Below are 144,179 nucleotides of genomic sequence, written 5' to 3' on the forward strand. Positions count from 1 at the left end.
TTTTAGGGTTTTAGTGGGCTGGGTTATTAGGTGGAGTTGGGGGTGGGGTGGTTAAGAGTCTTGTTTGAGATATGTTGATTAGTGGTGTCATCTTGTCATCTAGTTTAGTTGTCTTGAAGTGACTAGTGGAGATTTGTTTTTAGAGTGTGTTTAAGCTTTAAAGGACAAGGTCAAGGTCAGGTGGGGGATATGTTGATGTTGATGAGGGTGTTGTGTTTGTTTTTCTTTTGGGTATTTTGGTGTTGTAACGTTGGTTTCAAAGATTGTAAATCTTCAATTGCGTTGAAATGGCACAAGCCTTTTTTTGCATCATCATTTTGGTCAATCACTATGTGAAAGTTTAAACTTTAAACTAAGGTTTAGTTTTTATTTTTTATTTTCATGGTTGTTTGGTTGATTTTTGCTTTGTGGAATTGTCAAGACAAACATGTTGGTTCAACCAAACATTTTTACTATTCAAATTGGTCAAATCATATACCTAAATAAAGATAAATTAGCAATATGACGTTGATAAGTTAGGTTTTGGTTCAATCTATCTTTTTTGTCAATTTGTATGCAATGTGATTATGTCGAGATACTCTTTGCCCACAAACAAAAAGTTCACACTCGCTACAATAACCCAACTTTTCTTATCAAAAGTCGCATCTATTTAAGGTGTAGTTCTAACACACAGGAGGACATACATAAGTTAAATCGTTATAGACCAAAATTTTATAAATACATCAAATAAATATGACATGAGTGGGGTGCTACACTACTTATCAATACAATGATCTTCATATGTCATCTGGTCTTGATGTGAACAACTCAACAATCTTCCCTATAAATTTTAATAGGTAACATTTATTGCTTCCCCACATTCCACCACAATATATTTACATACATCTTAATGTAAACAACTCAACAATGTTAATCTTACATTCCAACAACATTATTATGTTATACAAACCTAATAAAGCAACGTATATGAGTGTATCACTACACAATCACAAACCTTCATCAACTACCAAGGATACACCTATTTTATATATACAAACATAATTACTCATTCACATATCCTATATAATTATCTCAAGGACATCCCAATGATAAGCTTAACTACTCATACATATCCTATTTACTATCAAGTGAAGTATCATCGTCGCTAGATAGTCACTTGCCATATCTTTCTCAAATCACCCCATGATCCATCGTTTGATAGTCACTTCCAATATCTTCCTAAGTGAACCATCCCAATTACTAAATTATCGCTTCCAAAATATTTCCCAAAACTTCCCAAGTAAACTATCCACATCACTAGATAGCTAACACAAATATCCACATGAGTAGCGCCCCTATCTCTAGGTAGTCTCGTTTAGACATTCCATGAGTGTTACCTTTAATCCTTTGGTAAACACTTTTGACACTCCCTTACATATAACTATCAATCCTTTCCTTACTATAAATCAATACATGTGGACAACTATGCATGCACATACCCCTATGATTTGAGCCTAGTAAATGAGGTGTATCATTCTACATAGGAGGTAAAGGGTTCAAACCTTAGCACACCCAAAATATTACTAGTGCTCCACGATTAACCTCCCATATGACATGCCATTGAGTAGGTTCCTGTAACATCTAGATTCTTGGAGATTTTAGTTTTAATGTATTTTGAATTTTGGGAGTGACCATGTCGTGGTGAAGGCATCCCACGACGTGACGATGCTGGAAGTTTCACAGATCAATTAATGACCCCCACGACATGACATTTATTAGCAACAACGTATCGACCCTTTGTTGTGAAAACCCTAATTTTTTTGGGTATTTAAAGGAAAGTGGGGAGGCTAGGGTTGCCTATCTTCAACCTCCATCACCTCAAGCCCCAGAAACCCTAACCCTAGCCTCCATTGCAATTGTGAACTCGTTCTTGGTTCTTTTTGGTGATCTTTGAAGAAAAAGGAAGCCCTTGGTGTGATAGTTTACTTGGCAAGCATTGTTTACTTCAGTTGGCACATGTCCTGGACCTTGGTGAGTGTCCAAGATCCAACCTTTTCTTTGCTAAGTTGTTAGATCTCTTGATTTTGTCCCTTTTCTTCCTGTCTTGATGGATTTGAGTGGTGAGATCTCATAAAGTTTGCAACTTTATGATTCTCCAAGTCACTTAGAGTATTTGGTGTCTTGGATCTGAGTTATAAGTGAACTTTGATGTCATGCATGGAATCTTGGTCACAAACCCTTAGTTTTGACCTAATAAGAGTTCAAGACATGCATGTCTGAAAAGCATGGATTTTTATGATAGTTTTGGTACTAGAAACCCTTATGGAATCATGGGTCATGAGATCTTCAAGATTAAGTGCTTAATGATTAAGCCATGATGTATTTTCACCCCCCACCCCTTTTTTTTTCCTTGTTGAAATCTTTTGATTATATGTTGCTGAAATTTTGCTAAATTCTTGTTTTATTTATTTATTTTTGTTTATTCTTGCTAAATTATTTTTTCGTTTTTTTATATTGAATAATGATATTTTCTTGCTGAAATATCATTATTTTTACTGAAATACTATAAAATCTTATTGAAATGTCATACATTCTTAAATTTTCGGTATATAAAATCCGTTTATTTTAATTTTTTAATATCTGCAGCAGCATGCAGATGCTAAAAAACAAACACGCTTTTTATTACAGTCTACAGCTGCTTGGTCTACCTCTTCTGCTTCAGAAGGTTGCAGAGGTCAGATGGTTTACAGAGTTGATAAATTTTTGTTTAAAAAAACGAACACCTTATTAACACATCTTTTCCCATGCATAATGCATTCACTTATATTCGTACCAATATATAACCTTCATCATAACTTATACTTCAATAACAAATCTTATCAAATCCACGTGTTAAGATCGACAAGACAACCTTGATTTATTTCATATAAAAGTTAAAATACCTTAATTCATATTTCTAAAGTTGGAATTTTGTTACCAAACCGAATGATTTGGTTAGTAAAACGTAAGATCTCAACTAATGGTCCTACGTATTTTTTCCAGATAATATTGACGGTTAGTATTGTCTGGTTTGGGACCCACAAAGAACAAACGGTAAGATGCAAGAAAGCATAGACACGTGGTTCGGTAGAATCTGGCACCAAAACCCACATTCATCGGAATCAATTGAACTCAGCTCATTTGCAGGTCCTTCTTTCGTTCCATTCTACGTAATCCCCCCTTTTTCTCTCTTTTTCCCCCTCAATCTTAGGGTTTGCCTCTCATATGCATCAATCACCTCATTATCATTTGCTAATTCCCATTTCTCAGCTTCTGATCATCCCATCCAATTCATCATACCATTCTTCATTTTTGTTATCTGGGTCGGTTTGAGTCCTAGATCCTTAATCGTTTGCGATGGGGAAGGTGACTATGGGTGTCGCGGTGGTAGGCTCGGCTGCAGTTTGTGCTGCCGCGGCTTTAATTATGCGCCACCGTATGCGTATTTCGAATCGCTGTGTAACAGCCGCTGATATCCTCAAAGAATTGGAAGAGAAATGCGCTACCCCTGCTTCCAAGTTGAAGCAGATATCTGATGCCATGACTGTTGAGATGCATGCCGGACTCGCCTCTGAAGGTGGCAGCAAACTTAAGATGCTCATCAGCTACGTAGACAATCTCCCCACTGGGTAATTTTCATATATCTACACATATTCACGTCGATCGATTGTTTTTACTTGGATTATTTCACAATTAGGCAACTTTATGTCGATTCAAATGCTACAGCGTCATGAATTACGCTTCAATTTCTAACAGCGGAAACCAATAAGTTGTGTTTACTATGGAAATCCCATCAACAGGGCTAAGTTAGGTGCACCATGATTCTTTCTTTTGCTGGATCTGAGATCTATCGTTTTGATCTGGTTGAGCAGCCTTTCCTCTATCCTTTCCATTCCTTTCCGTTACAGGAATTTGTTTGATCATAAATGAAAAGAATGCCTAAAATTCAATCCAAGATGGTACTAGCTACAGTGAATTGTACTATAGTCATCAAAACTTTTAGTATGATATTATAAATCAAACAGTTTTCATATTCAAAAAGAAAGGAGTAATAATCAATTCGCTCATCCTTTGTAAAAATAATGACTTGTATCTCTGTTAAGTTTTATTAGATCATTTTTTTTTTACTTCAGTGAAGAGCAAGGAGTGTTTTATGCATTAGATCTTGGGGGGACAAATTTCCGTGTTTTGCGAGTGCAGTTGACCGGAAAGTCTTCTATTGAATGTCAAGAGTTTGCTGAGGTGTCAATTCCTCCTCAATTGATGGTTGGAGATGCAGAAGTAAGCTGCTCTTTCTCTCAAGAACTTAAGCTTTTAGATGGGTGTTGTTATGTGGTCTCTAAGATCTGAAAATTTAGTTTTGTTTCAGACACTTTTTGACTACATTGCAGCAGAACTTGCTAAATTTGTTGCTGATGAAAGCGAGAAGTTTCAGCTTCTTGCGGGGAGGCAGAGGGAATTAGGGTTCACTTTCTCTTTCCCTGTCATGCAATTATCTATTGATTCAGGGACACTTATTCGGTGGACAAAAGGCTTCTCCATTGAGAAAATGGTTACTTTTCTATCGATTCAGTAGAAATTACAATCCTGATGTTTAAAAAAAATATCTTTCAATTGACATATTTTTTAAATACTAGATCGGTCAAGATGTTGTTGCACATTTGGCAGAAGCCATGAAAAGACAAGGTGTCAATATGCGTGTTTCTGCACTGGTAAGATCAAGAATTACCCAAATATCAATAATTTTACAATAAAAAAAAAGTGTATTGATTTTTTATTAACTGTGAAATTTCTCTAGGTAAATGATACAGTTGGAACTTTGGCTGGGGGTAGATATGGAAACAAAGATGTTGTTGCTGCAGTGATCTTGGGTACCGGAAGTAATGCTGCCTATGTGGAACGAGCTCAGGCTATACCAAAATGGCATGGCCCACCTCCCAAAACGGGAGAAATGGTGAGCAATGATTTTGTTGTCAACTACTTACATTTTGTTACACATAATAACAACGTGCTTACAATTTCTTACTAATAATAGCAACATGCTTATATTTCTTTATGTATACCAAGAATATGTAACAGATATAGTACAATGTCCAAAAATGCAAGTATGTTGTTATTATGCGTAAAAAAAATCAAAAAATGTTGTTCCTAGGTAAAAAGAAAGTACATTGTCCATACTGATAGCAAAATATAAATACGTGATAGAAAAATACAAGCATGTTGATGTTATGGGTAAAAAACTAAAAATACTACATTGCTATTATTAATGAAATGTAAGTTTGCAAAAATAATGAGACATGATTTTTGTTGTATAGGTGATCAACATGGAGTGGGGTAACTTTAGGTCATCGCATCTTCCCTTAACTGAGTATGATAACAAGCTCGATTCAGAGAGTTTGAACCCCGGGGAACAGGTGATGATTTTTCTTTTTTAATATTTATATGCATATGAATATGATATTTGGATTATTATTTAATAAATTCTTGTGGGATTATAATATGATTTAATTTAATGCACATTTGGCAGATATTTGAAAAAATGATTTCGGGCATGTATCTTGGAGAAATTCTTCGTAGAGTTTTATTAAGGATGGCTGAAGACGCTGCCCTTTTCGGTGACACTGTTCCCCCAAAGCTAAAAACTCAATTTATATTGAGGTATTCTGTATTTTGTAAACCCTAGCCTTTAGTTTTTAATATTAGAGCTTAAGTTTATGATAAGTAAATATGATTTTTTATGATCTTCTGAAACTTACTTTCTTTGTTGTGTAATTATTGACAGGACACCTGAAATGTCCGCAATGCATCATGACACATCCCCCGATCTCAATGTGGTCGGCAGCAAATTGAAAGACGTATTCGACGTACGTTTTCTGTACACTTGTTTTAGCTTCTCATATTTGTTGTTAAAGCTTAAACGGGATATTTTTAACCATTTGCGTAAAAATAACTCAACTTTTAGCTTATATTTTACCTTTAATGACTAAAAAGGTAATTTTAAATATTTTCTTACTAAAATGTTTTAGTCAAAACTACTTATCTTTTTTCCAATCACATAGCACAACTATTAAAAACTTTACATCCCGGTGAAAGGCAAGTAATAGCAACATACTTTTTTTGTTCATTTGAAAATTTACTTAGGTAGTGTTTTGGCGCGCATAAATTAGCTTATGTTGAGCTTATTGCAGTGTAATGTTTGGTGAGAGTGAGACCAATAAAATTGCAGCTAGTTTTTTTAAAATGGTATTTGAGATTATTTATTGATAAACTCTTTTTTTTTTTTTTTTTTTTTTTTTTTTTTTTTTTTTTTAATTTCTTAAGTTTTTCAAATACACCCTTAACATTAGTTTTTAATTATATATCGAAATATCTTTTTATATCATTTTACATTTGTCTACTAGCTTATTAAATAATTTTTAGCAAATGATGATACTTTATCTAGTAGTTTATTAGTTTTTCGACTAGTCTTTAAAACACAACCTTAATCCTTTCAAAAAAAAATTATTATTAAAATATTATGCAATGAAAAATGTAAGCATCTAAAATCGGTTTTCTATTTGGATAAACAAATCAATAAAGAAAAGAAGAAAAAGATGATGGGCAAACCCGACCCGATTCTCAACCGAACTGGACTTTGCTGATTTATTCTCTGTTTCTATTAACATGATGAATTATTGAATTATCGGTTAAATTGCAGATATCCGATACACCCCTCCCGACACGAAAGATCGTGGTGGAGATATGCAACATCATGGCCACACGAGGTGCCCGGCTCGCGGCTGCCGGAATTTTGGGGATTCTGAAGAAAACCGGAAGAGACACCGTTAGAGACGGTGATATCCCGGACACGGTCGTAGCAATGGACGGAGGGTTGTATGAGCACTACACCGAATACAGACACTGTCTCGAGAACACTTTGCATGAATTACTCGGAGACGAAGTCGGAAAACACGTTAAGCTTGTACTCTCCACCGATGGATCAGGAATCGGTGCTGCTCTTCTCGCCGCCTCTCACTCCCAGTACGTCTAGGTAATTGGATCTCCAAGAAGAAGAAGAAGAAGGTAACGGAATTCAGTAGGGTTCGTTGTTTGATTACTTATTATAGTTGTGGCTCCGATCCCGAAAACGTAGTGATTGGAAATTGTTGTTGAAATTTCCCTCATTTTATTTAGAGATAGAGAGAGCGAGAGAGATTCGTATTGGAACTACTTTAATTTTATGGTGAAAGTGTATGAACTCTACTGAGACCCGGATGTGGCATTGCTTAATGCTTATGCTACACCCAAACCCTTTTTGGACTTAGTTTTGTGATTCTTGTGTTTTGGAGCTCGTTAATGGTTAATAAAAATTGGGAAATTTGAAATAGATTTTTTTCTTCATGCCATGCGATTCATCTTGAGTTATATATCGCCGTGAATGGGTTCAGTCAAATACTATTGAACCGATATAGCATCAAAGGGCTTGTAGCCCAACATCAAAGGTAGTATTATTTATTGACGGTGAGGTTCGGTTTCAGTTGTAAATATATATTGATTTAAAGTGTAGTTTATGAATAATTTAATTTTGTTGTTCCAAAAAGAATGATATAAAATCAACCTAATAAAAATAGGGTTATTCTAAAAAAAACGTTTGGGATTTTTTATATTTATTTTCCAAATTTCTAAATTTGATAGATCTTATTAAAATGTTAAATAATCACCAATTGTATCGTATCCCATATGCTTCGGATATAGGATCGATTACATAAGTTATAATATTAATTTGTTCTAATTTTCCAAATTGCTAGGGCATTAAGAGGGAAAAGGGACTAGAACGAGATATTACTAAAATGATTAAGCAGTTGTCGAGGACAATCTGAGGTTTACCAAAGATTGGTTGCTTATGGACAGTTGGAAGTATATTCTGAATTTTGGAAGGACCATATTGACATATTCTGAAAAGAAGCAACTCTTGTTCAGAGGTGATAATCAAAATGGTAATATGGAAATATTACCATAAGTGGAAGTTATTCTTTAAATCTGTGTAAGATTAGGAAACTTAATGCAAGAAGGATATTCAAAGGAATGTACTTTGAATGTGAGACTTTGCTTCCATGGAATTGCTTTCCATTGGAATACTTTGTAATGTCTGTTGCCAAGTCTCTATGACTTTTGTGCATAGTCATTACAAGAGGATCATTGTATATAAGTTTAAAATCTAACAAATTATAGCGAATGGCAAAAATTTGGTATTATTACATTTACGATAAGGATTTGGAATTGTGAAATGAGTGTCATTGAAATGTTTTCAATTGATTTATTTTGCAAACAAAAGAACCATAGGCAAACATAGTGTGTATGCTTGGAGCATGACATAATTGTTGTTTTAATTCAAGTATTAAGTTGATTAATCAAAACATTATACAATGAATAATGTATAATCAATATGGTGATTAAATAAAATGTGTTTTTTTTATATTCATAAGTTCTGAGACTATACTGGATTCGATTATTCTTGTGTTTCACTTTGCATGTTTTGACTTCCCGAATAACTAGGTTTTTCAAACTATCCGCAGTCGATCATACTTTGGAAGTAGGTATTGAGGCAAGACTGTCATGAATCTGACTGTAGATTGTCTAGGTGTTTTAAACATAGCACAAGTTTGCTGCAGTGTTCATGATTACTCTTGGAATAAGATTCGAGTATTGGATTAAACCCATGCTCATCTGAATCACTTCATGGGTTTTATCACGAGTGATTGTGAGACGATAATATCTTATATTCTTGAAACCAAGACATGTGAGTTGTAATTTACAAGTCGGTTGCACATTGACATATGTAAACGCACTATTAACTTGGTGTTATAAAACATATTGTTGTGTGTGATTTTATGATTAAATACAAACAAGCATCTGAGTCGAAGTTTATCCATTCCTTTTTCCATTAGAGGGATAAAAACGATATATGTGGGCCCCTCGATGATTTAGTGATGACAACCCTAAGCGCTTGGCCAAGCCTGGACTGATTTGATTTGTTCAATTAGTCAGTCGTCATAAATCGGAAATCGGAAAACAACAGATGGACAAAGAGAATGATTATAATTCATATCTCAGTCCATATGATATCTTGTAGAATGGAGGAATATATGATCTCTTATCTAATGGGCGCGTCATTGACTAGGTCAGAGTTCGACAACGACTTTTAAGAGCTACGATTGTTAGTCGGTGTCTAAGTCGTACTTGCAATAATAGTTATTAGACTTATCCAAGTGGGAGACTGTTGGATTAGGTGTCTAAGCCCATAACTATAATTGGTATGTACTTGACCCGAGAGTATCATGATCCATTTAGGTTGCCTTCACCAGAGCAATTTGATAGTATGGACTTTTGAGAAGAGGTTATTTATGATTTATTAATATATTATAAGTTCTAATATATTAATATGAAATCATATTATTTAATTAGTATTGATCACGAATTAATTTGGAATTAATTTAGTGATCAAAAGATACTAATTAAATTTACGGGGACTGATTATGTAAATCAGTGATATATATATATCACTGATTTACATAATCAGTCCCCGTAAGGTTTGGGCTATTGTTCCATGATGGGTTAAGTTTGTGTAAGTATCCATGAAGAGTTAGCCCACATGAAATATGAATTATAACCCAAGTGTATGGATTATGGTTTACCCATGACCCTTGGATTCCTACACTATATATATATATATATATATATATATATATATATATATATATATATATATATATATGAGACACCCTATAGCCTAAAATCGGTTGCCCTAGTGTTCTTAGAGATCATAGAACCGATTTTGAGTGCTAGCATACTCTCTCTCAAAAGACATCCTTTTGTTCATGGTATTTGTAAACCATTTGAGGCATCACATTTGAGGTGCTAAGTTTTTAAAGGCCAAAACTACAAGCTACAACAAAGAGGTAATTCTATAACTCACTTTTATGTTGTTTATGTCAATTGTATGCTAGTTGTAGGCTTTATGCTTTGGAAACAATATTTCATGTACAATTAGAGAAAACATATGTACAAAGCATTTAGGGTTGTATGTGCACCATAGGATGTTGTAGTTTACAAAACCCAACAAATACAACTCACAAGGTCGGGAAATTGGTACTACACAACACCTAATGAATCATAGAAGGCTAAGCCTTAGTCTACTATCTAAAACTAACAAATTGCCCAAAAGTCAACCTGGTCAAAAAGTCACGGTAAACGGTCAACCACCACATTGTGGCCAACCATTGACCGCGTCGTGGCGGCTACATGACAAAACAGACGCAGATGAAACCCGCCACCACATCGTGGCAAAATAGTCCCTACGCCGTGGGATCCAACCAAAACAACGTAATGGATTAAGGTCCTAATCCATCAAGCTCAACACTCATACTTTCCAGAAAGCTTTCTAGTACCCAAAAGCTTCATAAATATCCTTGCTTTAAATATATGCATGTCCAATTCACGTCTTATCCCAAATTAGGTCACAAAGGTAAGAAATAAGGTCAAAACCCCTTGCATGGCATCAATATAACTTAGAAGATCACATCTGAGATATATATAAAGCATTTAGGAACTCAAATATCCATAAAGTTGCAAACTTTAATGGAACCAACCATTTAAACTCCACTAAATGGGCCAAATAACCTTATATCCTAATTTCTACAAGAAACCAACCAACAAGATTTGGATATGAAGTCTTACAATGGTCCAAAAGCTCCTTAAATGACGCCCTTGAACTTTCCAAAAGGTTTCCTTGCACCAAAATGATCCCCTTCTTCATACAAATATCACCAAAATGAGCTCAAGAATAGAGACAATGGATTAGGGTTTGCTCTCTTGACTTGGGTGGGTGATGGAGGTTGAACCCTAACCATCACATCCTTTAAATAGACCTAATGTACGCGATCTAAGGTTTTGAACGCAGTCGTCACCACATCGTGGTGAGGGGAAAATCCGAAAACCACAATATTGCAAAACACATAACTTATACCTGAAAAAATCAACTTATAACTGAGAAAACTAATTGGTGTTACACCTTATTGCAATGCAAATCTCATTATGGGAAAATACGACTTAACAAAAGGCTTTAATTATTGTTTCTTCTTTTAAGTTTTCTTCATTTATTGTTCCATTTCATCTATCTGGTAGCTTCATTTATATGCTTATATATTTTTTTCTTCCTTCTAGTTAGTCTTTTGGTCCCCTCATTTTTCTGAATCAAGAGACCGAGTCGTTCCAACGAGAGAGAGAGAGAGAGAGAGAGAGAGGAGAGAGAGAGAAGAGAGAGAGAGAGAGAGAGAGGAGAGAGAGAGAGAGAGAGAGAGAGAGAGAGAGAGAGAGAGAGGAGAGAGAGGAGAGAGAGAGAGAGAGAGAGAGAGAGAGAGAGAGAGAGAGAGAGAGAGAGAGAGAGAGAGAGAGAGAGAGAGAGAGAGAGAGAGAGATTTTACACTTGTTCCCTGTTGCACATGCCTCGTTTCATTGTAATTAGTTGCGTGTGAGAGGAGAGGGAACAAACACTAAAGTGGCTTTAATGATACTTCTTAACATTGTACGGATATTTGAAATTTCGTCGGTCCAATAGTTGGTTATTGTATTTAATATTGGGTTGCTTATAATTATTTGTTTTTGGTTGCTTTTCGAAGTTGATTAAAAATAGAGGAAAACTTAGATGTTTCAAACATCTAGGATCTAAATGCAAAGCACATATTCAGTTATTAATTTGAATAACCAACTTATTAACCACGAAAAAGTTTCATTAATTTGGATCTGGTGATAGCATATTCGATATACATCTTTGTACGTCTATGTAAATTTGAAATACTATCTCATTTGTTGTTTCCAAAAAAAATATAGATTTGAAATACATGTAAACATATTTTGACTTATTTACGATTTGTTCAATGATTTTCTTTAAAACATTATTAAAATTATTGTAGTTTCTAATTTTGATAATTTTGGATATCTTACAAAGACATGTATTTTCCGCAATGTTTTAAAAATCGGTTTTTTAGTTGAATCAGTGAGTGACCGGTTCCCGAGAACCGGTTCGACCGGCGGGTCAACCGGTTTCAATAATTTTCATATTTTTTCCTACTTTCCTATACATAAGTATATAAATCATGAATATGACTTTTACAAGTTTAAACATTAAAAGTATACATACAAATAAGTTGTAGATCACTCCAAATACATTAAAAACTTTATAACATTTATCATATCTTTTATTTAAAGATAACTATATAGATTTGAAAAAATTTACCAAAATTTATTATGAAAATGGTTCTTTTCCATGTGTTTTTATTTGGTTTAACCGGTACAACAGGTATATTTTGACCGGTTCAACCGGGTTTTTTTAAAAACCGGCCGGTTCAGAAATCGACATAAAACCGATGATAGTTGAACCGTTTCCTTCCCTGGTTTCCGGTCCTACCGGCCGGTTCAAACCGGTTTTTAAAACATTGATTTTCCGTAATGATGTTGAAAAGGGAACGGTTTTGATAAACATTGATACAATTATAATGACTTTTGAAAATTAAACCACAATTAAAATGAAAATATATTATTATCTATATTAAAATTACAATCAATCTCAACATGGTTTGTTTTATTAGAGTGAGAGTACTCTTAAATCAAAGTTTATATATTTCTGCAAATTGTATTAACACATTTTCGATTTGGTTAATGAATTAAGAAACATATTGTCACGGATCTTATGCATTTCAACATGTATTTTTATATGCAACTTTAATAAAAAAAAATGAATGGTTATTAAATCAGTTTTCAAAAATAGATTATTTTTATAGTGATTTTGAAAAAGTTAGATGATGTAAAATACCCCATACAACCATATACCAATCATCCAGAACCAAACAAATGCCAATATTACATCAAAATTTATATTAATCATCAAATCATATATAATTAACAACTCAAATACATTTAAAATGAATAAATTATCTGATTTTTCTGGGTTTTTATGTTTAAAAAAATATTAGTATTCCGCTTAATTTAACCATTCTTCCTAAGTAATGATGTTCTGACGTTGTAATACATTTTGGCCATTTTTTATACAGCTGATTTAGGTCTTTATGATATTTAAACATATTTTGGGCAATTTTCATCCAATTTAGAATATTTAATTCTCTTTAATTTTAGTTTTGCGACATGATAATTTATATATAAAATATAACTAAAATTAACCGACTTTTCAAGGGTCATTGTCGGTGACCTAGGGTTTGACATATTTAGTCAACGTCCACTGCATGGAGTGAATTAAACGAAAGACGCCCAATGACCAAAATTGCCGCCAAAACCCCGATCGATGGGTCCCTCTTACAACTGTCACCCATCCCCATGCTTTTCTGCTTGTAGTATGTTTTTTGGATTGTTTTTCAATTTAAAGAAACAAATTATACTTATTCATTAAAACGGTGTATATACATCAATTTCTAGAAAACTTCTAGCATCTTGATTTTAAGGATTGTATTTTCATTAAATTTTGACAAAATATGGTATTATGTATATAAAAATGAATAAAAATAGAAAAAATATATATAATTATTAATTACATATAAAATTGTCGCCTTAAGTCACGTTTTACAAACGGCGTGACTCGTTGCGGCTCAAAAAAAATTATGGTTTGATATTGTAGTCAAGTCACGTCTTACGTTATCTAAAACCATTATATACATTGAGATATTTATGGCCATATCTTTCGTTACAAAATGATCATTTAAAATGTGAAAATTCGTCCCTAAGAATATTTTAGGTAATGATCTTTCATGACAAAAAACTCTACAAATTTTAACTACCACTTTACAAAAACTATACATTTTGACAAAGTTAAAAATTATAAAATTGCCTAATGTTCTATAGAGGTGAGCAAAATCGAACCCGGAAACCGAAAAACCGATAAAAACCAACAAAATCGAAACTAAAAAACCGAAACAGAAGCATAAGCCGATGGTTTGAGTTTAGATTTTTCAAAATCCGAAAATTTCGGTTTGGGTTCGATTTTTGGGTTTAGTAAAACTGAAAGAATCTGAACCGAACCGAACCGAATTATTTGAAATATGTTTATTCTATGGATTATATGCATATTTATTTATGTTTTCCGTGAGATATAACAAACTAGAGGAGTGGCTAAGTTGTTGGACAATGAAGCGGGAGGTCATGTGTTTGATCTTACTCCATTGCGCGCGTAAGTTTTTATTTTCCAATCAAAATCCAACCATCCCACATCACTAAATTTATCAAACAGGTGCTATACTTGTCTCCTATATAAACATGTTTGCTTTAAGCTGTGTTAGGAGTCTCGTCCCGTATCGCTTCAAATTATATAAATGATTTCATCCAAGCTTAGAACTTGGTTGAGTTGAAGTTTATTTGGGTTTAAAACCGATAAAACCCAAAACTGACTCAAATAAAAACTGAAAATCAAAAAACCAAATCTATCGGTTTGCGTTAGGGTTCAGTTTAATTATTTTAAAACCAAAATATTTCGGGTTGGGTTCGGTTTATGGTTAAAACTAATTCAAATCGACCCATGTTCAACCATAATGTTTTAGGTTCAAAACCTATAAAGATAATGGTTTTTTATTTTTATTTTAAAGGGGTTGGCTAAATGGACCTAATTTTACCATGTAGACATCCTATTTAATTATTCAAATATTTTTATTGGTTAAAGTTACATTGTTTCTAAAAAAACTAGTTATAAATAACTAATTATAAGTTGACTTTTGATAAAAATGTTCACAGGATGTCAATTTAACAACACTCAGTTTTCATTCAAAAAAAAAATCAGATTTGAAAGTATATCTTTTAATTTAGAAATCATATTGCTTAACTATATCAATTAAGAGTCTCATCCATATTATTCAGATCTATTTTATTTAACCACCTAGTTGTAAGACTCGTGTACTACACAAGTTTATTAAAATAATATTTGATATATTAATTGGATGCCTATACATGATATCAGTTGGATGCCTAAATGATTTAATTATATGAGATTTGAAACAGGAAGTAAAGAAACGGTTGTAGAACATTTATTTTGAAATTTAATAGAATGATCTAACTTACATATATAAAACCTTAGTAAAATGTTGATTTTAAATTTAAGAAAATAAAAAACACAAGAAATGACAAGTGGAAAAAAATAAATCAAAAATCCTAAAAAATGATATGTGTCAAATTTAATGAAACCATGATATTTTGGCAAAAATAATTTTTCATTTATTAGGTTACTAGGTGTAAGACTCGTATACTATACGGATTGATTAAAAAAATAAAATTTGGAAAAAAAATATATTTATTGCAATTTATTATAATATTCATTACAATTAATACATTACATATATAGATAGAAGAATTATGTGACCTTTTAATTTTAAAAAATTGAAAAAAAAAAAAAACAAAATTTTGACATGTGGATATTATTTATTTCAAAAATACCACAAAATGACAAGTATCAAAACTCATGATAGATTGACATGTGTCAGAATTTTTTTTGATTTATTAGAGGAGAGATGGTGTAAAATTTTCATTTCGTGTAAAAGGTATGTGAAAATGTCACTATAGCACATGAAAGTTATGACATTTGTCCAATTTGGTCCTTAAAGTTTTTCTTGCACATTAAGCCATTAAATTCATGTTTTACCTGTCAGTTCAGTCATTTTCCTCGATTTTAAACGGTTTCCCGGTTGCAATGTCTATCCCGATGGTCGATTGCGTGTAAGACATATATAGGTAAGTGATGTGGCAAAGTGGGTGAATTGATCCGACAACCCTATTAATTTAAACCCTTAATCAGACCATTATTCACATGTTTCTTACACTTTCGTATGAAGTCACTATTATCTACCTCCGACTTTTTCCCTCCTCAAGAACAATGCCTTCCAACTCATCGACTACAAGGAATCGACTCCAAGCAACTTGTATCCAAGTGTGAGACAGTGTGAAGGAATGCGATTACAAAGTTCCAGGTATGGAACGGACCTGTTGGAAGATAACCAATCTTGGGAGGCGTTTTTGGAATTGTCGAAACAGTTTGGTAAGTCTCGATCATCCCGACAACGCAACATTTGTTAAAGCAAGAATTTTTTACGGTTTGAATGTCATATTTCATTGTGAAAACCCATGTATCTCGAAAAAAACCCTAACTTTAGGGTTTCAATGTCGTATTTCACTGTTGATGATTGAAATCCACTTGTTAAAGCAAGAAAATGTTGATGCTTTCGTTAATCCATTTAAACGGTCATGATTTCATTAATCCGTTTAAATGTTCATGATGACTACATTTGATGATTATTATATTAGCATTTGTTTGTATTTGTTGAAGTTGTGTTGATTTGGATTGGTTATTTACAAACTAGGTTGAAGAAATGTAACTACTTGTAACATCTGTTCTTTGAGGTTGTGTTGATATGGATTGGTTATTTACAAACTAGGTTGAAGAAATGTAACTACTTGTAACATCTGTTCTTTGAGGTATGGGCTTAATCTATGTATTGGGTTTGGACTTGATTGGGTGGGCTTATATTTGGGTCTGGTTGTGGCTTGGGGCGGAGGGACTATTGACTTACGTGGGGCGTACGAGCTATGTACGTCGGGCGTAAGTCAGCGGAAGAGTTAACACAGAGACGGCGCTACACCAAGCATAACAAGGGGTTACGCCCAACCTAGCCACGATAGAACCAAACCCTATTTTTTAGGATTGCACCCCTATTTAATCAACTTAAACCCTCTTGGTCGAACCCTAGCCAACCCCACTCCTTCTTCAACCGTAATTCGTTCCTTTAGCTTGTGTGTGTGTGTTTGTGTGTGTTTGAGGCTGATTTGTGTGTCCTTTTGAAGCTTTTGGTGGAGAAGAAGCTTTGGAGGAAGGATAGTTGGTGCTTCTAGCTCTTAGATCCGATTTCTACTTCAGTTGGTGCATCTTCCAAAGGTATCAAGTTCAAAACTTGCTCATTGGTTGTTCTAGTTCTTGTTTTGGGTCCTTTTTAGGGTTTTATGTCCCAAGAATGGAACTTTATGAGTTTGGTAAACTCCGTAGATTTTCTCCTATCCTTTTAAGTGTACTAGAGTGTATTGATCCATAAAAATGAGTGAATGGACGTTTAGATCTCTCCATGCAAGAGTTGCGTCGCCTTTTGTGTTGAGGAATATAGAGTTTTTAGGTTTGAGCCTTGTCTAGCCATGCAAAGGCTTAAAGTTAGTGACTTTATGGCTTAAGACGCTTTATTTGAGTTAGATATGTGTTTGGAACATGTGACATAAAGATTAAGATCTTGTTTAAGATATTTTGTGGTCTGGCCAATTACGCCGAGCGTAACTCCTCGTACGCCCAGCGTAGCCAAGAGAGCTCCCGATCCGCATGTGGTCTAAGGCGTACGCCCAACATACGAGGAGGAACGCCCAACGTTCGCCTGTTGGGTTGACTTCAGTTAACTTTTGGAGTTTAGGTCAAATTTGTGGACCTTTGGCCAATGAGGGGCAAAATGGTCTTTTCACCCTTGTATGTAACATCCTAAAATTTCCAATAAATTTAAACTTTTCAAAACAACCCATTTATTAACAAAATTGTTTACAAAAACATTGTCTCCAAAACATGATTTAAAGTCAGAGTCTCCCAAGATCCAATCCGTTGTAGAATCGAGGATGTGTACGGTCATGCCTTCGCCTTGCCATGAATCATCTGAAGAACCTGAAACCATAAACAAACTGTAAGCACGAAGCTTAGTGAGTCCCCCCCCCCCCCCCCAAAAAAAAAAAGACCAACGCACAAACAAATAGCACATAAATAACAACAACATGTACTAGGTCCACAGCTAAAACACTGGATTACCCCTGAGCCCACAGTATGAATTTGGCTTGCCTATCAGGCCTATAGCTCATATTTGGCTTGCTCTTGAGCTCACAACATAAGTATGGCTTGCCCTTGGGGCCCACAACTTATGTCTGGATTGCTCCCAACCCAATCTATAACATCCCAAAATTCAAGGCTGAAAATTTCATTTTTAAATAAATTGTAACATAAAACCATCGGTATAAAAACATTCATAATGATATCTCATGTCACAACCAGTGTGTCGATAATCCAAAACATGTACCCATAAAAACCATTTTGTTAACAGTAAAATAAATCAGAGTACATTCCCAGGAAGCTCCATGCGGAAAACATGTGTGTGTGTGTGATGCGCTGCTACACCGTCAGCTCCTTCCCCTTGGATGAAGAGATACCTGAAACTGTAAGCACGAAGCTTAGTAAGTTCCCCCATCATACCCATAGCACATAATCATCAGTATCTTTCAACCAGTAACCGGGAGCTACCCTCCCCTTCGGTATCTTTCAACCGGTAACCGGGAACTATCCTCCCCTTCGGTATCTTTCAACCGGTATCTGGGGACTATTTCACCCCTATCCCTATTACATATTACAGGTCATAACATATTGGTTTCATAATAACATACATAAGCATACTGAGTCACATAATGACATATCATAATCATACTACTATACATGCATCGGTTTTATCCACCCCTTCGATATCTTTCAACCGGTAGCCGGTGATCGACAGATGTCTGACTGCTGCTCCGGTGATCCTCCGGCTATAATTCCCATAAAACACTTAGTCAGACACTGATAACTGCTCTTAGGGTAAAATGACTATTTTACCCCTAGACAAGTTGATGTCAAAGTCAAAGTCAACTTCCAGTTGACCTGACTCGCTGAGTTGGGCCTCCAACTCATCGAGCCCCTATCCTTTCATCCGTCCTTCTTCACGCCTCTACTCGTCGTGTTTAGCAACGACTCGACGAGTTCTCCTTCCAAAACAACCTCGAATGAACCTTCATCCGACTCGCCGAGTTGTATGAACAACTCGTCGAGTTCATCCTCGTCCTTCAAACAAGTCTTGTCCTTGACTCTCCGAGTTGTATGAACAACTCGTCGAGTTCATCTTCAAAAGTTGGGAGATTGCCTTGGACTCGCCAAGTCTGCTCATGCACTCGTCGAGTCCTATGAACTCCAGGTCTATGGCTAAGTCCAATACGTTGGGTCACTCCCCCGGACCCTTCTAAGGCCATTCTAACACTCAATGGGTTCCCTTGAGCCCTAACAGAAAAAGGGAAGTCAAGCCTCGGACTCGCTGAGTCCCAAGAACAACTCGCCGAGTCGAGGTTGTCCAAGTCTCATTTCTCGATTTCTAATGTACAACACTTGTCCAAATGAAAGATCTAGGCTCCTAAGATCGATCTAGCACGTAAAGTTACGAACTTTACGTGCATGCATGTGATTATGAGCTAAAAAGACCCTAAAAGAAGTCTTGAGTTGCATGTGGATTTCCATGGGTGCAAAGGCAGTCGCTTTCTGCCTTCTAACCCTTTAATGAGCCTAGATCTGAAACCTTAACCCCCACCATGCTTGAAATCATGGTTGGTCACCAAGAATAGCTTATAAAAGCCCTAAATCTCCCCAAAAAGGGATCTAATACAAGAAGGAGCAAGGTGTCGACTTTATACCTTCCAAGAACTGGAGATGATGCACAAGTTTGACTCTTCTGGCCAACCTCTTGGTTCCTCAAGCTTCTCCTTCTTTCTTGCCACCAGAAACCACCAAGAATCACTAAAAAGGCCTTAAATCTTCACCAAAGACGATAAGGATTTGATGTGAGGGGGTTCTGAGAGCATAAGGGACGAGGGAGGCTGAATAAGACGTTTAAATAGGGTGCAAACCCTTGGATTAGGGTTTTGTCCTGCCAGAGTCTACTCGTCGAGTCATGCCGCCGACTCTAAGAGTCCGCCACTTTACCCCCGGATCCAAGTCGCTACTACTCGACGAGTTGTCCATCAACTCGCCGAGTCTTAGTCCAAATTGCAAAAAACACTTGAATGAAATACATACTAGGAACCGGGTGCTACACAATCAGTCATCGGACTAGAATACCAATGTTTAACCCTTGGTACGAGTCTGGCATACCAACCGGTCCACAAATCATATTTGGAATGCTACCGAGCCCTCAGTATGAGTTTGGCATGCCCTACCCGACCTTACGCTTATATCTCGATTGCTCTGATACCCTCAAGCCCTCAGTACGATTCTGGCATACCAACGAGGTCCTTAGTTTGTATCTGGAATACTACTGAGCCCTCAGTATGAGTCTGGCATGCCCTACCCGACCCTCAACTCATATCTGGAATGCTCCAGGGTTTGTTAGCTACAACACGAAGTTGTACAACCTCAACCCAACACAATATGCAAACAGATAACCAACATATACATATAATCATGCACACAAAATCATAGTTAGTTCTACAGATCTACTATCTAACATATTGGCAACTAGCATAATCATGCAGATCTATTACATACTCAGCATATCAACAATACCAGATTATCAAATCAATGGGCCGGCCTTGGTGCCTTCGACCTGAGAGTATAGTGAGGAAGACTCACTTCGTAATGTCGAACATAAAGAAGATCCTTGGCTGCTCGCTGCCAGATCCCAGAACCACCAATATCAATACAACATCTCATCATATACCGATCCCACGAATAATCTATGACTGCAGATTCGCTATGATCTACGCGCTATCAAACACCACAAAGACAACCCATCAACATCTATCCCCTGACTCACGCTATGAGTCCAAATTAGGGTAAAAGACCTTTTTACCCATCTCAAGCTTGGCCCAAAGCTAAGGCCCAAACTAGATGACCAAACGTCCAAAATCCAAAACAAACATCTAAGGCCCAAATATGGCCCAATTTCCCAAATTGGTCCCAATTCCTTTCATGAGCCTTCACCTAAGAAAGTCCAACAAAACAAAAGCCCAAACCATAAAATCCAGGTGGCCCAACATGGCCTAAGATAATATGTGCCTAAAACCAAAGCCCAAAATTGTCGTGTTCGCGGGGCGTACTCCGGAGGTACGTACGCTCAGTGTACATGAGGCTGCGCAGAATCCATCATCGGGGTGGCAGATTTGGTATGCGGGGCGTACCCTCACAAGACTCAATTTCTTTAAAAGTGCTTACTGGCTTTAGCACTTGAGCTCATACTTCAGATCCAAGGTCCAGAGGCATACTAGGGTCATAAAGTTCCCAACTTTATGACTTTCCACGTCCAAAAATGATGGGTTTTGGTCCTAAAAACATCCTATGTGCTCATACAAACTCTAATGCTTGGATCTAGGTTTATCTATTGTACATGAAAGTTATCCAAGACTATAAACCCTAATTCTAGCATACAAGTAATCATATTAATATAAGAATAGGTTTAAGATGTTACCTTGATTGTTATGTAGCAATAACAATCCCAAATCTCCTTGTATTGACTTTAGAAAGCCTAGAGTCACAAATGTCACTCCTCTAATGGTTCACAAACACCATAAGCAAGAGGATGAAGAGGAGAGAGGATGGAGGCTGCCCAAAACGTGTTCTAACCCTAGAAGAGAAGTTCCCCACGTTTTTGAGCCTTAAGGGTTCTATATATAGTGAGGCTATTAGGGTTATCAAACAAGGAAACCCTAAATTGGATGCTTAAGCCCTAAGCAACCCATGGATCCCTTTCCTTAAGGCCTTGGATGATTTCCTTATGGGCTTCCCCATAGAATTCGTCCACTCCTTAATACAAGGCAATTCATGGCCCAAATTGCAATTATCTTATAATTACAATTCCGGTCCCTTAAGTTTAATTAATCTCTTTTAGTCACAAAACTAATTACCAATTAATTATTGACTAATATTAATTAAACAATATGATTTATCCTTTAATATATTATTCCCATAATATATTAATAAATCATATTTAATCCTTTCTCTCCATAATTCATCCTATCAAGTTGCTTTGGTGAAGGCAACCCAAAAGGATCATGCACCATCGGGTCAAGTACATACCAAAATAGTTATGGACTTAGACACTAATCCAACAGTATCCCACTTGGATAAGTCTAATAACTATTATGCGTATGACTTCAGATCATGATCTGCAATCGTAGCTTTCTAAAGCCGCTGTCAACTCTGATCCTATCAGATACGCGTGTCCTTTAGATAAGGGATCATATATTCCTCCATTCTAGATATCATATGAGATATGATTTCAAATCATTCTCTTTGTACTATTTCTCGATTCCCGATTTATGACGACTGACTAATTGAACAAATCAAATTAGCCCTAGCCCGGCCGAGCATTTACGTTTGTCATCACTAAATCATCGAGGGGGCCAAAGATATCGCTTTTATCCTACCTTGGATAAAAGGAATGGATAAACTTTGATTCAATGCTCACTTTCACTCACTCACCGAATCACACACAATAATATGTTTTATAACACCAAGTTACTAGTGCGTTTACATATTATCAATGTGTAACCGATTTGCAAGATACAACTCACACATCTTGGTTTCAAGAATATAAGATGTTATCGTCTCACCAATCACTCGTGATACAACTCATGGAGTGATCCAAGTGAGCGTGGGTTTGATCCAATGCTCAAATCACATTCATAAGCACTCATAAACGTTGCAAAAAACATTTGCTTATGTCTAATACCCTTTTAGACAATCCACACACCAATTCACGACAGTATTCATTCATATCTACTTCCAACATATGAACGACTGTGGCCCGTTCGAATAATTTGACCGTTCTAAAGCAATTAAATTATTCAGGAAGTCAAAACATGCAAATTGACACACAAGAATAATACTAATCCCATATGGCCTCAAACCTTTGAGCATAAATAAAACACATTTTATTTATCACCATATCGATTACTCATTATTTGTCGTTTCGGGTAATCAACTTCTTTCTTGAATTATTACACGTTTCCCATGCTCTTAGCATGCACACAATGTTTACCTATGGTTCTTACTTTGTGAAATAGATCACATTGAACACATTTCCAATCATACTCATTTCACAACTCCAAATCCTTTTCATAAGTGTAAGAATATCAAATTCTTGCTACTTATAGAATATGCTAGATTCTAACATTTTATGCAACGATCCATTTGTAATATCACTGCACCAAAGTCACAAAGACTATTGCCAATGAAATTACAAAGTCCTCTATCGGAGATTGTTACAATACAATTCCTTAGATATGATGTCTCTCACTCAAAGAACATTCCTTTGAACATCCTTTTGCATAAAAGTTTCTAATCTAGACATAGATTTTCAATATTCAATTTCTAATATGGATACATTTCCATATTTTCCATATGACAGCTTATTCTTAATAGAATCTTATCTATTCATAATAATGTCGATATGGTCCATCCAATATGGAAACATTTCCATATTTTCCAATACTATACTTCCAACTACTCACAAGCGACCAATCCTCGACGAACTTTGGATTGTCCTTTGATAGTTGTTTAATTATATTAGTCAAAATCGATTCTTGTCCTTTTTCCCTCTAAATGCGCTAGACATTTGGAAAATTTTAGAATGGTCAAACATTAAAGCATTTGCAATCGATCCTATACCCGAAGCGTATGAGACACGATGCATAATGTTTTATTTGCTATGTTCTCAAAAATCGAATTGTAAAGAGGAATGCCGTAATCATAATCGAAATTTTAAGAACACACTATGTACCTTTGACTAAATTTATTAACATTCCACAACCTAAGCCTTTAGATTTGAAATGAAGCATAATATTCCCTCCCTTAATTATAGCAAAACAATTATTCCATCCTTACAACTTTGCAAAGGATGACTCTTGTTATCTATAATTAATATTGCCAACTTGCAATACTTTCCTTAATAATCATACAATCATAACATTTATGATCCCACTATCATGATGATTATTATAAACATAACACTTATGCTCTCACTAGCTTTGACATGTATTCAGAAACAACTTAACTTTCAGAAAAACAATGCTCATTGAATTTCTTAAGTTTATGTTTCTAATACTTAGTGCTTTGATAATCTTTTATCAAGGCTTCTCGAACTTATACACCTTTGCCTTAGATAGTTCATATGTGTGTCTAAACAATTGCCAAACCTCACAATTCAAATCATGGAAAGGGATACCGTAACCATAATCGAATTCGAGAACGCAATTTTACAATCAATATCTTCTTAAAATCTTTCTTAGTGAAAGCATTTCCTCACAATCATTTTCATGAAGGAGGAAATCTTATGACACTTAGATTTAAACGGTGTATGTGTTCCTGTCCATGTGAATTTGTTAAAACCAAAGTTTACGACAAATTCAAACTCATATGGATCGAACTTTCTTAATCTTGATTTCTTGCCTTATGGTAGCACAACTGCCCACCACGTCTTCCAAGTAGTTAAGCAGCTCACCCTTTCCTATCAATGTACCTTTCATTGATTAAGGTGCCTTGCCTTTTATGCGTTCAAAATGAGAACTCATAGAACTCACATGCATAATTAACTTAATTGGAACAGCACAGAAACAAAATAATGTCAACACGATAGGTTGTAAACCTCAACTCGTGTGCTAGTGATGATCGATAAGGTTTATTTGATTTGTTCTTGAACCCTTTCAAGACCATTAAGACTCCCACTGACTCCTTGACATATAAGATTCTCTTGTCAATAACCATTTCTTGACAAACAAATATTCAAGAGTTAGCGTAGTTTTTATCAAAACATTTCATAAATTGGTCCTAGTTGGTCTTTGTCTTATCCAAGACATCACAACTTTTCCATATTTGATGGATGCTATAAACCTTCTTAATACTTATCATTCAATGTCACAATCTTAACTTTAAGACTTGTTTTGGAACGAAGCATGATTGACTTTCTGATTTTGACCATTTCTTCAATTCTTGATTCCTCTTCTTAAACATACAATTGTACTAAGACTCACTTAGAGGATCAATTGAGATATGGTTCTTAATCATTAAGACCTATCATAAAGCATAAAAGGTACTCTCCCTTCTTCTTAGAATGGAGAAACTTTTATCTTTCTGCCTACTTGATTCTTCTTATTCATTTTGCTATTGATCTAAACCCTTTAATCAATTCAGAATTACACTAAATCTTGTAATTATAATCACATTTACTAAACCTTTAGTAAATCATGACGAATATCTTTATTATTCTTGTGGTGGACTTGATCAGCACACAAATTTGTGTACTCGATCTCCTAGTCCCTCACTCGACACTTTGTCAATGAATTAGTCTAATTTCCAAATATGAAATTTCTCATTCATCGTGCAACCAAGTTGCATGATTCCAAGTTTCTGTCCAATTGAAACTTGGGCGATGAGAAACTCTCCCTATTTGGTAAACTCTCGACTTTCCATAAATAACATAGTAAGAACCAAATCCATTATTGCTAATAATAGAAACATTCAAACATCAGTTTTTCATATACGCCATTGCAAGGATAAATAAATAATATAAAATCAAAATTTATTTTTTATTGCGGAAAAATTTTGTCCTTACAATGCAGTTCATTGAAAAACTATGCTAATACATATTTCTTAGCAATCTAATTCTAACTCTAAGTAGTAGCTCAAGAATCTAATCTTCGAGAAATGCGATCGAAATCCATTCCTTCACGGTTAGATTTTGCTCACTTCTTCCCTTAAGCTTCCTTTCTTTTCTTCGATCCTACAAAACATCAATTGTAATCTTATCACATTATGTATTAAGAATCTAGAATAGAAGCTTAAAAGAGTTAGTTAATGGATTTTACCTATATTAGAGCCATACGTTTCGACTCTCCCATCTCTTAGATCTCTTAGGTAAATGGGGCAGCTTCGTCTCCAATGCCTTTTTCTCTTGGCAATAAAAGCAAATTGACTCTTTTGGAACATGACAAGGAACTACTTCAGACATTGCCTTTCTCTTATGATCAAACTTTTCGATCATGGCATGTCTTTCATTGCCATTGTCTATATCCATAGAGGTCTTGAAGGCAGATTCACCAATTAACTTTGCTTTTCTATTGCGCCAAACCATTGCTGATTCAGCAGCAATAAGCATATAGGTGAGATCTATGAGGGTCACGTCGCGGTTCATCATATAGTACTCTCTTACGAACTCACTATATGAGTTAGGAAGTGACTAAAGAACCCAATCACTTGCCAAAAGGGCTTGAGTGATCTTGAACTTTTCAAGCCTTTGAACTTGTGGGTTAGGGAGAATAATTGGAGGAGGTGGAGGAAGTGAAGCATGATTTCTTGTTCCTCGATCGAATCATGGAATATCATCTTCATGTGGAAAGCTTGTTCCACGGGATTTGGGAAGACCATAGTTGTCGAACTTTGACATCTACAAAACGGGAGAAAACAAAATTCAAGTTAGTTGATTGATTGAGTCCTTAGTAAATCATCCAAATGAGATACTAAGGCTAGGACCCAACACAATATTCTACAACTCGGGAGAGGGATGCCGTAACCCAAATTGCAGAACATTTGAAGGTAAGTGAATGACGATTCATTAATTTCCACCATGAAAACGAAAAAGAAATTTAAGTTTTAAATCTATGAAAACTCCTAGATCCTTTGAGATTCATTGAACATTTCAATGGCATGTTTAAATCTCAATATGCCCCTCTTGTTTGTGACTGAGATGTCGAGGATCACAAAGCGGGTGTGAATAACCATGCAAACTACATGGTGCTCTCACATGTTACAGTCACCTATTCGATGTGCCAGTAAACCACATACGCTCCACTGAACTATGATAAACATTGAGTCACCCTTTGCTACCTTTGCTTAGAACCATTTAGTGTGCCGGTAAACCACACACGCTCCACTAACGTTTTCGCAAGGGCACAAAGTGTAATTTCATGGAATTGCATCAATTCACTTTTGCCTAAGTAAATAAGATTAGGAATTTGAAAAACATTTAGTTACTTTAGTAATTCATTATACTTATAATGTAAGGTTTTCGTCCTATCCTACCCGTTCGGCTAATGACCCTCCATTAGTCAAGAGTGCGGTGGGTAAGAGTGGATACCCATTCAATCACCATTTTATAGGCAATTTCCTTAAACACCCCTTATAGACCAGCTTCGTGAATGAGGCCTACTAACGGTAAGACTGACTTTTACTCATACATATATATAATGTTAGACTTTTAATGTTATATATAGTATAGGGTGTATTTTACACTTTTAAAATATTAGGTGGTCAAATTTAACAATTATACTTTTAATTCAACTAATTTGTAAACCAAAACTTTTATGGATTTATTAAACCTCTTTTAATTATACACTTTAATTAATTAATAAAACCATAAGGGTGTAATTTGAACTTTTTTCAAAACAATACTAGGATTTTAGAATTTAACATTCCTAATTAAACTTTTAATCAACTTTTAAATTCCAAAACTTGAGGGCAAGTTTTGAAACGTTTCAAAACATTAGGGTTTAGAATTTAAATATACATCAAAATTAAACAATTAATCAAAATTTAAATTCCAAAACTTGAGGGCAAGTTTTGAAACCTTTTTCAAAACATTAGGGTTTTAACTATTTAAATTTCAAAACAACAAAACTTTTGGGTTCAAATTTAAACTATAAAACCTAAAGGGGAAAATATGAAACTTTTCATAACACAAGGATCAAATAACAAATAATCTAAATTAACAAGTAATCACATAATTATCCATATTTGATTTATTTAATGATTTCTTGCAAAACAATTTATCAATTTAATCAAAATAATTAATCAATTATCACATAGGGAAACAAATATTTTATTAATTGATAAATATCTTCAATTAGATCAAGAATATAGTCAAATATATCATAAAATCGGATTTATATTGATCTAATATGATAAGACAACTATCCTTAAGCAAAAACAGCAAGAAATCCCGGTTTTCCCTCCTTCTGACGAGCCGACTCGCCGAGTCAGGCATGGACTCGTCGAGTCAGCATGGACTCGGCGAGTTCATCTATGGACTCGACGATTCCAGCCTCCAGAACCACAAAATTTGAATTTTTCAATCATACAATGCATCAATACAATAGAAACCAGTCTAGGCTCTGATACCACTGATGGGTTTTGGTCCTAAGAACATCCTATGTGCTCGTACAAACCCTAATGCTTGGATCTAGGTTTCTCTATTGTACATGCAAGTTATCCAAAACTATAAACCCTAATTCTAGCATACAAGTAATCATATTAATATAAGAATAGGTTTAAGATGTTACCTTGATTGTTATGTAGCAATAACAATCCCAAATCTCCTTGTATTGACTTTAGAAAGCCTAGAGTCACAAATGTCACTCCTCTAATGGTTCACAAACACCATAAGCAAGAGGATGAAGAGGAGAGAGGATGGAGGCTGCCCAAAACGTGTTCTAACCCTATAAGAGAAGTTCCCCACGTTTTTGAGCCTTAAGGGTTCTATATATAGTGAGGCTATTAGGGTTATCAAACAAGGAAACCCTAAATTGGATGCTTAAGCCCTAAGCAACCCATGGATCCCTTTCCTTAAGGCCTTGGACGATTTCCTTATGGGCTTCCCCATAGAATTCGTCCACTCCTTAATACAAGGCAATCCATGGCCCAAATTGCAATTATCTTATAATTACAATTCCAGTCCCTTAAGTTTAATTAATCTCTTTTAGTCACAAAACTAATTACCAATTAATTATTGACTAATATTAATTAAACAATATGATTTCTCCTTTAATATATTATTCCCATAATATATTAATAAATCATATTTAATCCTTTCTCTCCATAATTCATCCTATCAAGTTGCTTTGGTGAAGGCAACCCAAAAGGACCATGCACCATCGGGTCAAGTACATACCAAAATAGTTATGGACTTAGACACTAATCCAACAAAAAAGTCCTTAATGCAAGGTCTTAATCCATTAAGACCCTCTACAAGAAATATGGAGCCAAACTAGCTAAAAGGACCTCATTTTTATGGCCTAGAACCCCTCTTAGGGTCTTAAAGGACAACCCAAAATGACCAAAACCAAACATGCATAACAATGGGACTTTTGGGACAAAAAAACGTCATATAGCTACCAAAATGAGATCCAAGCAAACAAAGCATAAAGGTAGCAACTTTTTACCTTCTAGAGCTTCCCAAGATAATCTGTGCCCAAAACCGAAGCCCAAAATCCAAAACAAACATCTAAGGCCTAAATATGGCCCAATTTTCCAAATTCGGCCCAATTCCTTTCGTGAGCCTTCACCTAAGAAAGTCCAACAAAACAAAAGCCCAAACCATAAAATCCAGGTGGCCTAACATGGCCCAAGATAATATGTGCCCAAAACTGAAGCCCAAAACTGTCGCGTATGCGGGGCGTACTCCGGAGGTACGCTCAACGTACACGAGGCTGCGTAGAATCCATCATCGGGGTGGCAGATTTGGTACGCGGGGCGTACACCTCCCTACGTGGGGCGTACCCTCACAAGACTCAGTTTCTTTAAAAGTGCTTAATGGCTTTAGCACTTGAGCTCATACTTCATATCCAAGGTCCAAAGGCATACTTGGGTCATAAAGTTCCCAACTTTATGACTTTCCACGTCCAAAAATTCGTTAATGCAAGGTCTTAATCCATTAAGACCTTCTACAATAAGTAATGAAGGTAGCAACTTTTTACCTTCTGGAGCTTCCCAAGAAGGTGATGATCCAAGATCCATAAGCTTGCTTCAATTACTAATCTCCTTGATGCAACTCATTCTTCATTAAGCACACAAATAACACACTTTTAGCTCAAGACACTCTCTTATGGGGTTAGGGTTTGCCAAAAATGAATCAAGGGCTTGGAGGCTGAAAAGATGAGGCTAAATGATCCATAAAGGTGCTTAAATACCCCACAAAACCTAAAACTTAGGGTTTCTTTCAGACAAGAGTGTTCCCAGCGTACATATGTGTACGCCCAACGTACTAGGGCACACCCTAGTATGCTTAGCGTACCACTCCTTCTCCCAAAATTACGATTTTACCACTAGGGTTCTTGCGACCATTTCCTTCCAAAAGAAAGACCAAAATGACATACTTTAAAAACCAAGAGATGAATTTGAACATGCCTGAAAACCAGGGCGTTACAATGCAACCCACGTGTTACCCGAACAATAATCAACAAATGTGAGATGCAACCCCATAACTTTTTTGTAGTTGACGCAAATAACCCAAGGACAAAATAATAAACAACATAATTAATAAGTATTTCACCTTAAAACAATGCAAAACCAAGAATGTTAAGTTTGTAACATTTATTTTATATTTTTAACAGTTCTTCTTTGGGATTTATACAACATAGATATTGAGAAGGATGGGAATGTTTTTTAGCCAATGTTAGCCATTAACCTACAAAAAAGTCAAACTCAAATTTGGACAATGTTTGGTTCACATTCACAGATTCCATTCTTTAGAATCGAGTAAGAACTTATAAAACCACATTTAATTCCCTTATTGGGATAATAATCTCGTAATTAGCTCAAGTGTTGCTTTCACGTTATAGGTTCACCTGAATTTGATTCCCAAAAACCAATAAAATTATTGGAATTAAGATCAATACTGCCTCCATAATTGAGCAGGCCTTGGTAACATACACCCGAAGTTCAAAAACTAATGGTGTTGTAGCGACACCATTACCGTTATTGTTCTTTGGTGGAAATTGTGGATATCCTTAAGTGGCAAAATAGCATAAGATGGTGGAGTAGGATCAGATATTGTTTCTAGATGCATGTCTAGATCACAAGATTTTTTTTCGGTTAAGTTTTTTTTTTTTTTCAAAACTAACACCATCAAACCATCCTTAGTGTATCGTCTAATCCAGTCACACCATAATAATGAAAAACGATGTTTTTTGTAATGTGCATATATGTAAATTTGAATATTCACAAATATGCATATATATATATATATATATATATATATATATATATATATATATATATATATATATATATATATATATATATATACAATGCACGTTTATAGTTTTTATCTTTTTTTTTTTCATATTTTTTGACATACAAATGACCCAGACGTTGTTTGTTAAGATTTTTTTTGGACAAATCAATGTTTCTTAATACACTTGAAATGTTGATTTTTGTTATTCATATTTAACCAATAATCGAAAAAATAACCTAAAACCCAATTTACCCCAAACCTTATTTGGTTCGGTTTCGATTAATATTTTAGAAGTAAAAAACCGATTAAACTAAATTAAATAAACAAATAACCGATTAAAATGACAAATAAAACACCTACATACATTGATAATTTAGGGGTCGTTTGATAGTTGCTAACATGGTTAGAACTGACCGGGTTAGAAGCTGATTGGATTAGAACTTCTGACAGAGTTAACTTCTAACCAAAACTTGTTGTTTGATTTTGTATCTGATTGACTATACAAAATAACAATATTACGCTCAAACAACATTTTTTTTTATAATAAGTAATTGGGTCAATGGTTCAGGTAAACCACAAATGAAAAAGGCAATTCTCTAAAAAAACCCTTCCATAAATAACAAAACAAATCAACAACACATTAATTAACTTCTACAAGTTTCATATTGCAGTTGTAATTGTTTACAAAAAAAATCTATAAATTCTATAGAGTAAAAATCTGGCAACCGTTCAAACCACAACCAACTTGTTTAACACAAAATGCTTGTAGAAACAGTGGTACCAAATTTCTTCCCAAAGATCATCCATCATCTCATCATTGTTGAGATTACTCATCAGGCTCTGCAGCAACAACCATAGCAGGTTCTGGTTCCCCGGTGCATTGCACTAGGTTTCTATACTTCTTCATAGTTTAACAAAACTTTCTGGATTTCATCATTCACACTCAATTTAACAAACTTTCTGAATGCCAAAAACAACAAAACATAATAGCACTCATCATCTACTCATATAAACCATCTATAAAAAATTAACAACAAAAAAATATATAAACAAACATGAACAGAAAAAAATTAAACGCAGCAGGAAAAGGTTTTGTTGGAATGGAAACGGGAATGGAAATCTCAGTTGGAACAAATAAGAGCAACAACAAACCTGATAAAAAACGGAAAAAAAATCAATACCAATCGAAAATCTCAGTTGGAATGGAAAAAACAAGAACAAATTGGAAGAAAGACGCACCTGGTCATTGGAAATGGGTTGTCTCTGGTTGCTACATCGGAAGAAGAAGAAGACGATTGGATGTGAAAAGCGATAGCAACAGCCGATAGCAGTGAGCATCCCAACAATTTCGATTTGACTATTCTTCAGCGGAGGCATGACAAAAGAATAGGGCAATTATGGAATTGAATACTTTTGTTCCCGATCCATCAATAGAAAATGGGAGACCGGATCTGATAAAAACCTTGGACCGAGTCCTTAACATTCAAATCTTTATCAAACATGTCAATTGACATTTTTTTGGACGATCCCATTTTGGACCCAGTTATAACCTATATCAGACGACCCTTAGTCTAAAAGTAAGAAATAACCTCTTATTATAAATATACACATATGCAAATTACAAAAATAAACATCATTTTTATTATAATGCGATTGACTTAGACGAAGTAGTAGTGATGGTGTGGTGATGTTGATTTTGAAAAAAATTGATGAAAAATACTAAAGTTTTCATGTAAATATTGGTTCTCAAGAAGAATTTTTAATTTTGTTTACATTTAGTCATTGTCTTTTTTAGTACCGTTAAACTGTTATATTTTATCCTTATAACCTGTAGTTGTCAGACATAAAGATAAAATGTAAAGAATTTCAATAGATAATATATAATATATAATATATAAAAAAAACTAAATATAAATAAAATCAATAATTCATTATCCTTATTTTCCAAAAAAATAAAAATATAAAAATCCTTGCTTAGGGAGGAATGAGTCTTTTCCTCCCAACCCACCGAACCCACTGCCACATCAATTTTTGTCTATTCTTTTCTTTATCTTTCTCAACCCACAACATACGAAAATCTTATCTTTTTGAACCCACTCAATTAAAAAAAATACAAAACAACTAAGGTACAAGTTTTAAAACACATGGTACAAGAGAAACTAAGAAAGAAAAAGTAGAGAGAGATGATGAAGTGGGTTAGTGAAACCAATCAACGCATTCGTTGAAGCGAGAGTGGTACCACTGATAACTCTATTGCTAATTAAGATTTTACATTTGATTGGTTTGTATTTTTTTTTTAATTGAGTGGGTTCAAAAAGATAGGGTTTCAGTATGTTGTGGGTTCGGAAAGATGAAGAAAAATAAAAAAGAAAAAATGATGTGACAGTGGGTTCAGTGGATTGGAAGAAAATGACTCCGGTACTTATATTAAAGTATTAAAGTGTAGCAATGTTTGATGGTATATTAAACCCTTTAGTTTTTAACTTAATTTCTGAATTTCTGACACCAAAGTAATAAAAATATATTCTTATTAGGAAAAAAAGTTTCGCATTATGAAACGAAATGATGAATAAATATGAAGGCATCTCTTTTGTCACATCGCAATTTGCTCCAAAACGGTACAAAGAAAACAGTATCCGAAGCAAACAAATGACAGAAACACTTCATTTTTGCTCTCCTTCATGCGATATCAAATCCCTACAATCTTCTCAAACACTCTCCCTTTGATTTCTAGTTTTTTCCTGAAATCTTAACTCGGTGTTCGTCGTCTCAGATTGAAACAATGGATTTTCGACTTCAAAAACCATTTCATGTTCTACAATCACTAATGCTACTGGTATTTGCTTCGCAGTTGCAGAAACCATCGTATGCAAACACCGCGCCGTTAAATTGCACCGAAACATCCCGTCTGTGTACATCTTTCTTAGCATTTAGTCTATCGCCGAACCAAACCCTAGCAGTTATCATGAGCATGTTCGATGTGTTGCCGCAAGATGTTACAGTTGAAGGTAACGGCAGGGATTACATATTTGTTAGGAAGAATTGTTCGTGTTCTAACTCTCCTGTTCCGAAGTACTTGACGAATACGACATATACTGTGAGGAAAGATGGGCGATCTCTGTACAGGATGGTGGTTGATGCTTACGGCGGATTGGGCTATCTGCCGTATTTCACGAGGCCGGCGCGTGCAGGAGCAGTGGTGTCGTTGCAGTTGTTTTGTGGCTGTTCGAATGGGCTGTGGAATTATCTGATGAGTTACGTGATGAAGGAAGGGGATAGTATCGAGTTGTTGGCAAGTAGATTTGGTGTTAGTATGGATAGTATTGAAACCGTTAATGGGATCGAAAATTCAGATAACGTCACCGTCGGTGCACTTTATTACATACCTTTAAATTCAGGTAGGTCATATAATCTTAATTTAATGAGAAAGTTCCTTTTACTACTACTCTTTGCGCTCTTAATTAGTTGAAATTTTTCATCCTTAATTGTGATCCGATTAGTTCCTGTTTTGTAGCATATACGCGATGAATTTCACATCGCATTATTGTAGATCTGCTGCAACTATAATCGAGTTTTAACATGAAATTGACGAATTATTTCAGTTTGACCTAATCGGACTTCTTAACTAATTTACTGTCAAACTTATTGCAGTTCCCGGTGAGCCATACCCTATTGAAAACGACACTCCTGCTCCTGCTCCACCATCCCTGTTTGTTGCAGGTAATATAGGTTTATACTTTTTATCCAATATATTTTTTGCAGATCACACTAGAAACAGAAGAAAAATGCATTATGATGTTAATTAATCCTTGGATTAAATTGCCTTTGGCTGTCATAGAACCTGAATTAGGGCTCTTTCAGAGACGAAGAGACTAATATTTTTCTTTTATCCAGGAAATCATAAGGCTCGTGTACCATATGGATGGATAGTAGCTAGTTTGATGGTTGGTTTGGCACTGATCATAGCAGTCACAGGTTTTCTTGTCTACTCAAGATCATCAATTTGCTTTGATGATGCTCAAGGGAGTCATGGAAAGGATTCAAAAATTGAAAAGATTTCTCGTAAGTTTCGTATCTTACAGACAACAAGCTTTTGTTGTGGTTCAAGGAAGGATGATTGGAGAGAAAATGTCGGGGAATCTAGTGAACGTCATATGAACGTTCCAAAAGGTCAAAGTTTCTGGCTTCTCCAGACCATCTTTAATGTTCTTTTTCATGAAAGCCATTAAACTGATTTTTGTGTGTTTTTCTTATTCCTGCAGTTATTGGGACTGATGTGTTTGATGTAGAGAAGCCTGTTGTTTTCCTATATGAAGAAATTTTTTCGGCTACAGACGGTTTTTTGGAATCCAATCTTCTTGGTCTTGGGACATATGGTGCTGTGTACCATGGTCTGCTTCGTGACCAGGTTGGTATTTCATATTTGTCTTCTTTTGTTCACATTCTATATATATTTTTTGAGCTATGGCTAATCTACTTTGTACATTATTGTTGCATAATTGTAGGAAGTTGCTATCAAAAGAATGACCGAGACAAAAACTAAGGAGTTCATGGCAGAGATGAAAGTATTGTGCAAGGTTCATCATACAAATTTGGTAAGTATTGTGCTCAACTTCTTCGATTTATAACCATTATCTATGTTACATTTTTGGCAACTTTTGACTTGTGTCTGGTTTTGTTATTGTTAAGGTAGAACTGATCGGTTATGCAGCTAGCGATGATGAGCTCTTCCTCATTTATGAATATGCTCAGAAAGGTTCCTTGAAAAATCACTTGCATGAGCCTCAAAACAAGGGTAATACTTTACGCCCTGTACGTTCTCCAAACATGAAGTCCCTGCATTCTAAATAGGGAAAATTGCATGGGATAATACCAATTATAGCAGTGTACATATATTTCATTACCAATAATAGCAATATATATAACATGAAACTTGTTATAAATGGTTACACGTTTCATGTTACATATTGCTATTATTGGTAAAGATATGTTACTATTATGGGTGTATATAAAATACATTTTATAAGTTTTTGTTTACGTATTGCTATTATTGGTAAGAAAATAAAGTAGGTTGTTATTATGGGTAAATAAATATGCGTACATTGCTATTTCCTGTAGGTAATCCGACACTTTCTTGGATTATGAGGGTTCAAATTGCACTTGACACCGCAAGGGGGCTGGAATACATACACGAACATACTACACCTCATTATGTGCATCGTGATGTCAAAACAAGCAATATTTTACTTGATAGCGCTTTCAAAGCCAAGGTACTTTCACTAAATTGCATCTTTTTTTTTTTTTTTTTTTTTTTTGTTGTTTATACATCTTATTGATTTGGGGTTAAACAGATCTCAGACTTTGGGTTGGCAAAACTTGTTGGAAGAAGTAATGAGGATGAAGCTTCAGTGACGAGAGTGGTTGGAACTTACGGTTATTTAGCTCCTGAGTAAGTATAACTGTATACACACATTTCTTAAAAACCAAAATTCCAAATTAATAAAAAAAAATTATTATTACAGGTATCTGAGGGATGGTTTAGCGACAGTTAGGAGCGATGTATATGCATTTGGTGTTGTTCTTTTTGAGATAATATCAGGAAAGGATGCCATAATACAAACCGAAGCCGCTGTGGCAAAAAATTCAGAGAGGCGATCGTTGGCATCTGTTGTAAGTCTATTCAAAATGATGAATTCGAAATAAAAAGTACATTACTTTGACAAATGTATTAAACTTTGTGAAAAAAAAAATGCCAGATGTTGGCAGCTCTCAAGAATGCACCCGAATCTATCACTACATCGAGCTTTAAAGATCATATTGATCCCAATTTGATGGATTTATATCCCTACGACTGTGTTTTCAAGGTATCGCATAAGAGGAAATACAGAAGAAAAGAATAGTTGATTCCTATTTATTTTGTATAGTGATTAAACCATTATATATGTATAATATATTTTTTGACTGCATAAAAACATTTGTCAGATGGCTATGCTGGGAAAGCAATGCGTGGAGGATGATCCGGTCTTACGACCTGACATGAAGCAAATTGTTATTTCCCTTTCACATATTCTTTTATCATCTGTGGAATGGGAAGCTACACTTGCTGGAAATAGCCAGGTATTCAGTGGCCTTGTTCAAGGTAGATAGCCGTACAGACAGACTCTTTTTCTTTTCCTTCTTTTCTATATAAATTAATCTTACTTTCCCACATCCATACCGTATAAATGTGTGTATATAGATGTATAAATGATTTACTCTAGTGTTCTTTTTGGTATTTTTCCATTTTCATTTTGTCGGTTGTTTCATAAGACATAAGACATGATGCAAGAACATAACAAGTTGTATTGCGTTTAGAACAAAGACCGATCTCAAATGAGACAAAAATTACAATTTTTTTCCCCAACAAGGTGTGAAAAAGACGTTAATGCTCTCTCCTTGTGCTCGGGCACTAGAAAGTTTGATGAACTTATTTGAATCACAATTTATTTGTGTACAAAGTTGGTGCAAAGGCTTACATATATTATTCGTGAAATCCTTCACTTGCAAAACGAGGCAAGTATGCGACGGGGTGGAGCGAGCAATGGTCTTCGTGAATGAAGAACTGCCAAATTATCAAGTAATAGAACATCTCCCTTACACCATTGTAATGCAACACACTCTTCATCAAACATCTTTAACAAGTCATTAACCTCATCGCGAGGCAATGGTTCACCGTCGCCAAAAACAACTGCTTTTGTCGGATCATCGTTTAGCTTATCATGCAATCTGCCATACGAAATCGCAAGACTGTTGAACCAGGTCTTTTGTTGTTGGGCTTCGTTGTATCTAAAACTAGGTTTCGGACCTACTATAACTTTGACTTCATCACCCATCCATTCTAGTTTCATTCCCAACTTGGTAGCCCTGCATTTGAATCCAAAAATTAGGCCATTCAAATGTAAATGTAAATCAATTTCATTGTTTGTAAATTACTAGATGTTTCAATACACAATGTCTTAATGAGAAAGAAATATATTGAAATTTGAAAATATAATGTTGGAAAAGAAATAAATCCAAGTATAACCAGATAATGAAAGTACGTTGTTTCATGACTTTACTAATTCTTTAATATCTTATTATATCTAACGAGTCAAAGGAATAAGTCTTTTAAGAACTTTTATAAAATAAAGTCGGTTGGTTGACAATTCGTCCAAAGTGTGTTCCAAATAGATACAAGATTGCTAAAACAATTATGCTAGCCACCCAACATGTCATTTTGTATGGCTTGCTTCTCACGTTATATTCTTGGATGGGATTATATGATAATACAACACAAAATTGCATTTTTTTGTCTTGATACCTTAAAACTAAAGGTGTGTATATGGCAGTTTGGTTAGGTTCCTGGTCAAAATCGAACCGGTCATTACAATTGGTTAATGTATTTTGGTAGCCATTGAATATACGTTAGTATTAGTTTTGGTTAATGTTACTAGTCGATTAATGATTTTGACTATCAAAAGGGGGAAAAAACTTAAATTTTGTTGCTATTTAATGAATATTATAATGGTAATTTTACCTTTTTAGCATCTTGAACCAGCACCATCTAAATTATTTTTATAACATAAGAAACTATCTCAATGAGTTGAAACTTTTGAAAATTTTGATTTACTCGCCCATGGTAATCTTAATAACTTGTTACAAGGAGGATATGTGAAAATACATTCTATCGGACCTGGAATTCACCTCATGTGAAAAATTAAAGTTCGTTTATAATTGTCATCATATTAAGAGTTTAAGGTCATTAGGCTCCTCACAAACTATAAGTACATTGTTATACATTCATACATTGAAAATTTAGAGTTTAGAGAATAACAAAATGAAAGTGTATGAACATAACTTATGGGAGTTACTTGCTTGAAATTGAATGCTTGAATTTTGATGCTAATATTGTGGTTGTGCCTAAAGCCCTTAATATAGTGCCTTGAAATCTTGAATAATTGTGCGTATAAGTATATAACTATATTAATATAATAAAAGATCATATAGCCTTTGGCCTAGTGGTAAGGAGTGATTCTCTCAAATAAGAGATCATTAGTTCAAGTGTCTTAGAAGTAAGTTTAGATAGTTTTCCATTTCAAAAAAAAAAAAATCTAATTCAAAATAGTTACCGATTAAATTTTATATTCCTCACATAATTACATACAATATATTTAACATATTATATTTACATTTAAATTTTTTTAGTTCATTCGGTTAATAAAAATTAGAAACCACGTCACCTCTTAAACTGTAGGGAGTGGAAGGCGCTAAGCTCACGCCATTGGCTCTCGCCAATCAAGCCTGGCCATCTAGCCAGGGAGAAAAGAGAAGAGATAGAAAGGGAAATAGTGGGTTGTGATAGGTGCTCTTTAATTTTCTTTTTTCGTTTTTTTTACAAAATCAAATATATTTAAATGACATCACTATCATTTCTCAACTTTTACAAGGTGGACTTTTTTTTAGGCAAATGCTTAAGTGGCTTCAAACACTTTACCACTCTCTCTAGCCTTATTATAATTGTTCGGTTATATAACTTAATTCGATTTTAATTTGAACTTTTAGTTAATATAATCATCCTAGTTAAAACTTTAAATAACCAAATCTTTAAGATGAATCAAAATGGCTTAACTATGTTGATATTTCTTTTTCTAATATCATTAATAACTAATTATTAAATTTGATAAAATAAAATATTGCATAAAAAATAAAATTCTTAAATAAATAATTTAAGAAACTATAAAAACACCAAACTATAGAATAAATTACATTTTTGGTCCCTAGCTTTAAGTGATGTTTTCAATTTCGGTGTTCCAAGGAGTTGGTTTTCAATGTTGGTTATATATTTTTGATGTTTCATAGTAACTTTGGTCCTTGAATTGTTAAATTAAACTATTGAGCTTATAATTTTTTTATAAAAAATATCATGTTGCCCTTGGATCCCACATGAACCAAACCAATTTTTTTTTGGAATAAAGTTATAAAAATCATCTATATCTGGCACCAAAAATGTAATATACTCTATATAATAATCTTGAAATTTTTTGTTTAGTTTTACTTTTTATTAATAATTATCTAAGTTTGAAAAACGGAAAATATAGACGTAAATGATGGAGAAGTGTGGAAAACCTTTCCTCCGCCACGCTCTTGTCATCGGTCATGAACGTGCCCTTCCAGCCGCGTCCTACCGGCGATGAAGGGTCCAATCCTTCTCGCATAACTCTGTTGTAAATCAATCCTTTCTCTTCCAGTTGCTCCACAAATTCTGGATGCTTCCCATTCATCTTCTCGTAAATCACATGACTCAGAACTATACATGTTTCTCCTCCCCTTCCTGGTTCGATCTCACAGAAGAAAAACAATTTCGAAGGAAATTCGCTAGCCTGCAAAACACAAGATGATCGATATGAGTTTTATTCTATAGTAATTACACAGATTTATCTACAAGTTTTGATCGGAGGTAGGGAGTATATGTATATCATACATGAGATAATTCGTGATGGAAGCCGATCATCTGGTCCGGTGGTGCTTCATTCGCAGTGTACACACGATCGGTAAGCTTCGTCCTGGTTCCTGAACCACCGGCGCCGTAGGAAAAGTCTTCGTAGCCGGAGGAGTCAACGACATCGTTGAAGTCGGAGGCAGTGGAAACAGGGAAGCCTCTGAAGAGAATCGCACCAGATCTATGGAGCAGAGAATCGAGCCATGGTTTATTAGCTTTAATGGCATCTGTTAGCTGAACAGGCTTGGAAGCGTTAGGGTTGGGGAAGAGAACCGCGGGGAAGAATACTCCACTATCAGATTTCTGCTGCTGCAACCCAACCACTTCACTGAATAGGTTTACTTCTGCCATGATCAACCCAAAATTCAAACAATAAGTGGCGATTTTAAGCCAAAATCATATGGGCTTAGATCTCCAACTGCTATTCAATTTGGTGATTTGTGTTGTTTGTTTCTTTCTTATAAATTAATTGAAGAGTTGAAGATAAAGTACGAGTGTTAGAAATTAAAATACATAAAAATGTGCTATAGGTGTTGCTAGAATAATAAATATCATAACTCAAGCACCCAGTGTTAGAAATTAAAATACATAGTAAATTAAAATGTGCTATAGGTGTTGTTAGAATAATAAATATCATAACTCAAGCACGAGTCTTAGAAATTAAAATACATAAGGGCTGTTCGGCAAAACTAGTTGGTAGTTTGTAGTGTGTAGCAGGTAGCGAGTACCTTATTGCGTTTTGTTAAATGAAGTAACATTTGGATTTGGAGCGTTTTGTTTTAACTAAACGCTAGAAGTTTATAGTGCGAAACGAGACTTTCTGTTTAAAACGGAGCGTTTTGTCAAACGCTAGAAGCTAGAAGCTCACAAACGTCCCGTGCCGAACACGTCTATAATAAGTAAATGAACACGTGCTATAGGTGTTGCTAGAATAATAAATATCATAACTCAAGCACCTTATTATTAGAAATTAAAATACATAGTAAATGAACATGTGCTATATGTGTTGCTAGAATAATAAATATCATAACTCAAGCATTGAAAAATCGGTTGGTCAAACAATAAAAATGAATTGACTAATCATGGTAATCATCTTTGTCGTTTTGTTCACATTTAGGCAACTAGTTTTTTTTTACACATTTGATCATTTAACTTGTTATATTTGTTCACATATTATCATTTTCATTAGTTATAACAGATGACAATGATGAACACATTTTACAAGTTAAATGGTCAAATATGTACAAAAAAAAGTTGGCTAAATGTGAACAAAACAAAAGATTAATTACCTGATAAATTATTTTCCTCACTTTTAATAGCAAATTTATTTTTCGCATTTGTTTGTATTTTTTTTTTCAAACGTTACTTTCAAAGTATCCACAATGTCCTAAATATTTATTAAATACCGATTAATTCTAAAGCTTACTTTTTAATTAATAAATATGTTTTTTGTTTTGTGAAATATTTTATATAGCCTCTTATATTTGTTTCTTTTGTTTTTAAGCATATACAATATTTTTAAAGTAAATAGTATCTAACAATAAAACTAAATAAATTAAATATATAACAATAAGTATGGAGGGTCTTTTAAAAAAAAATATTATGTAGCAAATCAAAAACATTAAAAAAATCTATATAATGTAAATGTTTTAAAATTATTACAACTTTTTAATTAGAAGTTTATAAACTTTTAATTTTTTAATACAACGCTTTAAACACATTATAAAAGAAGGTATTAAATTGTCATACAAAATCTTTGAAACACTTTAAAAATGTTGCAAAAGAAAGTTTAGAAATAATTGTATGAAAGTTATAAAAATAATTGTATGAAAATATTAAAAACAAAAGTTAAAAACTTGTAAGAAAAATTTAAAACATTTATAAAATATTTAGTTTAAAAGCACTTGTATTAAAATTATATGAAACTATAAAAAATGTAAAAAAAAAAAAAAAAAAAAAAAAAAAAAAAAAAAAAAACTAATAAGCAAGGTTTAAAACATTGTATAAAAAAGTTAATGTAACTCCAACTAATAATACCTTTTGCGTAAGATTTGTCCACATGCATAAGGAAACAGAATCCAACTACACTTGGGCACTAAAGTGTTTAAAATCAACAATAGATAGATGCATGTTTCCACGTGTAATTGTCATAGAGACATGACTTGCATGAAAGCATATGTGACATCCCCAAAATCACGGTCAGAAAAGACCGATTTCATTTATGTTTTTTAAAATAATTTCAGAGTAAATCCTTTTGATTGAAAAGTGTTGCGGAATTTGTTCCCAAAACAAAACATGATAAAATAATATTTATCAAAGCATTTCATATAGAGATGCATTTTCATTATATAATCAAAACTCGGGATGTCATGTTCCGATACAGACCATAAAGCATAAACGATAACATTACAAGTCATTCAACAAATATATACATATACAGACTTGTAAACAAAACAACTCAATGATTCATCCATCTTACGCCCTTGCGCCACTTCCTGTAATACAAATAAAACTGAGTGGGTCAGGCTTGGGAGCCTGGTGAGCATATAGGGTTTTCAACCCATAATAAATAAATTATATTTAATTTCACCAACCAATCACTATCCCGATTACCCATTCCCGTTATCCTCACTTTACGTCCCTAAAATAACATCTATCTCAAGGGACCTAATCTAGGATTTTCATCAGGACGGACATTACTGCTAAGGGGTTTCCTCAACAATAGATATCCTAAAGGCAACCATGAGGGGGATAGAGTACACCGGTGAACATATCGTTCACAACACCTACAGGTTATGAACCTGCTAGCGTTCCACAGGACTGTCTAGAAAGAGTCTGTGGTCGTTATCCATACTCCGCTGAATAACTAGATCAACAACAACAACATCGAGGCCTCTCATCTGTTTATTACACATCAACTATCTACCCATGTTCTACCCAACATATTAGTAGATAAAAATATATATTTTTATACATAGTTTAAAACCTGTACATCATTTTCATTCAATACATATTCCACATAACAGATGACGCACACCCACATAACACGTATTTCATAGAAAATAAACCAGATCTATGAGATAGAAGAGAATGAATATACATTCACACATATAACAACAAAATTATACACATAACACGTATTTCGTATAAAATACTTCATAATTATGCGTTAGAAGAAAGTAACTACACACTCACTTGATCAGAAGATGATCGGACAGCACTACAGCTTGTAGAAGTAATATTCTTCGGTAGATCTGGAAGATCTCCACAAAAATCGAACTTCTCACGGGCAGAGCTTTGGCTCGGGAATCTTACTTCTCGGGATCTTCAGGACCTCGGGACTTGCTTCGGGGCTCGGGAATGATACCGGGGCTTCGGGGTACTTCTGGCACGCAAATCGATGCAAAACGGGAGAGAGAAGAGAGAAAAAGAACAATTGAGTCGGCTGCCCTCGCATCCTATTTATAGGAGCCGGAGCCTCGAGGGTACGCGGGGCGTACTGCCTCGATCGTCATGGCTTACGTATCCGAAGTCACTTGAGTGCGAGGCGGTGCATGCATCGGGGTACGCTGGGCGTACGCGAGTACGCGGGGCGTACCTCGGATCAGATCGGTGACTCCTCTTCGGATACTGCCGGCTTTTATAATTAAATTTAAATATTAATTATTTAATAAACTTCGGAAATTCATATCTTCTTCATACGAACTCCGTTTTCGACGTTCTTTATATCCACGCGTAGGTGAGACTAGGCTCTACAACTTTCGTTTAGACTTCGTCGGCTAATTTTGAATTTATTTTTATTATTTATTTTTAGTAGGCCCGGACAGGAAAACTTCGTTATAAATTCATAACTTCTTCGTTTGACGTCCGTTCTCGCCTAACTTTTCATTGCTTCGATACCAACAACGAGATCTTCGATTCTCGTTTAGATTGTTTCGGCTAAAAACCGCTCGATCTCAAATCGAGTATTTCAGGCTGCATACCGCTAAGTCGAAACTTCAATAAATCATAACTTCCTCATACGAAGTTAGATTTGGGCGTTCTAAATATATTCGGAAACCTCGTTTCAACTACTACAACATTATCCAAAGATATCAAAAAACTATTACATCAATGATAATGCCTAGCCTGGAAACGCGGGTGTTACAACATGCAATAATGTATTTCCAAAAAACTAAAGGGTTACTTTATAGATGGCATATCAATCTAGGAATTAAGAGAAAATATAAAACATTTTTAGTATATCGTCGTTGTTGGACCTCCTTTTATAAAGGCCGGAAAAAATTAGTTGAATCTGAAATTAAGGAAACATACAATTTCAATCTCTTACAATTCGATAAACAATCCGGTGGACTATAAAGGTATTTATTTAACATATCTTTTAGATTTGTTCGTGTGTGTGTATAATATATATATATATATATATATATATATATATATATATATATATATATATATATATATATATATATCAAAATTGATGTAAGTGTATTATGTTTCGGAAGTTATTACTTAATTGAAGAAAACATGGTTGACACAATATTAAGAAAAGTTTGTATATGTTTGGATCGACGAATTTCTCCATTTTGGGAATTACACAACCAACAGAGTGGAGAGTCAACATGCCAAGGTAAAACAGTACTTAGACTCATCACAATCAGATATGGCAACAGTATTACCAAGAATTTATGATGCTGTTCAGTTACAAGACTATGCAATCAAAGCAAGTTTAGGACGGAGCATGATTATTGCACGACATCGTTTCGTTCATCCAATTTCCAAAGATTTGGTTGGTAATGTTTCAATTCATGCATTTGAAATAATTTTCAATGAATTTGAACAAATCACTCGTTGAGTTTCACTAGATTGGATTCTACACAAAATGAATATTGGTTTATTATGCAGGATTGGATTCCTCATTGTTAATAAGTATAGTGTAAGCGTCTATTTTTTAGACAAACAATGTTTGTCGACCTGTTTTTCCACTTTGGCATGGTCTGCAAGACATCCTACATTATAGATCTATTGTCATCACATTCGTTCATAATGACTATTACGTAAAAGTTGATTTATAAGAATCACATTTAATGTCTACAATCTTGCCACTTTGACATCGCAACAAATTTGAACGTTCTGCACGTTCTATTGGATGAGAAACATTGTATAATGTTCGACTTAATACATATATTCCACTGAATGCACCGTGTAATAATTGTAATATTCATGTAGTCGGTGTCCCTGATAATTAAAATATGATAGTGTTTGACAAAACGGTGGTAAATGAAAATTATAATTTTATTTATTATAATTGTGAAAAAATATCATATTATGTTTTTTATTGTTCATGATCGTTATTTATCGATTAAGGTTAAATGAACAAATATGAACAAATCTATATTCATGTTCGTTAAGTTCGTCTTATAGCCCGATTGATATCGTTAATATTAAAACTTAAAGAAAAATTTAAAATTGAAATATTATATGAAAATTCCTATAATAAAATTGAGCTATTATACAAAATAAAATTGATTATGTAATTATACAGAAATAAATTCTATAGGTATATAAAATTAAATTTATAAAATTAAATTGTGATATTATATGTTAATTCCTACTATAAAAAATTTAATAGTTGAAGGTATAAATTATAAATTTAGTATATTTTAGAGGGCTATAAATGAAGGTTTTAGTAAATTGGTATAACAACACCACTAATTTAGTTAGACATTACTTTATTGTCAAATATAATATGTAAACTGAATAAGTAATCAATTATCTAAAATCCCATCAAATTGGGTTTTACTTAAAGTCAAAGGGTTTTTGACCTTTAAAATGGTTTTTGATTTTTAAATTTGGTGTATTTAAAATGCCCATCCGATTGCCACTAACAATCCTAGGTGACAAAAAAATAAATAAGTTATATATATTTGAGCATTAACTGGCAACCAAATATAATTATATTAAAATTCGTGGCTTTTAACTCTCTATTTAAATAAAATATTATATTGATATGTTTTCTTTATATCATAAAATCTTATATAAATTGTATTGTTGGCTGTATTATGTATTAGGTCGTTGATAAGTGGTAAAAATACGAAGTTGGTTGAGATTGTGTATGACTGTATATGGATGTTTCGGAAAATGGTTTTTTTAAACATAGTCTTCGAGCATTAGGTATGAACAATTAATTATAACATCATTTTGGTGACATCTTATATGTCACATCACCAATGGTGTTTGGGGAAATAGTTATCATATTAACAGCATGTTATAACACTAACTTTTTTCCGTTTTATAATTTCTTTTTTATTTTTTTCCGAATTCCTTTTTTTATTAAAACAAATATATTTTAAATAAAACATAATATCTAAATAAAATATAATGTTTAAAAAATAAAAATAACATAGCCTTTAAATTACACATAACATCCAAAATAATAAAAATAAACATTACAATAAAAAAAACATATTTGATTTTTCCTAAACAAATCTATTCGTTATCGTTATCGTTGAAGATATAATGCGCCAAGTCCTCTCGAAGTTGTTTGTGTTTATTTGCATCCTAAATGATAGTTACTCTATGCAAATATTGTTTTAAATTGAACTTGTCTGGACTCCGTTGTGATATAATATGCAATATTTCGTTTTATCTTTTACGACCATGTTATGCATTATGATATATGCATACATTATATACCGTGGAGTTTCTAATTCCAATGGTTGTGCTGCATGTTCAACTATGTGTCACTTCGCCTTTAGCACTCCAAAAGCACGTTCCACATTCTTACGTGCTCTGTCTTGTCTTCTCTTGAATAATTTCTCTCTTTCTTCAACCGGGTGTCGGAATGTCTTCACAAATGTGGAATACAGAGGATATATTACATCTGTAAGGTAATACCCAAATTTGTATTTGTTTCCATTCACTGTGAAAGGAGCATCTGGTGCCTTTCCATTCAAAAGATCGTGGAATATTGGCGACTGATGAATCTTGGAAAGCAATAGCCTCTAAAACCCCGAAAAATGCATGTCAAATCCATAAATCTTGGAAAGCAATAGCCTCTAAAACCAACGAAGGCGATCCATGATGACCACTTGCATACTGTCATTTCCATGCTACTGGACAATTTTTTCATTTCCATTGTGTGCAATCAATACTTCCAATCATTCCTGGAAACCCATGTCTCTTCTTCATGTGCTGCATAAAGCTCTTGCGTATCATGCAAAGAAGGTTTCTGCAAATACACGTCTATGAATGTTTCAACACCTTTTGACAATCTAAACAAACTTTCCCGTGCAGTTCTTTCGGACATTCTCATATCGTCTTCCATGGTGTCGGGTGACTCCCCCATAGCCATCAAACGAATGGCCGCAACACATTTTTGCAACGTTGTAAATCTTCGCCTACCTCTAGCATCATGTCTCAGTTGAAAAAATATAAACCTAAACATACATTAACTATGGTTTGAAAATATACTACATTTGTATTAAAATTAATGAAAAATGTAATACATGTGTATTTATAATTTAAGAAATGATATCGGTTTTCCAAGTTGTTAACGATCCGTAGGAACACATTCCTACTCAAACGAAATATTCTTTTGAAGTCCTTCAACCCGTATACACAATTATCCGCAAAGTAATCGTGATATAGACGTCCGTGTCCTTCCCCGCGATTTCTATTTAACAGCGAACGTCTTGTTAGTTGGGACTGAGTCTAGTTGTAGCATCTCGTTGGTGTAATAATGGTACCTCATGTTGAATAATATATCATAACCGGCATCATCGAACGAGTCGAAAAGATCCATAATGTTTTTGAAGATAATTGAAATTGTAAAGAGAAAAAGAGAAATTGTGTGAAAAAAAATTGTAAATAGATAGTAGGTATTTATAGGTTAAAAAAAGTAAATATTTTTTTAAAGTTAATTTTTTTTATTAAATTTGACCATTTGTCAATGGTTTAATTGGTCGAAAAGGTGGAAATTAGCTCTTTTCATCCGGTCAAGACGGCAACAAGATACAATGAGAAGAAGGGGCGGTGTTCGTCTCGTTATAACATCATTGAGGCAACTCTCTGTCAGCCATAACAGGGTTTTTGGTGCCCATACCGCATCATCTTAGGTAAATGTTTTTAAGTATTAAACAACTAGTAGCAATGCTGTATTTTTAAGAGTTTCCAACATTTCACACAATCCTTCAATTCTAGCCGACTCGTTATCTAGAAAAGCCTCACTTATAAGGTACTCGGCAAATGTTTTTTATGTATCTTTTTAGCGAAAAATATTTCAAGCATATTTATTTAAAATTTGGACATAAAGCATATCCTCCTATTTTAGAACACTCTTTAATTATGTCAAAATTTGAACATAAAGTCTAACAATTAACTAATAGTTTATAACGTGAGAAATCAAATATCCTCCTATTTTTTCCTCTATCTTCCTACAGCACTTAACACTTACGATTATGACATTTGTCACATTTAATAAAATTAATAAATTTTTATTACACTTGTCATTATCTAAAAGTGGCGTCATCATCTAAAAGTGGGAGAAGGATGAATAGGAAGAAAAAATATAAGAATATTTAATTTCTCTAATAATTTATATACACATAAATGATATTTCTCTAAACTTTGCAATAATACCACTTTCCATTTCAATTGGTAAAATCCTACATGCACTCGACAAAATTTATCAAGTGAGCAACAAGATATGTACGAACGCACCTTCACAATAAGATTTGATAGTCAAAATTAATTTTTTTTTTAGTTAGAAGCAATATCAAATGAAATACTAACAATGATCATTTTATTAACTTTAACCCAAACACTTCAAAAGCAATACTGTAGTATATATAAATTTTGCTAAAACTGCATTACAAGGTATGGTTTATACTTATACCATGCTTAATAATGTAATGTACACATTATAATAACATCATTGCATGTTGTAATATAAATATAATAATGTAAACAGCAAAAGGGTAAAAAAAAAAAAAAAAAGGATGACATATAAATATAAGGTAAGAAAAAAGAATTACCTGGTACACCTCCTGCAGATTGTTTACATTCTATTTTTCCAGTTCCTTTTAACAGTTTTTATAATCTTTTTCCATAATTACCCTACATGGATGATCAATCCGACAAATCATATTCTCCCCCACTAGATCGATCCATATCACCATCATCTTCCATGTCATGTCTAGCATTCGAACTTCTCCCTCTCGAACCCATATAACCCTGCAACAAATATTCACAGAATATAAATAAACACAAAGATATAATAATAATAATAATAATACTATAAAAATGAATGAAAAAAAAAGCAAAACCTCGGATTCCTTCATGTCAACTGAAACGGTTGACCTTTGTCTGACTGTGATAGTTGCAGGAACAGGGAAATGTTCAACCTCATCGCTCGTTTTTCCTTCCCTGGCTCTCTTTTTCCTTAAGATAAGCTTTGTTGGCAGAGGCTGATGAATTTTACAAAACAAAACAGGCAAACCATATTAATATCTAAAAAAGTAAAATCCATTTATTTATTAATAATTTATAATAATACCATGTAACGAGCATCTGATTCACCAAATGCCACAAGGAAATTGGTAGGGTCATCCACATCCTCACCCCGCACCTTTAAAAAAAAAATTCATATATTATTTTCTCAACCCAAAAACGGAAATCAACGAGTTTATAGATGAACACATACATCCCAACGATATTCACGAACCCACGTGTATGATATATCTTCATTTTCATCGTATATGTCCTTTGACAGCTGTACATGTTACGTTACATATTAGTTTACAAAACAATAAATAATACAAAATTAACTAACTTTACTTTACCTCACCAACCGAAGGAACCATGTAACCCAAAAATTTGTCGGGTTTAGCAGGGTCTGAGGTACTTGCTACAAAGCTTTTCATAATGGCCTGAGTTGGAAAATCAACTCAAAATTAGTCATACTCAAAATCAAAACAACAAAGTTTTTTTTAAGTACCTGAGATTCATGGGCATCTCGAACAGATTTCTCCATTTTATTGTAGCTTTCTGAATCCACAGTAGGAGGACCATCAAATGTTGCAACAACAAATTGATCATCCCACCTGCAAATCAAAATCAAAATCAAAAATTATATAAGTTCATAAGGGTGATAGGGTGGCAATTTTGAAGAAATAAATTTATTGACTGTACCGTTCGAAATCAGGAAATAATGGCAAAATCTCAACCGGGTGTAGTTTTTTGTTGGTTGCATGAACAGGATGCGACTTACAAGCCTCAAATGAAGCCTTAATGTCCTTAATTTTCCTTTCCCTGCAATAATAATAATAATAATAATAATATTCAGGAGGAGATGAAAATACATATGTATATGTATATGTATAAAGATATAGAAATGGAAAATTATATACCTACTATTGTGGTTGTCTAATAAGGTGTTACCGCGTCTTTCGCGTAGTTCTTTTGCTTGTTGTTCAGAAAAAGACTGCAAAGAAAAATCATAAAACAAACCGAAAATATATATATATATATATATATATATATATATATATATATATATATATATATATATATATATATATTTATCATAATAAATAAAGCAAGCAACCAACCTGTCTTGTGGTGTCGGTGGTAAGAGGAGATATATATTGTGTCTTGACAAGCCAAGACATGCCTTTATCTGTAGGACGTTCTTTTCTTTTTAACCCGTCTTTTTTTGTTGGGGTCACACACACATCCTCCACCAACAGTCTCTCATCTTCAGGGGCAATATGCTGATTTTCATCCCTCCCACCACTAATATTAAATATAATATACGGATTAGGGAGGAGACTTGATTTTTTTGTTTTTTTTATGAAAAATCAAACTATATAGTATATACAAACACAGAAAAAAGTATTACTTGTATACACTCAGATCAAGTAGGTCAAGTGGTATCCCAAGGTCTGCCTCAACATACAACTGAGCCTTATGCACCTTTTCTAATGAAGTCACACCGTATTTCGCAGCTCTGACAAAAAAATAAGTATTATTTCTAACATTATTACCAGTTTATAAATATTTATATATATAACTTGAAAATTGCAAATGAGCAATGATTACAAAAAAGTATAGAGGACCCAAAAAAGGGGTGTAGTTATGTAATGTAATGTTTCTAATGATTTATTTTGTCACACAGAGCTATGCACAAATAGATTTTTTTTTTTAACTATTTCAATCGAAGATTTTAACCCTGTTCAAAATAGGCCCACATCGGAAAGACCTGTAACTACCCAATGCAGGCAATTGATTTTTGAATTTGAATGAAAGTATTACAGTAATTTTAATTTCATGTAAGTATTGTATACAAGTACTCTGTGCAACAATAATTAATTATTACCAAGTGATGTGTGAAAGAGGAAGGAGTGAACAAATTTTTTGGAGGATATATTTGGAAGATTCTTGTTCATGCGAACTTGGATTCATAATAAGAATCAAGTAAGATATTTCATGAACAAAGATAAGCTGTCTCTTAAAGCATTTCGTTTCCATTTGAATGCAAAGTTATGATTTTAGGTGGAATTGATAGATTAGAGTAATGTGTTTACTAGTGTGTGGTATGTAAAGTTTTGTATAGCATAATTTAGTTTGTTTTAGTAAGCATTTCTATGTGTTTTGGAATTCTAATTGCAGAGAAAAAAGGTTCAGAGATATCATGATATCTATATTTGGTGGTTTTGTTTTCAAAAGCTTGTATGACATCCTGTTTGGTAGTCTCAAACAATAAAGCACCTGCCAATTAGTCTTTACTCTTTACCCATGGGCCATAGCAACCAGGATGTTTAACTGGGGAAGCTTTGTACAAGAACATGGTTTAAACATTTTATGGTTATGTAGGCAAATGCTTATAGAATATATAGGTTATTAGGTATTTAGGTTATAAGCTAAAATATAGCAGTGACACCTTAAGAGTAAATTGCATACCGGTCTTTATCTCTCCTTATAGACAGAAGCTTCGGTTGAGATGTTGAATCTGGTAACTCATCCCGGAATCTTCAAATAGCACAAAAGTGTAAAGAACATTCAGGATCATATAAATCTAGAAGGAAAAAGAATTATTAAACTGCATCAGGCAAAACTACTGCCACAAATATACCGACTAAAAGACATTCCATATCATGAAGTCAATGGAGTTAAAAAGGACCGCAATTAAAACAAAGCAACAATAATTCGCAATAAAGTACGAAAATTGAGTGGTATGTTGCTTAAAGATAGAAACAAAATAAAAACTTGGTGTCATGACATACTCACTTCAACTTGCATAGAAAGGTTGTTGGCTTCTTCAACCGGTTTTCTACCCTTTCGCCACTCAAAAATGGTGTAGCCCTCCTATCACCCATGTGGGAGCCACTAACTGAACCATGTGGCTTGATGCCTGAAGATAACAATTGGGTCTTTTGGGGGACTTTACTCTGAGATTCCTTCACCTGTTGCCTATGCTTTTCTTCTTGCCTTTGCTTCTCCATTTCTTTTTTTTTGCGCAGCCTCCTCTCTTCTTCAGTCTCGACCCTACCAGGAGGGCCATTTGATTTTCTTGCAGGCAAAGGAGGTAAAGTAGAAGGCTTAGAATGTTGTCTGGAAGGACCTGCGTGATGAGAATGTGATGAATCACGCCATTTAGAATTCTCGAGTTCAGTGGAAGGCTTTTTAAAACTATCGTGTCTGCTTTGCTTGGCTTGGTTATTTATAGGGACAGCCGAAGGGGGTGGGGGAGGTGACGGTGGATGTGATGGTGGAGGAGGAGGCGGGGGAACTGAAGAACTGGGGGGAGAGGAAGGTGGAGGTGGTGGTGGTGGTTGCAGCGGCGGTTGTAGAGGCTGGCTATGTAACTGGGAGTACTGAGAAGATGGAAAATACATTTGCCCAGGTGGTGCAGTCTGGGAAGGAGGTGGTGGCGGTGGATATGCAGACTCTGGTGGTGGTGGAGGTGGATATGATGCAAACTGTTGATTGGGAACAGGGTTTCCAGATGGAGCCACATAACCACCCTGTTGAAAGTTCGAATTAGTATAGCCCCAATTCTGTGAATACTGATTTCCTCTTGGTTGAGGCGGAGGGGCAAGTGGCGGAGGTGGAAGAGAGGTGAGATTGGGCAGGGCAGGTGGTGGCGGTGGTGGACCAAAATTTGATTGAGGAGGTCGTGGAGGGAACGGCCTGTATGACGCCATGCCCTTCAGAATTTGAATCTACAGAACCAGAGCTCACTGTCTACTAAAACCCTACGACACCGATAGATATATCGGAACCTTTTGCTCGAAAAAAGCTAAAACATGAAAGTTTATGGATTCGTTTTTTCCTGGCAGGCGAAGTAGTTTCACATTTAACTCACGGATTTCAATTTCTTGGATATCTCTACTCAAAAGACACTCAATCAATCACCAACTCTTCGAAATTAATTTACGGTAACGCAAGAAACAGACGAAGCCAAATTCGAAACCCTAGAACAAAAAAATTCTGTAAAAACTCTTGTTTAGTCTTCACTGCTAGATCAAAGCCTTCACGAATACAAAACGAGATCAAGCTTCGTATATAAACAAGAAATTAATGAAAAAGCTCACAAATCAAATAACGTTGCTGCTGAAATCAATCTGCAGCGCGAATAATCTGTCTCAGCAGGCGAATCGTAAGTTCGATGTTGAGATACAGAGATAAACAGGCGTATCAGATTGATGAATGTGCGTCGATATATAAAGGGAAAGAGTATTTGGGCGTACTTAGATGGAAGAAGTTGCCGGAAAAAGGATCGGAGATGCAAGACCTGAAGCGGTCAAGCTATTCATATGGTATTGCTATGACGCTACAAGGTGAAGAGGGGCGTGTTCAATTGAATCCAATGAGTGATTTTTTTTTCTCTAAAGTAACTTCCATTTAGGTTTTTTAGTTTTTATGAGGAACAATGTGATAGAAATAAAGAATTATAGTTTTTTTAGTTTTTAGTGTTTTTGGGAATTGTTTGATGATTGAAGTTCATTTATTCTTTTGATACGGCTCTTTTAATTTTCTTTAACGGTTGGTTAGCGGTTAGAGGTTTTCATCTCTATCAAGTGGGTTAGTCCTACATTGGCTTACGTTTTGATTAAAACGAACGACTTTGAATAATGGTTTCATTCTCAGTCATTTACATTCATAGACATTCATTTATGTTTGTTCGTTTATGTTCATTCATGTATGTTCGGTTATTATATTACATTATGTATAATTATAAAACGGATGTGTAAAATGGAACTTGTAAGAGTAATTTAAGCTTTACAAATTATACAGTTCATAAATATATTTAAAGAGATATTGTATATATTATTGATGACAGGTGGTGGATAACTGTCACCATAATGTCATTCCTTAAATTGAAATCATAATCAATCATGGCCACTTAAACTCCGTATTTACAGTTATTTGGGGCAGTTTCTTTGTGGTTCACAGGACCTTGCACACATCTGGCAACCCTCATTCTTCTTCCCACGTTTGCTTCCATGGTTTTCACCCCCTCCCCTATGCTTCATGCAATTTATTGATTTCCCACACACCAGCTTTCTATGACGTCTCTACATATAAATACGAAGTCATCGTTCTTACTATTTCAAATCATAAAAGTCGATAATAATGGGAGTATGATGACATCCAATCGTATACCACCATGTGCATGTTTCAGTTTTGATGAACAAAATCCTACTTTATACTCTTACTTTCAGGAATTGAGGGAATCGTTGCTAGATTGAATTCAAACTTCAAAAAATGCACAATTGTAATGTAACGACCATAAAATTTCAACCAATTTAAACTTTTCAAAAACAACCCGATTTCATATAATTATCACAAAAAGGTTTTCAATACAATTATTTTAGAGTATTCCCAGAATCACATCACAAAACATAATCATGAGGAGCGGTACGATCACGCCTTTGCCTTGCCACAGTCTCCTGAAGAACCTGAAAAACATTAAACCACAACTGTAAGCCCGAAAGCTTAGTGAGATATCCCCAAAATACCAACCACATATATCATACACGCATAACATGCCATATCATAACAGAACACAGAACAGCCATGCACTTCGGGTCTACTGTGTGACTGGTCCGCCGCACTGGCCAACAGTCCACCCTCCGAGTCTAGCCACAAACATCAAGTCTACAGTGTGATTGGCCCGCCCGCACCGGGCCTTCAATCCACCTGGTCCACTCTCAAAGTCTACAGTATGATTGGTTCACCCGCACTGGGCCTTCAGTCGGCCTGGTCCACTCTCCGAGCCTCGGCACGTCTGGTCCGCCCTCTTGGGCCTACAGCCTATCCAAACCGCTCGCTGGGCCTTCGGGATAACCGGTCCGCCCTGGGTATGTTGGCCTACAGCACGAAGCAGGTCCCGCCTCAACCCAACCCCAGTCCAACAACCATGTGCACATAAACATTCAATCATATAACATATCACATCCAATCAAACCGATCTAACAGATCACATAGCATAACATCATCCTAACCAGGATTCCGACCTTAACCAGGTCTCTAACATATACCATCCTAACTACCAGGATGCAACACAGCAAAGCAATAACATAACAACGATACCCAGATCACAACCCGATAAAGGGCCGGCCTTGGTGCCGTAGACCCTGTTGATATAGTGAGGATAACTCACCTCGCAACTGCCAACTGAACAGATAAACCCAAGCTGCTCCGACCACTGGCCAACCACCAAAACACTGAACTCAAAACAAATGCCAACAATTACCAAAATACCCCTGGAAATCAACTGGTAAACCATTGGTCAAAGTCAAAGTCAACCCCTGACTGGCTCTACTCGCCGAGTCAACCCGATGACTCGCCGAGTCCCCATGCACAGAACTTCCCCACTCTGCGACTCAACTCGCAGAGTCACCCCGAGACTCGCCGAGTCCAGCAACTCTGAGTCCTTTCACACTCGACTCACCGATTCACAGCTCAACCAGAATAAGTTTGGATCTCACGACCAAACTCGCCGAGTCCAAGAGCAGACTCGCCGAGTCCAAGGCTATCTTCAACCTACTCGTCGAGTTGTTCTTCCAACTCGCCGAGTTCCAGTCCATCTTCAAGCAACTCGCCGAGTACACCTTTGTGACTCGCCGAGTGCCTCTAGATATCATCCTATACAGAAGCCTTCCAGGCCATGCAATTGATCCAAAACGTATATCTACCCTTCTACAACCCAACCATCACATAAAGTGACAAACTTTACGTGAATCCAAAGAGATCTAGGCATTTTACACTCTAGGGCTAGGGTTTGGGACAAGATGATTTCACCAAACACTCAAGAACAGGGACTTTAATGCACTCTAGACCTTCTCCATTCCAGATATGAGGTAGCAACCTCATATCTAACCTTCAAACTCAAAATACCACAAGCTAAACTTTCCACACACTCCAAAATGATGAATCTAGAAGAATAACAGCCCAAGAAATGAAATAATACCTCAAAAGGAAGCCCCAACAGCAAAGAAATCTGAATCTTAGCAAAGCCCCTTGCTCCAAGCTTCCTAACTCTCCAAGAGATCCTCCAAAATCTCTTCTCCAAGGTTCAAATGCACTCAAATCCCTCACAATCGCGTTTTAGGGTTTTCTGGACTTCAAGAGAGGGTAAAGAGGCTGGGGAGAGGGTATAATGTCCTTTATATAGGGCTCATCCTCCGAAATTAGGGTTTTCTCCACCTAGCGCCTACTCGCCGAGTTGGCCACTTAACTCGCGACCAGAGTCGCGACCCTACTCGCCGAGTCCACTCGTGGACTCACCGAGTTGCCCTTTCCCATTTACACTTTTAGCCCTTCAACTCTACTCTTGATATTCCGGGATGTTACGTGTAAGTTGCAACAAGTAACTCCTTAAGTGAAATAAGTTATCATATTCCATTGTTATCTTTGTATCAACCATAATTATCTCTCTCTCTCCCCTCCATCTATTTATCTCATCCACCGCCATAAAATCATCAGGTCACGTCCTCATACTTCGTTTGATATCTACTTTGAATCTCACGTCTGTTCAAGTATCAAAATATACTTCAACTTCGTATATATATATAACAAGACTTGAGGTTAGCTAAGGATTCAATTAAGGTTTGGGTTTAAAACCGAAACTGAACTGGGGAAACCCAAGTACCCCGGAATTTTTTTTGGGTTATCCTAAAAATAAAATTGGGATACCCTTTTACTTTAATCCTGGCTCTGCCACTGGCTGAAATCCGACTTATGACGAATAAGTTATTACTCGTCGAAGTTTTACGACAAAACGGCACGACGTCGCGTATCGTAAAAAGTGAATTTTTGATAAGCTTCTTTTTAGCCTTAGCAATCTAAACGAAAGTCGTAGTATATGTTAAATCGAAAACGTACATAAAAATAACGTCCAAATCTGTCTTCATTTGAAGAAGTTATGATTTTTCTAAGATTTTGGATAACAGTATATAGCTCGAAAATCGAATTTTAGTTCGATCGATTTTTAGCCAACACAACCTAAATGAGAATTGAATATCTCATCAATAGGAGCTCAACGATATAAATACAGTCGAAAACGGACGTCGGATGACAAAGTTATAAATTTTTACCGGACTTTAATTGTTTAAGTCTGTTAAATATAACTTTCAAAATAAAGTCAAAATTAATCGACGGAGTCTAAAAGAAAGTTGTAGACCCCGTCGATACCTACGCGTAGATATAAAGAACGTCAAAAACGGAGCTCGTATGCAAAAAGTTACGGATTTTAGAAGATAATTAGCTTTTGGAGTAATCTTCGAGTGACACGTGGCGCGATCTCAGCCACAGCTTCCTCCCCACGCCTTGCCATCAGATGGTGACACCCGGCACCCCAACATGACGTGTTGTTCTCGGTAACACGTCGTGTTGCTTGATTTCCAGCCTATAAATAGAGGCGCAAATCACCTCATTTCTACACTTTCTCTCAACTTCTCTCCAAAACCTCCCCAAAGCCTCAAGGATTTTCTCTAGTCCTTTTTAGGAGTTAGTAGCGAGTCCTGGAGCGCCAGAAAGCTCCGAGAAGAAGAGCTTTCGGCTCAAAATTTATGTCCGCTCAGAGCCCGATTCCTCGCAAAACCCTCTTGTAAGTGAGTTATGCTTACCATAATTTAAGTATAACTTATGTTTAAGTTCATTATCATTATTATGAACCTATAAACAATATTTACCAGTGATTAAGTCGTTATATTGATTGATCTACTTACGGGGATGATGTCTAGGATGTGATTTAGTGAAGTGTTTAAAGTGGGATTTCCAAATGGTATACTTCGTAAACCAAACGGACCCTACCTCCTATATGATCCTACTTGGTTGTTCCTTACTTGATAAATCATGAAAGTATACTTTGAGTTAATGATAAATCTAGACTAATAATTAGTCGTAATAAAATTAGACTAAAATCTAGTAATAATGATATTAGGTTTCATCGAAGGAAAAGAAAATTGTTAGAAGCGAAGCACTGCCCAAATTTCGAGTCGTCACTTTTAACAAGTGAGTGCATATTCCCTTTCATGGACATGATTTTGGTACAAATATTAATTAAAGTATTAAATATATGTTTATGTGTGAAATATTTAATATTGTCTGAAATACATGTTAAGAGCATATTTGATAATATATGATGATTTAGGATACAGAATAAACATTAATTAATTAAGAAGAATATCTGATGGTATATTCTTATGAGTACGGGTGAGATGTACACGGAGGGTAGATCTTTAAAATTTGTCATTAATTAGAGAGCATGGATTAGACATAGTCATTCATCCCTAGTCCGAGAGTATGGGGTTGGCATGGTCATTTGTCATTGATCCGAGACCATAGATTAGACATACCTGATCCAAGAGTATGGATTAGGTAAAGTTGTTAATTTTAGATCCGAGAGTATGGATCGTGTCGTGAGGATCGACGGGGTGGGGTAAAAATTACTTATATAAGGTGAAATTTTATATATTGTGAGTTCCAATATATATATATATATATATATATATATATATATATATATATATATATATATATGGTATAACATTGTGGGATTGAAATTTCTATGTACTCACTAGGTTTTCCAACCTGACCCGCTTAGTTTATTTGAATCGCAGGTATCAATGTGAAGATACATTATGCTGAGAGATTAAAGGCGTTGTAAATCATTAGTATAAGTGAATGTAAGGTATGTTTATGCTTATGTTTCTGTATTGACGATGACATCCCAATGTTTTAATATAAATATAATATAGTTCTTCGGAGATGTTTTGATACTATCATTATCATGTTTTCTGGGAACAAATTCTGCAATATTATTCTTCAAAAGGATACTCTGAATTTTAAATAAGCATAGATAAAAAAAAAAAAAATGACAGTGAATTTGGGGATGTCACAAGGTACATGATCACGCCTTTGCTTTCCCACGATCATCTAAGGTACTTGAAACATAACCCAAAACTATAAGCCTGAAACTTAGTGAGTTCCCCCAAAATACCAACACAACACATAACCATAACAATAGCAACAAACAACATGCATACAGAGCCTTCAGTTTGACTAGAACGTCCCACCATCCTATAATCTACCTGGTACGCTCACAGAACCTACAACATGACTCGTACGCAACATGTGACATCCCCAAAATCTCGGCCAGAAAAGACCGTTTTCATTTATGCTTTTTAAACATTTTCAGAGTAAATCCTTTTTAATTTTAAAAGAGATGCGAAATTTGTTCCCAAAAACAAAACATGATAAAATAGATATTTATCAAAACATTTCATATAGAAATATGATTTCATTTCATAATCAAAAGTCGGGATGTCATGTTCCGATACAGATCACAAAGCATAAACGATAACATTACAAGTCATTCAACAAATATATACATATACAGACTTGTAAACAAAACAACTTGATGATTCGCCCATCTTAAGCTCTTGCGCCACTTCCTGTAATACAAATCAACTGAGTGGGTCAGGCTTGGGAGCGTGGTGAGCATATAGGGTTTTCAAACCCACAATAATTATATTTAATTACAACAATCAACAATAAACCCGATTACCCATTCCCGTTATCCTCACCTTACGTTCCTAAAAGTAACGTCTATTATAAGGAACTTATTTCAGGATTTTCATTGGGACGGACATTACTGCAGAGGGGCTTCCTCAACAATAAGTGTCCTAAAGGCAACCATGTGGGGGATAGAGTACACCGGTGAACACGTCGTTCACAACACCTACATGTAATGAGTCTGCTAGTGTTCCACAGGACATTCTAGAATAGTCTGTGGTCGTCATCCATACTCTGCTGAATGACTAGAATAACACCAATAACACCGAGGCCTCTCATCTGTTTATTTCACACCAATTATCTACCCATGTTCTACCCAACATATTAGTAGATAAAAATATACATTTTTATACATTGTTTAAAAATTTGTATAGCATGCTTTAATCAATACATATTCCACATAACAGATGAGGCATACACACATAACACGTATTTCATAGAGAATATATCAGATCTATGAGATAGAAGAGAGTGAATATACATTCACACATATAACCACAAAATATTTACACGTAGCACATATTTTATATTAAATACTTCATAATATTGCATTGGAATGAAAATAACTATACACTCACTTCCCGTATTCTCAAATACATTCAACGATTACTTGTATAATATCGTGTATTGAAAAGGGACTATACACTCACCTGATCAGAAGACGATCGGGCAGTACTATGGCTTGCAGAAGTAGTGTCTCTCCGTAGATCTGGAAGATCTTCACAAAAACCGGGCTCCTCGCGGGCAGGGCTTCGGCTCGGAAATAACGCTTTTCGGGATCCTCGGGACTTCGGATCTTGCTTCGGGGCTCGGGATTATTACTGGGGCTTCGGGGTACAAACGGCACGCAAATCGAGGCAAAAACTTAGAGAGAAAGTAAGAAAAATCGCAAGGAAATGACTGATCTCGAGTTCTATTTATAGGCTGCTGGGTCTGGGATTACGCGGGGCGTACTTTGACGTCACTGCATGCGTCGATCTGTGGCACTCGAGTATTGGTCAGACAAGTTGCATCCGACTGAGTACGTTGGGCGTACTCAAATTACGCTGGGCGTAATTGACTCGTCGAACTTCTAAATTGCGTAACTTTGGTATACGAGCTCCGTTTTCGACGTTCTTTATATCCACGCGAAGGTCAGACCATACTCTACAACTTTCATTTAGACTCCGTCGGCTAATTTTGACTTTTATTTTTATTATTTATTTTTAGAAGGCCCGGACAAGAAAACTTCGTTATAAAACCATAACTTCTTCGTCCGACGTCCGTTCTCGCCTATCTTTTCATCGTTTCACTACTAACAACGAGATCTTCGATTCTCATTTAGATTGTTTCGGCTAAAAACCGCTCGATCTCAAATCGAGTATTCGGGCTGCATACTGCCCAGTCGAAACTTCAGAAAATCATAACTTCCTCATACGAAGTCAGATTTGGGCGTTCTATATATATTCGGAAACCTCGTTTCGGCCACTACAACTTTATGCAAAGATATCGGGCATATCTAATACTTTAATTTTGACGCTTATTTTATTCTTAATTCATTAAATTATAATAATTAAGAAAATAAACACATAATTCACATAATTTACAAATAATACATTTTTATTATTTCAAATTGGGGTTACAAAGGTTAACCTAGACTATTACATTGCTAAAAATGGCAAGCCCAGAAACACGGGCGTTACACAACACCGGGCCTTCAGCCTATCTGGATCGTTCTTCGGGCCTCCGGCTTGACTGGTACGCCCCACTGGCCTTCAGTCTATCTAGGACGTCATGGGTTTGTTGGCCTTCAGCACAAAGCAAGACCACCACAACCCAACCACACATACACCGTGTCGGCACACATATATAACAGACAATCATACAAATAACCATCCAATAAACAAACAAACAGATCTTACAGATCTCTAAGCATAGCATCATCCTATATACCAAGATACAGATCTAACAGATTACTATAGTACACAATCATACGATAAACCATGATAACAATCCAAAGGGTCGCCTTTGGTGCCTTCGACCCGTAAGTACAGTGAGGAAAATGTAACAACCCAAATTTTTCAAACATTTTTTTTTCATTTTTATTAACCGAATCATTCCCATAAAATATGAAATATCAATGACAATTGTTTTCAAAATCCATAACATCAATATTTTATTTCAAATATCAGAGTGTCTCATCAAAACAAATGTTGAAGAGTGCATGTCGCGCCATTAAGCCTTGACCTTACCCTTAGGCTCATATGTACCTTAAACAAATCAACAAACTGTAAGCCAATGCTTAGTGAGTTCTCCAGAGCATACCCCACACAATCCACATAATCGCATAATCATATTAGCTATAAAAGCTACATAAACCACATAAGCCATGCATACAACATATAGGGATGCCCTGGAAACCCTCCAAGGTCTTACTCCGGGTGCCTCGGGAACCCCCCCCCCCCCCCTCCCGAGCTCTTAGCCCAAGGATGCCCTAGAAACCGTCCAAGGTCTTACTTCGGGAGCCTCGGGAACCCCCCGAGGTCTTAGCTCAAGGATTCCCTGGAAACCCTCCAAGTTCTTACACCCAAATGCCTCGGGAACCCCCCATGAGGTCTTTACTAAGGATGCCTTGGAAATCCTCTGAGTTCTTACACATAAGTGCCTCGGGAACCCCTCTGAGGTCTTTCATGAGAGTATCACAAATAACTAGCATACCCCATATCCCATAACCAACTAGCATATCACATGAAAAATAATGGGCCGACCTTAGTGCCTTAAACCTATTGGTATGGTGAGGAGACTCACCTCTCAAAGATGCTGAACTGATGAGATAAGATCGGATAAGTCCCAATGCACAACTCCAATTCAGCTGCCTATAATCATCATGTAACCGGTCTTGTCAAAATCCCAAAATACCAAAAATACCCTCAAGGTAAAACTTAGTCAACACTGGTCAAAGTCCAGGTCAACAGTCAAGGTCAACAGTCCATGTTGACCCAAACTCGTCGAGTTCCTTCAGAGTCCAGAAAATCGGGATAAACCTTATCCAACTCGTCGAGTTGTCTCATCAACTCAACGAGTTCACTCAATATCTATAAGATGGGGAAACCCGATCCAACTCGTCGAGTTGCTACGGGAACTCGTCGAGTTTTCCCCCCTATTTGCTTATTCGGATTAAATGTCGATTGTAGGGACTATAGGGCTTAGATCTGAAACCTAAAGGTGTCTAGAAGGATAAAGGTTCCAACTTTATCATCTAGAACCACTCCAAATGCTCTAAAGCCCTTAACAAAGGTTGAGAAGCTCAAAAGCTTAGCCATGTGGTTCAAGGCTCTAGGGATTTGGAATCCCTCCTTTCCATAAGAGGTTCTAATCCTCAAAACGTTCCAAAGTTGGAGACTTTATGGACATGCATGTCCAATGCATGTCTTGGAGTCAAAATAGTCAAAAAGGGAAAATATACCCTAAATTCTATGCATGACATACATTCTTGACCAAAAGCTAGATCCAACCCACTATGCGACCATTTTGCCCTGGAGATTCATAAAGTTGCAAACTTTTATGAACCATATGCATGCAATCAACAAGAATGATAGGAAATTAAGAGTAAACTCAAGATCTATTCATACTCTAAGAAAAAAATCGAGTCATGAGTGCTTACAATAGTCCACAAGTTGGTCAAGCTCAAAAGTGAGGGATTTGTTTGCTAGATCTTCTCTTTCTTCTCACTATCTTCTTCTTCTCGAGCTCCAAGAGTCACTCTTGCTCATAAAATGAGAGAAAATGGAGATTGAGGTTTAGCACTGACATTCTTAGGGTTTGGAGGCTGATGGAAAGTTAGCCTCAAGGTTTTAAGGAGTTTATATAGGGTGCAAACCCTAAAATTTAGGGATTTCCTTAACAGCGCCTACTCGTCGAGTTGGGCCTTCCAACTCGCCGAGTAGGTCCTAAATCCCGCGTCCCATAACTGATCTGTACTCGACGAGTTGGAGCTCCCCAACTCATCGCGTTCTATTGTAAAACCAAAAAATTCTGGCAAGAAGTTGATACTTGAAATGATCGTTACAAATCTCCCCCACTTGAACTAGACTTCGTCCTCGAAGTCTGCTGATGCAAACAAATCTGGGTAGTACTCCTGCATCTCATCCTTCGGCTCCCATGTCCATTCAGAGCCCCTTCGGTGCTTCCATTGCACCTTCACTAACTTCACCTCTTTATTATAAAGGCCCTTGACTTTCCTATCCAAAACCACCACAAGCCGCTCAAGGTAGTTCAGGCTCTCATCCACCTGAATGTCATTCAAATATATAACTACAGCCTCGTTTGTGACACACTTCCGGATCTGAGACACATGGAAGGTGTTGTGAATTTGGCTAAGCTCGTACGGCAGATCCAAACGGTAAGCTACCTTGCCAACCCGGTCCGAAATCCTGAAATGGCCAATATACCGGGGCCCTAACTTGCCCCTCTTCCGGAAATGAATAACACCCTTCCATGGTGATACTTTTAGCAAGACGAAGTCTCCAAACTGGAACTCAAATCCGATCGGCGCCGGTCAGCATAGCTTTTCGGACGGCTATGTGCGACTCGTAGCCTGTCACGCACCTGTTAAATCAACTCAGTAGTATTGAGCACCACCTAGGTGCTTCCCATGACTCGGTGCCCTACCTCACCCCAACAAACAGGGGTCCTACACATCTGACCATATCACATCTCAAACGGAGGTTGGTCGATACTAGCATGATAACTATTGTTATATGAAAACTATGCTAGTGGGATGTATGTATCCCAACTCCCTCCACAATCCAACACGCATACCCGAATCATATCCTCGATTGTCTGGATCGTCCTCTCACTCTGGCCATCCGTTTGGGGTGGTATGTTGTGCTAAAAAGTATCTGAGTGTCCAGTTCCTCGTGGAACTTCTTCCAAAATCTAGATGTAAATTGAACATCTCTGTCAGAGACTACTGACACTGGCACTCCGTGTCTAACCACCACCTCTCGTACATAAATATCTGCCAATTTCTCAGTGGAGACACTCTCGGAAATCGGAATAAAGTCGGCACTCTTCGTCAATCTGTCCACAATAACCCAAGTGGCATCCACACCCCTCACCGTCCTTGGTAATTTCGTGATGAAGTCCATGGTGATCTCTTCCCATTTCCACATGGGAATGGGTAGTGTCTGAACCTTGCCATGAGGTCGTTAATGTTCGGCCTTGACCTTCCTGCAGGTCAAGCACCGTTCCACAAACCATGCGATCTCCTGCTTCATGCAGGGCCATCAGTAACTCAATATTAGGTATTTATACATCTTTGTGGCCCCTGGGTGAATAGAGAACTTGGATTTATGTGCATCCTCCAATATCTTCTGTCTCACTCCCCCAGTCACCGGTACCCACACCCTGCCATACCGTGTCAAAAGACCTCGACTATCCTGAAAAAACAAGGGAAATTTGTGACATCCCCATTTTTACGGCCAGAAAAGACCGATTTTGTTTATGCTTTATAAAAATCAGAGTATCTCTTTTAATAAAAATGTTGTGGAATTTGTTCCCAGAAAAACATGATAATCGCGTTATCAAAGCATTTCTAAAGAAATATATTTCTATTCACTTTTAAAACATTTGGGATGTTATCGTTAATACAGAAACATAAGCATAAACAGAACTTGCATTCATTTACTCTAGTGATCTACATCTCTTTTAAATCTCTCAGTGTAATGTGACTTCATATCAACACATGTGATATAAATACACTGAGTGGGTCAGGTTGGGAAACCTGGTGAGTACATAAGGTTTTCAACCCACAATAATATAATTATTATGTTTAAACAATCAACCCAATTACCCATCCCCATTATTTTCTTTATTCTTAAGGATCTACCCTAAGAATCAACTATTTCTCATTCATTCATTCCTAAGGATCATCCTAAGGAAACAACATGAAGTCCATTGTTGCCAATGACACATTGGTCAAGCGCAACTGCTAATCTTGTCACTTAGGCGCAACTGCCAGAATTGGGACATTTTCTATGAGGCGCTTCTGCCGGTATTGACCTTTAAACGCTACTGTCATGGTCATAAGGCTCCCTATTAGGCGCAGCTGCCGATAATGTCCTTAGAGTGCAGCTGCTAGGACGTTTACCGTAGATATAAACATCTACGGGTTATAGCGCAGCTGCCAGTGCTCATCTATAGGGTACTATGTCCACTGCTGCCAATGTATACCTATAGGGCACTATGTCCATGCTACTAATGTTCCTCTATTTCAGCTTGTATCCCTCATCATTCATCTACCCATGTTTTACCCAACATATTTTGTAGATATAAAATAATTTATACAGTTTATATCATTTAAAACTTGTATAAAAAATCTTTCACCAGCATAGACAACAAGTATTCATACAATATGCACACATAGCACGTAATTTATAATAAAATACTTCATATCTATGTGTAAGATGAAAGGGACCATGCACTCACCTGAAAGGTGGTGACTCAGCACTCGGACAACGCTTCGATATTCTCAAAACAATTTCCTTCGATAAAACCTAGTACCAATACCACTAGGGTTTAGTCTAACAATAACCGTGACCAATTAATAGGTCTGACTATTACGTTAATAACACTCAATATTACTCATAATATTAGCCCAGATAATTATTTTAAGGACCTAATAACATTCCTATAATTATTTGAAATCTATATTAAAAATTGCGTAAGCGTAGCTCACTTACATCGAATTTTATCAAAAACTGGAACTTTATTGGAGCAGCGTTTCGAAACCAAAAGACTCCTTTTCTCGGGACTCCGGGAGCCTCGGGGCTTCCCTCGGGAGCTAAGGGGTTTATCTAGGGCTTATGGGGGTTTAGAGCACTTAGAGAGAGAAACTAGTGAGAGAAAGAAGAGATTTTGGAGTGAGGAACTCGGCAACCTTCGCACTCCCTTTTATAGGCGCGAGACCTCGGACTACGTTGGGCGTAGCCCTTGGTTACGCGGGGCGTAGGCTTCGGATAGGATTGCCACCTCGGTTCCAGCTATCTCGCACACCGGTCCGATAGGAAGCGAAGGTATGCTGGGCGTACTAATCTCGGACGCGGGGCATAATGCGAGGCTATGTGTCATCATCCGAAGCGAGCACCATGGTCAGCAAGCGACGGCTGAGATTTGGCCACGTCACCACTCTCCCACAGATTTCGCAATTGCCACTCCCGACTTCTAAAAATCATAACTTTCGCATACGAGCTCCGTTTTTAACGTTCTTTATATCCACGCGAAGGTGGGAACGTACTCTACAACTTTCGTTTAGACTCCGTCGGCTAATTTTGACTCAATTTTAAATTTTATATTATTAACAGGCCGGGACAGGATTGGTCCGTTAAATCCTCATAACTTCTTCATCCGATGTCCGTTTTCGCCCATCTTTTTCTCGTTACGCTACTCTTAACGAGATCTTCGATTCTCGTTCAGCTCGTGTCTGCTAAAAACCGCTCGATCTAATATTCGAATTTCAGGCTGTACACTGCTAATCCGAAACTTTGAAAAATCATAACTTCCTCATACGAAGTCAGATTTGGGCGTTCTTTTTATCGATGTTCTTAGTTTAACATACTCTATGACTTTCGTTTAGAGCGCTAAGGCTAAATCTCGCTCTATCGTAAATTTACTATTTACGCTTCCTGGTGTCGTGTCAGTTCCGACGCGAAACTTCGACGGGTCATAACTTCTTCGTTATAACTCGGATTTCGGCGTTCTTTATATGTACGGAAACCTTGTGACATATTCTACAACTTGGTTAAGATTATTTATTCTGAATAATCTTTGTCGAAAAAACGTTTTCGACCCCTATTGCCTCTAAATTAACTAACCCGGATCTGCGGACGTTACAAAATTGACCCTGAATTCGATCTATCTTCCAATTATCTTTCTTCAAAACCTCCACCTGAGCCTGCTTGATCATATCCAACAATGGAGAGATCGTTGTCATCCTCAAGCAAACGTTCCCAATCGGTGAACCCGCAGTCTTGCGGCTCAAAGCATCAGTCAATACGTTAGCCTTCCTTGGATGGTATAAGATCTCACAGTCATAATATTTCACACATCCAACCAACTCTTCTGTCTCATGTTGAGGTTCTGCTAATCCATCAAATACTTCAACCTTTTGTGGTAAGTGAAGATGGTGCACCAAACTCTATACAAATAATGTCTCCATATCTTGAGGGCAAACACCACTGCCCCCGATTCCAGATCGTGAGTGGGGTAGTTCGCCTCATGAGGCTTCAACTGCCTTGAGGCGTACACGATCACGTGTCCTATCTGCATTAGTACCGCACCTAATACCGATATCGATGCATCACAGTACACTACCAAATCGTCCATCCCCTCAGGTAGTACGAGAATCGGAGCCTCACATAACCTCTGCCTCAAGGTCTCGAAAGCCAACCGCTGATCCGGGCCCCATCGAAATGTCACATTCTTCTTGGTCAGGCGGGTCAAAGGCACCACAATCTTGGAGAAATCCTGGATGAATCTCCGATAGTACCCCGCTAGATCTAAGAAGCTACGAATCTCATATGCGTTCTTCGATACTTCCCACCACATCACTGCCTCAACCTTGGCTGGATCCACTGAAATACCCTCCTGGTTGACGATGTGCTCCAAAAATTGCACCAACCAGAAGTCACACTTCGAGAACTTGGCGTAAAGCCTTTCGTCCTCAGTGTCTCCAATACCTCCCTGAGATGTTGCTCGTTTTGCTTCTTGGTCTTAGAATAGAACAGGATATCATCAATAAAAACGATCATCGACCGATCCAGCATCGGTCTACACACCTTGTTCATGAGATCCATGAACGTTGTTGGGGAATTGGTAAGCCCAAATGACATCACCACAAACTCATAGTGCCCGTACCGAGTCCTGAAGGTTATCTTCGGTATATCCTCATCCATAATCCTCATATAACGGTACCCCGACCTAAGATTAATCTTGGAAAACCAAGATGCACCCTACAGCTGATCAAACAAATTATCTATCCTCGGGAGCGAATAACGATTTTCACCGTTAGCTTGTTTAGCTCTAATCAATACACATCCTGTATGACCCATCCTTATTTTTTCACAAACATAATCGATGCTCCCCACGGGGAACTACTAAGGAGAATAAACCCTTGGTCCAGTAGCTCCTGGAGCTGCGTAGATAACTCCTGCATATCGGGCGGATCTAGCCGGTATGGTGCCTTGGCTATTGGAGTGGCACCCGACCCCAAATCAATGCGAGACTCCACGTGCCTCTCCGGAGACACTCCAGGTAACTCCTTAGGAAAGACATCATGGAACTGTTGTACAACCGGTACATTGCCCAAATTCGTCGTGGTCTCAATCCTCGTATCTTAGATATAAGCCAAGAATCCCGAACAACCCTTCTGAAGAAGTCTCCTAGCCCTCGCGAATGGATAGAGGGTTGGCCCCTGCGAGACCCTCTCCCCATTAATAACCAGTTCTCCCCCACTTGGGGTTCGAACCCTCACCAGCTAGCGCTTGTAAGAGATACAAACAATCGGGTAGCACCCGATTCGAATAGAACGTGAGCCGACATACCATTGACCAAAAAGGTCCCTATACATGAGCAAAAATATACACATAAGCAATGCAAATAAATATAGAGCAGGAAGATAAAAATGCGTACCAACCACAACATATGACGCTGCCCAAGCCTCCTCGGTGGTCAACTGAAATGCACGACTCTTCACCGCAAGAGCATCCGCCTTACCAGGGCGGCCATCATTGATCCTCATTGTGGTGGTCGCATGCGCCCCACTACTCCTCCCCCTCCCAGCAACCTCGAATAATTGGACCGCTTATGATCGGTCTGGTTGCAGTGAAAACAAATCAAGCCCTTCTTGGGGCAGTCCCTACTTACGTGGCCCGACTGACCATATGTATTGATGGGTTTGAGCCAAAAGAACATCCTATGTGCTAATGCAAACCCTAATGCTTGGATCTAGGTTTCTCTATTGTACATGCAATTCATCCAAGACTTTCAAACCCTAGATCTAGCATATGATATTCGAATTTAACATAATAAACCGATCTAGATGATTACCTTGTTGTTGATTGAAGATCTTGAAGCCTTGAGAACTTTAGCACCTCAAATTTTGTGCCTCTAATGAATCACAAACACAAAGAGAAATTGGAGGAAACAAGAGAGAGAGAGAGAGAGGGGTGAGGTGAAATTCGGATCTAGGACTTCTAAGGTTCAAGTAGCCGAATTTCCCATGCCCAAGGGTCCTTTATATAGGTGTAGGAAAAAGTGTTCCAGTCGTTATCCTTATCTGGTTACTTAGCCACCAAGCAGCCCATAAGATAATTCTAGAATCCCTATCATGGACGAATTCTTAAGGATTTATCCCTAGAATTCGTCCATCCTATCTATTAGGGTTTCCTTGCCCAACTTTGCAACTATTACATAATTAAAGTTCAGTCTCCTTAGTTCAATTAACTTCCTTTTGATCACAATATTAATTCCTAATTAATTCTTGATCAGTGTTAACTAAACAAATATGATTTCTCTTTTAATATATTAGTCTTATAATATATTAATAAACAATAATCACCTCTTTCTATATTATTCCTCCAGTCAAGTTTCTTTGGTGAAGGCAACCCAAAAGGATCATGCACAACCGGGCCAAGTACATACCAAATATAGTTGTGGACTTAGACACTAATCCAACATGTATAACATACCGTGCATGTCACCTGACACACTCCACCGTGCGATCTCCCACATTTGGCACACCGTTCGCGACCCTGATGTCCCCTACCAGAAGACTCCGAGGTCTTAGGCTTTTTAGCTTGGCCTACAGCTGTATGAGCCTGATCTGGTTTTCGCTTGGTGCGGAACTCCAACTCCATCTCTCGCTCACGGGCCTTCTCCACCATCTCATTCAGGGTCTTGCACCCTGTAAAGCTCACGAACTCACATATATCATCCCTCGTCATGGAATGATACCTCGTCCTCCTCATGTCCTCATTTGTATCATACTGCGGGATCAACAGCGCTCGTTCCCGAAACTTGGCGGTGATCTCCATCATAGTCTCGGTGGTCTGTTGGAGCTCTTGGAACTCCCTAATTAACCGTTGCTCCTCAATATGTGGTGCAATCTCCAAAACAAAGCGCATGACAAACTCGGCCCATGTCATCTCATCCACGCCGACTGCCCCCACCTGGCTAGTCACCTCTTCCCACCAGTCTTGGGCCTGATCCCTCAGCATGCACGAAGCAAACACCACCTTTGCCACATCAGGGCGAAACTTCGTGCGTTGGGCGTTCTCCATTTCTGCCACCCAACATCAGCTAACTATGGGGTCCTTGACCCCAAAGAACTCTGGCACCCCTCATGCCTTGAATTCTCAGAACTAAGGAGTTCGGGCCCCGACCTGACCTGCAACAATCTCGGCTCTGAATGACCTGAGCCTCTCCTCTATAATCTCCATCATCATTTCCTTAATTGTCCTAAAAATCATTAGGGTAACATGAAGGATGCCCCTCATAACCTCGACTACAATGAGCTCGCGTAGCCTCTCGTCAATGGGCTAAGTAGTGTCACCCGACCCATATCCGGATCCTGATCCTGATCCCCTTGCTTCGAACCGTGTCACCACCATTCTGAAATACCATAAGACAAAATGATCAAAATTTCCAAAAAGGGGATCTTCCCACACCGGATCTCTTTAGAGCTTCCAAGTCTAACATTCGAATACAAGTACTTTGCTTCCAGTAGTACAAGCCCAATACTAGATTCCACGCCTACCTGTACCTTCCCTAAAGCTCCACCTGATAACTCTAATTCGTCCCACAATAAAACATATTACACGGGCTACTGCATAACTCAAATCCATGGCTATCCTAAGATCTGCTCCATTCATATCAAATCAGAACTCAATCATAACTGGTTGCCTTATGCATGAAAATTATACACATAACAGGATCAAATAGACTTTCGAATAACAGACTACATATAACCCATATAATCCTTACATCCCTGGTGTTGTGGTAGGAGCTTATGGCTCTTATGTAGGGGCACAACAATATTACATACCTTATAAAAATGGTGCCATTTGGGTCCCTTCTTTTTTATTCACCAATACCACCCCATAGCAATGTACTCCACATGTTTGATGAAATGTCCCATTTGGGTCCCTTGTTTTGTATTATTAGACTATGATAATTATGTTAAATATACATTTTTTGTACGTTTGATGAGACATATCTTTTTTTAATACAATCATAAAATTTAGTATGTGAACCATATGTTGCAGACATGACTTTAGGAGCTTTTGACCAACGAGTCACGTATTTTATAGAAAATAGTTGTCATATCTAGTTTCAAAATGTTTCTTATTTCAAGATTGTAGACCGTAATTTGATCAAGTAAAGGTCTTTAGCTTCAAGGTATAAAGTTTGGACCTTATTAGATGTTGATAATGTTGGTTAAGTGTTTTAAGCCACTAAATTGTGTTTTGAAACTAAAGGGGTTTGTTAGGTGCATTTCATGCACCCATTTTGTAGCTTTATTTCATAAAAGTGCATTGCATATAGGCTTAAACTCGTGCATTTTGCATGTTTTTCGGGATTTTTCATGAGGCTATTTCATTCACACACTTTTGTGATATTTTAGGGAATTTTGGAGGTAGGATCTTGCTTGAGGAGGTAAATAAGAGATGTAGATGAAGTTTCGGGACTTGCTGAGCACCGAGGAGGAAGATATCAAAGAATTAAATATTTTGGCTTTTCAGAGATGTACACACCCATGTAAATGGAAGCCTTGTGTTTACACGGGTCGTGTAAACGAAGACTCTTAAGCATTGTACTTTGAAGGCCTGACCAATTTACGCAGTGTACTCTTGTATTTACACGGGTCGTGTAAAATGGTAGTGTTAATTTACACGGGAAGTGTAAACGTGGTCGTGAGTTAAAATCAGTTTTCTCCTTTCCTAAAAGGTGTAACCGGTTCCAGAAGAAGTAAATTCGATTTTAGGAGTTCTTGGGGCGATTTTCTGGAAGATTTGGAAGGCAATTAATACTTAGAAACACTTGGATTTAGTTTGGATTTCAATTTGTAAGACTTTAACTTCAATTTCTAGATTTGTGTTTTGTTCTAGTCATGTGTGGCTAGAAACCTAGACTCTCCAACTTTATGTATTGACCATTGTGTGTGATTTTAGTCATGTGAGTTGGTGTTTGTTTCTAAATTCTATATAATGAATTTGATTCTGTTTAAATCGAAAGTTTGATTTCAATTCCAGTTCTTATTGGCCATTTGAGTTAGGGTTGAATCACCCAAGTTATCTATTATGCAAAATCCGTAATTGTTTTGTTAAATAGAACAAGTAGCAAGCACTAAATTGAATTTCTTCAAGTGATACTAGTGTAAATCAAACTTACACATTTTTACGCTCTCGAGCTTATGAGGAGTATTGAATGTTGTTGGTAAAATTCACACAAAACATAATGCAATTTCTCCACCAAATTCTAAGAGCTTGTTTTGATTAGATTGGTGAGATTAGAATTAATCAGATAACTTATTTTGATTAATTAATACGTTGAATAGACATTGCTAGAGCTTGTTAGCATTTCCAAGTGCCAACTTATATAGAATTAAACAAATATCATTTCATACATGAAATCACATTGCCAATTTGTCTTGCATGGATTTGGAGTATTTACAAATCTTGAGTTTATTTTACTTAATCAATTGCTTACTTATTACTTCAGTCCTTTGTTTGAATCAAAGCATATAAATCCCCCTATTTTGTGACCACATTTGTACCTTACGCAAAAAGGGTATAAGCACTTATTCTGTGTCTCTGTGGATCGACCCTACTTACCTTGTATTACCTTTTTAGTGCAAAGTAGTAGTGTTTTTTGTGGACTCCTTTTTACCCCTTTATTTGTTGGGTTTGACTCACCTAACAGGGTAAAATGGGGAAAAGGTGATATTATGTAATTTTTGCATGTATTAACGAATTAAGTTTGGTATACATTAAGTCAAAATAATTAGATAGATTTGTGAATCCTGTTAATACCTTCATGTGTATATAAAGATCACTGAAAACCGATTTGGAACAAATAAGTTATGATTGTTTGAAGCTAAAATGAAAATCTGGAAAACCCGTAACCATGGTGTGGTGATAATTTCACCACGACATGGTGAGTCGTGCAGATCAAGCCTATAAAATTAGTCTTTTCCCCCGTATTTAAAGGCACAACCTCCATGATTTAGGTCATTTTTTCAACATCCATCTCATCAATATCTCCTTGGGGAGCAAACATGAGCCTCATTTTTCATAGATTGAGCTCCTCCCCTTTCCTATGATCTATTTGTATGGTTTTTGTGGCTTTTTAGTGTGGTATTCTTCAAGTACTTAGTTTTGAAGCTTGCAACTGAAGAGATCAACCTTCATTTATCTTCTAGACCCTTATAAGTATTTTAGTTTCAAGCTTTATGGTGTTTCATCATTAGATCTTTGAGTATTTGGTGATTTTTGTGATAGCATATTGTAAACAAGAAAGATGGAGTTTTAGGGCTTTGCAACAAAATACTTCAACATTTATCTACCTTTTGGACTTATACAAGTCTTCAAGCTTGTAATATTTTAGCTCATTCTCTGTAGATATAAGATTTGAGCTAGTTTCTCCATGTTGTGATGTTTTGTGTAGCACCTGGTTCCTGGTACGTACTTCTTGTGATTAATATTTTAATTTTATGCATTTTTGCCTTGGACTTGGCGAGTTGAAGGACCAACTCGCCGATTAGGAGCGGGATAAGGCGTGGGGTTTGAACTTTGTACTCGGCGAGTCGGTTCCCGGACTCGGCGAGTAGACCCTGTTTGGACAAAAACCCTAATTCGGGCGTTTGCACCCTATTTAAACGCTCTAACTTGGCCTCCTTAGTCCCTAACACTTCCAGAGAGCTGTAGAGAGAAACCCTAGCCCCCATATTGTTCTTGAGAGTGATTTTGGCCTTGTGGAGAAGGATTGGAGCTTAGAGGAAGGAAGAGGAGGTTGAAGTGTGCAAGGAGGGGAGGTAGATCCGGAATCTACACTGTGAGAAGCTTCCATTCAGGTAGAAAAGTTCTTACCTTGATCATTAGTTCATTAGATCCCCTTTTTGTCCCAAATTAGTGGTTTCAATCCCTAAAACCTCAAATTCCATGTATTTATGTTTTAAGTTCTGAAAGGGCTTCAGATTGGGGTCTTATGGACATCCTAGAAGTATAAAGTCTCTGTGGTTGGGGTTATTGAGGTCCCTATTGAGTGTATGACCCCTTAAAGAGCTTGGATTTGCCCTCTTGAGCTCATAGGGCCATGCATGCACGTAAAGTTTGCAACTTTACGTGATAAGCATGCCCTAGGAGCATAGATCCATGGGTTAGAAGCGTTACATGTCTCAGTTTTGGTCTGTATGGGAAGTGGGTCGTAGGGACTCGGCGAGTCCCAAAGTGGAACTCGGCAAGTTCTATGAAGATGGCCTTAGACTCGGCGAGTTGGAAGAACATCTCGGCGAGTCCTATGAAGATTGCCTGGAACTCGTCGAGTTGTTCTTCAAACTCGGCGAGTCATATGAACTTTCACTGAGTAAGAGGGGTTTAAGTGTTGAAGGTCCAACCCTTCGTATCTGCACGCGGGATTAACAATGTAACGTAGTCCCAAAACCCCAAATCCTCTTGCGGGATGTTCTGGTGAGGATTGGAAGCGAGTAGGAGACCTTCTCATGGAACTCGACGAGTTGCTCTCGGACTCGGCGAGTCGGTTCCATAGTCCCGAGTAGTGAGTCAAGGGTGACTCAGTGAGTGGAAAAAGGGACTTGGCGAGTATGACCGGGTTAGTAGGAGAAGGACTCGGCGAGTCTGTGCCACGACTCGGCGAGTTCAGTCAACTGGAAGTTGACTTTGACCAAGAGTTGACCTTGGACCAGGGATGGGTCAGTCAATTGACCTAAGGGTATTTATGAGTGGCTAATATATGTTTATGGGTTTGTAGCCGGAGGATTACCGATGCAGCAGCTAGACGTCTAGCAGTCAGACCTTCGGTAGCTACTCTTCGAGGTGAGTTTCCTTCCAGTAGTAACGGGTCTAAGGCACCAAGGCCGGCCCGTATAGACGATAAGTTAGTATCGGAGTGTGTTGGCCGAGCCCGTATCTCTTGGTTGAGTTGATTATGATATATGCGAGTATGATAGAATTGTATATACTCGTTGTCTGTGTGATACTTGTATGTTATGGTTTAGCAGCTGAGTGTGGGCGAGGCCCGTATCTCCTAGATAGCAGAGTGTGGGCGAGGCCCGTATCTCCCAGATAGCGGAGTGTGGGCGAGGCCCGTATCTCCCAACTAGCGGAGTGTGGGCGAGGCCCGTATCTCCTAGCTGTTCATTGTATGTTTGTATGGTATGAGGTATTTTGGGGGGAAACTCACTAAGCTTCGTGCTTACAGTTTTCAGTTTTGGTTTCAGGTACCTCTTCTTCGAAGGGGAAGGAGCTGGCGCGGTAGCGGCCCATCACACACATGCCTCGTATTCCACACTATGAGATCTTCCTGGGGATTTGTACTCTGACATTATTATGTTTATGAAAATGTTTTCCAGACATGTGATATCTTTCATGAAATGTTATGATCGATGAACGTTTTATTCATAATGCTTTACTAAGTATATGTTTTAAAAATGAAATTTTTGGCTCGTATTTTTGGGATGTTACATTTTGAGAGATTAGTTGTAATAAAGTTTGCAACTTTATTACTCTATGAGGTCCCTAAGAGTGATATATGTTTTAGATCAGGACGCACAACTTGTTTTGGTTCAATGCTTGGGGTTTTGATCCCATATTTTTTTTTACCATTTTTGACCTAGAATGGCGTGAGATATGCATTGGACATGCATGTCTGTAAAGTTTTGATTTTTATGGACCAGGAGATAATATTAATGCCTTATGGAAAGTATAGGACAGTCGTTGACTTTTTGACCAATTTGACTTTAGGTGAAATGATAGTGAAAGTGCATTTCAGGCCTTTAAGTAAGGGCAACCTAGTCTTTTTCCCCAATATAAGGATTAAGAGGAGAAATACTCCTTTAGTGGAGAAAGTTAAGTAACGTGCCTTAATTATTAAATTAGGTTCATTATTCGTGTAGTGGCTCGAGGCAGTATCGGTACCGCTTAGCTCGGTATGTGGATTACCTTATTAGTCACTCGGGTGAGTTCCCACGAACTTACTTACTATGTAGATTATATATTATATGCCATCCAGACTAGAGATAGACCTCTTGGAGGGAATATATTGGAATCAGGACCATGACACACCTCTATGAGGGAAGTGGTCAAGACCATGATTGATCGAACAAATGGAAGTGGCCAATAATATGCCAATTAGAGATATACCAGTTAAAGGGAATCTAGTGATCATGGTCAGTTATGTTAGCATGCTAATTAAGTTTATGTTCCAGCTAACATGGTTATGTTTTTATGTGTTCAGTTATATGGTTACGTGTAAGTTTCAGTATGCATATAATTTATATAGTGATTAAGTGACGTGATTACTCACTAAGCTTTAGGCTTCCAACTACTACTTTATGTTATTCAGTTGTAGGTCCTTCTAGCTCAAAGGGAAAGGAGCTGACATGATTGAGATATCTCTTGGAGGGGCATGACATATAGTTTAACCGTTTTATGTTATGTTATGGTTTTCAAAACAATACTTAGCTTCCACGCTTTTACTATGAAAATATTGATGTGGTATGAAAAGATGAGCTTTTGATTTGGTAATGAATATAAATGAAACATTTTCGTAAAACTTATACTATGATTTCAAAAAAAAAAAAAAACCACAGTTGGGTTTTTGGGATGTTACAATAGCATGCAAATACAAGTTGCAGATATGTATGAGAGAAGTAGTCACGATAATGTTACCAAATTAGGCTCAAATGTTATGTTAGCTATTTTAGTTGTATACAATGGTGGCTCGAAAGTGGGTCCATTGATACCGGTGGTTTACTTATTGGTAATATAATAGTAATTTTGGAGTTAATTGTACCATTTTATGTGTTGGGATTGACAACCTAACAATACATATGTCATAATAAATTCGTAAACGATTAGAAATCAACATTCAAAAAAGTTTGTTAATGAGATTTGGATTATACATTTCATGCTTCCAATTCATCCAACACCACCATTATATCTTATTCAAGGGTTCTTGTATACCTTTCCCCATAAACCCTTGCTTTAACAAATATAGAAGGTAGAAACGCACCGCATCCTCATTAGAAAAAATTATCAAAAATGTCTTCCCTAAAAAGATCCATGAAAATCCATAATTGACACGTTATAGGTGCATTATTTTTGAACACCAGTCTTTCAAACTTTAGTATTGTAATATCATCGACTGGTAGTTGGCCATATCTCATTCTAGTCATCAAACAAACATGATCATTCATGAATATTAGTTAACTAGTTGTGTGACCTGTATGTTATACGAGTTGGATAAAACAAAAAAAAAAATATGAAGGTTTAAACAAAAATTTATTTAAATTTGAAATTTATAATTTGAATTTAAAAGAAAACATATTCAATAGTATATGAGTTGTAATATTATCGTTTAATGGTTATTTTCAAATAAGACAATTATTAATTGAGGTGTAAATATTATGCGTTAATTAAAAAAGGATAAACAATGAGAAAATGACACATGGAAAAAACATTTATTCAAAAATACCAAAAAATGACATATGTCCAAGTTAATGAGAGAGTGACATTTGGCAAAATTATTTTCATTTATTAGGGAGGACGAAGGATGATGATTGTCTAACCTAAATAAAAAAATGTTGGTTGAGCAACGGTGGATTAGGTTGGACCGCACTATTAAAACAATTATCCACAAGAAAAGGGTTCCCGGTTGCCGTTAGTAGGTCGAGCCAAGATCCAATACATGTTTGACTAAACGTCTTTCTTTTTAGACTACAATTAATCTTCTCTTTATAACAGATCTAGTAATAGTTGCGTGTTTTTAACGGCAAACGAGTGTCTAGAAAAACCAATGTTGTAAAAGTTATAAAAAAAGGAAAGTTAAGTTTTTGATAGTTTCACAAAATACAGTTTAGCTTGCACATAAAAAAAAGACATGATAAATCATTTTGAACCTATGATTTTCGAACCAAGGAAATTTTGAAAACAAATTTTGTAACATATAATTTTTGAAAAATCGCTCATAGCTTTACAACAAAATTCTCAACCCGTTCGTCATTTTTAAAGAATCAAAATTATATATATATATATATATATATATATATATATATATATATATATATATATATATATATGTGTGTGAAAGAAACTATTTTAGACCATCTCCAACCTTAACACTATTTTTTTCTAGGGAAAATGACTTATGAAGGTAAGTAACTATTTCGATTGTCCACATATAGGTAATATTCTTTTTTTTGTTCTCATTAATGGAACAAACTTGTTAGTTTTGTTCATATTAAGGTAATATGACCAGCTATTACCTGTTTTTGCTTATGTGGCAGTCATCTGGCACATGAGTTGAATACGTTGCACCTACATGGCTTTGTGCTTATATCATCTTCGTTTACAGTATTAGAAGTCATTCAATTACACCCGATTTTGAACCCTAGATCTACGATGGCTTCTTCTTCCTCATCTTATTCTTCAAAACGACAAGATGATTTTCAAGCTGATCATCCATGTGATTGCAACTTACCATCTCGTGTGAAAACTTCAAGAACCCCTGACAATCCTGGAAGAAAATTTAGAGTTTGTCAAAACTCGATGGTAAGCTGAATACGTTCCAACTTTCTTCTTCTCCATACCCTTTCTTCTTTTTCATCCTTTAACCTAACATTTTTTTAATTTTTCTTCAAGAATGGAAAAAGTCCAAGCTGTAAATTCTGGCAATGGCTGGATGAGGATGAAGGGAGGACAGATGGAAGAAAGCCTTACTGGAGGAAACCAGAAGAAAGCTGTAATTTAACCTTGAAAATTTGCACTTTGGAGAATGAAATCAGCATATGTAGAATGAAGATCGAAGAAGAAAAGAACACCAATTTTGTTAATAGACAGGAATTGGACAAAGTCAAGTGGGAGTTGTTTACTCACAAATTGGCACTGATTTTGTTATTTGTATTGTATGTGAAAATGTGGATTTCATTGTAGTTCATGATGTATTAGGGTTAATGATGTAGTTTATGATTGAAACATGACTGGTATTAAAATGATGTAGTTTATGTATGTTATGAATGGATGGAATTTTTGTTACATGTTTTTGCTTCTGAAGTTTTTGTTACATGTTTAGAATGAAAAGTAATTAAACACTGGAATGGTATACATTGAAACATTGGAATGTAATATAATATAATCTAACATGGGATTGTAACATTGGATTCCAGGAAACATTGTTTACAAAACAGTGGAATTAAACACAGTTACAGATGCATTACTGCCAAAAGGTACACATATTACTAGACAAAAGATTCCCAGTCAATGATGCCAAAAAAAACAACAAATTATCAAATTCTAATCCAATTCCATTGGTTTATCACAACTACTCCCCTCTTTTCCCTCCCACTTCTTTCTTATTTGGATTTTTGTGATTCTTTCTGAAGGTTTCCTTCTTCTCTTTCCCTATAGAACCTGAAATGCTGGTACTTCCATCATATGCTCCTCTTCCACTGGATCTTGGACTGCAGCCTGTCCTTGGTCATCTTGTCCAACTGGATCTTGAATTACTTCAACTTCAACCTGTTCAACTTGATCTACATCTCCAGCCTGGTATTCACCTTCTTCAACTTCAACTTCAACAAGTGCTTCAACATGTTCTTCAACTTCAACCTGTTCTTCAACCCCTCCAACTTCAACCTGTTCTTCAGCTTCAACCTCAAGTTGGTCTACATCTTCATATGTATGATTACCCTCTTCATAATCAACTTCATAAGACTCCACCTCACTATCAGGCTCCCTTTGAACTTCACTGTCACTATCACTTTCCAAATCAACTTCTTGATGCAATTCAACCTTCACTTTACCTGTTATGAAATAACTCAAATGTTAGAATTAGAAGTTGTTTTATTGTAATCAAAAGGTAAATGAGGAGAAATACCTTTTTTGTTGGCTTTTTTATTTTTTAACTTTGACTTTGGATTTGAGGATTCCCCAATTGGTTTTTGAGGACATTTTGCTTTATTATGCCCTGATTCTCTGCATATGCTGCATCTCATAGCAATTCCCCTTTTTGAGACTGTATGCTTATTGCCCTTTAGTTCATTCTCAATCTGATCCCTTTTCCTTTTTGTTGATGGTCTTCCTGGCATTCTTCTCATTTTGGGAGGCAATGGCTTGATGTAATCCACATCAGGCCACATATCACTACCATTTAGTGGCTTAATGGTGTACAAGTAGGCATTACAAAACATTCTTGTGGTCAACCATGGTGATACATAGTTCTCTGGATCCCTATTGAGGTTTGAAATTGCAGCATATGCATGTACACAAGGGTAACCAGTTAATTGCCAGCCTCTACATCCACATGTTTTCTTACCAAGGTCTACAGCATATGCATCTTGTAAAAGTCTCACTTCAAATTGTTGATAACCAGATGGTACAACTCTCCAAAATCTGTCCACATACACTTAAATGTAAGTATACACAATTGAATGTCAAACATATAAGTTGTAATTATATAAAAGGTATTCAATCACTAACCTTTGAAGTGTCTTAATCTTGGACAATTTCAGTCTGATGGTAGGACATATGTTTAAGTCTCCCCAAGAACTTCCCTTACTTTTTTGTATACACAGTCTCTCCATCACATAAATTCTAATTTCCTCTAACATAGTGATTAGAGGTCTCTTCCTGGCAGCTGCAATGATTGAGTTAAAACTCTCAGAAACACCATTTTCATATGCATCACATGCCCTATTAGTTTGAAAGAATGCTTTACTCCAAGTGTTAGGGTCCTTCTCCATTAGATGATCATATGCTAGTGGTTCTATCTTCTTGATTTCATTCATGTGTTGCTCAAATTTAGCCTGGGTAGTAGAAGCAGCAGCTCTCCAGAAAAGTGTACTGAACTGTTGACCCTTGAATTTTTTCATGAAATTAGCACATATGTGTCTTGCACATTGTCTATGCTCTGCTGCAGGTACCCTTTCCTTGACAGCCTCAAGTAATCCCTGTCAGCATTACAAACAAAACATAAACTTCATATAAATTAAGTATTAAATAAAGAGACCATATAAAATCATTACTTTATGTTGGTCTGATATTAATGTCAACCCATGTCCATTTCCCATTCCAATGTCATCAAGGAGAAGGTCAACAAACCACTTCCATGTTTCCTTACTCTCAACTGCAACCACAGCCCAAGCAAGAGGGTAGATATGGTTGTTTGCATCCCTGCCTACTGCAGCAAGCAACTGACCTCTGCAAACACCTTTTAAGAAGCAGCCATCTAGTCCAATTACCCTTCTACAACCTTTAATCCATCCATCCTTCACACCTTTTAAACATACATAGAACTTTGAGAAGTAAGTGGCTCCATCAGGCATGTCATCTACATCCATCTTCACTGTTGATCCAGGGTTAGTCCTCCTTAGCTCTTCTCCATAGCTCCAAGTTTTAGCATAGTGTTCCTTTAAAGTACCCTCTATCTCCTTAAATGCATACCTCCTTGCATTTTTGCACTGTCCCACACTTGCAATAAAATTAAATGTCTTGCTAACTTTAGCCTTCAATTTCCTCACACTCATTTTTGGTTTCTGGAGAATCTGATTCATGAAATGATTACCTATCCATTTATAGGTAACAATGGACCCAAACTTGAAGACTCTTGAGCAATTGTGGTTATCAATTAAAGATTTAATCTGGAATGACCTTTCATTGCTCATCCAGGTTGCCCACAACCTAAAGGGACAACCTTTATTATTCTTGTTCTTCTTACCTTTACAACACTTCACCAGTAACCTGTTATGATCACTTTTTTCATACCACAAGTCATACCCATTCTTCACTGCATAATTGGTTAGACATAGCTTCAATTGCATTGGGTTTGCAAACTTCATACCTAGAATTGGCATCATCTTATCCCATGCTTGGTTCTCATCATGGACAGGGAATACAACCTTCTCATCTTTTCCATCATTAGGTTCATCATCATCACTAAGCTTACCTGAAAGTTTGTTTAAAAAATCGTCACCAACAGTTTTGTTAAAGGTATGGACTTCTTCATCCTCTTCATGCTCATATGCCATAATACCATCCAAGTTATCATCTTCTTCACTATCATCCTCTTCTACATTCTTATCCTCTTCTTCACCATCATACCCATTACCATCTGATAACACCTCATTTTCAGCCCAATCAAGGATTGGATCATTTTGTTGGTCAATGTAGACATCCAACTCAGCTTCAGGAGTATAAGTAGCTTCAACAAACTCCCAATAATCAGCATCATTGTCGATTCTTATAATACCCTCACCTAAGGTTTCCTTTCTACTACAGTAGTACACATTATCACAACGTCCATTTGTTAAATTCCTAAGCCACAAAAGAAACTCTTTGTAGGAAAACCCTCCAAAATCGACATCACGCACTGTTATCTTTTCGAGGTCTAAGTATTTCAACGGATTTCGAGCAAATACTCCACTGTAATGAACATCTATAGTTAAATACATACCTGTAGGTGATTGGGACGCCATCTTACAGTCGACTTCAACACGTGATTATGATGAATTTGGTGAATCGAATCTAGGTGGATCGAATCTACAATCGGGAGGTGATTATGTTGAAATTGAACGTATAGAACCCTAATTAAATGAGAGAGGGGAGTAATGGCCACGTAAGAATCCACATAATTAGTTTTAAATGAGTAACACTGAGTAAAAACGATGCAACAGGTTAAAACGGGCAAAAACAGGTAATAGCCGGTCATATTACCTTAATATGAACAAAACTAACAAGTTTGTTCCATTAATGAGAACAAAAAAAAGAATATTACCTATATGTGGACAATCGAAATAGTTACTTACCTTCGAAATAGTTACAACAAAATTCTCAACCCGTTCGTCATTTTTAAAGAATCAAAATTATATATATATATATATATATATATATATATATATATATATATATATATATATATATATATATATGTGTGTGTGTGTGTGTGTGTGTGTGTGAAAGAAACTATTTTAGACCATCTCCAACCTTAACATTTTTTTTCTATTATATTTATAATTATATTTATAATTATAGTGTAAAAGATAATATAAACACTAAATTCTTCCAACCCATTACATAATATTTAATACTAATTTTATGTATATTTTTCTTTATCCAACTTTTATAATTTTACAAAAACAACCCTTACATTTATTAGGTTTTTATAAACTTGACTAATATATTTTTATTACAAATGCTTAATAAATTATATTATCAAGTATTTATGAACAAAAAAAATCCTTAAAAGGTTTTATTAAATAAATCAAAGTTACATTTGACACAGATCTAAATAAATAGTACACATGCATTTTGAAAATATTACACATACATTTTTAAAAGCACCACACAATTATGCATTTTGAAAATTTTACTCATATATTTAAAAAAAATAGTACACCAACTTGATAGTGGATCCAAACATCCGAGCTGTTTGTGCCGAACATGAGCGATTTTTAAACAAAAGAGTCGAACAACACCAAAATCAATAAACTCCCAAACACATCTTCGTTTGGACAATATTTAATGGTCTTGGAGGAAGTGTGTAACAACCCAAAATCTCAATAAAAAATTTCATTTTTAATTAGTGAATTCCATTTCCATAAGTTATAAAATTTCAATCACAACTGTTTTCAAATCCAAAACATCAAATACATTATTCATAAAATCATAGTGTCCCCAAACAAATCACCAGAGAGTGCATGCCGCGCCATGAAGCCGGACCCTTTCCCTTAGATCCTAAAGTACCTGAAACAACTAACAAACTATAAGCTAATGCTTAGTGAGTTCCCTAGAGCATACCCCATATAATCCACATTATCATATAATCCATAACAATCCCATAAACCATGCATATAAACATATAAGGATGTCGTGGGCTCCCCCAAGGTCTTACACCTATGTGACATGGGCTCTCCCTATGGTCTTTACTTGGAATGCCATGGGCTCCCTCACATGGTCTGATATACAAGTGTCATAGGCTCATCCATGGTCTTTACCTGAAATGTCATGGGCTCCCCCTGTCCCTCACATGGTCTGATATCCAAGTGTCACGGGCTCCCCCCAGGGTCTTCCATGCAAGTATCACAAAGACAACTAGCATACCACATACCACATACTCAACTAGCATACCACAAAATTACATAATGGGTTAGCCTTGGTGCCTTCGACCCATTGGTATGGTGATGAGACTCACCTCTCAAGAAATGGTAAACTGATAAGATAAGTCCCAACTCACAACTCCAACTCAACTACCTACAACCATCATGAGACTAAATTTGTCAAAATCCCGAAATACCAAAAACACCTTAAAAGTCAAACTTGATCAACCACGGGCAACAGTCAAGGTCAATAGTCTATGTTGACCCCAACTCGTCGAGTGCATCTAGCAACTCGTCGAGTTCCTTCAATTCTCAGAGGATCTGGAAAAAAACCTAGTTAACTCGTCGAGTTATCTTATAAACTTGTCGATTTTGAACAGGATCTAGAAGATCGGGAAAACCTCGAGTCAACTCGTCGGGTTTCCCTATGAACTCGCCGAGTTCCCAATCTGTCAACCCACTTAATGCATTAAGCCATTTTTCTTGAACCCAAAGGTTCCAAGCTTCAGATCCCAAACCATAGAGACGTCTAGGAGGGTAAAGTTTCCAACTTTACCCCCATAGATCGTCCAATCAGCTTTAGACCCAAACCCTCACTCATTTGAAGAGGGTCTTGACCCAAAAGCCTCTAACTCTTTGCTTCAACGTTTCCTATTGCAGATATGAGGTTCTAGGGTGGTTTAATCACGTAAAGTTTCTAACTTTACGTCCATGCATGGCATTAAGGGGACTAAAACACTCCGATATGGCTTATTAAGAGATTTAGGGCACGATGGAGGTCCATGACTAAAAAAAATGGCAACTTTACGTTCAAATAGGTCATGGGGTGTCCAGATCTGGAGTCATAGCTTCAAACCATGATCAAGTCCAAGAATAGTCCCAAATTAGGCTAATAATGGCCATAAACTATCATAGAAGAAAATCTAAGCAATAAAAGGCCAAGGTTTCGACTTTATACCTCAATGTAGCTGCAACACTAGAGGAAATCCTGGATCTACTGCCTTCTACTCAACCTATCATCTTCAAGCTTCTAGTTCTTTTCAAATGAGCACCAAAAGTCACTCTCAAAGCTCACACACACACACAAAAAGGTATAAGGCTCGAACTAGGGTTTCTCTGGGCTGTAAATACAATGAGGGAGGCCACAATGAGCCATGAGTTCTTTATATAGGGTGAAAAACCCGAAAAATTAAGGTTTTCCTCTCCAACGTCTAGTCGTCGAGTTGGGGCCTTCCAACTCGTCGAGTAGACCCTTCATCCTGCGTCCATAATAATCCTTACTCGGCGAGTTGGAGCTACCCAACTCGTCGAGTCCCAGTCCAAAACCCTAAATGTTAGAGAAATAAATGATACCTGAAACAAACGTTACAATCTGAATTTGGCTTACTAGATTATTATATTACTAATATTGTAATATTACATATGCATATTGTGTGTGTTTTTAATTTATAGGATTGTAATATATATATATATATATATATATATATATATATATATATATATATATATATATATATATGTATGTATATATATATGTCTGCCTTTGCTTGTATAACGTTTATAAGATTGTAATATATAATTATATTTTTATTTCGATATATATATATATATATATATATATATATATATATATATATATATATATATATATATATATATATATATATATATATATATATATATATATATATATATATATATATATATATATATATATATATATATATATATATATATATTATGGAAATTGTTTCTTATGAATAGTGAAATTCCATAATTTTTGTCTATTTTAGTCCCTGGACTTTATGTTGTTTTTTTGGCAGAATTGGTCCCTGTACTTTGGCAATTTTGGTCCTTATTTTTTAGCCATTTTAACACTTTTCGTTTTTATAATCGATATTTTTACATTTTTTAGGAACTTTTTAATATTTAAAGTTTGGCCACAAAACTTTAACGGTTTGACAACTTTGATCTCTTTTTTATTTAGGAACCTTTTAATATTTAAAGTTTGGCCACAAAACTTTAACGGTTTGACAACTTTGGTCCTTATTTTTTAGCCATTTTGACACTTTTGGTCATTGTAGTCGATATTTTTACATTTTTTAGGAACCTTTTAATATTTAAAGGTTGGCCACAAAACTTTAACGGTTTGACACATTTGATCCCTTTTCTACAATTTTTGTCTATTTTAGTTCCTGGACTTTATGTTGTTTTTTTGGCAGAATTGGTCCTCATTTTTTAGCCATTTTGACACTTTTGGTTATTATAATCGATATTTTTACATTTTTTAGGAACCTTTTAATATTTAAAGTTTGGCCACAAAACTTTAACGGTTTGACAACTTTGATCCCTTTTCTATTTAGGAACCTTTTAATATTTAAAGTTTGGCCACAAAACTTTAACGGTTTGACAACTTTAACGAACTTTATGTTGTTTTTTTGGCAGAATTGGTCCCTGTACTTTGGCAACTTTGGTCCTCATTTTTTAGCCATTTTGACACTTTTGGTTCTTGTAATCGATATTTTTACATTTTTTAGGAACCTTTTAATATTTAAAGTTTGGTCACAAAATTTTAACGGTTTGAAAACATCCCTTTTCTATTTAGGAACCTTTTAATATTTAAAGTTTGGCCACAAGACTTTAACGATTTGACAACTTTGGTCCTCATTTTTTAGCCATTTTGACACTTTTGGTCATTGTAATCGATATTTTTACATTTTTTAGGAACCTTTTAATATTTAAAGTTTGGCCACAAAAATTTAACGATTTGACAACTTTGATCACTTTTTATTTAGGAACCTTTTAATATTTAAAGTTTGGCCACAAAACTTTAACGGTTTGACAACTTTGGTCCCCAGTTTTTAGCCACTTTGACACTTTTGGTCCTTATAATCGATATTTTACATTTTTTAGGAACCTTTTAATATTTAAAGTTTGGCCACAAAACTTTAACGGTTTGACAACTTTGATCCCTTTTCTATTTAGGAACCCTTTAATGGTTAAAGTTTGGTCACAAAACTATAACGGTTCGACAACTTTGATCCCTTTTTTAAAACTTGCTAATTCCTACCGCTTTAATTTTTTAGCTATGTTGACACTTCTGGTCCTTGCAGTCAAAACTTTTACGTTTTTTCATAAAAACATGAATAAAACGGTCCGGGGCAAAGCCCGAACTTGTCATCCTTGCACTTTCTATGTCTGTCATATTTATCGATTCAGAAACAACATTGAAAGCTTTTGGCCCCCGCGTAGCGGGGGTAACCTTTCTAGTTTAAATTATTAAATATGATAACACAAATAACGTTATTATATAAACATTATAATTATATAAAACAAACAAAACATAACTAAGTTCAAAGTTAAATGGTCAAATTATATAAATGAAACTTCAACACTATATTTAGTGTTGATGAGAATAGTGTAACACTAAATTTAATGTTACATTATTTACCAATACTATATATAATGTAGGGTTGGAGCATTATAGTGTAATTTACAGTGTAAAAATGATTTTTTAGTGCAAGGTTCGAGATACCCTAATATAATGTGTAAAGTGTTTATACACCTAATGACTAATCATCAAGCATTGTACGGAAACTTATGCAAATAACATAAGGCTGTACGGTGTCGTGCAAGCTTTGCCGGTGCTGAACCTATGCGGACACCATTACCGACGGTATACACCTCCCCGTGTTTCTTTTTTTTGCCGGCGATAATGTGCCGACAAAGTAAAAGGGTTTTCTTAATCCCTTCGTTTCCCCGATTTGGTTTCGGTTTTAAACCCAAACCTTAATCGAATCTTTAGATAACCTCAAGTCATGTTATATAAACATGAAGTTGAAGTATCTTTTGATACTTGAATCAATGTGGAATTCAAAGTAAATATCAAATGAAACATGAAGATAATAGGTTAATATAATAAACGAAATTGGTTGAATTTACATATGTTAGGCGATGTGGGATAGAATGTAAGGAGGGAGATTTGATCCTGAGACCTCCCATTCAATATATTAGCGTCTTATGTTTGTGATTATAAGTGAAGGGAAACATATATATATATATATATATATATATATATATATATATATATATATATATATATATATATATATATATATAAAACGAAATTTAGTTAAAAAGAATTAAACTACCGAAAAAAATTTCAGGGGTCCCGGGCTACCCCGGACTCTACATTGGATCCGTCCATGCTAATAAACAAATTTGGAAAACGATGGACAAGTTCAAAAACCTTTTTATTTTTTCAAAATGTTATTTTTTTTTCAATGAATAAAATAAATGAAGGGTTATCATTACATGTTTGAAAAACATGATGATCTTTTTTAAATTTTAAAGTGTTATTTTAGTTATTACATGTGAACAACCATGGACATAAAATGATTTCTTTATGGAGAAATTATGACATAAGACAAAAACACCCAGGCCTTAATTGATTGGACTCCTTTAATTAATTAAGCTATAAAACCAAAACTAAAAGGCATCAAAGACAAACACGTTATTCGCTTCGCAAACACCAAATTCAGAACTAACAAAATCCACAAAACCACTTCAATTCTTCTCCTAAACCCCACACATTAATTCCGGTTTTAGAAGTTAAGCATATGTTCTTGAGAATCAGTTCTCCGCCCGTAAGTTCTTCCTTCTTTTCTCTCGAATCAACCATTTAATTGGAAAACCAATCACGGGTTTTCTTAATCCCTTCGTGTTTTTCTCTTGGGTTTATGTCCTAATCGTGTTTTAGGTCAAGTAGATGGCGGAAGAAGAAGAAACCGACGATAAGTTAAGGAGTTGAGTTTTCTTCATATGGGTCATGCTCTGTTTTTCTTTGAAGATGTAACGAGGATTAAGGATTTGATTTTGAACTGAATTTGAATTTGAATTTGAAAATGGGGAGGGGAACTAGAGAAATAAACCCTGATTTTTTGAAAATTGGGCTTGCTGTAGCTTTTTCTCTTGGCGGGATGCTTTTTACTTTTATCAGAAACAAAAGGATCAAACCCTCAAAATCTCCATCTGATCCTTCTAAATCTCCAGGTTTGTGTGTGAAAATTTTATTTGATTCATGTTTTTGATGAACATATATATGTTTTAGATCGTAATAACCAGGTGATTTCAGGAAACGAATCAGGGGGTTCAAAAAGTATTGAGCGTCATGCATCACATACACGCCATTTTGATCCTTTAGCAACTACGGATAAACATGTAAGATTCTTTATTGTACTCATATGATCTAATTTCAGATATTTCTGATTTTTTATGTTTTTTGATTCATAAAACCTCTCTTGTAACCTTTTTTTTCTAACTTCGTTGAAGAAAAATGGTAGACAATTTTGACTTTTTGTGGTCAAAGTGTTCAATTCTCAATTCCAAGTTCAATATGATTCTTGAGATTTGAAGACAACATTGATGATTCTATAAAATTCGCTTACAAATACATTAAACTGATAATGGTTGGGTTTCGATTTGTAAGATAACTGATAGTAATTTTGATCTCGATAATAATAAGTTTGACTTCAGATTTTGCAGGATGAGTTGCATGATTCCAGGTTGAATCCCCATAAAGACACATATCTTCTACCTGAATTCATCGACCTCGTGAAAGAATTTGATACAACTTCCATGAAAACCAACACCGAGCTTCCAAATCCACGTGTCATAAAAGACAACAACGAGCAAGAAATCAAAAACCTTCGAAACATGGTCAAAACCCTAAAAGAACGAGAGAAGAATCTCGAGATTCAGTTACTCGAATACTACGGTCTCAAAGAACAAGAAACTGCAGTCATGGAGCTTCAAAACCGCCTTAAACTAAACACCATGGAGGCTAAGCTTTTTAATCTCAAGGTCGAGTCCTTACAAACTGAAAACAAGAGATTAGAGGCACAAATGGTGGATTATACGAAGGTTTTGGCGGATCTTGAAGCTGCAAAAGCCAAAATTAAAGTTCTGAAGAGTAAACTTCGAGTAGAAACCGCACATAATAAGGAACGGATCTTGAATCTGCAACAACGAGTTGAAAAAATGCAGGACGATGAACACGAAGGTGTTGTTGGGATTGATCCGGAGATTCAATTAAAGCTCTGTAAATTGAAGGATTTGGAAGATGAAGCTGAGGAATTGAGGAAGTCGAATTATAGTTTGCAGATTGAAAAATCGGAGTTGGCTGAAAGATTGGAGAATGTTCAGATACTCGCGACAGCTGTCTTAGAAGACGAAGAAGTAATATATTTATCCATTTTCTTCTTCAAAACACAAACCACACAAGATGCATATTGCGTTCTAACAAACATGAATGGATGACGAATCAACAAATTGTTCTGTTTGTCCCGTTTTTTCATGTGTTTTTCTTATTTCATTTTTTGCAGACGGAGAGGCTTAAACAAGAACGCGAGCGTTTGAAGCAACAAAACGAAGATTTAAGCAAAGAAATCGAGCAACTTCAAGCCGATAGATGTGGCGATGTGGAAGAACTTGTGTATCTTAGATGGATTAACGCTTGCTTAAGGCACGAACTTAGAAATTATCAACCGGGACCAGGTAAAACAATGGCTCGAGATCTTAGTAAAACATTGAGCCCTAAATCGGAGGAAAAAGCTAAACAGCTCATCCTCGAATACGCTAACAAAGAAGGATTTGGGGAAAATGGCATGAACATTCAAGTTCCTGAACTGGATTCCGATCAATGGTCGAGTTCTCAAGCTTCTATCCTCACGGATTCCGGCGACCTCGATGAATCTCTAATCGACGATTCATCTTCTCGTAAGACCCACAATAGGTTCTTCGGAAAGCTCATGAAGCTCTTAAGAGGAAAAGACAGCCATAGCCCTAACCACCTCCCCCACCTCCACCCTCACCACCACAACCGCCATCTCAGTCATAGTAGAAATTCGTCAGTAGAAGATATGAATTCTTATAGCGAGTCGTCTTTTGGCCATTTAGGGAGTTCTTTTAAACACTCTGTGGATTCTCAAAACTCGATTAATAGGCATAGTGACCTTGGGGGGTGGATGTGTACCAATAGACGGATTGATTCCATTGCAGAAGGCGAAGGGATTGGTGGTGGCGGTGGTGATTCCTCGGATACACCTTCTTCGTCGGATGGTAAAAGATCCGAGCTGGTGAAATATGCAGAAGTTTTGAGAGACTCGAATCCGACCAGATTTCACCGAAGATCTGCACAGTTTAGTTCGTTTTGATCCATTTTTTCTTGTTTATAGCTAGCTTAGTTAGAAATCCAATAGCTGATTTTATATGTTTACAACATAGAAACTAGAAATCACCCTCTTAAACTTAAGCTTGTTTTATATGTAAAATAACCCTAGGAAAACCACCAATTTGATGTCAATGGTGTTTTTGACTTTTTGTTCATCGTTTTGTTGGGGAATGTATCATACAGTGGAATTTGTATATAGCTGAAGACTATAATCAAAGGGCTTTTGGCCTAGACTAGAGAATGATTGGTGGTTTTCCTAGCTCATATAGCTGAAGACTATAATTAAATGATTCTCTTAAATAAGAGATGATCATGGGTTCAACTATTATTAGAAGATAGATGATATATAAGATTAAATTATGAGTACCATAATTTGTTTATTATGGGTATTATTTATTATAAGGCTATGTGTAGAATTGGCAAAACTCAATACAACCCGTCAATCCAATTGTACCAACCTAAAGTTACAAGATTGGGTTAGTAAATGGGTTAATCCGTTTAACCCATTTATTAAATAAGTTAGTTTGGGTAAAAATTATCAATAATTTTTCAACCTACCAATTCAATTATTTTTAATATATTTAATTAAAAAAATGTTATATTAGCCCAACGAATTTGTCAAGTTTGTCCGATTTGGTCACCAAAGTTATTTTTTCTGCACAATAGGTTAGTAAACTTGCATATTTGTTATCAATTACAACATTTTAAGAGTTGTGAAGGCGTCATCCGATTTTCTTTTGCTTATTTGGCATTTATTAAATAAATATTTTATTTTGTCAATGCCACCTATGCAATGTTACGAGGCCTACAATAAAATTAGGTCTTCTTCCAAACAATGTATGTTCATCCCGGTAAACTCCAATTACCCATCTTCTCTCAAAAATCGATCGACAGTCAGAGCAACATTTCAGAGATAAACGAAGATGATGATGGTTCTAGTGGAGTTAGGATTTCAGATGATTTGTTTGTGCGGAATGAGAGCGAAAAGGAAAGGATTTGAGAACGATGAAGGAACATATTGAAATGGAATGGCTGAACAAAGAAGAGAAATTTCTGGGAGGCAACCTAAAACTACCGACGACCATCAACTTCGACTTAATTGGAGGTAACTTCCCTCAACGATCCAACAAAAAGCCCCTTCAAAACTAATCGACTTTGCTTGTAATTTTATGTAATTTGTTGGATCGTTAAGAACGGTGATCTTCTATTCTTCCATTTTTTGTGATCTGCAATATAGGACCACCGGGTACAAGCATGAGGAGGAGGTGAGGTGGAGGTACCGTAAAAATGACAGTTACCATAACGAAAGATACGAAATCATGGGTCTTTTTTTTTTTTTTTTTTTTTTTGTAATTCTCCTTCAAATACACGTTTCCATTACCGAAATCTGAGTTGGGTTTTGCTATTTGATGAATTCTCTTGTTGTTCCTCTTCAATTCTCGAAGGTATTTCTCACGATAGGCAAGTGGGTTTTGTTTATAATGTATTTTAATTGCAAATGTGGGTGTGACTAGGCAGACATACACATTGGACATTTTTCCTATTTAATTTAATAATTCTTTAAATATCATGTCTTGATTGATTGAGTACTAATTCAAAAATTATGATGTTGTATTCTTATTTATATTTAAAAAATATAATCCTAATTCAAATATTTTTTTGGTGCTGACAACACTAGCCATTTTCCAAATCATTTTGAAATTAAAAATATCTAATGTTATTTGAGTAATTTATTTGTATTTGTGAATTAGGATTATGCGTTTGTCGTACTTTGAAATTTTATTTAAGGTTTAAACTAATTAAATGGTGTAATATTTAGTTAATTTATTTACTTTTTCATTTTATTAGGTTAATCCAAGTTTAACTAATTAATTTAATAAGTTGTGTTGGGAACTATATAAACATGTTAACTCAATAAAAACCATTTATCTGAAAGGTTGGATTGGGTTGGAAATATCAATCCATTTAGATAAACATGTTGGGTTAGGTTGAAATCTTCAACCACTTAATAAATGGGTTGAACTCGAACCCAACCTAAGTTGACATATTGCCAACTCTAGCTATGGGTCGACAAACACCAACCCTGAGCTTTGCATGCCGAGCTCGACGATCCAACATGGGAAAGTCTTGTAAATAAGAGAGTCTCTCATTCTCATTCACTTATCCCTCGCTCGACAACCCACCTCCTATCTTTTTCCTAACTTGACAAAACTCTTCCCTTCCTTGTTGGAGCCGAGGTGGAAGTAGACCTCACAATCGTAACATTCGTTTAACAAAATACATTTAGGGCAACCCAGTTGTTCATAAACCCTTATTCATAAAGTAGAGTTTATAAGAAAACAATGTGGAATCTTAATCACAAATCTGCTGATGTATGTGTATAATCCGCCTTCACAATCCGATAAGTACTTGTAAAATATTTAATCCACAACTTTAAGCACAAAACTTAGTGAGTTCCCCTAAATATCTGTAACGCTCGGTTCTGGATTTGCTTCGTTGTTCGGGGCTGCGACCTAATCATCAGCCGTCATAAGGTTTATGGCCTTGGGAAAGGAAGGATTTGGCCCAATTTGGATGTGGGTGTCATAATATAAGTGTTCCAAGTGTTTTATTGTGTCTTCGGAGGCCAAGGGTATAATCGTAATTGGGATTCTCGATCTTTAATGGATTTTGGGTTTTATTCAAGAGTTTTAAGGTCTGGGTGTGTTGTAGGAGCGTAGGGTTTCTCGCCACCTTTTCGTGGATGTAAGGTTCGTTGGAAACGAACCTAGAACGAGGGAGTTATGTTACTTTGAAGATATTGGCAGATTGGGTCCCTAATGGAAATAATTGGCAAGGCGGTTCCATGCATGCAAGGATGCATGCGTGTGTTTGGTTGGGTACGTCCAGCGTAAAGTTGGAAATGGACTAAGATGTTTAAAGTTGTATGCCCAACGTAATGTGCTGAGTCCCAAAACCCTAATTTTTAGGGTTGGCTCATTATTTAAACACCTTAAGTCCTAGGTGTGAGCCTCTCTTTCATCCTCCATTGTCATAAACCCTAATATCGAGCTGTAGCCTCATCCTAGAGTGTTGTGAGCCATTTTATGTGCATCTTTGGTGGGTTTTTGTGTGTATTCAATTGTGGAAGCTTTGTGCAAGGTGGTGAATCAAGGGAAAGGCTTGTGGATCTTGACTCTTTGCTACATTTTCAGCTCATAGAAGGTAAAAAGTTATAACCTTGCCCATTATAAGTCGATATCTAAGATCATGTGGGTTTTGGTCCCATTTTGACCTCATGGGTAAGATCGAGTGGTTGAACACCACTTTAGGAGCTTGGAGTTGCTACTCCTAGAATTTATGAGGATACAAGTTCATAAAGTTGCCACCTTTAAGGTTAAAAATCATTCATGCATGTTCTATATGGATTCAGTTGGGTATTAATAGGTTAAGATGGTCTTTGGGTCCCTTTGAGTCATGCAAATGCATAAAGGTGCTGAATTTATGCATTAGGAGTTTTATTTTGAGGCTCCCTGAAACTTTGGGGTAAAGTGCTTAAGTGGTTAAGCCATAAAATGAGTTTTGGAAATCTACGGTTATGCCCTACATAACCAGAGGTATGCCCAGTGTACATCCTTTTGGTCACGATCCGGATTCCCTCGAGTACACCCAACGTAAGCTGAGAGTACGCCCCACGTTCGTGGATCTGTGTGTTTTGGGCTTCTTTCCGTCTTTGGGGTTGAGGCGTTTTGTTCATGGGCTGGGCTTATATATATTTTTGGGCTCGTTTATGTCTAAGGACTTTTGGATAAATGGTCTTGTTTAGGGTTTGCCTTGTTGGATTTAGGAGTGTGTTTTTGGGCCTTAGTGGGCCTAATGGGCTTGAACCTCGTGGAGTTTTTGGGCTTTGTACTTTGGGCCTTTTTGGGCTATCCGTGATCATCTGATGGGTTAAGTGAATTATTGGGCTTAAGATAAGTCCCCTATGGGGTTATGCCCAATTTGGAAAATTGGGCCATTAGTGGGCTTTTATGGATTTTGTGGTTTTGTGTAACACCGTAAATTTTTAAACAAATTTTTAATTTTAAAATCACATAAATCTCATCAACACATATCACAAAATACCCGAAATGTCAAATTATTAAAAACACATGTTCTTAGTTGTTTGAATAAAATCCAGGATCCTCAGAAGCATAACTCCCTCTTGTGTGTACAATCAAGCTGGCGCCTTCTCGTGATCCCTAGAAGTACCTGAAACACATAACACGGTAAACACGGAGCTTAGTGAGTCCCCGAAATACCAAACACATCTTATTAGCCTCTCATGGCTATATCTCGAATAAGACCTCCGGTCAATGTGTCTCAGTGGAACCCTTCAGTCCCACAACTCAGGTGGACCCTCTGGTCCCATTTCAACAAAGTACAGGATAATATATATATAACATAAATCACACGACGGAATGCATGATATCACATATTGCAGTATAAGCACATAGATCAACATATACACATAATACTATAACAACATAAGTCACGAAGACAGTATGCACAATAACACATATCATATTATAAATAAATAAGACCCTCCAGTCAATAATGTACTAATACCCTTCGGTCTACAATGTACCGAGACCCTCCGGTCTATAATGTACTAAGACCCTCCGGTCACACATAAATTAGCACACATGTAAGTATAATGAGAAGACCTACCTCGGATGGCGGACAGATCCTACAAATGTTGTTGTTGTACTCCAGACTCTGGCCTCTAACACTGAGCCAAACCCATAATTAACCTCATTAGGATCTAAGACCATACCTTCACATATTAGGTCTAAATATGGTCCACCAACCCGGCCCATAAGTAACCCAAGCCTATTGGGCCCACTAAGGCCCAACACCAAATGGGTTCACAAAGGTCCACTAATGGCCCAAATTTCAAAATTGGGCCCAAACCCTCATTTGGGCCTTACCCTAAAGCCCATCTACATATTCTAGTTCACGTGATTGTTCTTGGATAACCTATCAATAACTCAATCATCAAGGCCCAATAGAAAGGCCCACCTCGAGGCCCAAGCAAAGTTAGAGTTTTCACATGAAATGGCGTTTAGGGTTAAGTGTTCTCACTTAACCTAGCAAGGACTTAACCCATTAAGTCCATCACTCAACTAGTCCATTCACATAATGAAGTCGAGTATAATTCACAATATCACTCTAATAGTCCAACCGCGGGTCCCGATAAAATCCAAACTAACAAACCCAAAATTAGAGTTTTCCAAACCCTAATTAGAGTTTCTAGCCTAATAACGAACCAACATTTCCAATGGTGGTGGTGGTGGTTCCTGCCGAAAAAGTGCATAAACAACCTCACACATAAAAAAAACACACACACACACAGCCACCTCCCATGGTGGCTGGTGGCGGCCAAGGGTGGCAGAAAACAACAGGTGGAAGCTACCACATTGAGGTGGTGGTGGTGGATTTTTCCGGTCCAATAACTCGCTTACAACACCACAACACAACCTAGCATACTTAGATCACGATTCAACGTTGAAAAAAACGTACCTACACACGACCACCCTCATGGCGACATAAGGCAATCAGAGGAGAAGAAAATTCGTTGTGGCTTCTGCTCGGAGTAGAGATGGCGACGATGGCACAACGATGGAATAAGCGGAGGGGAAAGGATCATCGCAGCAGGGAAACGAGGGTGAGTCCTTCCGACGAACGACGGCCACAATCGTGCCTCACAGCTCCGGCGACCATGCGACGTTCAGCTAGTTCACGACGTCCAATAGTCATGAAGGCGGCCGGATGGCGGTTAGCGACGACAACAGGTTGGTTTAATCGGAAAGATGAACGGAACAAAAAAAGGTGGGGGCTGAGACGTCTCACATGGTGGCTGAAGTCCATCGCTAGGTTTAGGGTTTCCTGTTGCGACGAGGGGAAGGCACTGGTTTAATACCGTGTCCATTTCAACTATGCTCTAATATTCACTTCGGATCCCTCCCCATCATTTCTTTTTTAACTTAAATCCAATAGTTATAATACAACCCTCCACTTTAAGAATTATTTGCAAGAAAAATCCTAAAATTACCTTTTAACCCCCATGATCTCAATATTGACACATTCAATCCTTCCTTCTCACAATTCCCTTCATTATAAGTCATAATAATTACCAAACACATCCTAACTTCTAAAAATCTTTACGAGATAAATCATGAAATTACACTTTAGCCCTCGAAGGTCCAAATTATATTATTTGAATCCCTGAAACCCACACCTCGCTAAATATTATTGATTTTAGGTCACTATTCATATTAACCTTTATCCATTTATTTATTTAATATACGGGATGTTACATTTTGGGCTTGGGCCTTAGTTGTGAGTCTTGTTGGGCTAGGGGCAAAATGTTCATTTTACCCCGAGTATGGATTATGGATCATGGTTTGGAACCCAATTACTAATTGAGTGATATTTTGGTGTTGTTAGCGCGGGAAGTTGTCAGGGCAACAACTAATGATTTCTTGCAGTGAGCTTCAGCAGTGCGAGGTGAGTCTCCTCACTGTGTTTAGCGGGTCGAAGGCACCAATGACGGCCTATAGTTTATTATGTTAGGATGTTAGTTGTCTGCGTGACTCTTTCATGTGAATGTATTGGTATGTATGCTGGGAGGGGCACGATGGTTATTCTGAATGCTAGTATCAGGTTATGCATATATGATTCGTATGTAGGCGGGCCCCAATGATTATACAGTATGCTATTATCTTTTCGATTTTCGCATATGTTGAATGTTTATATGATTACATGGTTATGCGAGTGTGGGCGGGGCCTGTATCTCAACGGAGTGTGGGCGGGGCCAGTATCTCAGTCGAGTGTGGGCGGGGCCCGTATCTCAATGGGTGGGGCTCGTTATGCGAATGTGGGCGGGTCCCGTATCCTAGTCGAGTATGGGCAGGGCTCATATCTCAGTGGGTGGGGCCCGTTATGTGCTTAATTGTGTTTGGTATGAGGTATATTGGGGAATTCACTAAGATTTGTACTTACGATTTTCAGTTTATGTTTCAGGTATTCAAATTTTCAAATGGAAGAGCTCGGGACGATCGCAGCGCATACACCTGTGTTTTTCCGTAATATGTGATCTTTGGGAATGAACTCTGATAAATGCTTTGTATTGAAATGTGTGGCTATGTTTCAAAAGAATTACTCGAGTGTTTTGAATATAATAAAAATGAAAATTTTACCATTGATTTTTGGGATGTTACAATATCGCATACAACACATCATACAATCAACTACGAGTTACCAGCAACCCTGGGGACTATAAACGGTCCCAGTGAGCTAATAGCATGCCATGTGGATTAACAATAAACCTCATGGTTATCAGCAACCCTAGGGACTATCATCAGTCCCATTGACTCATATTAGTCTAGGACTTATCATCAACTCGGTTCACATATAACAACAATCACCAAAATAAGAGCTAGTTGGTCAACCAACATATACTAGCACATAGAAAGGTATAGTGAGAAGACTCACTTCGGAAGTAGCAATTAAACACCACAACTCTCATCGAACAAAGAATGATCCTACATGGAACCTAGCAACAATAAAGAGTACACTCTCAGTCTACACTCCAAAACGCTTAGTTTGACCAAAAGTCACTTCATGCCAAAAGTCAATTGTCAAAGTCAAAGCCAATGGCCAACAATACTAACAGATGACCCTTACATCGTGACCAGACCTTGGTCACGTCGTGAACATAACAAAGATAGTCCCAAGATCCTCCATCGTCACATCGAGATACTCTTCAGGTCACGACGTGACCATAATCTTAAGCAAAATCCTTATTGTTTGAGTCCTTAATCCATTAAGTCTTTATCTCTAACTTTCCAGAAGGTTTTAAGGGACTCCAAAGGTCCATAAAAATGACAACTTTATGGACATGCATGCTCCATGCATGTCCTCTACCCATCCTAAGTCAAAAGGCAAGAAAATGACCCAAACTTCATGCAAGATTCAAAATCCACAACCAATCCTTAGATCCATAAGCTATGATGCTCAAGGGACTCTGGAGGATCATAAAATTGCCAACTTTATTCCATCCATTCACTCAAATCAAAACCATGAACCAAAAAGGGACCAAAACAACTTAGATCTAAGAGAATAACCAATAAAGGTAGACGCTTCAATCCTTGAAAATGGTCTAGTAGATGATATCAAAGATGAGAAAGTGTTTCTTGCTTAATCCTTGCACCACTCCTCCTTATACTTCATTTAAAAGAGCACCAAAACCACTAAAAATGAGCCAAAACCACCAAGATGAACTAGGGTTAGTTTTTTTGTTTTGAGGTTTGAGGGAGATAGATGTTGAGAAATGAACCCTAACATCCAAGTTTAGGGTGCTTAAATACGAAGGAAACCCTAAAAGATCATGAGTTGGGTTGTAGTCCTCTTCACGCCGTGTAACGCCCGAGTTTCAGGGCTAAGCATATTTGTCAATGTAATAGTCTAGGTCAACTATTGTAACTCTTTTTGAAGTAATAAAGATGAAATATTTGAGTATTATGTGAATTATGTGTGTTATTGTGCTTATTATTTAATTATAAATGTATAACTAATAAAGAATAAAAATAAGCGTTAAAATTAAAGTGTGAGATAAACCCGATATCTCTACATAAAGTTGTAGTTGTCAAAACAAGGATTCCGGGGATATAAGAAACGCCGAAATCCGAGTTATAACGAAGAAGTTATGACCCGTCAAAGTTTCGCGACAGAACCGACACGATACCGGGAAGCGTAAATAGTGAATTTATGATAGAGTGAAATTTAGCCTTAGCGCTCTAAACGAAAGTCGTAGAATATGTTAAACTAAGAAAATCGATAAAAAGAACGCCCAAATCTGAATTTTAGATCGGTCGATTTTTAGCCGACGGGATCTAAATGAAAGTTGTAGTACTCGTAAATACCAACGCTGGCTATAAAGAACGTCGATAATAGAGCTCGTATGCGAAAGATATGGACGAAGCTTAGTCCCTACTTTTCGAGCGCGGCGAATTCGATACAATTTTGTAAATCCGAGATAGAATGAGAATTAGCCAACGAGGTCTAAATGAGAGTTGAATATCTCATTAATAGGAACTCAACGGTAAAAAGACAGAAAAAAACGAAGCTCGTATGCGAAAGTTATGGACGAAGCTTAGTCTCTACTTTTCGAGCGCGGCGAATTCGATACAGTTTTGTAAATCCGAGATAGAATGAGAATTAGCTAATGAGGTCTAAATGAAAGTTGAAGATCTCATTAATAGGAACTCAACGGTAAAAAGACAGACAAAAACTGAGCTCGTATGCAAAAGTTACGGACGAAGCTTGGAGACTACTTTACTATACACTTCCTATAAATAAGAGATGAACTCTTCATTATTTCCTCACACCTTCAAACCTTTCTTTCTCTCTAACTTCTCTCTAACCTCCCTAAACCCCTCCCAAGTCTAGGGAACCTCCCTATCACGAGAAGAAAGCCCCGGAGCGCCCGACGGCTCCGAGAAGAAAAGCTTTCGGCTTGGAAACGCTGCTCCAGCGAAGCCCGGTTTTTAATAAAAACCCGCTGTAAGTGAGTTACGCCTATACTATATTTAATATAGCTTTTATTTAATTATGTTAACATTATTAGGACCTTAAAATAATTATTTGGGCTATTATTATGAGTTATATTGAGTGTTATTTAACGCTTATATAATAGTAATAATAGCTAGACTATTAATTAGTCGCGATTAACGTTAAAACTAAACTCCAGTGGTATTAATACTAGGTTTTGGTCAAGGAAAATTTGTTTTAAGAAGTAACGAAGAGCTGTTCTAGTGCCGAGTCACCACCTTACCAGGTGAGTGCATAGTTACTTTCAGCTTACACATAGATACGAAGTATTTTATATAAATTACGTGCTATGTGTGCATATTATCTGAACACTTGCTATCTATGCTGGATGAACATTGTTATACATGTTTTCAATGATTTAAACTGTATATGTATTTTATATCTACGAAAATGTTGGGGTAAAACATGGTTAGATGTAATAAGTGATGTGTGATAAAATGGTGAGAGGCCTCGATGTTGATGTTGTTGATTCTGTCATCTAGCGGAGTATGGATGACGACCACAGACTCTTCTAGACAATCCAGTGGAACACTAGCAGGCTCGCAACCTGTAGGTGTTTGTGAATGATGTGTTCACCGGTGTACTCCAACCCCCACATGGTTGCCTTTAGGACATTTATTGTTAAGGAATCCCCTTAGCAGTAGTGTCCATCCCGATGATGATCCTTAGACTAGGTCCCTTATGATAGGTGTTTAGGGACGTAAAGTGAGGATAACGGGAATGGGTAATCGGGTTATTTTTGATTGATGAAATTAATAAACTTATTTATTGTGGGTTGAAAACCCTATGCGCTCACAGGCTCCCAAGCCTGACCCACTCAGTTTTATGTATTACAGGTAGTGGCGCTTGAGCATAGATATGATGTTTGGACGAGGGATTACGGATATATGCCTGTAGATATGAAATAATGTAGTAAGGCTTATATTGTACTGTTTATGCTTTTGATCTGTACGAACATGACATCCCAAGTCTTTTAATGAAATACATTTCTATGGAAATGCTTTTGATAAATCTTTATCATATTTTGTTTTGGGACAAATTCCGCCACACTTTTATTTAAAATGTTACTCTGATTTTCAAACAAAGCATAAACGAAATCGGTATTTTCTGGCCGTGAAAATGGGGATGTCACATGCCGTGACCAACTATATGTCACATCATGACCACTACTCCAGATGTGTGTTCTTATTCTTCATTCATCACGTCGTTGAAAGACTAGTATATGATCCTAAGTGTCATATACTAACAACAACTTGATACAAATGATCATTTATTAGATATTGATTTTGATAAATATTCATAAACTCTTATAATAACAGGGAAAATATTTATTTCAAGGAAATAATTATTTTACAATACAAGTAACACTTTATTTCATATGGTATGAATATAATATGTCATGTACATCCTTTTGGACCTAATAAGCCTTTTGTATTTTAGCAAAAGACAAAGTTTATATCTTATAAACTTTGAGTTTATAAAATACAAACTCTTGATTTGTCTTTTCCTTCTTGGAAATATGAGATAAAGAGAAAAGACCTTTGCATTGGTATAATGCAAAAGAATCAAATCAAGGGTGATATGTTCATGATATAAGGGGGACAATGTTGTCTAAAAGTACTTAATGGTTAATGACTCTTGGACCATAATTCTGTTATAAATAAGAGGTGAGTGTTCTCATTTTTCTACACACTTCTCTCCTTGGCCGAGAGTACATTCTTCCCTCTCTATCTTCTCTCAAAAGTCTTGAGCTTTGAAGATTTAGTTGCTTGCATTCTCTCTTTAAGTCATAATCTTGTTTTGGCTTAGAAGCTTATGAGTTGTTACTAGCACTACATCAAGTTGGCACATAGGGTTCATCCTCACTCCATCAACTTCCAAGCCTCCCCTAGAGGACTCTAAGTTCTTCAAAGGTTGTTACCACTTCTTCCTTATATGATTGTGTTTTAATTCTTTCCTTTACTTGCAAGATGATCTTTGGTGGGTGATAAAATATTTATGTTATTTTGTAAAACTCAAGTCTTCCGTTTGTCATTATTTGTAGTTTTTGAAACTAGTTTTATAAATAAAACCCAACAGTCGTGACCTCCTTATGGTCATGTCGTGACTCATGGTTGTTTCCCAAAAATCATGCCTCTGACTCCTTAATTCCCCACACTGATCCACTCTTGAAACTGGGTGTTACAACAATGGAGCGAGTTTGGATTGGATCGGTCTTGATCCAAACCCATTAAGCAATTTTCAAATGCTGATCCAAAACCCGACCTATAACCCACATGTTTTTGAATAATTAAACTCATATCCTTATCCACTAGATCAAAGAATTTCAACCCTTTTACCCAACCCATTTACAATATCAAGATTATGCTATAATTATGCCTTACAACACATATAACTTGAATCGCTAAAACCAGACAATTTGAGAAAATGTCACACAATTACAGACATGCAAGTGAAAATGACACACAATTGGAGTAGATTTCAATAACACATGATTTCAGTCAGGCACGATTTTAATAAGTCCCTGGATTTTAAGTCATGATTTTGGCACAATAACTTAAGATTTCAATAACCAGTAAGACAACAACAAACAATACCAATAACACACAATTGAAGTAGAGAAGATGATATTAATCAATTTTATTAGAATTTTAGAAAACAAACCTGACTGTGGAATGTCGATTGCAGAAAACCCTTTTACGAAACGAGATAAATTGAACCCTTTTCTTCTTGTTCTTGGTTGTCGTCTTTGACTGTAATACTAATTTAATATATTTATTTGTATTGGGAGTTGACTGGAATTCGACCATTAGGAAATGGGTAGTGGAAGTGGAATGATTGAACTCCTCGAGTCCTGTACATAACATTTTTTTGGTGATAAATGTACAACTTATTAATAATAAAATTATATTTTAAAATTTTAGATGGAGGAGGGGGGGGGGGTAGTCATAAACGGATCAGATCAATAGTGATCCGTACCCGATCCTTTTAATAAAATGGTTAATGGGCACGGGTCATTAAAGGGTAAATGAATTATAAAATATGATCCAAACCCATTAAATTTGCATGAGTTTGGAGCGGATCAGGGTCAAAACCCATCCTGTTATCAGGTGAACCCGATATGTCTGAGACCACTCCCTCAACCTAATTGGTACTCTTTTAAAAGAAATTTGCAATATGGCATCTGGGTCTTTTTAATATATACAAATCATACTAATTGTAAATGGTAGACCACAAATTTTGTTAGTTTTGAATTCCTTTATGAATTTCGAAACAAATTTCAAAACAACTATTATTAGTTATGAAGTACTTTTAAATTTTCAAATACCTTCTCAATAAAAGTTGACAACTAGTTTTGTAAATTTCCAAATATTTCAATCGTAAACTTCTTATCAGCAGTGTTTTAAAAATCGGTTTGAACCGGCCGGTCGAACCGGTTGGACCGGGAACCGGAGGAGTGAGGGGTTCAACTATCACCGGTTTTATATTGATTTCTGAACCGGATTGAACCGGCCGGTTTTTAGAAAAACCCGTTGAACCGGTCAAAATAAACCGGTTCAATCGGTTAAACCGAATAAAAACAATGAAAAAGAATCATTTACATAATAAACTTTCATGATTTTTTTCAAATCTATTTAGTTTTCTCTAAATAAAAACATATGACAAATATTATAAAGTTTTTTTTTTATATGTGTATATTCATCTAAAAATATATTTTGTTTTGGTATTATATTTTATTTTTCTTTTTAACGTATATAGATTAATGTAAAACACTAAAACTTATGATTATGTGTTATTTTAGTGTATTTGGATTCATCTACAATTTATTTTTATGTGTATTTTTAATGTTTTAAAAATAATGTTACAAGTTCAAACATTAAAAATACACATAAAAATAAATTGTAGATGAATTCAAATACACTAAAATAACACATAATCATAAGTTTTAGTGTTTTACATTAATCCATATACGTTAAAAAGAAAAATAAAATATAATACCGAAACAAAATATATTTTTAGATGAATATAAACATATAAAAAAAACTTTATAATATTTGTCATATGTTTTTATTTAGAGAAAACTAAATAGATTTGAAAAAAATCATGAAAGTTTATTATGTAAATGATTCTTTTTCATTGTTTTTATTCGGTTTAACCGATTCAACGGGTTTTTTCTAAAAACCGGCCGGTTCAATCCGGTTCAGAAATCAATATAAAACCAGTGATAATTGAACCTCTCACTCCTCCGGTTCCCGATCCAACCGGTTCGACCGGCCGGTTCAAACCGATTTTTAAAACACTGCCTAAATCTACAATTTTATCTAAAGGTTAAAAAAATGTATACCTAGCTATCCCTGGTGGTAGTGATTCGTGTGAAACATTAGTCTTTAACACTTCCACTTGAGCGCTATCGTAGAAGGAAAGATATCATTCCTAGATATTTGGAATCATGGGTCTATAGAATCTTCGATCTTGGGGATCTCCGATCACTATTACTCTCTTGTTTCTTGCTCATCTATCCAAAAAGTAATTCGAACCAACAATACTCCTTAATCATCCGAATATAACTTAATGGTTGATTAGGATGACCATCATGCAACTCACCATTACTTAATCTTCATTGTCTAATAAGGATCATTAGATGGCAACTCCGATAGCGTGTAATCATAAGCATAAGCCAGGCACATTTTATTATTTGTTCATGGATCGACCAACTTGTTAAAATCTTTCATCGCTAACCAAAGGTACACTAGCTAACGAGGCATTATTTATGACAACATAATCCCTATTTACTTGGTAATGCATACAAACACCGACTTGTATAACGTTTTTTAGGACCACATGTTTTGGGTAATGAGACGTTTTCTTAATAATCTTGTTTTTGGTTGGATGACAACTCATATACAAACAACCTTGCAATTCACCATTACTCATTTTTAGTACATATGGACTATGAAACGGGTTTAACAGAGCTCGTCAAGATGGTGTCGTATACCAATGTAACCATGAAAGCTTTGAAAAACAGAAAAACTCATGAAAAAAATGAAATTATTTAAAAGTCATATTAAGTAACAAAATTTTGTTTGAAGCACAAGATCCCAAATAAGGCTTTAAACACCAAATATTTTTATTGTCAACTAAATTATTATATAATCATTTTTATAGTTATTTTCTTATTTTTATGATTATCTATTTTTTATATTTATTGTCGATATACCTTGGTTTGTTTGGCGGATATGGACCAAATCAAAGATCAAGTTTTTAATATATCTTGAATTAGAAAATTTGTTTGAAAAAAATTCAACAAATCAAGACCATTTGCTCTTAATGGAAGGGTTAGATCGGATGGTCACTAATTTTTCATGGTAGTTGCATAATCCAACAAAAAGAAATTTTTTTATCTATATATTGTTACGATTATAATGTAACTTACATTTATATAAAAATAATATATGAACAAAAGAATGAATCAAGAGGAAACTTTGACATGGATGATGTGAATTTAAAGTTTAGGTCTATAATTTGTTTAAAAAAATTTACAGTAAAGTATTTGAAGGGATCCTAACGAAAATATAATTGTGTCTAATAATCATACTTTTCTTTTAATGCAGACAAATAAAATAAATATCTCCTACAACCCAATTAACTTTTTTAGTCGTTTCAATTAAACCCCAAAAAATTCATTTAAATTTTTACCGCCTCTACCCAAAATGGTGCCAAAAAAGAAAAAAAGAAAAAAAAACGGTTTGCAACGGACTAACAGACTCCCTCTCTCTTAACGTCTCCACCTATATACATGCGCGCACACACACGCAGTCACACTCACACACACACTTCACATCTTCAGAGTTCAGACGCCATTGATACGCTAGGTTTCTTCCATTCAATCTCTCTTATTCCTTGGTTATGGCAATGCAGATTCTTCTTCCAACCCCACCGCCACCACCTCCGCTGCTTCTACCACCTGAACACCGGTCTTCACTCTACGCCGGAGACCTTCACCCAGACATCACTGATAACGAACTCTATCACCTTTTCTCCATGATCGGCCCAGTGTATTCTGTTCGCATCTGCAGAGATCGTTTCTCCCGTAAATCCCTTGGCTACGCTTACATCAATTTCTACCTCCATTCTCACGGTAATCACTATTCACAAATTAAACAACTGAATCTCTTTGTTTCTTTGTTTGTTGGTTTATAATTATTTTGGTTTCTGGAATTCTTTATTTGATTGAACCATTTAACAGCGGCTGTGGCGTTATCTCGATTGAACCACTTTGAGTTGAGAGGACAACCCATAAGGCTAATGTGGTGTCAACGAGATCCGCTTACGAGAAAAACAGGAGTAGCGAATTTGTTCGTGAAGAATCTTGATCCGTTCGTCACAGATGCTAAATTGGAGAAGATTTTCGGAAAATTTGGGAGGATTCATTCTAGTAAGATCGCCAAGGACGACAACGGTAACAGTAAGGGTTTCGGTTTTGTTCAATTTGATTCAGAGGAATCCGCTAATGATGCTCTTACTGCCCTAGACGGAACCACATTTGAAGGAAAGATCATGTATGTTTCTAAACTATTCCTCTGTTTCTTCTCAGTTTGTCATGCTAATTCTTTACTTCAATTCTTGCTGTTCATTAAACCCCATCTTCAGATCTCGATATATGTTCATGGGTTTTAACTAGTTTTTTCCGATTTAATTCATCTCATATTACCACTTAATTCTTTTTATAACATTCTATTTGATGTTCTAATCACATTCTAAACGATGATTTATTCTCAAGATCTGTCGCCAAGTTTCTCAAGAAAAGCGAGAGGAAGGAGCCCGAATTTACAAACGTGTATGTGAAAAACCTTGAATCGGATTTCACGGAAAGTCTTCTGAGAGAAAAGTTTTCTGAATACGGAAATGTCACAAGTGCTGTAATCATGAGCGATGCCGATGGGAAATCAAGAGGTTTTGGATTCGTCAACTTTGAGTCACACGATAGTGCAAAAAAGGCCATTGAGGCTCTAAACGGTGTCATAATCGGTACAATAAACATCTTAATTTTACACCGTATCTTGCTAATTTTAGGTGATTTCATGATTCAATTTGATGCTCGAATTAAAAACAGGATCAAAGGAATTGTTCGTTGGAAAGGCCATGAAGAAATCCGAAAGAGAAGGGTTCCTGAAACTGGCTCATAAAAAAGACACAAAGAAGAACACGTCGAATCTTTATGTGAAAAATCTTGCTGCATCTGTAGATGAAAAAACTCTTGAAGAAACTTTTGGCGCTTTTGGGAACGTGGTTTTAGCCAAAGTGGTTCGCTATAAAAACGGAATCAGCAAAGGATTTGGTTTCGTGTGTTTCTCAAATCAAGAAGAAGCAACCAAAGCTCGTGATTCACTTAATGGTGACCAATTTAATCATTCATCTTATCTTTCATTATTCTTAATTTCTCATAGTTAATGTCACTCTTACTTAAATATATATATATATATATATATTCAGGAAAATTTTACCATGGAAAATACTTGAATGTTGGAATTGCTCTGAGTAAAGAAGAATGTGCTCAAAAATTACAGGCTCGTTTTGGATCTCAATACATCCCATCATATCACATGCCATCGTTTGTTCGAACACCAGTTGTCTATGATCCATCATACTGGCAATCAAATGCGTATGGACGTATGCAAGTTTTTCCAAATTATAAACCTAAAGAAGGTGTTTACTCGAGCTATGATAAGGATCAAAAGATTCAAAACCCGTTAATCAACTATGAAGCTTACTTCCCAAAAGGGTCATCAGCCAACAAGGCTAATCATGATCAGGTAGGTTTGTCAATTTACTTAATTAGTTTTTGAGCCAGTTTTTAATCAGTTTTGTGTGTTTTGATTTGGCAGGGTCCGAAGAGGTCTAAAATGTTGTGGGAGATGAAAAATGGTGAATTGCAGGTGTCAGGGAAGAAGAAGGCGTTTGGGAAGGTGCAAGTTAATGGGCATGGGCATGGTTTAGAGGGGAAATTGAGCTACTGATTCACAACTCACAAGTGGTTTTTAGTTTTTGTGTAGAGATTTCTTGTGGTTTTGTGTGTTGTTGTTTCGTGTTTGAAGGTTTTAATCTCAAGAATGTTGTAATGAAACTCTTTTGACTTGTTCACTAATGGTTGTTATGCTTCATCTTCGCTTAATTGGATTGTGAAACTTGAATCAAATCATAGAAAATGGAATTTAGAACTTGTTTGGGCTTGTGATTTAAAATTATTATCTTTTCACATAACTAAATAAATTAATAAACGTTGTAATATTATTTTACTAGTTGCGAGACCATATATTAAATGGGTTAATTTAAAAAAAGTTAAATATAAAGGTCAAAATACTTTGAAAACTTTAAATTTATAAGAAAATAATAAAAATAATGAATTAGTATAATGAAAATGTTTTTTATCTTTTAAATTTAAACAAATAATTTAAATAAAGAAAAAGAAACTAATGAGCTTTAATTTTAAGAATTTTAAAATTAAAAGATAAATTTATTAATGAAGTTGATATCCATTTAATATTATGTGAAAGTTAATAAAATAGAAAAATTCATAAAATAACATATGGAAAAACATTAATTCAAAATAATCACAAAATTACATTTGAAAAATTGAATAAGAACGTGACAAATGATAAAAAAAAACTTTAATTTATTAGAAAGAACTTATTACTACACTCTTTAGAGCCTCAAATAATGTATACATAACACAACAGATACAATGACATTAATCTCCTTATCTTGAATACTAAAAATAAGTAAATCAAGAAGCTTTTGTTTAAAACGTGAATATAACATTAAGTATAGTGTTATTACCATCCCTTATCGAGAAAATTAACACCGATTCGTTATTATGAGATGAAAATCATAAAAAGTTAAGTAGACCCACGAACAGGTATCATATCTAAAGATTGGATTTGTTAAATATTAAGAATTAAAGAAAAGAATCAGAAAGTACGAAGAAATTGTGGAACTACTGAAAAGATACATAATTTTTCTATAAAGTGTAGTTATATTTAGGGCTATAAAAACATCATTAGTAAGTCATGTTGTTCGAAAATAAATATCCACGAAACAAAGCGGGAGGAAATATTCTTCCAGGTTGACAAGCACGAGGTCTTATTTGACAAGACGAAATTTTGTCTTATTACCGAGTTCCATTTTAATGATTATTTCTGTAACGACCGAAAAATACAACCAATTTAAAATTTTTCAAAACAGCTCGATTACATTTAAAATCTTTACAAAAAGGTTTCCAATACAAATCATTTAACGTGTTCCTAGAATCACATCACTATAAAATCATGAGGAGCGGTACGATCACGCCTTCGCCTTGCCACAGTCTCCTGAAGAACCTGAAAAACATGAAACCACCACTGTAAGCCCGAAAGCTTAGTGAGATATCCCCAAAATACCAATCACAAATACCATACATGCATAACATGCCATAACATATCCAATCACAGAACAACCATGCACTTCGGGTCTACTGTGTGACTGGTCCGCCGCACCGGCCTACAGTCCACCTGGTCCACCCTCCGAGTCTATCCACATACATCGAGTCTACAGTATGACTGGTCCGCTCGCACCGGGCCTTCAGTCTCTCTGGTCCACTCTCCGAGCCTTCGACATGTCTGGTCCTCCCTTTCGGGGCCTACAGCCTATCCGGGCCGCTCGCTGGGCCTTCGGGACAACCGGTCCGCCCTGGGTATCTTGGCCTACAGCACACAGTAGGACCCGCCTCAACCCAACTCCAGTCCAAACAACCATGTGCACATATACATACAATCATATAGCAATTCACAGTCAACAGGCAGATCAAACAGATCACATAGCATATCATCCTCCTAACCAGGATACCGACCTAACAGGTCACTAGCATAGCATCTCCCTATCTCTCAGGATACCGATCTCAATCAAATCTCTAACATATACCATCCTAGCTCTTAGGATGCAAACATAACAAAACAACAACATAATAACAACTACCTGGATCTCAATCCGATAAGGGCCGACCTTGGTGCCTTAGACCCTGTTGATATAGTGAGGATAACTCACCTCGAAACTGCCGACTGAACAGATAACCCGAACTGCTCCGATCACTGATATGATCTCCACCACTGGACAACCGCCAATGCACTGAACTCAAAACAACAATCAACAATTACCAAAATACCCCTGGAAACCACTGGTCAACCCTTGGTCAAAGACAATGTCAAAGTCAACCCCTGACTGACTCTACTCGCCGAGTCAACCCGATGACTCGTCGAGTCCCCATACTCGGAACTTCCTTCAACCGCGACCTAACTCGCCGAGTCACCCCGAGACTCGTCGAGTTCAACAACTTTGAGTCCACTCGCACACAACTCATCGAGTCATCCTTTGACTCACCGATTCTCGACTCGACCAGAAAATATTGGGACTCTTCGACAAGAATCACCGAGCCCAAGAACAGACTCGCCGAGTCTAAGACTATCTTCAACCTACTCGCCGGGTTGTTCATACAACTCGTCGAGTTCCAGGCAATCTTCATCCTACTCGCCGAGTTGTTCATACAACTCGCCGAGTTCCAGGCCATCTTCAAGCAACTCGTCGAGTCCACCCATGTGGCTCGCCGAGTACCACCGGTCTGAATCCATACAGAAACACTCCAGGCCATGCAATTGCTCCAAAACAAAGATCTAGCCTCCTACAACTCATCCATCACGTAAAGTGGCAAACTTTACGTGAATCCAAAGAGATCTATGCATTTTGCACATTAGGGCTAAGGTTTGGGACAAGATAGCTTCATCCAACACTCAACACAGGGACTTTCATGCATTCCAACTCCTCTCCATCCCAGATCTGAGGTAGCAACCTCAGATCTAGCCTCTAAACCCCAATACATCCAAAGGATATGATCTCAACACCCCCAAAATGAAGAATCTAGACAATAGCAGCTCAAATAATGGAAAGATACCTCAAAAGGAAGCTCCAGAAGAAGATTATCCCGAATCCTTGCAAAGCCCTTTGATCCAAGCCTCTTCTTCTTTGGAATCTCTTCAACAACCACCTCGCCAAGCTCTAATTTGCTCAACAATGGTGCTTCTCCATGATTTTAGGGTTTCTGGAACTTAAGGGGGAACAAAGAGGCTGGGGGGAAAACATAATGATCTTTATATAGGGTTCAACCCCGAGAATTAGGGTTTTCTCTACTCAGCGCCTACTCGCCGAGTCCATCTCACTGACTCGCCGAGTCGGCTACTTAACACGCGACCCAGTCGCGACTCTACTCGCCGAGTCCACCCATGGACTCGCCGAGTCACTCTTTCCCAATTTACTCTTTTAGCCCTTCCACTCTACTCTTGATATTTCGGGATGTTACAATTTCACCACTGCTTCGTTTGGTAAGGAGTTCCGGTTACATGAGTTTTCTTTGGTCAAAATGGGAGACTCATTGAAGTTTCAACATGTATAGGAGGTACTTGAAAGTTGAAAAATCATTTGATCCGATATTAGACGAGGATGTCGTCCGAGTGTCTCTGATGTATATGTTGGAAAAAGAGTTTAAAGGTCGGTTTCCTCGTCCGCCAATAAAGGAGTTTTTTTCCTTTGTATTCAATATTTGAGAGTTCATCAAGTATCATGTAGTTTAACATTTTCGCTTAGTTTTTAATTGCCATTTTTAATGTAATTGTAGCAACCCAAAAATCCAAGGTAAAAAAAATTACTTTTATTATAATCAAAACAATATTGCAATTTTGTTCAAAACATTAAAACATTTCAAATAAAACAATTATCAAAGTCCAATCCCAAAGATCACATATTCCGGAAAACACAGGAGTATGCGTTGCGATCGTCCCGAGCTCTTTCATTTGAAAATTGGAGTACCTGAAACATAAACAAAAAACCGTGAGCACAAAGCTTAGTGAGTTGCCCAAATACCACATACCATACTAGAAACATACGATAAACATATAATGGGCCCCGCCCGACTTTGGACCCCGTCCGGCATCGGGCCCCGCCCGGCATCGAGCTGAGTTCGGTAAAACGGTCCCCGTCCAACGTACAATAACATATATCAAATAAACACATACACATGCAATAATCACAAAGATACATATCATACAGATATCCCTCAGGCCCCGCCCGACATCGGGCCTTAGCCCGGAAGACATATAAACACAAACACATGCAAGAGTCACAAAGACAACTAGCATACTATAATATAAACATGGTCCGACCTTGGTGTCTTCGACCTGCTAAACCCGGTAAGGAAACTCAACTCGAATGAAAAAGCACACTGAAAGAAATCCCTAGTTGCTGTCCCGACGACACCTCTGAACTGCCAACTCAAAAACAACACCTAATTAACAATTAGGTTCCAAATCCATAACCACAACTTCATATATGGGGTAAAAAGACTATTTTACCCCTAACCTAACCTTGTCCAAATTATGACCCAAACTACAATCTGAAAGACCTAAAGGCCTACTAATCAACCAATGGCCCAATTTTCCAAATTGGGCCCAAACCCCATACATGGCCTTGCCTTAAGGCCCAACCATTATTTTTCTAGTCCAAACACTTTACATCCCATTGGCCCACTAATAACTCAAGCTCAACATGCTAGAAACTTCCAGATCCATTAAAGCCCACTAATGGCCCAATTTTCCAAATTGGGCCCAACCCCATATGGGCCTTATCCTAAGCCCATATTTCCTTTAAATACATTTCAGAATACCACAAACACCCCTTGGGACAAACTAGGTCAAATACATAAGTCATAAGTCAAAATTAACGGCCCCATCTGACCCAACTCGCTGAGTTGCCCTTCAACTCGTCGAGTTTCCTTCATAAGGCTGCAAAAAATCGAGAAGAACCGATCCAGCTCGCCGAGTTCATTAGGAACCAAACATCTTAACTCGTTAAGCTGAAATAATCAAAACTAAAAGCTTCCCTACTCAAATCTTAACTGAAATAGCGTCTAGAAGGGTAAAGTTTCCGACTTTACCCCTAGGGACCAACCAAGTGGGCTCAAAACCCAAATCCTAGGATTAAAAGGTTAAGGGCTTACTTAATAGTCACTTAACCACCAAGACAAAGCCCCAAAATACATATCTGATCCTTTAAGGTTGCATGGCCACATAAAGTTCCCAACTTTACACTCATGCATGGCTAGGAGAGGCTCAAAATTCACATTTCGAGAACTTCGCATAAAGTTTCTCCTTTCGTAATGTCCCTAGAACTTGTCGCAGGTGATCGCCATGCTCTTTCTTACTTCGGGAGTAGATCAGGATGTCGTCAATGAAAACGATGACGAACTGATCCAAGTAAGGTCGGCATACTCTATTCATCAGATCCATGAAGACTGCGGGCGCATTGGTCAATCCGAATGGCATCACCACGAACTCGTAATGTTCGTAACGAGTTCGGAAGGCTGTCTTCGGCACATCCTTCTCTAGTACTCGTAACTGGTGATATCCGGATCTCAGATCAATTTTGGAAAAGTAGTTCGCCCCTTGCAGTTGGTCAAATAAATCGTCTATGCGAGGCAGAGGGTAACGATTCTTGATCGTCAGTTTGTTGAGTCCTCTGTAGTCGATACACATACGTAATGATCCGTCTTTCTTCTTAACGAACAAAACCAGTGCTCCCCAAGGCGAGAAACTTGGTCTTATAAAGCCCTTGCTGAGCAGTTCGTTAAGTTGACCAGAGAGTTCCTGCATCTCAGCTGGTGCTAAGCGGTAGGGCGACTTGGCTACTGGGGTGGCTCCTGGGACTAAGTCGATTCTGAACTCGACCTGTCGTTGCGGAGGTAACCCAGGTAGTTCTTCTGGGAAAATGTCGGGGAAGTCGCTCATTACTGGGATGTTCTTTAGTTCTTTCGTTTTGAGGCTTGTGTCGACGACGTGAGCAAGGAATGCATGGTATTCTTTACGCAGATACTTCTGTGCTTGAATACTTGATATAATACGAAGACTCGTACCAGGTTTGTCGTCGTAGACTATAAGAGTTTCGTTAGACGGAAGGTTTAGACGGACTGCTTTCTCGAAGCACATGATGTCGGCGCGATGAAGACTTAACCAATCCATGCCGATGATAACGTCGAAGCTTTTAATTGAGACCGGCATGAGGTCGATTGGGAATGAATGGTTATCTAGAGTTAGGGTACAACCTAAGTATATGCTATTCGTACTTTCAGTTTTTCCATTAGCCATTTCTACTGTGAATAGTTCTTTAAGTGCGTGTGGTGGTTGATTAAGCATGCGAGCAAATTTATAGTTTACGAAGCTTCGCTCCGCTCCACTATCGAACAGAATGCATGCATAGGAGTTATCGAGGAGGAACGTACCAGTCACCACTGTCGGGTCAGCAACTGCTTCCCCATGGCCTATAGCTAGTACCCTTCCTGTTCCACCAGCATTCTTTGCTTTGGGGCAGTCCCTCTTATAGTGGCCTGCTTCGCCACATCCATAGCAGGTCGGGCTCGCGCCAGAGCCAGGGACTTGGTTGATAGGTTGTGCTGGGAACTTACAGAAACGGACGGTGTGTCCTTTCCTGTTGCAGTTAGAGCACTGCATTTCACGGCAGGGGCCGTTGTGGTGGTAGTTGCATTTGTTGCACTTGGGCAAACTTCCAGCATACTGACCCACTGGAGCAGTAGTAGCAGCAACAGCAGGGGTTATTGCGGCATGCATTGCCACAATTTGCTGCTTTTTGGTAGCCCGCTGCTTCTTCTTTTCATCCCAGAATTTCCGCTTAGTGTCAGCGGGTCTGGAGGGTTCCGGGATGGCTAGGGTGGTTGTGGTTGCAGGGGTTTTGACTCCATGGTCAATGAGTCGTTGTGCCAATCGCTTGGCACTATCGAAGGTAGCGGGGTTTGATGCTAGGACATTCCCCTGATACGGAGGCACTAGCCCCCATATGTACCTTTCGATCTTTTTCCCTTCAGTGAGAACCATATTGGGGCAGAGGGCCACCAGCTCGCTGAAACGGGCAGTATAAGCGACTACGTTGGTGCCCTTCATAGTCAGGTTCCAAAGTTCCTGCTCCAGTTTCTGGACTTCGCCCCTCGGGCAGTATTCCTCAATCATGAGGTCTTTTATCGTTTCCCAGCCTATGTCGTTGGCTACGACGAGGGTTAGTGCCTTAACGTGGCCGTTCCACCATGTCAGGGCCTTTCCTTCAAAGGTGCATGCGGCATACTTGACTTTACTCGCCGCAGGGCATGAACAGATTTCGAAGACTGATTCAGTCTTCTCGAACCATTGCGGGAGGGCAATGACTCTGTCGGTGCCATAGAAAGGCTTCGGCTTGCAATTGGTGAAATCCTTGTAGGAGCACTCTCTCGAGCGCACAGGGGTTTCAACCGGGGTTGATTCCATAGGGGTTCCACCTCTGCTGGCATCAGTTGAGTGATACTGAGCCATGGCAGTCGCCACTGCTGCAGCTACGGTAGCATTCAGGGCTGCAGTATCGATGACCGGAGGCGGAGGAGGCGGTGGAGGTGTAGGGTTATTCCTGGGAGATTTGCGAGGAGGCATCTTTCCGCTATAAGTTTAATAAGATAAGAAAGATGGTAAGAATCAATTTGTAAGCAACGTGAGAGTGACACATGGACTAACTAACCATAGCCCAACAGTTGAATGAGTGTTTGAGATCACAACAAAGAATATTAGTAGGAAACACAAATGTACAGATTTTTCCCACAGATTCGATAGATGTCAATAACACTGGTATTACTGATGCAATAAGTTCAGAGAAAATTGACCTAACAGTAGGTCTTACATCATACCATACAGAAAAGTTTGACAGTTCTTAGATTCCTAATTAGAGTACTGAAAGTTAGGAATATTTTACAGATAAGTGCTACATAGAGCACAGATGTTAAAGGCTATTCCTTAACCAAAAGACAAAGATGTACTAGACATCATCTAACGGCGATGGAAATTCCTCGGGCGAGCCCTGAGGTCGGACACTTGACGAAACACCTCTTGAAGGTGTCGCTCCTGAGCCCTCTGACGGGCTCGAAGTTCCAAGACTTCAGCTCATGAGGCAGCCAGCTGTTGCTGCAGGGTTTCATTGGTTCTCTGGGTCCGTTCCATGTCTTCTTCAAGACGATGGATGCAGACTGTGTTGACACCAGAGTTGGCATTAATCTCCATGACCCGGTCGATGGCCGCTCGACCTTGTTCAACATTACGAGCTATCCTGCGGATAAAGACGGGCATAACTCGGTCAGCAAAACCACCTTCACCGACGTTATAAAAGCTTCGGTCCCCAAAGTATGGTAAGGGTTGACCCTGTTCATCACTCCAGCGATTCAAGTTGGTTGCCCACAAGGGAGTAGGACCTGGAAAAGCTGGTCGGGGGTTGTTGTTCGGGGCTTGGCCTACTAGCGGTAGGTTGTTGACTTCAGGCTCGGAGTCGGATCCATCAGAAAAGCCTTCTGCGAGGTGATCATCCAAAGGGATTGGATGCTCATCTTCAGGCTCTTCTTCGATCCACCCGGCATTGCCTTCATTTGGAAAGTACGGGTCGCCGTGATGGAATCCAACCATTTAAATCTACGCGAGAAGAGAGGTATAAGAATATAGTATATATGTAACTAGTAGTACAAAATACACCTATAGTATTTTAAGTTTAAGTTCTACTGATCTTCTTGTGGTATTGTTGGTAAGTTTTTAGACTTGTTAACATATCTCAACCATTCTAGGGCATATGCTAATCACTCCTCGGACCAGCATAGTTGATCAGGCTATGCCATTCCCAAGACTGACCATACATCCCCGAGCTCACTTGTGATATTTAACAATCGTAATTCTTGTCATTGTGACACTGATTTTAGTATGAGTGCAGACTAGTATACTTAATTAAATATTTTAATATTTAAAGTATAGACTCTGGGTCAGAGTGCTTTAATCCCTAATGGGTTTATAGTTTAGTATATCTTTTATGGGTTGATATACTTGATTCACTATAAACAATGCTCTGATACCAATCTGTCACACCCCAAAACCAAGAACGGCGGAAACGTTCTGGGGCGGAGGACGTCATGTAAAGTATCACAACACAGTAAATGTAAATAAGCAAACAACATCATCCATTGCATTAAATATATAATTTTAATACAAGCGTGTTCTGTACAGTTTTAGACACCAAAAATATAATGTAAATCAAAATAATATGATGAGTCTTGAATGCGCTCCATCTTCTCAAAAGCTGGCATCGGTACCTGCCTACTGATGACCTGAGAATACAAGTTATTTTGAAAGAGTTTATCAGCATTAAGCTGGTGAGTTCATAAGTATTTTAGAGTCGATGTTTGTTGTCAAAACGTTTGAACGTGTCTCAAGTATAAGTTTGTAAAATGTATGTAAGTGTTTGTAAAAGTTTGAATCTCTCAGAAAATCCTATATTTTCTATTAAAGTAGCCTTCTACCAAGGCTTAACTGTTTTGTATGCTCGTTTGTTGTAAAAGTGTGTAATTTCCCAAGTGTAACTATCATTTAGCAAAATATAGCTTGTACATTAATGTTTAAGTGAGGTTATCACTAAAAATATGTAATGGGTAAATCATTGTAGTACTGTAGTTTTGTATTATAGGAACTACTGTTGTACTAACTACCTTAAACCGGATTTATATTAAGGTATAATGTGATAATTGCACCATACTATCGACTGGTAACAACGACATACGAATTGTCGTAATAACGGAATGACGTTTGGCACCCGCAGACCTGCAGGTCCGGCTGTAGCTAGCAGCAAGGTGTAGGATAGTCAATCCAGTATAGATCTATACGCAAACTCACGCTCTCCCTCCAAGAGAATTCTGGCTACAACTCGGGCCATGACATTTAAGGCATGCTCCGATGAAGTGGATCACAATTGTTAACGTATTCTTGTATATGTAATGTAATGTTTCTCGTTCTAGTATAGTTGTATATGTTCTCCTCCTAGTATAGTTGTATGTGTTCTAGTAGTAATGTAATGTATAGACTCATGAATGAACTGACTCATTGATCTAACAGTTGTAGTAGTATGATCCTGTGTTACCCCGATGGTAACTTACTGGTAATGTGTCTAGTACGTATGAATATGGAAGTACTTTTATGTCTATATATGTATAATTGATACATAACTAATATTGAAACGACCTTCGGATGGTCACCCGAAATCCCACCAGACCACATCCAAATCGAGAAAAAGGAAATAGGGCGGATGGCCTTCCTAAGCCCTTTAAACATTGCTTATATATCTATACATATATGGGCATGCAATTTATAATAAGTAAAACAAAGTTTAAATAATAGCATTTGATAAGTAAAAGAGTTTGTAAAACATTTCGAAGTAAAACAGTTTGAACAGTGATAAAATCATTGGTTTCCTAGTTATTAATCACATGTGATTAATGCAATCACATGTGATTGAAGCAATAACTATAAATATTTAACTTGTATCCCCCCGTAAAGTATTTAAAACATTTAAAATCATTTCAAAGGTTGATTAAAGGGGTATGAACTCACTTGTGGTGAGTGGTTTGGATGGTAGAGTCGGATCCCGTGCTAGGTGGCAAACGGAGACTTTTTCACACGCATGAGCCTAGTTATCATATAATAAGCATATATATAACTAATTAGCCAAATAATAACTTAATGAAATAAGTTGGGACACTTAGTAACATGTAAACACTTTGTATAAGTGTTATAGGTCCTAATGGTTGCATCTAAGTTGCTACAGGACAAGGCTAAAGGGGTTTAATGTACCAAATGACCTTGTATATGAGTTTACCACCCAACAAACCCCACCTTTGGAGTTTACAGTCGTAAACCCTTGAGTTTATGGCCGTGAACTCTTGACTTGGTGGTTTTGGGTGTTTTGAAGTGTTAAATGCATTCTAGAATAAGCCTAGCATTAGTGCTTTAATCCTTTAGGTAGTTTAGTGCCTTAGAATGCTCCTTTGAGGAGTTTACGGCCTAAAGGCCATATCCCCTAGAGTTTACGGCCGTAAACAACTATGGGGTGGGTGTTTTAATTCTTTTAAGCCTCTTGCACACAAAGGATAAATCCTAGACTTTTGTTTAAGGCTAAAGGGGACTTTAGGCACACTTTGGTGCCTTTACTTGGAGTTTACGGCCCAAGAGTATTTCTTGGCCGTAAACTCCCCTTTAGGGATGATTTTGATGTGTTTTCCTCCCCATTTAAGCTACAAGTAATAGAGGTTAAATGTCTAAAGCCTTAGGGGGGGTGTTTAGGGCACTTTAAGCCCTTGAAAAAGGGGTTTACGGTCCAAGAAACTCTTGGGGCCGTAAACTCCTAAAACTATATGATTTTGTTTGATTTCTAGCCTTAAAAGATCATACATAATGTCCTTAACTAGTTACCTATCATGGAAATGGGACTAGGTAGATTTTAGGCCTTGTTTTGGAGTTTACTCCCCAAGAACGTTCTTGGGCGGTAAACTCCCGGATCTCTCATTTTAGACATGTAAACAATGTTATTAAGCATATAACAAGTATTAAAACACATCTAGGAAAGTAGACTCACGATTTGGGATAAAAACCCGAAGATCCATGAGAGAGAAAATGACTTTTCTCTAGTTGGAAATGTGAATAATGAAATATTTAGTTCAGAAATCTATTTATAGTCCTGAAATATTTTGGCAGAAAATATTTTTTTTTGGAATCGGGCTCTAACATGATGAAGTGTTTAAATGCTCAAGTTTCACAAACCCATGAGCATCCACTCTCCTGATATCTCCTTAAATGTAAACCCTAATGTACACAAACTTATTCGGAAAAGTCTGAAGTTCATTGAAACTGGACTAGCTTCTATTGAATAGTTAATGTTCGTACAAAATGGAAATTTCGGGTTGTCACACCCTGGCCCTCAACCATCGGGTTGGAATGCCTACAATACACGAGCCCAATCATCCTACCGGGATGGAATACTCTCGGCCCACAACCATCGGGTTGGAATGCCCCACACACCTATATGTACAACAATAACTATTATGGGTCCAGTCATCTCATAAGATGGAATACCCTAGGCCCCTCAACCATCGGGTTGGAATGCCAACCTACTATGAGTCCAATCATCCTACCCGGATGGAATACTCCTGGCCCACAACCAGCGGGTTGGAATGCCTCACTCCCTATACATACAGTAACTACTACTATTACTATGGGTCCACTCATCCTGCAAGATGGAATACCCTAGGCCCACAACCATCGAGATGGAATGCCAACCTACTATGAGTCCAATCATCCTACCGGGATGGTGTACTCCTGGCCCACAACCATCGGGTTGGAATGCCCCACACTAGCAAACATGCACACATAATAGGCAACCACATAATACTCTACAAAACAACATACTAGGCCCCTATCATCCTACCGGGATGGAATACCCTCTACTACTGCTCAACATACATAACCCGCATGCAACCTCCTAGCGGCGTACATAAGGAAAGACCAACTACAGGTCTATACCCATAACTGCTACCCAACTACCAGGGTGCTGATCCAATAGAACTAGCCATCTCTTAACTATCCATTCTTCTAGGATACTAAGATAACAAGGCATATCCCCATATCGCTATTCTATCTACCAGGATACTAGCAAGCATATCATCACATAACATAACAAGCTCTAACAATAAATTTAAAGGGCCGTGTAACATACACATTCTGAAATTGTGTATTGTTATTATTAAAAGTGAATAAAATTGAGTGTTGAGTTCTAACAGATAGTTTTTACTAGAAATGAAGTAAAACTATGTTTAGAATCACTCATAAAATATTAGAAGTCTTATGAGATTCCAATTAATAGCCAAATAATGAAAATTTAGCGAAAATATAAAATTTGAAATAAGTAAATTTTATTATTTGATGTTGTAGAGAATCTCGTTAGAAGTGTTTAGGTGAAAACCTCGTCGAAATCCGAGTTATAACGAAGAAGTTATGACCAACCGAAGATCCGCGACAAAACCGACACGGCACCGAATGACGTAAAAATTGAGTTTTTGATAAACTACTTTTTAGCCTTAGTGATCTAAATGAAAGTCGTAGTATTTTTCAAACCGAGAAATTCGATAAAAAGAATGCAAAAATCTTACTTCGTATGAGGAAGTTATGATTTTTCTAAATTTCGGATTAGCAGTAGACAACTAAAAACTCGAATTTTAGATCGAGTGGTTTTTAGCCGACACAACCTAAACAAGAATTTAAGGTCTCGTCATTATTAGTACAACGGTAAAAAGTCTGACGAAAACGGATGTCGGATGAAGAAGTTATGAATTTTTAACGGATTTTCCTGTCCCGGTCTGTTAAAAATAATAATATTAAAATTAAAGTCAAAATTAGCCGAAGAAGTCTAAACGAAAGTTGTAGAGCATAATTTTAGCTAAGTATGCATATAAATAACGTCAAAAATGGAGCTCGTATGCGAAAGTTATGGATTTTAGAAGTTTTGGGTTCAATTTCCGAGAATTTCGCATGGTTGGTGTTCGGCCACGTCACCCTCGCCCGGATCTCGCCCCGTGTCCGTCTTGTTTCCGAAGCAGCTTAGTCATCCGAGTAGCTGGCAATGCGTGTCGCAACCCCCTCGCACCGAAGGCTCGGCCAATCCGAGACCGCCACCTGCCCTTCCAGTGTTGACCTGCGAAGCGAGCCACGTGCTTCATTCCTCCTGCTGCCTCGTGTCCTCGTTGCTGACTCATCCTTCTCAGCCGACCTTCATACCTCGCCTATAAATAGGGAGGCTGCGATATCTTCCGACTAGAATCCCAAATTTGGCAATTTTAACCACTTTTTTTCCATATTTTTACTATTTTGCCATCCCCCGAAGCCCCGGTATTATTTTTATAACCCGAAATACGCCCCGAAGTGCCCGGAGAGCCCGAGAAATTATTCTTTTCGGTTTAAAGCTCTACTCTCGCAAGGCTTATTTTTCAATATATTTCCCGGTTTCCAACGACGAAAGCTATTTATAGAGCCGATGTGCTACTCAAATTACTATTTTAACCCCATATATTTTTAAGGTGAGTTCAATATATAGGAACAATTGTATGTTATGTGTTATATGTGTTGGATTAATGTCTAAGTCCATAACTATAATTGGTAAGACTTGACCCGACCCGACATGGTCCATTTGGGTTGCATGGCATCATGCACTTGGATAGACTATAATGAGAGAAATAAGACACTTATGGTTATTAATATATTATAAGTTCTAGTATATTAATAATAAGAATAATAAGATTATTTAATTAGTATTGATCAAGAATTAATCTAGGATTAATTAAGTGATCAAAAGAAGACTAATTAAATATATGGGTTGATTGTGTAAATCATCCATACTTGTATAGTGGGCTAATGCTCCATGGATAATCAAGTTGGGCTAAAACCCATAGGATGGTCCATGGATGCTCCATGGTGTATTTGAACCCATGGATCCAAGGAAATGGAAAGTCATGACAATTAGGGTTTACCCTAATTATAACACTATATAAAGATCTTATTCTTGACAAAATCGGCGACTAGTATCATCTAGAGAGGGCTAGCCGATTTTCATGAAGTGTAGAATTCTCTCAAGTTATTCCAAGTGTAGTTGGTATTGTGCGAACCATTTGAGGTGTCACACTTGGGGCACTAGGCACTCAAGCTTCATGAAGACTTTCTACATGTAAAAGGTATGTATTCTATCTTGTTATATTCATTGTTTTGTATGCTAGATTAGGATAATACCTTGGATGTTCATATTTGCATGTATAATAGAGAAAACATAGATCCAAGGTATTTAGGATTGCATGTACACTTAGGAGTGTTAGAATGCTCAAAACCCAACAGTGGTATCAGAGCCTAGGCTTGTTTTCTTGTTATACTTGCAAAAGAAGCTGGAAAATCGAGTTTTGATGTTGTCTGCCCAGCAGACTCGCCGAGTCCAAGGCAAAAAGCATCCAACTCGCCGGGTTGGTTCGTGCACTCGACGAGTTGGACCCCCAGACAGCATAAATTCGACTTTTTTGGCTGAAATTGGACTAGGAACATTACCCTAAGATGTTTTTGAACTTATAAACTTGTTTTTGATGTGGTAATGTTCATGCTAATCCAATTTCAAAGATAATTGTCAATAGATTCATGTTTTGTATTAGTTTAAGGTTTAGACTAATTACATGAAAAAGTTTGAGTTGAATTATCTTGTTCTTATGAGTTGCTTAGATTAATAGAAAAGTTGAGTGAAATAGTTGTTTTCAATCCAAATTAATCTAAGAGTTGATTCTAAAATGTGTTTTTGTAACTTGTCCTCAAGTTATATGAAAAGTCACATTTAAGTTTCATAAAACTCATAAAAGTTGGCAAAGGTTACAAAATGAAGAGTCTAGTTCTAATTAAATGGTGTTATGACTCCATAATTTGTCCTCAAGTTATGGAGGACCAAGAGTCTCTTCATTAAATAATAAATTAAAAAAAAGTGTAACCTTAATTAATTCCATAAGTTATAAAATAAAGAAAAGTTAATTCTTTTATTAGTTTAAAGTCTTCCATAACTTGTCCTCAAGTTATGGAACTTGAAGAGTTTTTGGATTAAAACTACTTTAAACACATAAGTTATGGAATTAATTAGTTTTGAATAGTTTCAAAACTTGCCCTCAAGTTTTGGAATTTGTAAAGTTTTCTCTTATGAATACTTTAATTCCAAGTTAGCCCTTAGAATTTTAAAAGTTAAAATTCAACCCTTATACTTTATAATATTATAAGTTAATATATATATATATATATATATATATATATATATATATATATATATATATATATATATATGTGTGTGTGTGTGTGTGTGTGTATAAGAGTAAAGTCAGTCTTACCGCTAGTACGCCTCATTCACGAAGTCGGTCTATAAGGTGGGTATAAGGTTGTTGTCTATAAAATGGCAACTTAATGGGTGTCCACTCTCACCCACCGCTTGCTTGACTGGTGGAGGGTTGTTAGCCGAACGGGTTTGACAGGACTAGAATTCTCCCTTCATTAAAAGTATTAATGACAAATACTAAGTAACTAAACTCTTAATAATACCCAATCTTAGTTACTAAGGAAAATGTGAATAAGGTGCTAATCCATGAAATTACACTTTGCACTTTGTTTAAGTCGGTTAGTGGAGCGTGTGTGGTTAAACGGCACATTAACTCGTATTTAACAAGGTAGGTAAAGGGTAACTTAATGTTTATCATAGTATCGATGGAGCGTGTGTGGTTAACCGGCACATCGATTGAGGGGTATACACTTAAAGGTACCAAGTAATTTGCATGGTTACTTCACACCTTGTTTTGTGATCCTCGGCATCCCAGTCACAAAACCTGAAGGGCACACTCGAGATTGAAACATGCCATTGAACAGTTCAATGAATCTCAAAAGATCTAGGAGTTTCAAAACCAATTAAAATCTAATAATACATTTCGTTTATCTTGGTGGAAATTGGTGAATCGTCATTCACCTACCTTCAAATATTTTATAGCTTGGATTACGGCATACCTCTTCTAAGTTATAAAATAGTTTGTTGGGTCCTAGCCTTAATATTTCATATTGGGTGTTATATTAAGGACTTTAGATCAACTATCTTGAATATCTCCCAAAAGATGTATGGTTTAGACATTTATGATCTTCCCAAATCTCTTGAAACAAGCTTTCCTAAATGAAGATGATGTCCCTTGGAAATCATACTTCATTCACGTTCTCCAATTATTCTCCCCAACCTACAAGTTGTTGAAAAGTTTAAGGTCACTCAAGCCCTATTGGCAAGACAAGGTCTAGGTGTGATCACATCTTGGAGATGTAGTCAAATATTGACAAGCCGGGAGAGTTGGGTGTCAAAGTCTTGAGAAAGTTGGTGGGTCAATCACTTTCTAAGTCACATAGTGAGTTCCTTTGGGACACCTATGAAACAGACTATGACAAGACCCTTAATGATCTTATCTATTTGTTAAGATCAACTTCCTTAAAACTTGATGGACATTGACAATATTGACACAGGTAATCCAGAAAAGCATTCTCTTCCCAATGGAAAAGGATCGGCCATAGTCAACTCGGTTGACCAAATGGTAAAGAGAAAAACTAAGTCTGTGATAGTCCCGTGTACCATCATCAAAGGGTCCATATGTTTATATTGCCAAAGGAAGGGGCATTGGTTGCGAATCTGCAAATTTACCTAAGGATGTTAAAGTCAATAAGTTTGACTCTACTTCAGGTAAAGTCCACTATCTAACTCTGTTAAGTTTCTATTATGAGATTCTTGATACATGATGTGACTGGGTCACATGGTGATGTTTTAAGAATCAAAGAAAAGTAAAGGAACTTAAAGAAAGAATATGTTGAATCTGATCGCATAGATGGATTTCTATCGCATAGTTTGAAGATCGGATTCTTGAGCTACTTCTTAGGAGTTATGAGATATTGCTTAGGAATAGATAACAACAAGTTTTCATATGGATTGTAAGGATAAGTTTTTCCGCAAAGCTTTAAAATAAAAGAAATTTTTTTATTTTAATTATTTTAAAATATCCTTACAATGGCATTTGAGGAAAAATTGTTGCTTATATGATTCCAATAATAGCAAGAGTGGAAATATGAAATTGATTCTTTCATTTGTGGTAATGTCTAAATTTACCAAATAAGGAAAGATTCTCATCACCCAAGTTTCAATTGGACCGGAACTTGGAATCATGCAAGTTGTATAGCATGATGTATGAGAACTTTCAAGTATTGGAAAATTAAGACTAACTACTTGTTCACATGGATGTGTGAGTCAAGTAACGGACTAAGGGATCGTGTACACATTCTTGTGCACTAATTAAGTCCACCACAAAAGATCGATAAGATTATTCATCATAATTTACTAAAGCTTAGTAAATATGGTTATACTTGATGGGTTTTGGTCATAAGACATCCTATGTGCTCATACAAACCCTAAAGCTCGGATCTAGGTTTCTCTATTGTACATACTTTGAATCCAAGACTTGAACCCTAATTCTAGCATATGGAAATCAGAATTCACATGTAAATAGGTTTAAGAACATACCTTGATTGTTATATAGCAATAACAATCCAATTCCTCCTTGAATTGACCTTGGAAAGCAGAGAGTCACAAGTGTCACTCCTCTAATGGCTTACAAACACCATAAGCAAGTGGAGAAGGTATAAAGAGAGAGGAGGGAGGTTAGAATTCGTCTCTAAGACTTCTTGGGAAGGGATACACGAATTCATGACCTTGGGGTTGTTTATATAGGTGTAGAGATAGGGTTTCAGTCATTATCCTTATCTAGTTGATTATCCATTAAGCAACCAATAAGATAATCCTTGAATCCTTATCATACTCGAATTCTAAGGCTTTCCAACCTTAAATTCGTTCACCATACTTATAAGATAATTCTTACCTTATTTTGTAACTATCACATAATTACAATTCAGCCCCTCTAGTTTAATTAATTACACTTGATCACAAAATTAATTCTCAATTAATTATTGACCAATATTAATTAAACAAATATGATTTCTCCTTTAATATATTATTCTTATAACATATTAATAAATCATATTATCCTCTCTCTCTTTATTCATTTCTCCAATCAAGTTGCTTTGGTGAAGGCAACCCAAAAGGACCATGCACCATCGGGTCAAGTACATACCAAAATAGTTATGGACTTAGACACTAATCCAACAGTCTCCCACTTGGATAAGTCTAATAACTATTATGCGTATGACTTCGGATCCCGATCTGCAATCGTAGCTTTCCAAAGCCGCTGTCAACTCTGATCATATCAGATACGCGTGTCCTTAAGATAAGGGATCATATATTCCTCCATTCTAGATATCATATGAGATATGATTTCAAATCATTCTCTTTGTACTATATCTCGATTTCCGATTTATGACGACAGACTAATTGAACAAATCAAATTAGCCCTAGCCCGGCCGAGCATTTACGTTTGTCATCACTAAACCATCGAGGGGCCCAAAGATATCGCTTTTATTCTACTTTGAATAAAAGGAACGGATAAACTTTGATACAATGCTTGCTTGCACTCACCCACCGAATTACACACAACAATATGTTTTATAACACCAAGTTACTGGTGCGTTTACATATTATCAATGTGCAACCGATTCGCAAGATACAACTCACACATCTCGGTTTCAAGAATATAAGATGTTATCGTCTCACCAATCACTCGTGATACAATTCATGGAGTGATCCAAGTGAGCGTGGGTCTAATCCAATGCTCAAATCACATTCATAAGCACTCATGAACGTTGTAGCAAACATTTGCTTATGTCTAATACTCTTTTAGACAATCCACACACCAATTCCCGACAGTCTTCATTCATATCTACTTCCAACATATGAACGACTGTGGCCCGTTTGAATAATTCGATTATTCTTAATAAACTCAATTATTCTGGAAGTCAAAACATGCAAATGTGAAACACAAGAATAATACTAATCCCATATGGCCTCAATCCTTTGAGTATAAATAAAACACCTTTTATTTATCACCATATTGATTACTCATTATTTGTCGTTTCGGGTAATCAACTTCTTACTTGAATTCCAACACTTGTCTCATGCTCCTAGCATGCACACAATGTTTACCTATGGTTCTTACTTTGTGAAATAGATCACATTGAACACATTTCCAATCCTTCTCATTTCACAACTCCAAATCCGTTTTTCATAAGTTAAAGAATATCAAATTCTTGCTTCTTATAGAATATGCTAGTTTCTAACATTCTATGCAACTATCCTTTCGTAATGTCACTGCACCAAAATCACAAAGACTATTGCCAATGATATTACAAAGTCCTCTATCGGAGATTGTTACAAGACAATTCCATAGATGTGATGTCTCTCACTCAAAGTACTTTCTTTGAACATCCTTTTGCATAGAAGTTTCTAATCTAGTCATAGATTTCTCAATATTCAATTCCCAATATGGACACACTTCCATATGTTCCATATGACAACTCATTCTTAATAGAATCTTATCTATTCGTAATGATGTCGATACGGTCCATCCAATATGGAAACATTTCCATATTTTCCAATACTATACTTCCAACTACTTACAAGCGACCAATCTTCGTCGAACTTGGATTGTCCTTTGATAGTTGTTTAATTATTTTAGTCAAAACCAATTCTAGTCCCTTTTCCCTCTAAATGTGCTCGTCATTTGGAAAATTTTAGAATGGTCAAACATTAAGCATTTGCAATCGATCCTATACCCGAAGCGTATGGGACACGACGCATAATGTTTTATTTGCTATGTTCTCAAAATTCGAATTGTGAAGAGGGATGCCGTAATCATAATCGAAATTTTAAGAACACACTTTGTACCTATGACTAAATTTATTAACATTTCTCAACCTAATCCTTTAGATTTGAAATGAAGCATAATATTCTCTCCCTTAATTATAGTAAAACAACCTTTCAACTCTTACAACTTTGCAAAGTATGACTCTTGTTTTCTATAATTAATATTGCTAACCTTGCAATACTTTCCTTAATAATCATACAATCATAACATTTATGCTCCCACTATCATGATGATTATTATAAAACATAACACTTATGCTCCCACTAGCTTCGACATGTATTCATAAACATCTTAACTTTCAGAAAACAATACTTATTGAATTTCTTAAGTTCATGTTTCTAATACTTAGTGCTTTGATAATCCTTTATCAATGCTTCTTGAACTTATACACCTTTGCCTTCGATAGTTCATATGTGTGTCTAAACAATTAAGACTAATTGCCAAACCTCACAATTCAAATTATGGAAAGGGATGCCGTAACCATAATTGAATTCGAGAATGCAATTTTACAATCACTATCTTCTTAAAATCTTTCTTAGTGAAAGCATTTCCTCACAATCATTTTCATGAAGGAGGAAATCTTATGACACTTAGATTTTAAACGGTGTAAATGTTCCTATCCATGTGAATTTGTCAAAACCAACGTTTACGACAAATTCAAACTCATATGGATCGAACTTTCTTAATCTTGATTTCTTGCCTCATGGTAGCACAGCTGCCCACCACGTCTTCCAAGTAGTTAAGCATCTCACCCTTTCAAATCAATGTACCTTTCATTGATTAAGGTGCCTTGCCTTTTATGCATTCAAGATGAGAACTCATAGAACTCATATGCATAATTAACTCAATTGGAACAGCACATAATTAAAATAATGTCAATACGATAGGTTGTCAACCTCAACTCGTGTGCTAGTGATGATTGGTAAGGTTTATTTGATTTGTTCTTGAAACTATTCAAGACCATTAAGACTCCCACTGACTCCTTGACATATACGATTCTTTTGTCAATAACCATTTCTTGACAAACAAATATTCAAGAGTTAGTGTAGCTTTTATCAAAACACTTCATAAATTGGTACTAGTTGGCCTTTGTCTTATTCAAGACATCACAACTTCCTACATTTGATGAATGTTATAAACCTTTAATACTTTTCACTCATTGTCACAATCTTAACTTTAAGACTTATTATTGGAACGAAGTATGATTGACTTATTGATTTAACCATTTCTTCAATTCTTGATTCCTCTTCTTAGACATACAATTAAGACTCACTTAGAGGATCAATTGAGATATGGTTCTTAATCACTAAGACATATCATAAAGCATAAAAGCTACTCTCCTTCTTCTTAGAATGGAGAAACTTTTATCTTTCTGCCTACTTGATTCTTCTTATTCGTTCTGCTATTGATCTAAACCCTTTAATCAATTCAAAATTACACTTAATCTTGTAAGTATAATCATATTTACTAAACCTTTAGTAAATCATGACGAATATCATTGTTACTCTTATGGTGGTCTTGATCAACACGCAACTTTGTGTGCTCGATCTCTTAGTCCTTCATTTGACACTTTGTCAACGAATCAGTCTAATTTCCAAATACGAAATTTCTCATTCATCGTGCATCCACGTTGCATGATTCCAAATTTCTGTCCAATTGAAACTTGGGCGATGAGAAAACTCTCCCTATTTGGTAAATTCTCGACCTTTCCATAAACACCATAAATAAGAATCATATCCATTTGTTGTAGAAATATGCAAACACCAATTTTCATAATGATTTCATTGCAAGGAAATAAACAAATAAATAAATAAGTCAAACGAAAATTTATTTTATTTATAAAAGCAGCGGAAAACACATGTCCTTACAATGCAAAATCCATTGAAAACTATGTATTTCAAAAGAAAAAATTTCTAACAACTCTATCATAACTTTCTAAGCTCAAAATCTAATCTTCAAGTCCATGCGATCGAGATCCATCTCTTGTGATTAGATTCATCTTGCTCTCTTATCAAGCTTCCTTTCTTTTCACCGACCCTAAAACACTCAAATGTAATCTTATTACATCATGTATTAAGAATCAATGAATAGGAACTTAATGGAGTTAGATAGTGGATTTTTACCTAAAGCGCAGTCATACCTTTGACTCTCCCATCTCTTAGATCTCTTAGGTAATTAGGGCAACTTCGTCTCCAATGCCCCTTCTCTTGGCAATAAAAGCAAATTGACTCTTTTGGAACAACACATGGAACTACTTCAGACATCGCCTTTCTCTTATGATCAAACTTTTCGATCATTGCATGTCTTTCATTGCCATTGTCTATATCCATAGAGGTCTTGGAGGCAGATTCACCAATCAACTTTGCTTTTCTATTGCGCCAAACCATTGCTGATTCGGCAGCAATAAGCATATAGGTGAGATCTATAAGGGTCACGTCGTAGTTCATCATATAGTACTCTCTCACGAACTCACTATATGAGTTGGGAAGTGACTGAAGAACCCAATCAACAGCCATCTCTTCACTAACAACGGATCCCATCATTCTTAGTCTATCAATGCACGACTTCATCCCTAGGACGTGTGCATACACCGACTTTCATTCTTTATGTTTACTTGCCAAAAGGGCTTGAGTGATATTGAACCTTTCAATTTTACAATCTTGTGGGTTAGGGAGAATAATTGGAGGAGGAGGAGGAAGTGAAGCATGATTTCTTGATCCTCGATCGAATCGTGGAATATCATCTTCATGTGGAATGCTTGTTCCACGGGATTTGGGAATACCATAGTTGTCGAACTTTGACATCTACAAAACGGGAGAAAACGAATTCAAGTTAGTTGATTGATTGAGTCCTTAGTAAATCACCCAAATGAGATACTAAGGCTAGGACCCAACACAATATTCTACAACTCGGGAGAGGGATGCCGTAACCCTAATTGCAGAATATTTGAAGGTAAGTGAATGACGATTCACTAATTTCCACCACGAAAAACGAAAAGGAATTTAAGTTTTAAATCTATGAAAACTCCTAGATCCTTTGAGATTCATTGAACTTTCAATGGCATGTTTATATCTCGATATGCCCCTCTTGTTTGTGACTGGGATGCCGAGGATCACAAAGCGGGTGTGAATAACCATGCAAACTACATGGTGCCCTCACATGTTACGGTCACCTATTCGATGTGCCGGTAAACCACACACGCTCCACCGAACTATGACAAACATTGAGTCACCCTTTGCTACCTTTGCTTAGACCCATTTAGTGTGCCGGTTAACCACACACGCTCCACTAACGTCTTCGCAAGGGCACAAAGTGTAATTTCATGGAATTGCATCAATTCACTTTTGCCTAAGTAACTAAGATTGGGAATTTTATAAAACATTTAGTTACTTGATAATTCATTATACTTATAATGGAAGGTTTCGTCCTATCCTACCCGTTCGGCTAACGACCCTCCACTAGTCAAGAGTGCGGTGGGTAAGAGTGGATACCCATTCAATCGCCATTTTATAGGCAATTTCCTTAAACACCCCTTATAGACCAGCTTCGTGAATGAGGCCTACTAACGGTAAGACTGACTTTTAGTTATACATATATATATAATGTTAGACTTTTAATGTTATATATAGTATAGGGTGTATTTTATAACCTTTTAAAATACTATGTGGTTAACTTTAACAATTACACCTTTAATTCTATTAAATGGTTAACCTAAACTTTTATGGATTTATTAAACTTCTTTTAATCATACACCTTAATTAATTAACAAAACCATAAGGGTGTGATTTGAACTTTTTCAAAACTATACTAGGGTTTTAGAATTTAACATTCCTAATTAAACTTTTAATCAACTTTTAAATTCCAAAACTTGAGGGAAAGTTTTGAAACATTTCAACACATTAGGGTTTAGAATTTAAATATGCATCAAAATTAAACTATTTAATCAAAATTTAAATTCCAAAACTTGAGGGCAAGTTTTGAAACCTTTTTCAAAACATTAGGGTTTCAACTATTTAAATTTCAAAACAACAAAACTTTTTGGGGTTCAAATTTTAAACTATAAAACCTAAAGGGCCAAATATGAAACTTTTCACAACAACAAGGATCAAATAACAAATAATTTAAATTAACATTTAATCACATAATTATCCATATTTGATGATTTCTTGCAAAACAATTTATCAATTTACTTAAAATAATTAATCAATTATCTTATAAGGAAACAATTATCTTATTAATTGATAAATATCTTCAATTAGATTAAAATTATAGTCAAATATATCATATAATCGGATTAATATTAATCTAAGATGATAAGGTAATTATCCCAATGCAAAAACAGCAAGAAATCCCGAGATAAGCACTGTCTGACGCACCGACTCGCCGAGCCACCCTCTGGAACTCGCCGAGTAGGGGCAACTCGCCGAGTCCACAGTGGGACTCGCCGAGTCCATCAAGCAGAACACCAAAAATCGAATTTTTGAACATATCAAGCATCAATACAATAGAAACCAATCATGGCTCTGATACCACTGATGGGTTTTGGTCATAAGACATCCTATGTGCTCATACAAACCCTAAAGCTCGGATCTAGGTTTCTCTATTGTACATACTTTGAATCCAAGACTTGAACCCTAATTCTAGCATATGGAAATCAGAATTCACATGTAAATAGGTTTAAGAACATACCTTGATTGTTATATAGCAATAACAATCCAATTCCTCCTTGAATTGACCTTGGAAAGCAGAGAGTCACAAGTGTCACTCCTCTAATGGCTTACAAACACCATAAGCAAGTGGAGAAGGTATAAAGAGAGAGGAGGGAGGTTAGAATTCGTCTCTAAGACTTCTTGGGAAGGGATACACGAATTCATGACCTTGGGGTTGTTTATATAGGTGTAGAGATAGGGTTTCAGTCATTATCCTTATCTAGTTGATTATCCATTAAGCAACCAATAAGATAATCCTTGAATCCTTATCATACTCGAATTCTAAGGCTTTCCAACCTTAAATTCGTTCACCATACTTATAAGATAATTCTTACCTTATTTTGTAACTATCACATAATTACAATTCAGCCCCTCTAGTTTAATTAATTACACTTGATCACAAAATTAATTCTCAATTAATTATTGACCAATATTAATTAAACAAATATGATTTCTCCTTTAATATATTATTCTTATAACATATTAATAAATCATATTATCCTCTCTCTCTTTATTCATTTCTCCAATCAAGTTGCTTTGGTGAAGGCAACCCAAAAGGACCATGCACCATCGGGTCAAGTACATACCAAAATAGTTATGGACTTAGACACTAATCCAACAATACTTACAGGCTAAAGTATAATTCTGAGACATTGGAAAAGTTTCAATGTAAGGTAGAGCGAATAAGAAGAATCAACTTAGGCAGAAGGATAAAAGTTTCTCAAATCTGAAAAGATGGGAGAGTACTTTAGTATCAGTTTTTGTGATCATCTTAATGATTAAGAAACCATATTAAAGTTAGTTCTCTAAGGAAATCTTATTGTATTCTTATGACTAAGAAGAGGAACTTGAATTGTTGAAATGGTTAAATCAAGAAGATGAGTCATACTATGTTCCCATACAAGTCTTAGAGTCATACTCCAAGATTGTAACTTGAGTGACATGTCTTAAAGAAGGTTTAAAACACTTGTCAAATGTAAGAGTAAAAGTTTTCTACTCTTGTACATTTGAAATTGGTAAGTTGTGATGTTTTGGATAAAACAAAGACCAACTAAGGCTAATTGTGTGAAGTATTGATTAGAATCCACACTATCCCTTGAATATTTGACAAGGAAGTCTTATATGTCAAGAGGACAGTGGGAGTCTTGAAAGTCTCAAGAACCAATCAAGAATAAAACCTGAAGTTCTTCACTAGCACACGACTTGAGGTTTATAACGTATCGTGTTGACATATTCTGTGCCCATTCCAGTTAAAGTTTGCTTTGCATATGAGTTCTTAGAGTTCTCAATTTATTGCACAACAACTTGGAAGCAATGGCAGACCCTTAAGTTGCCAGGTGGCAAGAAGTTAAGATTGAGTTCAGTCCATATGAGATTGGATTTGTCATTACCCTTGTCCTGTGAGTAAGGTTTTGACAATTCACATGGATAAGAACACATACACCATTAAATCTAAGTGTCATAAAGTTTCTCTCCGATTCATGAAAAATGATGGTTAGGAAACACTTTCACTAAGTAGATTTTAGTTAGGTAGCAATTGTGATATTTGCATTCTCAAAGTCGTTAGTGGAGCGTGTGTGGTTTACCGGCACACTAACCTGGACTTGTGAGAAGTGGCAAAAAAAGGTCTAACAATTAGTGGGAGCATAATAATTATGATAAGTATTGCAAGTTAGCAATGTTAATTATAGAAAACAAAAGGTTTCAATTGGGAAAGAGTTGTTTTGCTATAATTAAGGGAGAGGAAATTATATTCATCTCAAATCTATAAGCTTAGATCGTGAGGTTTTAATCATTTAGTCAAGGATATATATATATATATATATATATATATATATATATATATATATATATATATATATATTTATATGAATTTCATGTTGGAATGGCTCAACATAAGGAAATTCTGTATATGGGTCCATTATTTGCGTTCTAAAATTCGATTATGATTACGACATCCCTTTTCATAATCCGAATTATGAGAACTTGGAAAATTGAAATGGTAATAGTAAAGTAAAAGACTTGTTTAGTCTTTATGTGAGACATCATGAATCGTTTCCCATATGCTTCGGATATAGGATCGATTATATGTGCTATATTCATCCTTTCTAAATTTTCCAAATGCCTAGGGCATTAAGAAGGGAAAAGGTCTAGAACTGGATATGACTAAAAGGATTAAGCAATTGTCGAGGACAATCTGAGGTTTACCAAAGATTGGTTGCTCATGGACAGTTGGAAGTATAGTGATAATTCTGGAAGGACCATATTGACATAATCTGTAAGTAGGCAACTCTTGTTCAGAAGTGATAGTCAAAATGGAAACTAGAAATGTTTCAAAGTTAGAAATTATTCAATCTGTGTAAGATTAGGAAACTTAATGCAAGAAGGATGTTTCCAAGGAGTTGATCTCCTTTGGAATGCTCTGTAATGATTGTTGTCAAGTCTTTCTGACTTTGTGCATAATCATTACAAGAAGATCAATGCATATAAGTTTAGAATCTAACAGATTTCAGTAAATGGCATGAATTTGGAATTTTTGCATTTGCAGTAAGGATTTGGGAGTGTGAAAAGAGAATCATTGGAGTTATGTTCAATTGATTTATTTCACAAAGTAAAGATCATAGACAAACATAGTATGCATACTTGGTGTGTGGCATGACTAGTGTTTAGAAAACATAGTGTACATGCTTGGAGCATGGGACAACTATTGTTTTAAATTCAAGAATAAAGTTGATAGCTGAAACAGTATACAATGAATAATGTGTAATCATATGGTGATAAATAAAAGGTGTTTTATTTATGTTCATAGGTTTTGATACCATATTGGATTCAATTATTATTGTGTTTCATTTTGCATGTTTTGACTTCCAGAATAAACTAGGTTATTCTTCCGGAATGACTAAGTTATTCAAACCATCCACAGTCGGTCATATGTTGGAAGTAGATATGAATTAAGACTGTCATGGGTTGGTTTGTAGAGGTCTGAGGTGTTGGACAAAGGGCTACAACACTCATGAGTGCTCATAAGTTCTGAGTATTGGATTCAACCCGCGCTCATTGGAATCACTTTATGGATTTTATCACGAGTGATCATGAGACGATAATATCTTATATTCTTCAAACCTAGAGATATGAGTTGTTACTATGAGTTGGTTGTACATTGATTGCACGAAAACGCATTTGGTAACTCGGTGCTATAAAACGTGCCTTTGTGTATGATTCAACAAGTAGTAGAACAAGCCATATGAGTCAAAGTTTATCCATTCGTTTTACCTTCGGGATAAAAGCGATATCTGTGGGCCACTCGATGATTTGATGATGACAAATGGAAGTGCTCGGCCGGGCCAGGACTGATTTGATTTGTTCAATTAGTCAGTCATCATAAATCGGAAATCAGGAAACAACAAATGGACAGAGAGAATGATTATAATCCATGTCTCAATCCATATGATATCTAGAATGGAGGAATATATGATTCCTTATCTAATGGACAAGTCATTGACAAAGGTCAGAGTTCATCGACAAGGTCAGAGTTCGACAGAAGCTTTTGAGAGCTACGATTGCTAGTCGGTTCCTAAAGGCATACGCAATATTAGTTTTAGACTTATCCAAGTGGGAGACTGTTGGATTAATGTCTAAGTCCATAACTATAATTGGTAAGACTTGACCCGACACGGCATGGTCCATTTGGGTTGCATGACATCATGCACTTGGATAGACTATAATGAGAGAAATAAGACACTTGTGGCTATTAATATATTATAAGTTCTAGTATATTAATAATAAGAATAATAAGATTATTTAATTAGTATTGATCAAGAATTAATCTAGGATTAATTAAGTGATCAAAAGAAGACTAATTAAATATATGGGTTGATTGTGTAAATCATCCATACTTGTATAGTGGGCTAATGCTCCATGGATAATCAAGTTGGGCTAAAACCCATAGGATGGTCCATGGATGCTCCATGGTGTATTTGAACCCATGGATCCAAGGAAATGGAAAGTCATGACAATTAGGGTTTACCCTAATTGTAACACTATATAAAGATCTTATTCTTGACAAAATCGGCGACTAGTATCATCTAGAGAGGGCTAGCCGATTTTCATGAAGTGTAGAATTCTCTCAAGTTATTCCAAGTGTAGTTGGTGCTGTGCGAACCATTTGAGGTGTCACACTTGGGGCACTAGGCACTCAAGCTTCATGAAGACTTTCTACATGTAAAAGGTATGTATTCTATCTTGTTATGTCCATTGTTTTGTATGCTATATTAGGATAATACCTTGGATGTTCATATTTGCATGTATAATAGAGAAAACATAGATCCAAGGTATTTAGGGTTGCATGTACACTTAGGAGTGTTAGAATGCTCAAAACCCAACAATATGTGCTATGTGCTTTTCAGTGTTATTATTCTGAGTTATTTTCGCGTGTTATTTTTATTCGCTACTTTTAATAGCAAAGTTATACCTTTGACCATGTGATCAGTGAAAGGACTTAGATTTACGGTGGTACTGGTATGTAGCCTTTGGTCATGTAGAACATGTCTCGTAAGAGAATGACTTATATTCTATGGCATTGGTAGAAGGTTAGATAGGAATGGTATGTAGCCTCTGACCATGTAGAGCATGACTCCGTAAGAGAATGAACTCTATTCTATGGTATTGGCAAATGGTTAGATAGGGCTATAAGCCTGAAATCTACTAAAATGTTAATAAGAAATTATATGTCTTCTGTGCCATTTGGGCCAAAGCTTTATTGATGCATATCAAGTATTGAAATCATTATGTCTCATTGATCGTAAATCTTTGAATCAAATCTTGAGTTGATATTGAAAGCCTGACATATGATACGCATATGCTATTGTTGTTCTTGTTCCCTTTTGCTTCTGTCATATTGGTATATATAAGGCATAAGATTATATTATATCTATTTATTGAATTCACTAAGCGTTATCGCTTATCCCTCTCAACATTTAACAATTGCAGGTGATGAGTATCCAATATAGTTTTATACTGCTGAAAGATTTAGAATAGTTAATACTATTTCTCTGTATTTTAATGTTCATGAATGTATATGAATAGTAGATTCCTGGGTAGATATGAAATGTAATAAAACTTAGTCGGTTTGTATCCAATCTTTTGTAATCACTTCATCAATATAAAATACTATTTTATAAATATGCATGTAGCATGTTTTGAGGAAGTAACTTAAGAATAATGTTGGAATAGTATGAAGGTTTGGGTCTTTCATAAATACGAAAGTTGGGGTCTTTCAATCATGGTATCAGAGCAATGGTTTAAGTGAACTAAATATCATGGATTGGTATTTAGACTTAAACTGTTGGAAGCTTAATATATGAGCTGATTTATAACAAGTATATGGATACAAACCATAGGAAATATTTAAGTGGGGGATTGGGTAGTGATAAACCCTAATATTCTAAGATATTAAGTTACTTCAGAATTTTAAGAAAAATTAGTTTAAGTGAACTAGGAGTTTTGAGAATTTTTAAGCTTAAACAAGAATTGTTAAGTGAAGATGATACGATATGTATCTGGTATATTTTAGGTTGAATACCTAATGGAGTCAAGCACTAGAATATTAAGAGGAGATATGCCTTATATTCTAATATGTGCTAAATGATAAATGAATATAGCATGCCTTAAGGTGCTTATCTATAATTGCTGTTATTTGAGAAAGCTTAAGGTCTGTTGCCGACCTTGGTTTAGAAAATTTTATGTTCAGAATTCTAAGCGGACTGCGATTCTCGTGGACTGGAAACGGGACGCGATTCTCGCGGACTGGAAACGGGACGCTGACCCACTATGCTGGGTGTACATCAATTTAAGCGGGGCGTAATCTCGCTGAACTAAAATTCCTCGTAAGTTCTTAATGACTTAAGCACTTAAGCCCAAAATTTAGATCCATCGACCAAACATGCCTAGGATTCATAAAGTCTCAAACTTTATTACTTGGGACGTCCAGAAAGCTCTTAAATCAAGGTCTTAATCCATTAAGACCTACCTACATCACACATGAGACAACCAAAGCCAATGGGACCTCGTTTTTCTCAATCAAGACCTCTCCTAAGGTCTGAAAGGATAGCTAATCTCAACCAACTTGCATCATGCATCACTTTGGGGGTTTTGGGACAAGAAATGGTGTCAAAACTTCATAACACTTAGATCTACACAAAATAATTGTCAAGCAAGAGACTTTATACCTCAAAAGGGCTCCAGAAGATGATGCCTTCCCATATCTACGAGCTCCAGCCACTCAACTCCTCCCTTGACAACTTCTTCTTTCTTCTTTTAGGCTCTCCTTTGCCAAACCAAGCTCCCCAAGGTCAAATATCCACAACAATGGAAGAACAACGGCTATTTAGGGTTTCTGAGGGTAAGAGGGTAGATATGGAGGCTAGGGTTGGAACCATTATGTTCCATATATAGTGGTTGGCCCTATAATTAGGGTTTCTGGACACTGGACGTACGCTGGGCGTACGTCCCCAACACCCGCGTTCATTTAGCCAATCTACGTTGGGCGTAACCTAGATTACGTTGGGCATACCCAACCAATCACACACATGCACTCCATGCATGCCTAGGACCCTTTGCCAAATATTTCCTTTAGGGACCATTATTGACACTATCTTCAGAGTGTCATAACTCCTTTATTCTAAGTCCCTTTCCGACGAACTTTATATCCACGAAAAGGTGGAGAGAAGCCCTACGCTTCTAGCAACACACCCCAACCCGAAACATTCTCGAATAGAGCCTATTGCCCAAAAAAAGACCGAAATGCCCTTACTCATGATCTCGGGGATCCATAATTAATCACTTTTAGAACGGGGCGTTACAGTAAATGTGAAATCTAATGAATTCAGTTCGTTAAACGTTGTTGATATACTGATAAAATAATACGTGGAGGTAAAATTGTTATTACGAGCTTGATAATTTAACTAATAACAAAGTTTGTTGGGTATTGGTGTAATAGTAAAACTATATGTTTTATAAAATGATTTTTTTGAAGTAAGGATTGTAATTAAGATATTTATATATAATTTAATTTTGAACCCCCTTAGTTAACAATTCTTTGTTCTATTGGACCATCTCTAATTTTGTTTTTGTTTTTTTGTTTTGTTTTGTTTTTGTTTTTTTTTTTGTTTTTTTTTAATCTGTATGTCTACTATCCCATAAAAATGAGATTAATGTATTTTCCACTGCTTCGTAGAGGAAACCACGTGTATTTACTCTAAAACTGATTGGTGTCATACATACCTGTCCTCCAACCACCGCTTTAATTCTGACCACCTTCCACATTCTTCCTACCACCGTTCCATCTCTTTCTTCCTTCCACAGAAAAACCATAGGTCGGTCCGTTCCTCCCCAATCACTCAGACAAAACATTGGAGAAAAGATCTGTGAGAATCACCACCACCATCGTACTTTTCCTCCGTTTACCTCTATATGTTGATTTAGGGAAGATGGTCACGCCACTCGCCACTATTCCAAGGTTGAAGTCAGCCATCTAGAAACCCTCCACGCTGTTATCACCACCGATGCAACCATGGACCATGATTTCACAACGTTTCAAGGTTACTATTCTTTAAGCACTATGTGCCTCTGTACACAACGACTTCTAGCCCTAAACATCACCGTTGCTCTCGATTTCAGGCCTTAAACCCCCTTTTTGTGCTTCCGATCGGAGATGAAGGGCAGCGAAAACTGAAGAAAATGTGTTCTTCAGATTCTGCTATTAGGTAAACCTTCACCTGTCGTCTTCTCCTTTTTTCTCCACCAGTACTGATATTTTTGACTTCGCTCTCTTTCAATACATGGAATTCAAAGTATGTATGCATCTATCTTTTCCTTAATTGTTTTTTCTTCAAAAAGCTGGTAATCTAGGGCTTTTGAGTTCATATCCCATGATTTAGGAACTTTTTGTATGTGCTTCTTGAAAGTGATTGTTTCTAAATACATGAAAATTTAAACATAATTGGGTGACTTCTCAAGGATATAGACCTGCTCAGGCATTGATGCTATGGAAGTTGCTTTACGACAACAATTCGAAGAGTATTTGGGCACATTCATTTAAGGAATTAGAAGGTTCATCTTCAAATCTCAACTTCATCACTAAAAGTGTTCTTCCTTTAGTAACATCAATCATCTTATCATCAACTTTTTTCTAGGTTTAAACAAACCCAACATGATAAGCAAACATGCTAAATTGAAAGCATTACAAGTGAAAGATATCATCAGAGCCTCCGATGGCACTAGAAAGGTACATATAATCTTACTTAACTCTCTCTAACTACAGGAAAACGATAAATTACGTGTCAAAATATATATAATGCCACATAATGTGTCAACCTATCAAAAAAATTGATACCTAAGGTATGAAAA

The 144,179-nt window shown here is 36.4% G+C and overlaps 9 protein-coding genes across 15 annotated transcripts in view; 6 read left to right on the top strand and 3 right to left on the bottom strand.

Moving 5' to 3' along the window:
- The window catches only part of LOC111900081 (nuclear poly(A) polymerase 4), a 4,014-nt gene extending 3,702 nt beyond the window's left edge, over nt 1-312 (top strand). For both annotated transcript variants that reach the window (XM_023895966.3, XM_023895967.3), the window contains exon 13: nt 1-312. This exon is cut by the window's left edge and continues 48 nt beyond it. The gene's annotated coding sequence lies outside the window, so the exon portion shown is untranslated.
- A 2,822-nt stretch (nt 313-3,134) lies between these two features.
- Nucleotides 3,135-7,384, top strand: LOC111900080 (hexokinase-1). Its single transcript, XM_023895965.3, has 9 exons — nt 3,135-3,647; nt 4,152-4,299; nt 4,388-4,570; nt 4,656-4,730; nt 4,817-4,972; nt 5,334-5,432; nt 5,546-5,676; nt 5,801-5,882; nt 6,716-7,384. The coding sequence occupies exons 1-9, from the start codon at nt 3,376-3,378 to the stop codon at nt 7,046-7,048; spliced, it is 1,479 nt and encodes a 492-aa protein (XP_023751733.1). The 5' UTR covers nt 3,135-3,375; the 3' UTR covers nt 7,049-7,384.
- A 26,044-nt stretch (nt 7,385-33,428) lies between these two features.
- Nucleotides 33,429-37,148, top strand: LOC111900077 (lysM domain receptor-like kinase 3). Its single transcript, XM_023895963.3, has 11 exons — nt 33,429-34,258; nt 34,512-34,580; nt 34,755-35,030; nt 35,123-35,268; nt 35,366-35,455; nt 35,550-35,655; nt 35,979-36,130; nt 36,212-36,309; nt 36,383-36,530; nt 36,617-36,724; nt 36,843-37,148. The coding sequence occupies exons 1-11, from the start codon at nt 33,643-33,645 to the stop codon at nt 37,005-37,007; spliced, it is 1,974 nt and encodes a 657-aa protein (XP_023751731.1). The 5' UTR covers nt 33,429-33,642; the 3' UTR covers nt 37,008-37,148.
- Nucleotides 37,149-37,179: 31 nt separating this feature from the next.
- On the bottom strand, nt 37,180-40,913 carry LOC111900078 (clavaminate synthase-like protein At3g21360). The gene is made up of 3 exons (XM_023895964.3): nt 40,360-40,913; nt 40,005-40,258; nt 37,180-37,763 (listed from the first exon to the last, which is right to left on the bottom strand). The coding sequence occupies exons 1-3, from the start codon at nt 40,726-40,728 to the stop codon at nt 37,397-37,399; spliced, it is 990 nt and encodes a 329-aa protein (XP_023751732.1). The 5' UTR covers nt 40,729-40,913; the 3' UTR covers nt 37,180-37,396.
- A 6,207-nt stretch (nt 40,914-47,120) lies between these two features.
- Nucleotides 47,121-47,725, bottom strand: LOC111900098 (uncharacterized). The gene is made up of 2 exons (XM_023895982.1): nt 47,552-47,725; nt 47,121-47,381 (listed from the first exon to the last, which is right to left on the bottom strand). Exons 1-2 carry the CDS (start codon nt 47,723-47,725, stop codon nt 47,121-47,123), a joined length of 435 nt encoding a protein of 144 aa, XP_023751750.1.
- A 1,477-nt stretch (nt 47,726-49,202) lies between these two features.
- Nucleotides 49,203-54,265, bottom strand: LOC111900076 (protein PAF1 homolog). 2 transcript variants are annotated; one of them, XM_023895962.3, is made up of 13 exons: nt 53,973-54,265; nt 52,666-53,852; nt 52,339-52,407; nt 51,278-51,385; nt 50,988-51,171; nt 50,787-50,860; nt 50,569-50,688; nt 50,375-50,480; nt 50,220-50,306; nt 50,081-50,149; nt 49,934-50,005; nt 49,704-49,844; nt 49,203-49,611 (listed from the first exon to the last, which is right to left on the bottom strand). In XM_023895962.3, exons 2-13 carry the CDS (start codon nt 53,580-53,582, stop codon nt 49,507-49,509), a joined length of 2,052 nt encoding a protein of 683 aa, XP_023751730.2. In that variant the 5' UTR covers nt 53,583-53,852; nt 53,973-54,265; the 3' UTR covers nt 49,203-49,506. The 2 variants fall into 2 exon arrangements, with proteins under 2 accessions (XP_023751730.2, XP_023751729.2); XM_023895961.3 differs by having other exon boundaries at nt 52,666-54,265.
- A 25,836-nt stretch (nt 54,266-80,101) lies between these two features.
- Nucleotides 80,102-80,680, top strand: LOC111900092 (uncharacterized). The gene is made up of 2 exons (XM_023895978.3): nt 80,102-80,288; nt 80,379-80,680. Exons 1-2 carry the CDS (start codon nt 80,139-80,141, stop codon nt 80,667-80,669), a joined length of 441 nt encoding a protein of 146 aa, XP_023751746.1. The 5' UTR covers nt 80,102-80,138; the 3' UTR covers nt 80,670-80,680.
- A 9,640-nt stretch (nt 80,681-90,320) lies between these two features.
- On the top strand, nt 90,321-93,300 carry LOC111900074 (protein CHUP1, chloroplastic). 5 transcript variants are annotated; one of them, XM_023895956.3, is made up of 5 exons: nt 90,321-90,474; nt 90,588-90,880; nt 90,963-91,048; nt 91,364-92,065; nt 92,212-93,300. In XM_023895956.3, exons 2-5 carry the CDS (start codon nt 90,733-90,735, stop codon nt 93,040-93,042), a joined length of 1,767 nt encoding a protein of 588 aa, XP_023751724.1. In that variant the 5' UTR covers nt 90,321-90,474; nt 90,588-90,732; the 3' UTR covers nt 93,043-93,300. The 5 variants fall into 5 exon arrangements, with proteins under 5 accessions (XP_023751724.1, XP_023751726.1, XP_023751727.1 ...); XM_023895958.3 differs by having other exon boundaries at nt 91,373-92,065; XM_023895959.3 differs by having other exon boundaries at nt 90,975-91,048.
- Nucleotides 93,301-108,203: 14,903 nt separating this feature from the next.
- LOC111900091 (uncharacterized) lies at nt 108,204-110,865 on the top strand. Its single transcript, XM_023895977.3, has 6 exons — nt 108,204-108,831; nt 108,940-109,252; nt 109,474-109,721; nt 109,807-110,088; nt 110,187-110,506; nt 110,579-110,865. The coding sequence occupies exons 1-6, from the start codon at nt 108,600-108,602 to the stop codon at nt 110,708-110,710; spliced, it is 1,527 nt and encodes a 508-aa protein (XP_023751745.1). The 5' UTR covers nt 108,204-108,599; the 3' UTR covers nt 110,711-110,865.
- The last annotated feature ends 33,314 nt before the right edge of the window (nt 110,866-144,179 follow it).

This window comes from Lactuca sativa, chromosome 1, assembly GCF_002870075.4.
Source record: "Lactuca sativa cultivar Salinas chromosome 1, Lsat_Salinas_v11, whole genome shotgun sequence".
NCBI classification, from domain to species: Eukaryota; Viridiplantae; Streptophyta; class Magnoliopsida; order Asterales; family Asteraceae; genus Lactuca; species Lactuca sativa.

Excerpts from the sequence above, each read along its gene's own strand:
- LOC111900091 (XM_023895977.3), top strand. The coding sequence starts at position 108,600 with ATGGCAATGCAGATTCTTCTTCCAACCCCACCGCCACCACCTCCGCTG. Across the intron at positions 108,832-108,939 it reads TTTCTACCTCCATTCTCACG|CGGCTGTGGCGTTATCTCGA; the intron begins GTAATCACTATT and ends ACCATTTAACAG. Across the intron at positions 109,253-109,473 it reads ACATTTGAAGGAAAGATCAT|ATCTGTCGCCAAGTTTCTCA; the intron begins GTATGTTTCTAA and ends TTTATTCTCAAG.
- LOC111900074 (XM_023895956.3), top strand. The coding sequence starts at position 90,733 with ATGGGGAGGGGAACTAGAGAAATAAACCCTGATTTTTTGAAAATTGGG. Across the intron at positions 90,881-90,962 it reads TGATCCTTCTAAATCTCCAG|GAAACGAATCAGGGGGTTCA; the intron begins GTTTGTGTGTGA and ends AGGTGATTTCAG. Across the intron at positions 91,049-91,363 it reads TAGCAACTACGGATAAACAT|ATTTTGCAGGATGAGTTGCA; the intron begins GTAAGATTCTTT and ends GTTTGACTTCAG.
- LOC111900076 (XM_023895962.3), bottom strand. The coding sequence starts at position 53,582 with ATGGCGTCATACAGGCCGTTCCCTCCACGACCTCCTCAATCAAATTTT. Across the intron at positions 50,689-50,786 it reads TTAGACAACCACAATAGTAG|GGAAAGGAAAATTAAGGACA; the intron begins GTATATAATTTT and ends TTATTATTGCAG. Across the intron at positions 49,612-49,703 it reads TTGACATGAAGGAATCCGAG|GGTTATATGGGTTCGAGAGG; the intron begins GTTTTGCTTTTT and ends TATTTGTTGCAG.
- LOC111900092 (XM_023895978.3), top strand. The coding sequence starts at position 80,139 with ATGGCTTCTTCTTCCTCATCTTATTCTTCAAAACGACAAGATGATTTT. Across the intron at positions 80,289-80,378 it reads GAGTTTGTCAAAACTCGATG|AATGGAAAAAGTCCAAGCTG; the intron begins GTAAGCTGAATA and ends TTTTTCTTCAAG.
- LOC111900080 (XM_023895965.3), top strand. The coding sequence starts at position 3,376 with ATGGGGAAGGTGACTATGGGTGTCGCGGTGGTAGGCTCGGCTGCAGTT. Across the intron at positions 3,648-4,151 it reads GTAGACAATCTCCCCACTGG|TGAAGAGCAAGGAGTGTTTT; the intron begins GTAATTTTCATA and ends TTTTTACTTCAG. Across the intron at positions 5,883-6,715 it reads AATTGAAAGACGTATTCGAC|ATATCCGATACACCCCTCCC; the intron begins GTACGTTTTCTG and ends GTTAAATTGCAG.
- LOC111900077 (XM_023895963.3), top strand. The coding sequence starts at position 33,643 with ATGGATTTTCGACTTCAAAAACCATTTCATGTTCTACAATCACTAATG. Across the intron at positions 36,531-36,616 it reads GGCGATCGTTGGCATCTGTT|ATGTTGGCAGCTCTCAAGAA; the intron begins GTAAGTCTATTC and ends AAAAAATGCCAG. Across the intron at positions 36,725-36,842 it reads CCTACGACTGTGTTTTCAAG|ATGGCTATGCTGGGAAAGCA; the intron begins GTATCGCATAAG and ends AACATTTGTCAG.
- LOC111900078 (XM_023895964.3), bottom strand. The coding sequence starts at position 40,728 with ATGGCAGAAGTAAACCTATTCAGTGAAGTGGTTGGGTTGCAGCAGCAG. Across the intron at positions 40,259-40,359 it reads TCCATCACGAATTATCTCAT|GCTAGCGAATTTCCTTCGAA; the intron begins GTATGATATACA and ends TGTGTTTTGCAG. Across the intron at positions 37,764-40,004 it reads AAGAGCGTGGCGGAGGAAAG|GGCTACCAAGTTGGGAATGA; the intron begins GTTTTCCACACT and ends ATTCAAATGCAG.
- LOC111900098 (XM_023895982.1), bottom strand. The coding sequence starts at position 47,725 with ATGGGGGAGTCACCCGACACCATGGAAGACGATATGAGAATGTCCGAA. Across the intron at positions 47,382-47,551 it reads CACATGAAGAAGAGACATGG|AGGCTATTGCTTTCCAAGAT; the intron begins GTTTCCAGGAAT and ends TCGGGGTTTTAG.